Source organism: Carcharhinus amblyrhynchos, chromosome 32 (genome assembly GCF_965287045.1).
Source record: "Carcharhinus amblyrhynchos chromosome 32, sCarAmb.v2.hapA, whole genome shotgun sequence".
NCBI lineage: Eukaryota > Metazoa > Chordata > Chondrichthyes > Carcharhiniformes > Carcharhinidae > Carcharhinus > Carcharhinus amblyrhynchos.
In genome coordinates, this window is record NC_137355.1 from 9,721,161 (window position 1) to 9,859,146 (window position 137,986).

The following is a 137,986-nucleotide window of genomic DNA, read 5'->3' on the forward strand; positions in this document are numbered from 1 at the left end:
TCCTGGCACTGGGAGGCAGCAGTGCTAACCACTGATAGAACTTCTCCATTTCATTTGTTTGGGATTCTATTTCCACACAGTTACTTTCAGTAAACGATCATGCCCCAAATTTACAACTTTGATCAAAGGTGAAGGTCAGTTCAGACTGTTGGTGTTTCACAGAGACCTGGGCTTCACTGAAATCACCAATGCTAAGATTATACAGCAGAAGCTGTGACACTTCTCCACTTCAGGGTATTTACTACTTCAATTATGTGTGTGCCCACGTGAGTGTGTTTCTGATCACGTGCATGGTGATCCCACTATCTGGGATTCTCTTGGCCAGGACAGTTTGGGACTGCTTACGTTTGGGACACCCATTCTAGCCCTTCTCTCGGGCGAAGCGAGCAGAGGGAGGCCCCTAACAGGCACCTGCCCAGTCGTGGGTGCTGCACCAGGGAGCTACTTCTGTATGAAACCAAAGAGCTCAGCAGCCATCAAACACCCACCATCTAAACAGGAGGATCTGTGATGAGATCTCCAGCTTCACAACCCCCCCCTTGGAGCGGCACGCTGACACACACAGCGCCAGGTACCCGGGTTCCATTCCAGCCTTGGGTCAGTGTCTGTGTGGAGTCTGCAAGTTCTCCCCGTGTCTGCGTGGATTTCCTCCCACACCCCAAAGATGTGCAGGTTATGTGGATTGGCCATGTTAAACTGCTCCTTAGTATCAGGGGGGATTAGCTGGATAAATAAGTAGGGTTAAGACCAGAAGATATTGGATCAGAATTAAGTCGTTCAGCCCATCGAGTCTGCTCACAGCTGATAGGTTTCTCAACCCTATTCTCCCACCTTTTCCCCATAACCTTTGATCCCCCCTACCAATCAAGAATCTATCTGTCTTTGTCTTAAAGACTCTCAATGATCTGGCCTCCACAGCCCTCTGGCAATGAATTCCAGAGATTCACCACCCTCTGGCTGAAGAAATTCCTCCTCATCTCAATTCTAAAGAGCCGTCCCTTTACTCTGAAGCTGTGCCCTCGGATCCCAGTCTGTCCTACTAATGGAAACATCTTTCCCACGTCCACTCTATCCAGGCCTTTCAGTATTCTGCAAGTTTAACTGAGATCCCCCCATATCCTTCTAAACTCAAGGTTAAGGTGGGATTAGCGAGGTAGATAGGTGGGACCTGGGTGGGATTGTTGTGGGGCAGGTTCGATAGGCCGAATGGCCTTTTTTTAACGCTGTAGGGATTTTATGATATCACAAGTTACATTTTTTTTTACAATTTAATCCATCATTCTGAATTCAGGCTCTTATAGTGGCAACGACCACCTCTATCAGACATCCAGTAGGGGGCGGTATGGTGACACAGCAGTGAACACTGCTGCCTCACAGCACTAGGAGCCAGGCTCGATTCCCGGCTTGGGTCACTGTGGAGTTTGCATGTTCTCCAGATGGGTTTCCTCCGGGTGCTCCAGTTTCCTCCAAAGTTGTGCGGGTTAGGTTGATTGGCCATACTAAATTCTCTCCTAGTGTCGGGGGATTAGCAGGGTAAATAAGTAGGGTTATGGGGATAGGGCCTGGGTGGGATTCTGGTCAGTGCAGACTCAATAGGCCGAATGGCCTTTTTCTGCACTGTAAGGATTCTATCACAACCAGGGGGCAGCACCTTTGACCTGTATCTGTGCAGGAAAAATAATTCAAAGCAGCAACGTGATAGAAGGCCCAGAAGATTGCTGTGATGATTGATAAAACCAAGTGACGCCCATGTCCCACAAATAAGCCCCAAAACAATTCATATCTTCAAATAAAACAAAATCATTGGAAATTACTCACCGTCCAGTACTTTTATTTTCGGAAAGATCTCCAGCATTGCACTCTGATATGATGTGTTCATACAAACTGAAAACAAAGAACTTCATAGTCACATCCTTCCATAAAAACAGCATCTCAGCCGCTTGCTGTCTCCCACCCACCCTGTGCACCCTGAGCTTTACTGGGACGCCAGGGTGTTAATGCGGAAGCAGCTATTATTTTGTCCTTTCAAACCATTTTAATATCTCACATCAAATCCGTGCTGCATCATGTCAGCACAGGCACCATTTCGTGGTGACTAACTAGCTTCGAATGAGTCACCCTTACTTTAACCTTGCATCGTTACTCACAGCCAAGCTGTCAGAAATAATGGCAGGCTGAGGATTTGTCTCCCGCTGCTCTGTTGACGCAATCCTGCCACTTACACAGGGCCAGAAACCATAACAGCAAAGAAATTAACTGGATTCTTGTCCAATTATTTGATTGCTTTTAAACAGCGTTTATCTGCAGCCTTGCCTGACCTCAGGACACTTCATAGGGCATTAACGTCGATGATGCACTTTCTGCTTTAAAGCATAGAATCTCTGCAGTGCAGAAGGAGGCCATTCGGTCCATCAGGTCTGCACTGACACTCTGACAGAGTATTTTACCCAGGCGCCCTATCTCCTGCACCCTGCATAATCCCATGTATTTACCCCATTAATCCCCCTAATCTACACATTTTGGGACAATAAGGGATAATTTACCATGGCTAATCCTTCTAATGTACAGATTTTTGGACACTAAAGGACAATTTAGCATGCCCAATCCACTAACCTGCACATCTTTGGACACCAAGGGGCAATTTAGCATAGCAATGCACCCAGCCTGTGCTTTGGATTGTGGGAGGAAACCGGAGCAACTGTAGACACGGATAGAACGTGCAGACTCCACACAGACAGTGAGCCAAGCTGGGAATTGAACACAGGTCCCTCGCGTTGTGAAGTGCTAACCACTGTGCCATCGTTTTGGCGCAGATATTGTGCTCAGAAATTGGGACTCGAGCCCATAATTGTAGAATCATAGAAACCCTACAGTGCAGAAAGAGGCCATTTGACACATCGTGTCTGCCCCGACCACAATCCCACCCAGGCCCTACTCCCATATCCCTATATACCCCGCTAATTCTTCTAACCTACGCATCTCAGGACACTAAGGGGCAATTTTTAGCATGGCCAATCAACCTAACCCGCACATCTTTGGACTGTGGGAGGAAACTGGAGCACCCGGAGGAAACCCATGCAGACACGGGGAGAATGTGCAAACTCCGCAAAGACAGTGACTCAAGCCGGAAATCGAACCCAGGTCCCAGGAGCTGTGAAGCAGCAGTGCTAACCACTGTGCTACCCACATCTTCTGACTCAAAGAACAGGAGTGGCACCAACTCCGACTGAACCACGGCCGAGAGGCTAATTAAGTACCTGGATTGCTGAAGTTGCAAACAGTATCTTTCAGTCGAATTGTCTCCAGGTTCTTCAGCTGAGAGAGTGAGCGGAGAGCATCAACACTAGAGGAGAGTGCAGGAGTTTAAAAGCAAGACTTCACTTAACGCTGCAACACCTAACCGCAGCAACCTTCACTGAATTAGGAGCAGTGTAGTGCACAGCATAATCTGTACAGGGGACAAAAAAACAAATTGCTGATTTACCTGCCGATTAGATTTCCTGATAAATTGAGGTTCTGTAGACTTTCACAAGAGCGCAGGGGATCTACAATTAAAAAAATGATATTTTTAAATGTCACCTCTCATCAAAGGAATGCAAGTTTCAGCAGCGTGACTTTGATATCACTGAGGAAGTTCTCTTTCATGGCTGAAGGTGGTACTGTTGCTACATGGTCAGGGGGACAGACTGCCCAGTGAGAAGGAGGGTGGGTGAGGGGCTGTCCTGAAGATGGGAGGGTGGGCGTAGTGGGGGAAGGGGGTGGGGGACAGACTGCCCAGCAAGGAGTGAGGGCGCAGGCATAGATTGGCCCAAAGATGAGAGGGTGGGGGACAGACTGCCCAGCAAGTGGGTGATTCCAAACCTCACATTTTTAGTAATCTACCTAATCCTCGTAGTGCAGCGGAACTCACAGGCACGCACTGCTGTTTTATTCTTTCAATGGGATGTGGCCATCGCTGGCTGAGCCAGCATTTGTTAACCATCCCTAATGAACTCAGTGGCTTGCTGCACCATTTCAGCTCAGAGTCAACTACATTGCTATGGATCTGGAGTCACAATGTGGATAAAGAAAAATGCCCACAGTGCAGGAGAGGCCATTTGGTCCACCGAGTCCACTCTGCTTCTCTGACAAGAGTTTCTTACCCAGGCCCTCTCCCTTGGCCTATCCCTGTAACCTCACACATTTCTCATGGCCAATCCACCTAACCTACATATCTTTGGACACTAAGATGCAATTTAGCATTGCCAATCCATCTTAGAACTGTGGAAGGAAACTGGACCACCTGGAGGAAACCCACGCAAACATAGGGAGAATGTGCAAACTCCACAGAGACAGTGAATCAAAGCTGGAATTGAATCCGGGTCCCTGGAGTTGAGAGGCAGCAGTGCTAACCAATGTACCGTGTAGGCCAGACCACGTAAGAATGGCAGATTCTTCCCCCTAAAAGGGCATTAGTGAACCAGATGGGTTTTACAACAATGGTTTCATGGTCACTTTTAATTCCAGGATTTTATTGAATTCAAATTTCAAAATCTGCCGTGGTGGGATTTGAACCCAGGTATCCAGAGCATTTATCCTGGGTCGCTGGATTACTAGCCCAGTGACAATGCCACTACTCTTGCCCATGGTGACCTTTTTTTGGGAATTAGAGTTCAGTGGAAATTATGGCCGCATTTCTGGCAGGTCGCCTGATTTGCTGATGACATGAAGACGAGTGGAAAAGCAAATTGCGTTGAAGGCGCAGAAAGTCTGCAGAGAGATCTGGATAGGCTGAGTGAGTGGGCGAGGACCTGGCAGATGGAGTATAATGTTAGCAAATGTGAGGTTATCCACTTTGGAAGAAATAATAGTAGGAGGGATTATTATTTAAAGGGTGAAAAGCTGCAGCATGCTACTGTGCAGAGGGACCTGGGGGTCCTTGTGCACGAATCACAAAAACTCAGTCTGCAGGTGCATCAGGTGATCAAGAAGGCGAATGGAATGTTGGCCTTTATCGCAAGGGGGACAGAATATAAAAGCAGGGAGATCTTGCTGCAACTGTACAGGGCCCTGGTGAGGCCGCAACTGCAGTACTGTGTTCAGTTTTGGTCGCCGCACTTGCGCAAGGATATATTGGCCTTGGAGGGAGTACAGAGAAGGTTCACCAGGCTGATACCGGAGGTGAGGGGGTTAGCCTACAAAGAGAGATTGAATAGACTGGGTCTGTACTTGTTAGAGTTTAGAAGGCTGAGGGGGGAATCTTATAGAGACTTACAAGATAATGAAGGGGCTAGATAGGACAGAGGTAGAGAGATTCTTCCCACTTAGAAAGGATAGCAGAACTAGAGGGCACAGCCTCAAAATAAGGCGGGGGGGGGCAGTTTAGATCAGAGTTGAGGAGGAACTTCTTCACTCAAAGGGTGGTGAATCTCTGGAATTCTCTGCCCGTTGAAGTGGTGGAGGCTACCTCGCTGAATATATTTAAGTCATGGGTAGATAGATTTCTGATAGACAAGGGAATTAAGGGTTATGGGGAGAAAGCGGGAAAGTGGAACTGATCCAGTTTAGATCAGCCATGATCTTATTGTATGGCGGAGCAGGCTCAAAGGGCTAGATGGCCTACTCCTATTTCTTATGTTCTTATGTTGCGGTGGGAGACGCGGGTCTGCAGCCTTGGACAGGGATTTCTGCACATTCCAGGAATGCACGTGGATTGCCCACAGCCAGCGAACAGTCACCAGCCAGACCATGCTGGAAACCAGCAGGAAGTGATTTAAATCTTTTCTGCATGTATTTTAAATATGTATATATGTTCATTATCAGGAATTTGTCGGTCCCGATTGAATCTCCCACCCTATCAGGAGTACATCATTCCAGCGGGGTTCACACTAGTTCCCCATGTTCACGGAACTAGCGGGAGACCACACCAGAATGAACAGGGGGCAATTGGGCCCTCCCCCCCAAGGGATAAGGCACCAGGGAGGGTGCCACCTGGGCATGGGCACCCTGGCACTCCCCAAGGGGCAAATTGCCCATGTCGAGGGGATAGCTTGGCACTGCCCACCAGGCATGGGGCACTGCCAAGAGGGTGGAGCTATTGTGGGCAGACCCTAGGGGTGATTGCTGGGGATGGGTGGGTCCCGCTGCCACTTTACAGACAGGATCGATCTGTGATGGAGGGAGGGCAGCAATTGGGGTGGGCGGGGGCCTGCTTTCCAGGAGGGTCTGAGCCTAATAGGGAGGAGTGGTCTGCCAGGATGAGGGGAAGATCACCACTGCTGGCAGGTGGGGCCTGGATATAATGGCGCTCCAGGATTGGGTGGGGGGGGTGTCAGAACTGGCCCGGGAATTGCTGTGAGTGCCGCAATCGAGCCATGGGGGGGCTCGACGGACAGCACTGCGGGGGTCCCGGATTGCTGGCCAGCAAACGGGAGTTTGACAGATCGGGGCCAGCGCGCATGTGCAGAGTTCCAGAACTGTCAGCTCCGGGCTGAGTAGGCCCTGCCCCGCCTCCCCGGATTTTTAATGAGATTCCCGACTGGGACCCCTGCAGTGCAGAATGTGGAGATTCAGGTGAGAAGCTGAACAGACAATACAGTCGGGATTTAGAACAGCTTTCCTGCCAACTCAGCACTTTTGGGAGAATTGCCCCCTATATTTCTAAAAGAAATTCATATCTGGTGGATTCAACAATATGATGCAAAGAAAGAGAGTTGGGAGGGTTTTGGTACAATCAGGGATCACAGAACTGGGTTCAATAACAGGACTTTAGATTTATTAATGTCACAAAAGAGCTGCATGGTTTGTGAATCTTTTAAAGACTTGGTCCAGATGATTAACAGTGTGACGGTAGGTACAGCAGCACAGCGGTTAGCATTGCTGCCTCACAGCACCAGGGACCTGGGTTCGATTCCCAGCTTGGGTCACTGTCTGTATGGAGTCTGCATGTTCTCCCCTTGAGCGTGTGGGTTTCCTCTGACAGTCCGAAAGACGTGCTAGTTAGGTGCACTGGCCATGCTAAAAACTCCCTCAGTGTACCCGAACAGGCACTGGAATATGGCAACTAGGGGAATTTCACAGTAACTTCATTGCAGTGTTAATGTAAGCCTACTTGTGATACAAATAAATAAATTTCAAATATGTTGATGTCCACAAGACGGACAGAGCTAGAATGGGCTCACTGCTATAAAGGAGTCAATCTCTCAAGAATTTACAGCATACAAACAGGCCATTCAGCCCAACTGATCTATGCTGGTGTTTAGCTCCACACAAGTCTCCTCCCACTCTTCCCAAACTGTTCCCTCAATCCCTAACAAATCAAACCTCATTTTTAATCTCGCAAGACTATTTTGTTGTATCTATCCCATTCAGATACTTCAACCAGCTTCTTACTAAAAGTTTTACCCAGGTGCCTTTATTTATGAGAAAAACAAAGTACGGACACAGATATATAACGCACAAATTTTATTAAAAATAGTTAATCTGTAAATTACCCACTGTGTGTACAAGAAACACCCGGGATTCAGTGATGTACCTGTAAAGGTGGCTTGCAGGCTGTAGATCCCCAAGTCCCCTCTGGTTCCTTTTCGCGAAGGTGATTCTCACTGGCTGTTTCTTCCTTCCTTCCTTCTCTCATCTGGTCTGATTCGGTCGTCTCCAATCTCAAGTTTTTACTCCCAAGTTGTCCAGAATGCCTATTTTATCCCCCTGTGGCCTCGCACTTTTTTCCCACCTGCTCTTGGTCTTGTGCTAATGGGGTCTCGGAAGTGGTGGGGGTGGGGATCTCAGTGTCCAATGCTCTAGTTGATGACCTGTTGATAGGACACCATAGCACCCCCAGGTGCCTTGGACATCAAATAGGAGCAACGGTTACTTGATGGGGTATCGACAGGGTGGATCCAGATATGCCCCGGCAGCTGTCTGAGTTATGTATATTCAAACTTCAGCCAGGTCCAATTTTCTGCAGGCTAATTGTTGGAGCTGACTGTAGCTTAATTTCAGGTGCCCAATTCTTTCATTTCAAATCTCCAGCCCCTCCAACTAAACTCTTTATTCATTCATTGGACATGGGCGTCGCTGGCTGGCCAGCATTTATTGTCCATCCCTAGTTGCCCGAGGGCAATGACAGTCAACCAAACATGTGGCTCTGGAGTCACACGTAGGCCAGATTGGGTAAGGGCACCAGATTTCCTTCCCTAAAGGACATTAATGAACCTAGTTTTTCATCAATGGACAATGGTTTCATGGTCACCAGTAGATTCTTAATTCCAGATTTTTTAAAGTTGAATTCAAACTCCACTATCTGCTGGACGGGATTCAAACCCGGGTCCCCAGAACATTAGCTGAGATTCTGGATTAATAGGCCATTGTTCCCCCGCCTCTCTCCCCGGCAATGACATCTGCAAATAAATGAGATATTGATATCACACAACTAAAGCCAATAAACTATGGGCAGAACTGCTCCCTCACAGCGCCCAGGTTCGATTCCCAGTTTGGGTCATTGTCTGTGTGGAATTTGCACATTCCCCCGCATCTCTGTGAGATTCCTCCAGCTGTTCCAGTTTCCTCCCACACTCCAAAGATGTGCAGGTTAGGTTGATTTGCCATGCTAAATTGCTCTCCAGGCAATTTAGGTAAACAAACAGGGTTATGAGGATAGGGCCCAGTGGAATCAGAGGTAGACAGATTCTTCCTGCTTAGAAAGGATAGCAGAGCTCGAGGGCACAGCCTCAAAATAAAGTGGAGGGGCAGTTTAGATCGGAGTTGAGGAGGAATTTCTTCACTCAAAGGGTGGTGAGCCTCTGGAATTCTCTGCCCATTGAAGTGGTGGAGGCTACCTTGCTGAATATGTTTAAGTCACGGGTAGATAGGTTTCTGATAGACAAGGGAATTAAGGGTTATGGGGAGAAAGCAGGAAAGTGGAACTGATCCACTTCAGATCAGCCATGATCTTGTTGAATGGCGGGGCAGGCTCAAAGGGCTAGATGGCCTACTCCTGCTCCTATTTCTTAAGTTCTTATGAACCGTGGTTGGTGTAGATGCAATGGGCTGAATGGCCTCCTTCTGCACTGTAGGGATTCTATACTGAAGCAGTCGATGTCCAAATGAGCAAGTACTGGACATTATCCTGGCTTGGGTTGACAAGTGGTGAGTAACATTCATGCCACACAAGTGCCAGGCAATGATCATCTCTAACGAGAGGATCCACCCATTGCCCCTTGACATTCAACTACCTTACCTCGCTGAATCCCCCATTATTAACATCCCAGGGGTTACCACTGACCAGACACTGAACTGGATTAGCCACATAGGTATCCAGATCACCAACAAACCTTCCCACCGCAAATACTGTAGTTAAGAAAGCCCACCAATGCTTTGACTTTCTTAGAAGACTAAGAAATTTGGCATCACATCACAAAAAGCACGTTTTCTGGTTGTATCACAGCTTGGTATGGTTCGTGCTCTGCCCAAGACTGTAGCCCAATCCATCACACAAACCAGCCTCCCATCCATTGACTCTGTCTACACTTCCCACTGCCTCAACAAAGCAGCCAGCATAATTAAGGATCCCACGCACCCTGGACATTCCATCTTCTTGCGTCGGAAAAAAGGTACAGAAGTTTGAGGACATGTACCAAACGACTCAAGACTTTTGAATGGAATTACTTTGCATTAAGCTGATCTTTCTCTACACCCTAACTATAACTGTAACACTACATTCTGCACACTCTCCTTTCCTTCTCTATGAACAGTATGTTTGTTTGTATAGCGTGCAAGAAACAATACTTTTTACTGTATTGCAATACATGTGACAATAATAAATCAAATCAATCAAACAACAGTGACTTTGCTTCAGCACTCTGGGACATATTCAGGCTGGTGATGAGCACAATACCAATGTCAGATTTTCTTTCTGTCAAAGGCAGTGCTTATATTTATGTCTCCCTCAGCACTTGTTTGTCAGAAATATCTACTGGGTTGAAATGATGCTAAGAATCTGTGGGCACGGCAGGGTGGAAACCCAGCTTCTGTCACATTAAAACCACACACTCTTGGAACAAAACCAAACCGGGTACCAGGTTCCTCCCTCTGCTCGGTTTTCCCAGGTGACTCACCAGCCCACTGCACTCCCCACTCACTGTTCATGCTTCAAGCCAAATTAGCAGAACACAGGGACGAGGAGTTGAAACCAAATTTCCACAATTTAGAAACAATTCATTTATTCCTCTGCTGTAGACAGAACATGCAATATATTGAATCACTGCTGTACAGAAGGAGGCCATTCAGCCCATCGAGTGCCAATCACAGTCACACCCATGAATAGGCAGGTATAGAGAGCAGTGGGTGTTACTGTTCGGGGGAGGGGAAACAGAGTTCGGGGGGAGTGGAATAGAGTTTGGGGGGGAAACAGAGTTTGACATTTTGTTGACCATTGCCCACGCACAGGATTACCACATTCCGCTGATTCCCCCCTATGCTGTTTTTTTTCCTACCGGTGTGACTGAACAGATTCGCACATAAAGCGAGGGCAAGTGAAGTGAGGTGGGTGCTGATTGCTCACAACATTGACTGCGAGAGCCGTGCACTCCCTCTGTGTCCAAAGTGTCAATATTTCTTTTGTTTTTACCATTTGAAGTTGATGACAGTTCTATTAATATATGAATACCCCGGCACTGGGGGGGCAGCAGTACTAACCACCATGCCGTCTCAGTGTTTGAATTGAAACTGGGTCCCTGACGCTGAAGAAGCACTTTCGAGAACTCGTTATGAAATATCTGGTGTTTATTAAATGTATTGAATCTTATTCATGAGGGTCACGGTTAGTGAACAAGCCCGGTTTCAATCTTGTAGCCCGCTGAGGTGAAGGAGGGGACAATCACGCAGCTCACTCACTAGCCCAGATTGCCCCACACTGGACTAGGTAATCTTGACCATGTCAAGTTAGTTCACTTTGTCCAGTGCTGTAGAGCCAGAGGACAAAGCCTGTGGTGGTGGTCATGGTGGGGGGGTGGAGTTTCTGAACTAATCTTTAGGAATATCATTTCAGTTTGAGTGTTTTCAATCTAGGAAGAAATGTTTCCCCGAGAGGTGATGTGGGGGGGAAGGGGACGGCGCTGATTAATTTGAAAACTGCCATGTGGATTCGCATTTGCAACGAACACACTCCCCGAGAGGGACAGATTACTTTAGAGCCCTGGTTCCCAAAACTCGTGATCACTGGAGCTTTATCCTCACCTCGTGTCTGTGTGTGGGAAACGCATTGCGATTGATTGCTAGGATTAGTCAACAAATCCAATTCTGTTGCACTGTGTGAACGACCACAATGGTGGAAGGAAAACGGGATAGATTTTGCTCTTTATTGTTTTAACCCGATGGCCTAATCATTGCTCAGTTAAAAGACACAGCAGCAGGCGGGGCCGTTTATTGCCAAAACAGTTAATGTGTGATCGAGGTTGCATCAGTCGCTGTCTTGTCAGGTTTGCCATCTGCCATGATCGCTAGTTGGCCCAAAAACCTTCATTAAGGATAACAGTCACAACACCTTCATAAACAGATGTCTCAATATTTAATTTTTGCTGGGCTCTTCAACGCTCCCAAAGCAGCTGTACTTGTATAAAAAAGACACTCAATCAGCAATACCACCCCCCTTTCCCCGACCCTAAGGGTCTTCATTAGGGCTCAACACTCTCGGAATTACATCCACACTCTGCTCTGCCACGGCGACTCCATCTCAAAAAGTCAAGCAGCGCTTTTGAACATCAAGGTTGCATTAAGTTTCAAATTTATTTATTAGTGTCACAAGTAGGCTTACATTAACACAGCAATGAAGTTACTGTGAAAATCCCCCAGTCACCACACTCGGGCGCCTGTTCGGATACAGAGGAAAAATTTAGCATGGCCAATATACCTAACCAGCCTGTCTTTCTAAGTTTTCACGTGTTTCTATGTCTTTCAGACTATGGGAGGAAAACCATACGGACACGAGGAGAAAGTGCAAACTCCGCACAGTGCTACAGTGCTAACCACCATGCCACCATGTCGGCCCATTATATAAACATGCACTGCACCCTAGCAATTTTCTGTCAAACCCACCAACAGCCGATGTCTTTCCGGCAACACAAACACCTTCCTATTTCTCTCGGAGTAGAAAGGTATTCTTTAATGTGATTCACCAGTAGAATATTTAATAGCTGCACGTGATTCAAGCTTAAAATAAACCCAAAACATGCTGGGTGATCAAAGCATACTGGTGTTTTTAATTGGGTAACAACTCACAAGGAAAGGAGTGATAAGGAGCCACTGTTCTATTTGGAGGACAATACAAGGGATGCGATGGCCATGTAGAATTAGACTATTAATCCAGAAACTCAGCTAATGTTCTGGGAACAGGAGATGGTGGAATTTGAATTCAATTTTAAAAATCGGGAATTAAGAATCTACTGATGACCATGAAACCATTGTCGATTGTCGGAAAAACCCATCTGGTTCACTAATATTCTCTTGGCAAGGAAATCTGCACTCCTTACCTGGTCTGGCCTACATGTGACTCCAGAGCCACAGCAATATGGTTGACTCTCAACTGCCCTCCAAGGGCAACTAGAAATGGGCAATAAATGCTGGCCATGAATTAATTTTAAAAATTCTTACAGCTCATTTGGATATCACAGAGGAACTCAACTCCCCTGACCTATGATCCATTTACCGATTCCTACGTCAATATTTTGATGGCTTAATTTCCTGTTACATTGAGGTTTTCATGGTGACACTGTTTGCAAAGTTTGGTGTTGGGACAGTTCAGGGAAAACGGACAAAAGATATTCCCAGTCTCTCGGAGAAAATCAAGGGATGTGAAAATCAGATGGAATTGAGGTTTCTCGGCCATCGTAGAATCCCTGCTGGAAGCTGTTTGGCCCATCAAGTCAGCACCGATTCTTACCCAGCATTACCCTGCAAACCCATGTATTTACCCCGTTAATTTCCCTAGGCTACACATTTTGGGACATTAAGAAGCAATTTACCATGGCCAATCCACCTAATCTACGCATCTTTGAATTGTGGGGGGGAAGCAGAGCACCCGGAGGAAACCCATGCAGAAAAGGGGAGAACGTTCAAACTCCGCACAGACAATCACAGTAGGCTTACATTAACACTGCAATGAAGTTACTGTGAAAATCCCCTAGTCGCCACACTCCAGTCAGTGCCTGTTCAGGCACACGGAAGGAGAATTTAGCACAGCTCATGCACCCTAACTGGCATGTCTTTGGGACTGTGGGAGGAAACTGGAGCACCCAGAGGAAATCCACACAGACACAGGGAGAACGTGCAGACTCCACACAGTCAGTGACCCGAGGCGGGAATCGAACCCAGGTCCCTGGCGCTGTGAGGAATCAGCGCTAACTACTGTACCATCCAATACATGGAGTTATGGGGATAAAGCCTGGGTGGGATTGTTGTCAGTATAGGCTTGATGGCCAAATGGCCTATTTCTGCAGTGAAGGGATTCTATGAACTCAAACTGTTATGAAGCAATTGCAGGCTGGGGTCAGATAATTGACAGAAGGATTTAATATCCTAGTTCTTGTCAAGCTTATCATACTTAGTGCTTGCAGGACTCAAGGCCAGCTTACCGAGATTGGAGATCCTATTTGCAGATAGGTTGAGCACGGTGAGGAGTTTGAGTGATGCGAGGGGAGTGAGATTTGAGATGTCATTTCCTGATAAATCCAGTCTCTCCAGGTTTACACAGTCACCAATGCAGCCAAGATTGCAAATCCCTGCAGTGAGCAACACCATAAATAATCATTCCTCTTGCACTTACTTTTGGCAAATCCTCAAACTGAAGGAACAGTCTTTTGGTCTTGGCTTTGCTTTCTCATATTTGATGTTGCAAAGGGAAGGATTGTCATATTTTTCCAATGATGTTTGACCACAGAAAAAGCAATCATGTATCTTTGAGAGCGGAAAAAAGAAATCGATCATTTAAAAAAAGGCTACAAAATGGGCCAAGTGTACATGTCACATTAGGCAGTGGTGGGACTGTGTTATGAGTGTTCGATAACATGAGTTCTTTGCACCTTGCCATTCTGTGGTGCTTATTTACGTGACTAGCACTGATGTGGAGGGCTGAATGGGCTCCTCCTGTGCTGAAATTACAACATTCCTCCACCGAGAGGAGCAGAAGATTACACACAACACTTAGACCTTAAGATATATAGGGGTGGGATGGTGGGAGGTAATCTTCTCAGGTCCCGGGTTCGAATCGCGTCACAGCAGATGGTGGAATTTGAATTGAATTAAAAAAATCTGGAATTAAGAATCTACTGATGATTATGAAACCATTGTTAATTGTCGGAAAAACTCATCTGGTTCATTAATGTCCTTTAGGGAAGGAAATCTGCTGTCCTTACCTGATCTGGCCTACACATGACTCCAGAGCCGCAGCAATGTTGGGTTTCAGCTCCCCTCCCGTTAGGGATGGACAATAAATGCTGGCCAGCCAGCAATGCCCATGTCCCACAAATGAATAATAAAAAAGCACTGCTGCTTTACAGCGCCAGGGACCCGGGTTCGATCCCATCTTGGATCACTGTCTGTGAAGAGTTTGCGCACTCTCTCCGTGTCTGCATGGGTTTCCTCCGGGTGCTCTGGTTTCCTCCCACAGACTGAAAGATGTGCTGGTTAGGTGCACTGGCCATGCTGAATTCTCCCTCAGTGTAACCCAAACAGGCACCAGAGTGTGGCCACTAGGGGATTTTCACAGTAACTTCATTGCAGTGTTCATGTAAGCCTACTTTTGACACTAATAAATAAACTTTAAAAACAGAGAAAGCAGAGGACTATACACAACCATAAGATATAGGGACAGCATTCAGCCTATCGGATCTGTTCTACTGTTACATAATGACTGATGTGTTTCTCAACCTTCAGAGAGGCTGTTTTGAAGCAGAATGGGAACATGAAGTTACACTCTCTTAACTGGGGAATGTATACAACATGGGGAAAACGGAAAAATAAAGAGAAGGGATGAGCCAAAGAGAGAGAGAAAAGGGTGTGCTTTTAAAAAATACAAGTATAAATACAAGTTGCAGAGTATTTGGCACAGTGGTTAGCACTGCTGTCTTACAATGCCAGTGATCTGGGTTTGATTCCAGCCTTAGATGACTGTAAGTGTGGAGTTTACTCGTTCTCCTCACGTCTGCATGGGTTTCCTGGGAGCTCTGATTTCCTCCCACAGTCCACAGATGTGCAGGTTAGGTGGATTGACCGTGCTAAATTGCCCCTTAGTATCCAAAGACGTATAGAGTAGGTGGATTAACCATGAGAAATGTGTGACTTATGGGGCGGAGGAGAAGGCCTGGATAAGATACTGTCAGAGAGTCAGTGCAGACTCGATGGACCCAACTGCCTCTCTTGCATTGTAGGCATTGTTATGGGGATAGCGCAAAGGGGTAGTTGGTGCAGACTTAACGTTCTGAATGGCCTCCTTCTGCACTGTAGGGATTCTGTGACAAGGGTGAGAGGTTGCGGGGCTGATTGTTATTCTCACACTCTGAAAAGGAGAAGTGAGTGAGCAGTTTATGAATATAATTTTAGCATAATATAGACTATGTTAGTTAGGTGGTTACATAAATTGGAACACTCGGCATATTACCACAGATAAAGCTGGGTTATCTGCAGCTTTATTCAGCCACATATTTAATCAGCAGCGAAGGGGAATAATGTCAATGTGTATATTAAACAGATCTGTGATTTATAACCAGATCATTATAGCACTAATTAGACTTTCGGCTGAAAAAAAAAGCAGAAGCCACATCTGTCAGCTCACAGGGACATATAGGATCACGTGGATTTAATCGAACAAAGGGAAGAGGACAACATTTAACCCTCAACCACCATCTCAAACACACACATTATCAGGTTGTCCATCTGCTAGCTGAGTGGGTTCACATTTAATTAGCATTTTCGCCGAGGACACACCACTCAATTTCAAACACTGGTCTATTGACTGAGGAGTTCTCTGGGAAGTGAGAGATACAAGGGAAATATATCGCCGTTCCTTCGCAGTCGCTGGGTGAAGTCCGGGAATTCTCTCCCTAACGGCATGTGGATCAACCCACAGCATGTGGACTGCAGCGATTCAAGAAGGCAGCTCACCAGCACCTTCTCAAGGGCAACTAGGGATGGGAAATAAATGCTGGCCCCAGCCAGCGACACCCATGTCCCAAGAATGAATTAAAAAAAGGGACTCCAGTAAATACCAGCAACTACATTATTTGAATAAGCAATATATTAATGGCTGCGCTGAAGCTGGCTTTGCTGCATTGGATTAACCCAGTGCCTTCTAGGGCGGCATGGTGTCTCACAGCACCAGGGACCGGGTTCGATTCCAGCTTGGGTTACTATCTGTGCGGAGTCTGCACGTTCTCCCCGTGTCTGCATGGGTTTCCTCTGGGTGCTCAGGTTTGCTCCTGCAGTCAAAGACGTGCTGGATAGGTGCATTGGCCATGCTAAATTCTCCCTCAGTGCACCCAAACAGGAGTGTGGCAACTAGGGGATTTCACAGTAATTTCATTGCAGTGTTAATGTAAGCACTAATGCTTAGACTTAAACTTTAGAATGTTCATGATTGTGATAGATTAGAAAGTACTCCCCCACTCCAGTGCTCCAATTACCCTTCCACTCACCAATATTCTTCAGTTTCAGGAACAGGATTGACTCCAAGTCAAATTGTCCAGTGTTTGACTTGAGCATCTGAACTGTGATTTTTACTTTTTCATCTGAAAGGAAACAGAATGAAAAAGGACCGCATGTTAGACTCAAGCACAGGTCTTGGGGCAAAATCTGATGGCTGGTGGGTGGAGGTGACTGCCTGGGGTCAACAGTCAGTAAGGATGGGGTCAAGGGTTAGATAGTCAGAAAGGTGGGGTGGGTGGTTAAGAATCAGATTACCAGAGGTGGGGTTAATGATCAGATGACCGTGTGGTTCAAGGATCATGTATTTAGAGGGGACTCAAATGGTTGGTGCGCTGTAAGAATAAGGTGATGGGTCAAGGGTCAGATGCCGAGAGAGGATGTTGAAGAGTTATGTGTTTAGAGGAGGGTTCAAGGGGGGGTGTATAAGGGTCAGGTGGCGCAGGGGGGAGGGCGAGGGAGAGGGTCAGGTGGCTGGGGGGGGGTCAAGGGTCAGATGGCTGGGGAGGCAAGCTTTAAAGGGAGGGCTCGAAGCTCAGTAGGGGGCAAGGTCAGGGGTCTCGGGGTTAACTCACTCCCCGGGCGGCCTTTGGCCTCCATCCCGGGCCCGGGGATCCGGCCTCTGTTACCGGGGCAACTGCGGCCTTCACTTCCGGCCGGGGACGCACTGTCGCAAAAAGAAACTTCGCGACCGTCAAACCTGGTTGCGCTGCCCGGGGTTGCCAACCCTCCCGGATTGGCCTGGAGTTTAATCCCGAGAGCGTTGACTAAAGTGCGGCTCCCCCATCCCCGCACTCAACTGGTTCAATTGAAAAGACATTTATTCTTCATGGAATACAATACGGATTGTTAAAAGAAATTGTTTGACAAGATGAAGCAAAAGGTTATATGATTAAACCTTCGGAATATGTGTCAAAGTTGGCAACCCTAAAACTTAACGTTTGCATTAGTTTTAATATGATTTTAAAATAAACCAGTTTACCATAATTTGGATATTACATATTAAAATGCCAACCCAAAAGGATTGGGTAGCATTTAACAAAATAAGTAAGAGCAGCATTGACCATCGAGTTCCCCGCCATCAAACCGATCATTAAAGTTTATTTATTAATGTCACAAGTAAGCTTACTTAATACTGCAATGAAATTACTGTGAAAATCCCCAAGTTGCCACACTCCGGTGGCTGTTCAGGTACACTGAGGGAGAATTTAGTACGGCCAATGCACCCTGACCGGCACGTCTTTCGGACTGTAGGAGGAAACCGGAGCACCCAGAGGAAACCCTTGCAGACACGGGGAGAATGTGCAGACTCCGCACAGTGACCAAGGCTGGGTCCCTGGCGCTGTGAGACAATGGTGCTAACCCACTGTGCCAAGGCACTGTCCGATCATCCCTTGATCCCCAAGAGTCCAACCTGAAATATATGTGCCAATGGTGTATCCACTATCCTGTGGTGTCAGGCATTCCAAAGGTTTACCACCATACGAGTGAAGAAATGTGCCTTCATCTCAAGATGGTGCCTCACCACCCCCCCACAACCCACCCACCCACTTGCCTTCTCTAAACTCTTCTTGAAGCACACTGTTGAGGAGCTGGTGATGTGTAAAATTGCCAAGTACCCTGGACATGATCTTACTGACCGTTCATGCCACGCTTCCACTGCAGTGAAATTCGTGGCCAGCCAAATCTCCGTTCACCCTAGCCAGACTGACAAACCCCACCGGCGTGAACGGCTGTAATGGCTGCCAAACATTTAAGTGCCAGGCTCCCAGTAAACAGGCCTCTCATGAGACAGTGCAAAGAATTGACATTCAACTGTGAGCTTTGTGATTTCAAACTAGGTTTAATTAAGGAAAGGAAGAGGAAAACAAGTGTGGTTGTCTAGAGTTTTACAGCAAGGCACAGCACCTAAAACCAGTCTACAGCCAATAATTTGATTTTATTTGATTTATTTGATTTTGATTTGATTTATTATTGTCACATGTATTACTATACAATGAAAAGTATTATTTCTTGCGCGCTATACAGACAAAGCATACCATTCATAGAGAAGGAAACAAGACAGTGCAGAATGTAGTGTTATAGTCATAGCTAGGGTGTAGAGAAAAATCAACTTAATGTGAGGTAGGTCCATTCAAAAGTCTGACACCAGCAGGGAAGAAACTATCCTTGAGTCAATGAGGCAGTCACTGGATCAGTGTGCAAGAACACAATTGTCAGTCTCCCACAAACAGCACCCTGATAATGAACCAGATCATCTGCTTTAGGTGTTGGTTGAGCAATAAATGGTGGCTGGGACATAGAATCATAGAGATTTACAGCATGGAAACAGGCCCTTCCACCCAATTTGTCCATGCTGCCCTTTTTTTAACCACTAAGCTAGTTCCAATTGTTCACGTTTGGCCCATATTCCTCTATACCCATCTTACTCATATAACTGCCTGAATGCTTTTTAAAAGACAAAATTGAAGCTTCTACTACTGCTGTGGCAGCTTGTTCCAGATACTCACCACTCTGTGAAAAAATTGCCCCTCTGGTCCTTTTGTATCTCTGCCCTCTCTTGATTCTCTGACAGAGAATCCCACCCAGGCCCTGTCCCCATATTTACCCCCCTAATCCACCTGATGTACCCATCTTTTGACACTAAGATGCAATTTAGCATGGCCAATCCACTTAACCTGCAAATCTTTGGAGTGTGAGAGGAAACTGGAGCACCCGGAGTAAACCCATGCAGACATGGGGAGAACGTGCAAACTCCACACAGTCAGTCACCTGAAGTCAGAACTAAACCCGGGATGCTGACGCTGTGAGGCAACAGTGCTAGCCACCATGCTGTCCAGAGCAGGGGAATGTCCCATCGGAAGTTGAAACCTGCTGGGTAGTTCCTGCTGAGTCCTTGCCCCGGGACTTCCAAGTGGGTCTCCCAGCATATGGTCAGGGGTAACCCAGAGATACGACTACCTGGAGGCTGGAAGATCTGGGACAATGTGTTTTACAGTATGCCATTGGCAATGAGGCATAGAGAGCTCCCATTTTATCTCAAACACAGTAAAATTGTGTGATAACTAGAAGAAATAACATTTCTCTAAAACTTTCACTAAACCAGTTAGCCCAAGAGTGGCAAAAATTTAATGAATTTCTGCAGATGCATGAATTTGGCAGGCTGGCATAAAGTCAGGAATCCAGGTACACTCTCACTCCACACCATCGTCCATCCATTCAATTTCAAATTTTGATTTGATTTTATTTGATTTATTATTGTCACATATATTAGTATACAGTGAAAAGTATTGTTTCTTATGCATTTTACAGACAAAACATACTGTTCATAGAGAAGGAAATAAGAGAGTGCAGAATGTAGTGTTACAGTCATAGCTAGGGTGTAGAGAAAGATCAATTTAGTGCACAGTAGGTCCATTCAAAAGTCTGATGGCAGCAGGGAAGAAGCTGTTCTTGAGTCAGTTGATGCGTGACCTCAGACGTTTGGATCATTTTTCTGACAGAAGAGGTGGAAGAGAGAATGTCTGGGATGCCTGGGGTCCTTGATTATGCTGGCTGCTTTTCCAAGGCAGCGGGAAGTGTAGACAGAGTCAATGGATGGGAGGCTGGTTTGCGTGATGGATTGGGCTTTTGGAGGATACGCAGCAAATTTCCAATATTTGGAGCAAAATTGGACTTTTGGCAAAGATCAGCTTCCTGCCAGGTGGAAGATAAATTGAAATTTTCCTGTCCCAAATTTCATGGAGTGGAGGGTCGAGTTTCCTGCTGCCCCATGTCAATCTTTTATTCAAAACAATTCATCCAATTACAAATCAAAATACATCATAATTTCACAACAATGAATCACAATTTCACAATAATAAATTGAAAAAAGACGAATTAATGTAGCACAGTGTAGATTATCTGGGACCATCTGGGGCTTGGGCCCTGGGGCCCAGGCTAACTGGGCCAAGCCCCAGGAGGACATACCTGTTGGGGATAAGCCCCAAGGGGACATACCTGTTGGGGATAAGCCCCAGGGGGACATACCTGTTGGGGATAAGCCCCAGGGGGACATACCTGTTGGGGATAAGCCGCAGGGGGACATACCTGTTGGGGATAAGCCCCAGGGGGACATACCTGTTGGGGATAAGCCCCAGGGGAACATACTTGTTGGGGATAAGCCCCAAGGGGACATACCTGCTGGGATAAGCCCCAGGGAGGCATACCTTTTGGGCATAAGTCCCAAGGGCCACAAACAATCCATTCAAAACATTACAATCAAAACACATCTCTGCTCCATGTCAGGGACAACTTTGCATCCCTTTACATCTTGTGAATGCTCATTAAAACCCAGCTCACCAGAATCACATCCACATTTCAAATCTAACGACAGCGCCATTCACAACCGATATTAATGGTGTGCACCTGGTGAACTGCACTTCATTCACAACTTTATACTTTGTAAGCGCAACGTTCACCTACCTTTCACTGCATTGCTCTCGTGGCTACTCAAGCTCTGTGCCAAGGCAAGACCAGTGGGACAGGAAGGAGAGGGGGTGGCGAGGGGGGTGGGGGGGATTGGGGTGGGGGTGGGGGGGATTAGAGTGGAAGGCACATCATTACTTGTTAGGTGGATTGGCTATGCTAAATTGCTCCATAGTATCGGGGGACTAGCAGGGTAAATACTTGGGGTTATGGGGTTAAGGTCTGGTTGGGATTGTTGTTGGTGGAGACTCGGTGGACTGAATGGTCTCCTTTAGCACTGTAGGGATTCTATGAATATTATCTGTAATGGCAAGTATAGCGAGGCATCACATGTATTATGTTGAAAAAGACTGCTCTGACTTTATGTAATGTCAAATTTATACTGCTAGGTAATGTGTTTTTCCAAATTTTATAAATAAAGTATATTGTTAGACAAAAAGATCCAATGTACCTGAATTTTATACTCATGAGAATATAAGCCTGAACTTTGGTAATCTCATCTAATTTAACCCAATGGCACAGTGGTTAGCACTGCTGCCAGGGACCCGGGGTTGATTCAGGCCTTGGGTCACTGTCTGTGTAGAGTCTGCATGTTCTCCCTGTGTTTGTGTGTGGGTTTACTTCGGTTGCTCTTGTTTCTTCCCACAATCCAAGAGATGTGTAGGTTAGGTGGATTGGCCATGCTGAATTGCCCCTTAGTGTCCAAAGATGTGAAGGTATAGATGGATTAGCCATGGTGAATGTGTGTGGTTATGGGGATAGGATGGGGAAAGGGCCTGAGTAAGATACCCTGGTCAGGATTTTCCAGCCACACTTGCCCCAAAACCAGAAAATCCCACCTGAGGTCAACAGACCTTTTATGATCCACCCTGCCGGCTATGATTCCCGTGGTAAATAGGATGGTTAGAACTTGCCTGTGTCAGACAGTCAGAGCAGACTCAATGGGCCGAATAGCCTCCTTCTGCACGTAAGGATCTTATGACCACTTTTAAGTTCAATACCTATCTTTACATTTCAGTTTGACATTGAAGCGTTAAGTTCAAGAGTGAAGTGGTTGGGACAAATTGTCATACCTTGCTGAGTTACCAAAGGCCAGCTTCAACAGAAGGTGCCTGGGGACTGATTCTTCCTGTCAACATCACTGTATGAAAAGCTTCGCAATGTGTTTTAATACAGAGTTAGAGACGGAAAGGGGGCAGAGAGGTCAAAGAAGCAGGGGAAATAAAATAAAATAAATCAAAAGCAATGCTGGCTCCTTGAGAGAATATCTTATCCCAAGTGATTTACTGCAATCCTCTCAGGATCTAACTCAGCCAGCTGATGAAGCAATGTTTTTGATCCTGGCTTTCAGACACTATTTAACACAGTCCTTCACCAGAGACTTACAATCAAGGTGAGGGCTTGTGGAACTGAGATTGGGCTTGTAATTTGGAGTCATTGAGAGTTGGGCAGTTCTGATGAGGCAGAACTTAGCAGCAAGCCACGGTGATGGGGAGATCTCGTGGTTGCTCGGGGTCTTGAAGAGAACAGCACGAGCAGCCTCTGGATGAAGGCAAAAGCAACCCCACTTGAGTGGCACCCCATCCACAAACATCCACTTCCTCCACCACCTACACTTATAACAGCAGTGCACCTTCTACAAGATGCACTGCAGCAACTCACCAAGGCTCCTTAGACAGCATGTGCACACCTTCACTGATCTCTGATTCATCTGGGTCACTGGTTTCCAAACATTTTTCTCAGCGACCCACTTACAAAATGGCCATCTGTTGTGATCCACTGACCATTACTGTTGCTACAGTCGCCTAAACAGGGAAAACCCATCTGGTTTACTAATGTCCTTTAGGGAAGGAAATCTGCTGTCCTTACCCAATCTGGCCTACATGTGATCCCAGATCACAGCAATGTGGTAGACTCTCAACTGTCCTCCAAGGGCAACTAAGGATGGGCAATAAATGCTGGCCAGCCAGTGATGCCCATGTCCCATGAATGAATAAAAAAATGATTGTACATTTAAAAATACACCTTTCCTTTTTCTTATATAAAGTGCACATATCAAGCAATTTTCCTCTTCATGTTGGCTATGCCATCGCCTGAATAAGAGATCCTCATCATCATAATGCCTTCTACAAAATGTGTGCTATAAACAGAACATCCTGCTTTCCTTTTGAACACAGGATCACAGAACATCTCATCACGTTTTGAAAAGGACCACAACATCCTGCTTTTTTTTTGAACAGGAAACCTGGTGACCTGTTTTCAATATCCACTTTGAAAGAGCCTGTGTAGCTAAGCTGTTTCCTACTAATTGGGTGATTTAAACATGGTTCTGACCAGATGCCTGCTAATCTCATTACTGGGAAAATCATATCTTTTGAATGGCTACTACTGCTGCCATGAGGCACATTTCTACTTGTTGCTGGGCGGATCTTATCCTATCAAACCTTGTTAGATCCTTGTTGCAGCTGCTACTAGGCAGATCCATGAAAGCCGCCATACAGCCTCTGAGTTTGAAGTAAATGAGTTCAAGCGTGGACTGTGGGTTCACTACTCCAAGCACTTAAACCCAAAATCCAGGCTGACACTCAATACAGTACTGAGGCAGCATTAGATTGTCTGATGCATTGTTCCCCAGGGTCATCGTTAAGTTGAATCCTCTCTCAGGAAGATGTAAAAAAATTCCATTGCACACTTTCAATTCATACCTCCCCCTTTGTGTTCTGTGCATATTTACTTCTCAACCAACATTCCAAAGATGTGTTGGTTAGGTTGATTGGAGCAATTTGGTTAGCACTGCTGCCTCACAGCGCAAGGGACCCCAGTTCGATTCCTGGCTTGGGTCACTGTCTCATTCTCCCTGTATCTGCGTGGGTTTCCTCCCACAGTCTGAAACACATTCTAGTTAGTGCACTGGTCATGCTAAATTCTCTCTCAGCGTACCCAAACAGGTGCCGGAGTGTGGCGACTAGGAGATTTTACAGTAACTTCATTGCAGTATTAATGTAAGCCTACTTGTGACACTAATAAATTTTAAAAAACTTTGTTTGAAGTGATTTTTCCACATCTCATCCTGAGACTGTGCCAACCTCACCCCTCTGTGTTTTAGATTCTCCGACCAGTGAAATCAAACTCCCAGTGTCTATCCTATCAAAACCCATTCAGAATTTTGTGGGTATCAATAAGATTACCTCTCATTCTTCTAAACTCCAGAGAATATAGAGCCAGTTTACTCAACCCCTCATCATAGGACACTCCCTCATCCCAGGGAACAATTTAGTGAATCTTCGCTGTACCATTTCCAATGCAAGCACAGTGGTACAGTGGTTAGCACTGCTGCCTCATATCAGGGACCCAAGTTCGATCCTGGTTTGGATCACTGTCTATGTGGAGTTTGCACATTCTCCCTGCATCTGTATGAGTTTCCTCTGGGTGCTCTGGTTTCCTCCAAGAGTCTGAAAGATGTGCTGTTTAGGTGGATCAGCCGTGGTAAGTTGCCCTTTAGTGTCAGGAGGACTGTCTAGGTTAAAGGGATTGGGACTGTGGTTGGTACAGATTCGATGTGCTGAATGGTCTCCTTTTGCACTGTAGGGATTCGATCCTTTCTTAAATAGGGAGACCAAAGTTGCATGCAGTGCTCCAGATGTAGCCTCTTCAAAGCCCTGTGCAATTGTAGCAAGACTTCTTTACCACTGAACTCCAGTCCCCTTGCAATTCAACTAGCAGTTCATTGGCGGTCAACCGCCTGCGGCATCCTGAGATCAATGAAGGCGCCATAGAAATGCATGTCTTCTTTTGTAGGCCTTGACTCAGAGTTTCAGAGCTGGGCAAAGCTCTTTGGAAAGTGGCATCGCCACGACTACTATGCAGACAGCCTGATCCCACATCCTGCCATGTGCACACTCGCCAGCAGGGGTCAGTGCCTAGTAACTGGGAGCAGGAACCTGGCTGGTAATTTGATTCCAGTGCTCCTGGGAGCGCCAAGGCTACATCTGGCAAACTGCAGGCATCCCTCTTTACGAGTCAGTCGGATGTCTTCATCATTGAGATTGTTTTGGAAGAGGAAAAGTAGTTTTGAAAATTGACAGAGTTTGGTTAAAATGAAGACATACCGGAGATACATGCAAATATCAACTAGGAATGTAGGTCCTGGCTGCTTGTTATACCTTAAAGGAAGAATATGTTTCAGCTGAGATTTCCTTCATCTTGCCTTCTCAGCCCCTAGAAACATTGACGGGAATTTTCCCAGGGAGTGGGGGGAGGGGGGCAGACACGGTGCAAAGGCCCATGTTTGCCCCAGTGCTAGAAAATCCATAGAAAATACAAGCAGGAATAGGCCATTCAGCCCTTCCAGCCTGCTCTGCCATTCATTTTGATCATTGCAGATTGCAGTGTTAATGTAGGCCTACTTGTGACACTAATAAGTAAAAAAAACCTTTCAAGTGAAGTGATTTCTCCACATCTCAATCTTAAATGTTCGTTCCCTTATCCTGACGTGCCAACCTCACCCCTTCAATATCCTGATCCCCCCCTTCCCCCGTTCCCCCCCCCATACCCCCCCCCCCTTGATTCCTTTAGCCCCAAGAGCTAATTTCTTCTTAAAATCACACAACATTTTGGCCTCAACTACTTTCTGTGGGTGTGAATTCCACACATTCACCACCCTCTGGGTGAAGAAGCTTCTCCTCACCTCAGTCATAGGATCATAGAGTCCCACACTACAGAAGGAAGCCATTCAGCCCATGAGTCTGCACTGACTACAATCCCACCCAGGCCCTATCCCCCCAAACCCCATGCATTTACCCTGCTAAGCCCCCTAACACTAAGGGACAGTTTAGCATGGCCAATCTACTTAACCCACACATCTTTGGACTAAAGGCTTACCTCAGTTCTAAAAGGTTTGTCCCTTATCCTCAAACGATGACCCCTAGTTCTGGACTCCCCCATCATATGGAATGTTCTTTCTGAATCCACCCTGTTCGAATTTTATAAGTTTCAATGAGATCCCCTCTCACTTTTCTAAGCTCTGGTGAATATATAATCCTAACCCTGTTTCCTGCACTGTCTTTCTCTCATTCTGGTCTCCTGACTTTATGTCACTCAATCATTGATTGTGTCTTCAGTTGCCTAGGCTACAGGCTCAGAACAACCCCGCCTCCTCCCTGCAACTAAATTCTCATGTTGTGTTCCCTTTCTTCATTATCTGAATCTCTGACCCAACAACAAAAACAATTTTCATTCATATAGCACCTGCAAAACAGTAAAACTTGGCAAGTGAGTTCATGGGGGAGTTATCAAGCAAAACAAAAGACACAGCCAAATTTGTAAAAACTCTTTCACGTGATGTGGGCATTGCTGGCCAGGCCAGTATTTATTGCCCAGCCATTCAGAAGGTGGTGATGAGCTGCCTTCTCGAATCACTGCAGTCCTTGAGATATAGGTATACCCACAGTGCTGTTAGGGAGGGAATTCCATAGAAATCATAGAACCCTACAGTGCAGAAAGAGGCCCTTCAGCCCATTGAGTCTGCACTGACCACAATCCCATCCCGGCCATACCCCCACATGTTTTACCCACTAATCCCTCTAACCTAAGTGTCCGAGTACACTAAGGGACAATTTTAGCATGGCCAATCAAATCTAACCCGCACATCTTTGGACTTCCAGGATTTTGACCCAAGCCTTACTGCCCCAAGGCTGGAAATTCCTGCCTGAAGTCAACGGACATTTGCATTGTCCGCCGAGTGTTCTGTCCTACCCGCTGTGATTCCTGTGCTGGGCAGGATGGGTAAATTCCACCCAGCGACTGTGAAGGAATGACAGGATATATTTCAAAGTCAGGCTGGTGAGTGGAGGGGAACTTGCAGATGATGCAGAAGCAACCAGATATCTGCTGCCCTTGTCCTTCTAGATGGTAGAGGTTGTGAGTTTAGAAGGTACTGTCTAAGAAGCCTTGGTGAGTTGCTGCAGTGTATCTTCTGGATGGCACACATTGCTGCCATTGTGTATCAGTGGTGGAGAGATTGAATGTTAAAGGTGGTGGATGTGGTGCCAATCACGCAGGCTGCTTTATCCCGGATGGTATCGAGCTTCTTGAGTGTTGTTGGAGCTGCAGCCATCCAGGCAAGTGGAGAGTATTCCATTACACTCCTGACTTGTGACTTGTAGATGGTGGACAAACTCTGGAGGGTCAGGAGGTGAGTTACCCTCCACAGAATTCCCAGCCTCCGACCTACTCTTGTAGCCACAGTATTTTAATGGCTGGTTCAGTTAAGGGAAATCCCCAGGATGTAAATTTGAGGATTCAGCTATGGTGATGCCGTTAAATCTGAAGGGGAGATGATTGGATTCCCTCTTGTTGGAGTTGGTCATTGCCTGCCTTATGAATGGCGTGACTAAGAGCAGGAATTTTACTGCTCTGCCTGTTACAGGAATTGAAGTCGGCAATGGGTGGACGATGGGAATTGTCCTCGGTCATGATTTAACAGTTCCAGAACAAGCGAGGCCGTAAAATCCTGCCCAGGGACTTACAACATCAGATAGCCTACAGCTTGGTCATAAGGGAAGTGATAGCAGGGAAGTGAAGTAGGGAGGCAGGGAAGCATAGGGAGGGAATTCCTGAGTTTGGGGTCCAGGATCTAATAGTGGACTGATAAAAATGTGATGAATGAGAGGACAAAGTGAGAGAAGACAGAGATTTCAGAGTGGCGTGGGTCTTTGGGGAAATGCAGAGGTAGGGAGGAGGAGCTGGATGGAAGATTGTGAATTCAAGGATGAAAATTCTAAAGTATTTTGTTATTTATTAGTGACAAGTAGCTTATATTAACACTGTAATGAAGCCAATGTGAAAATCCCTTAATCCTACATTCCAGCGCCTGTTCAGGTACACTGAGGGAGAATTTAGCACGGCCAATGCACCTAACCAGCATGCCTTTCAGACTGTGAGGGGAAACTGGAGGAAACCCATGCAGGCACGAGGAGAACGTGCAGAATCCACACAGACAGTGACCCAAGCTGGGAATCGAACCCTACTTGTGACACTAATAAACAAACTTGAGACAAATGATACCTGAACACTTTAATACCTCACTCAGAGCATTGCAGCATTTCATGCAGTCCCTGAAAGTTTATTTATCAGTGAGTATACATTAACACTGCAATGAAGTTACAGTGAAAATCAAAGGTGGGGGAATGGAGAGGTAAGCAATGGAAATAGCAAATCCATGCTGCAGTGACAATAGTCACTGCCCTGGGAAGTTGAAACCACAGCAAGAGCCCCCACCCTCCCCTCTCCACTGGCAGGAAGTTCGGCTCAGAGCGGGGGAGCTGTCCATCCAGCAGTGGTGCTGAAACAGACAGCGAGCAGGAGGAGAGCAGATCCAATTCAACAAGGCAAAGGCTAGTGGTGGGGGGGTAGGGTGGGGGGTGGAGGGAGGGAGGGGGAAGAGATGTGACCCTTCCCTCTTTGCCCAGAGCTGCTCCCAGCAGCTGAACCTCAACTCAGAGAGAGAGAGAGAGGGAGAGGGGGGAAGAAAATAAAAGGGAGAAAGAAAATAACAGAGCCTCTTTCGACTGATGCTGCTTTTCGGAATTCAGTGAGGGTTTGGGAATCTCACGCGTGGCCCCAGGCTGTCTAAAATGCTCTAAATGCATACAGTAGGAAGGGCGCCCGGGACTGCCAATGTGATGCATCTGTTTAAGCCGCGTATCAGTGGTTTAAGATGGGTAATAAGCAGACGATATTTACTGATGAACAACTAGACGCCTACCAGGTAAGAGAGAGGGGAATCAAACTGGCTGGGGAGTGAGGCGGGGGTGGGGTGGGGGGGGGGGAGTAATGTGGGCGTTGGGGGAGGGGGAAGGTTTACCTGTCTATGTAACTCCACTTCTTAATAAAACTGCCCCGAATTAAAGTAACCACTGCTTTCCAAACAAACCCCCAGGCTTTCGAATTCATCTCAAGTCAAAATATTTCTGAAAATGTGTTTTGCCAGGTCTAAATTTTGGAGATTTTTCAAACCCTGTTCCCCCCAGAATAAAACTCTTCACAAAATCCTTAGCACAAGATTAAACTCATAATTCACCAGTGCTACTCAAAGTTTAAAGTTGGGGGGGTGTTGTAAATTGGATTGAGCAGAAAGTTTTTAAGCTGTTTTTCTTGTATTGGTGATGATATTTACACATTTCAAAGCCTTAAACATAAAAGCTCTCTCTCTCTCTGCCTCACAGCATTTCAGATAAACCTTCATAAATCTCTCCTCGCTAAATCTATCCCATGAATTGTGGCTTCTCCCAGTTGCTTTCCAGGGTTGCTGGGGAATGTGCCGGAGGTGGGGGGCGGGGGGGGAGGGAGGAGGGATTGGGAAGCAGGCATCAGACACACTCAAACTTGGAGTGGGGATTCGGTAAGGGGAGGTAGCCGAGCCCCTGTGTGCGGTGTCTGAGGCTGTGCCCATGATGATCGAGTGACCAAGGCTCACGTTAACGATCTGCATTAAGCCGCAGTGTCCGTCAGCCAGCCGGCAGCCTGTGCAATCCCGCCTCAAACACTCATTGCAGAGTCCGCTCTGGGTCAAACTGGAGGCCCAGACATGGGGCAGTGTCCACAGGGGGAATGGGGACAAGCTTATTCATCACATGAGAACAAAAATCGTGAATGGACAGAATTAACTTTAAAAAAATCAGCATAGATCATATTGCAAAAGACTGTCACAGAGCTGGTGTGTACTGTAATAATGTATATGTAATGGTGTGTACTGTAATGGTGTGTACGATGTTGGTGTGGACTGTAATGGTGTGGACTATGGTGTGTGCACTAATAATATACACTGTAATGGTATGTGCAGTGATGGTGTGTACTATGCTGCTGTGTACTGTGGTAATGTGTACAGTGATGGTGTGTACTGTAACAGTGTATACTGTGATGTTGTGTGCTGTAATGGTGTATATTGTAATTGTGCATACTTTAATGTTGTGTATTATAATGCTGTATACTGTGATAATGTACTGTGATGGTGTGTCCTATAATGGTGTGCCCTGTAATCATGTGTAGTGTGATGATGTATACACTGTGATGGTGTACACTGTAATGGTGTGTACTGTAATGATGCGTGCTGTAATGATGTACACTGTAATGGTGTGCACTATGAAGGTGTATATTGTGAAGGTATATAGTGTAATGGTGTGTACTACAAAGGTGTATATTGTGAAGGCATATAGTGTAATGGTATAAACTGTAATGGTGTGCACTGTGTCGGTGTGCATTGTGATGGTGTGCACTGTAACAGTGTGTAGTGTAATGGTCTGGACTGTAATAGTGTACACTGTAATGGTGTACATTGTAATGGTGTGCATTGTGATGGTGTGCACTGTGAAGGTGTGAATTGTAATGTTGTGTATTGTAATGGTGTGTATTCTGATGCTGTGAACTGTAATGGTGTGCTTTTAAATGGTGTTCACTGCAATGGTGTGTACTGTAATGGTGTGCATTATAATGGTGTACACTGTAATCATGTGCATTGTAATGGTGTGTACTGTAATTGTGCATATTGTAATTGTGTGTACTGTAATTGTGTATACTGTAATGGTGTGTATTGTAATGGTGTGTACTCTGTGACATTGGATGCGCAGTATCAGAAGGATGAGACAGAGGGTGCTGAGCTTTATAAAACTCTGATAGGAGGTGATTTTTGAAGCTGCAGAATGTGAGACTGAGTTCAGAATGTGCAATGGGATGTCAGCAGATTCCCATCAGTTAGTTCCTCAGGAGCCATTCATCACAGAATAGCCATGGAGCTCCTCTCTCACTGTGATAGTGAACATCTCAGCAGCTGGGGAGAGGTGATGGCCTAGTGGTATTATAGCCAGAAACTCAACTAATTCTTTGGGGACCTGAGTTCGAATCCTGTTGTGGCAGATGGTGGAATTTGAATTCAATCAAGAAAATCTGGAATTACGAATCTGCTGATGACCATGAAACCATTGATTGTTGTAAAAACCCATCTGGTTCTAATGCCCTTTAGGGAAGGAAATATGCTGTCCTTATCTGCTCTGGCCTCAATGTGACTCCAGAGCCACAGCAAAGTGGTTGACTCTCAACTGCCCTGGTGTACTGTAATAAGTCCTTGGAGGCAGAAGTTGCTTCACCAAAATCCCTTTATTTACAAGTTTGACAACTGACAGCTATCAGTTAGCCATCTACACTTGGAGTGCCTGAGGAACTGACACGCCTAGTTAAATACAAAGCAAGAGGGCCCCTGAATCGTCCATCAATTTGACCCTAAATCAGGGACACCTTTTGTTGTCCAATCAAATAAATGAAATCAAACTAACTCAGGGGCAACTCAAAAGGAGCAGCTCCTTAGAAGGAGGGGAACCACCCGAAACAAAAGACAAAGTGGAAAGGAAACTTAGAACATCAAAGTAAGATGTGATTAAGAGTCAGTAATACACCCCAGTACCTGCAGTGCGCAGCAGGCACAGAAAACATCAACTGTGCCCCCAGATACCGCATGCTCCCTTTCCAGGGAGCCTGGCTGTGAATATAGCCATGGTAGAGGGGCAAACAATCACCCGTGGCATCTGATCCAGAAGGAGGGGAATCTAGATTTAGTGCCAATGTGAAATTCTGTCCGAGCAGGGGTACACTGGGTGGGATCCCACTGCACAATTGTGCTTCCTCGAGACCATGTGTGAACTTGGGTACGAGCACGACCATCCTCAGGTTTTGGATGGCTTTGGGTGAGTGCCAGATGGCCACTTCGGCACACTCTGTGAGCTCGTGGGGTTCATCCAGCCCACTCCTCTGCCACCCAGTACTTCCCTGATCCTGGTCATTCTGGCGTCCATGGCTCTCCTCTCCGTCAGCCACCTGAAGTTAGGCCTTTAATCAGGGAGTTCATGCCCCAATAGGCCTACCCCAGTTGCCTGATTAAAGTTGTTGAGCCTATCACGCTACTCAGTTCAAGGGCAGCTAGGGATGGGCAATAAATACTGGCCAACCAGCATTACTCATATCCCATGAATGACTAAAGAAAACTGGGCACACTGTCCCTCAGGTTTCGGGGAGAGCTGTGACTGGGGTTATTCACCCCCACCCTCTGAAACAGAGAGTGGGCGATCATTTCTCACTTGAACACAAAGGGCAGAATTTTCCTGCTCCCCCTGCCATGGGCATCGTAACAGGCAGGGAGAGGTTTGGACCATGCAAAGGTTCATTGATCCCAGGTGGGAATTTCCAGCCTTACAGCTGGAAGATCCCGCCCCAGCTAGAGAAAACGTGGTTAGGCCACATTTGAAATACTGCGTTCATTTCCGGTCACCACACTACAGGAAGGACCTGAAAGCTGTGGAGAGAATGCAAGAAGGTTCACCAGATGTTGTCTAGTCTTGAGAGTGTTGATTACGGGAGGAGATTGAATAAGCTAGGATTGTTTTCATTGGAAAGACGGAGGCTGAGGGGAGAGGTCTATAAAATTATGAGAGGCATAAACAGGGTGGATAGTCAGAGATTTTTCCCAGAGTGGAAGTGTTAATTACAAGGGGGCATAAGTTCAAAGTGAGAGGGGGAAAGTTTAAGGGAGATGTGCAGAGAAGGTTTTTCACATAGAGAGTGTCGGGTGTCTGGAACGCACTGCCAGAGGAGGAGGTGGAAGCTGGCACATTAGCAACATTCAAGAGGCATCTGGATGGATAGATGAATAGGGAGGGAATAGAGGGATACGGACCAAGTAAGGACAGAAGGATTTTTTTTTAGTTTAGTTTAGTTAGGGCACAGGCTTGGAGGGCCGAAGGACCTGTTCCTGTGCTCTACTCTTCTTTGTTCTTTGTTCTTTCTAAGTCCCCACTGGAAGTTCTGAGGAGAGGGGCCACCCTTTGTGTGGGAGGTTAAATCAAGCCTTCCCCTTGGATCTGGGTACAAGAGATGTCAAGTCACCATTTGGCAGAAGAGTACGCGAGACCTCCCCAGTTCCCTAACCAATACTGAACCCGCAGCCAACATAGAAACATAGAAACAAAGAAGATAGGAGCAGGAGAAGGCCATTTGGCCGTTCGAGCCTGCTCCACCATTCATGGCTGATCGACCAACTCAATAGCCTAAGCCTACTTTCTCCCCATTTACCCCAAGTGCTATATCCAGCCGCCTCTTGAATACCAAGATCACAAAAATCAGACGATGTGATCATTACCACATTGCTGTTTGTGGGATCTTGCTGTGCACAGTTTGCTTCCTCCTTTACAACGCTGAGTACAATTCAAAAACCATTTCCTTGGCTATAAACCACTCGGAGACATCCTAAGGTCAGGATATGTGATGTAAAAATTCAAGTCTTCCTTTTTAAAACTCACATTCCAAAGCACCAGGTGCACCTTGTCTTGGCCAGGATGATTGGAACAATGTAAAAGGGCTCTTCAAATCAATTCTCAAATTTTATTGTAAAAGTTCAATTGTGTTTACTGATTATAGTTCTATAGCGTTCGCAGTTAAAAATTTATGAGGCTTGGCAAGTAATCTTTGAGTAAATGCTAAGTTGTCGTATAATCAGAATGAGCTCCTCTTTCCAGGAGAAAGTGCTGAATGCGGAAGATCAAATCTCAATGCCAATCTTGATCTCTAATTACTAAACGGTCACAGCACCAAAGGAGGCCATTCAGCCCATTGACTCAGCACGGTGGCACAGTGGTTAGCGCTGCTGCCTCTCTGTGCCAGTGACCCAAATTCGATTCTGGCCTTGGGGTGACTCGCTGTGTGGAGTTTTGCACATTTCCCCGTGTCTGTGCAGATTTCATCTGGGTGCTCTGGTTTCTTCCCACAGTGCAAAGATGTGTAGGTTACATGGATTGGCCATGCTAAATTGCCTCTTGGTGTCCAAATATGTGCAGGTTAGATGGATTGGCCATGCTAAATTGCCCCTTAGTGTCCAAAGATGTGCAGGTTAGGTGAATTGGCTGTGCCAAATTTCCCCTTACTGTCCATAGATGGTGCGGGTTAGGTGGATTGGCCATGCTAAATTGCCCCTTAGTGTCCAACGATGTGCAGGTTAGATAGATTGGCCATGCTAAATTGCCCCTTAGTGTCCAAAGATATGTGGGTTAGGTGGATTAGCTACGGTACAGTAGGGTTACTGAGATAGGATGGGTGAGGGCCTGTGTAAGATACTCTGTCAGAGAGTCAGTGCCGACTTGACGGGCCAAACGGCCACCTTCTGCACTGTAGTGATCCTATGATTCAATCAATTACTCTATTGTTTCAGATGATGTCAAAAAACAAATAGGATTGACATCTCGCAATGGAATGGCCCCCTCTAATACGATCACTCCTATTATTCAGGGATATTCGATGCAAGTCCTTTTTAAAAAGCCTTATTTTTAATTATTTATAAATTTGGAAGAAACATCTGCTCCAATGTAGTGAAAATCCTGGGAGTGTCAGGACATTCGCATCAGCCTTTCCACTGATGTCAGGCCAATTGAATGGCTCAGTGGTTATTGATGAGGTTACATTGACCCAAGTGACATGAATTTTATTCTAAGTAGAGCATCATAGAGTCACTACAGTGCAGAAGGTGGCCGTTCGGCCCATCAAGTCTGCACCTACTCTCTGACAGGATATCTTACATCTGGGTGAATTGTCAAAGTCACAGTGCAGCTGACCAGCAAAATTTAAACTAGACAGAACGAAAGCAAGATAAAACAGAGCACAATGCCTTGATGTTGCAGGAACTCACCAAAGCTCCTTAGGTACCATCTTCCAAACACATGACATCTACCATCTGGAGGCACAAGGGCAGCAGGTATGTTATCTTAGAATCCTAGAATCATAGAATCCCTAAAATGCAGAAGGAAGCCATTCAGCCCATCGAGTCTGCACTGACAACAATCCCATCCAGGTGTTTCTATAACGCCACGTATTTACCTTGCCAATTCCCCTCACTCTAAGGGGAAATTTAGCGTGGCCCATTAATTTAACCTGCACATTTTTGAACACCAACATCGTTCACAGAATCCCAACAGTGCAGAAAGAGGCCATTCGGCCCATTGAGTCTGTACCAACCCCCCAAAAGAGCATCCCACCCAGGCCCATCCTGCCGCCCCATCCCAGTCATCCTGCGCATTTAGCATGTTCAATCCACCAAATCTACCCATCTTGGACACTAAGGGGCAATTTAGCATGGCCAATTCATCTAATCTACCAATCCTGGGACACTAAGGGGCAATTTGGCAAGGCCAATCCATCTAACCTACCAATCTTGGAGCACTGAGGGGCAATTTAGCATGGCCAGACCATTTAACCTCACATCTTTGGACACTAAGGGGCAATTTAGTATGGCCAATCTATCTAACCTACCTATCTTGGGATTCTAAAGGGCAACTTAGCATGGTCAATCCACCTAACCTGCACATCTTTGGACATGAAGGGGCAACTTAGCATGGCCAACACACCTAACCCGCACATCTTTGGACACCAAAGGGCAATTTAGCGCGGCCAATCCACATAACGTGCAAATCTTTGGACACTAAGGGGCAATTTAGCATGGCCAACCTATCTAACCTGCATGTCTTGGGACACTAAAGGTCAATTTAGCATTGCCAATTCACCTAACCTGTATATCTTTGAGTGTGGGAGGAAACCAGAGCACCCGGAGGAAACGCATGCAGACATGGTGAGAACATGCAAACTCCACACAACAGTGACCTAAGCCAGGAATCAAACTCGGTTCCCTGGCGCTGTGAGGCAGCAGTGCTAACCACTGTGCCACTGTCTCTCCCATTGGAGGGAGCTCCAGTGCCCATGTGCCCCTCTGCCATGCCAAGCTGGAGAGTGAGGATCCCCCCAGGATCCTGCGGGTTGGGTGGGCATGGACTAGGTGCAAGGGGGTGACCTTGCTACTGTCCCCTGGGCCTTCCAGCCCTTCAAGAATGGTGACCCCTTTATTGAAACTGACGAGTTTCCCCAGATGCATGTATTTTTGGATATCTTCATAGAAACAATCATAGAATCCCTACAGAGCAAAAGAAGGCCATTTGGCCCATCGAGTCTACACCAACAACAATCCCACCCAGGTCCTATCCCCGTAACCCCACATATTTACCCTGCTAATGTCTCTCAGATGGGCGAATCCCACTGACTGGTGCTGCCAGTGTCAGCGAGAAACAGTTCGGTTTTCTCGCTGGCGTGGGCACCAAATGCTGTTAAACTGTGAGAACATGTCCTAAAGTTGCTGCTATCTCTCAGTTGCTGAGTGAGATAGTACACTGCCCAGGAAGGTACACAACAATAACAACACCATTTAGATAGCATCAATAACAGGAGTGCCACAGTGGCAATGTGGTTAGCACTGCTGCCTCACAGCACCAAGGATCCAGATTCGACCCCCGGCTTGGGTCACTGTGTGGAGTTTACACATTCTCCCTGTGTCTGTGTGGGTTTCCTCCGGGTGCTCCAGTTCCTTCCCACAGTCCAAAAGATGTGCGGGTTAGATAGATTGGCCATGCTTAATTCCCCTTAGTATCCCAGGATGTGTAGGCTAGAGACATTAGCAGGGTAAATATGTGGGGTTACGGGGATAGGGCCTGGGTGTATGAATGCATGAGGAGTGTATGAATTTTGCCTCACAGTGCCAGAGATTCCCACCTGGGGTCACTGTCTGTGTAGCGTATTCACGTTCTCCTTGTGTCTGCATGGGTTTCCTCCGGGTGCTCCAGTTTCCTCCCACTGTCCAAAGATATGCAGGTTAGGTGGATTGGCCATGCTAAATTGCCCCTTTGTGCCGGGGGACTAGCCAGGTAAATGCCTGGCATTTTTATGAAAGGGCCTGGGTGAAATTGTGGTCAATGCAGACTCAATGGGACAAATAACCTCTTTCTGTATGCAGGGATTTTATGCGACAGTAATAAATCAAAGTCTATTTCCCATCCTTTTGTGCCTTGCTCTTTGAACAGCAGTAATTGTTTTATCTTTCACAAAGTTTTTGACAGAAACTCAATATATTCTTCCTCATAATTTAATCCTTAAACTAAATGGGTTCATATACATGTCAGATATCACAGGTTTATGACTTAGACAGTAGTTAAACATATACTTAAAAAGCAATGCATACTGCAATCTCTTAGAAACCTATAAAATTCTAACAAGAGTAAATACAGGAAGGATGTTCCCGATGGTGGGGGAGTCCAGAACTAGGGATCATAGTCTGAGGATATAGGGTAGACCACTTAGGACAGAGATGAGAAGAAATTTCTTCACCCAGAGAGTGGTCAGCCTGTGGAATCGCCACTACAGAAAGTAGTTGAGGCTAAAACATTGAATGTCTTCAGTGATGACTTGGGCAGCATGGTGGCACAGTGGTTAGCACTCCTGCCTCACAGTGCCAGGGACCCGGGTTCAATTCCCATCTTGGGTCACTGTCTGCAGAGTTTGCACATTCTCCGTGTGTCTGCGTGGGTTTCCTCTGGGTACTCCAGTTTCCTCCCACACTTGAAAGATGTGCAGGTTAGGTTGATTGGCCATGCTAAATTGCCCCTAGAGGCTGACCTTACGGTGTTACGGCAATAGGGCCTGGGTGGGATTGTGGTCAGTACAGAGTCAATGGGCCAAATGGCCTCCTTCTGTACTGGAGGGATTCCATGATTCTAACTAATGGGAGTCCCATCAGCCTATCAAATGCTGGTAGCACAGTGGTCAGCACTGCTGCTTCACAGCGCCAGGATCTCAGGTTCAATTCCCGACTTGGGCGATTGTGTAGAGTTTGCACGTTCTCCCTGTGTCTGCATGGTTTCCTCCGGATGCTCCAGTTTCCTCCCACAGTCCGAGAGATGTGCTGGTTAGATGAATTGGCCACGCTAAATTCTCCCTCGTGTACCCGAACAGACACCGGAGTGTGGCGACTAGGGGATTTTCACAGTAACTTAACAGGGGTTTAATAAGGAAATCAAGCTTAATGTGAGGGCAAAAGTGAGGGCATATAATACTGCAAAAGTTTATGGTAGCGTGGAGGATTGGGGGAACTTCAAAGGGTGACTAAATACGATATCAAAAATGCTAAAATGGACAATGAAAGGAAGCTGAAACCAAAAGAGAAAATGCTGGAAAATCTCAGCAGGTCTGGCAGCATCGTAATGAGAGAAAAGAATTGATGTTTCGAGTCCTTTGTCAGAGCCTTTCTCTCGTTACAGATGCTGTCAGACCTGCTGAGATTTTCCAGCATTTTCTCTTTTGACTTCAGATTCCAGCAGCCGCAGTAATTTGCTTTTATTAAAGGAAGCTAGCTGAAAACATAAACACTGACAGCAACAGTTTCTGTAGTATATAAAGGGGAAGAGAATAGTGAAAGTAGATGTCCTTTAGAGAATGGAAACAGTGGAGTAATAATGGGAAATTCAGAGAGGCAGAGGCACTAAATCAACACTTCTTTGACCTTGTTCGAGCGAGGCATGTAAAATCCCACCTGAGACCAACGCAGAATTCCGTTCTGTGAGCTGTGCCCAGAGCAGACATGGTGGTAAAATTCCAGCCTTTGCCCCTGTCTTTACAGTAGAAGGTAATAATTGTGTCCCAAAAACTGCAGGTAATACAGTGGAACTTAGTGAAATTACTCTAATCAGGAAGCAGGTACTCAGTAAACTGAAGGGTTTAAAAGTAGATAAGTCCCCGGGACCTGATGGCCTACAGCTGAGTGTGCTAAAGGAAGTGACAGCAGAGACAGTGGATGCACTAATTATGAAATTCCAAAATTCCCTGGATTCCGGAAAGGTACCGGTGGACTTGAAACATGCTAAAGTGACGCACTTATTCAAGAAAGGAGTGAGACAAAATGTGGGAAACTATAGACCAGTCGGATTGTCTTCTGCCGTGGGAAAGTTGCTGGAGTTAACCATTAAGGAAGAGGTAACAGAGCATCTGGAAAAGCAAAGCTCAATTCTCCAACATCAGCACGGTTTTGGCAAGTCTTATTTGACAAATCTGCTAGAGTTTTTTGAGGATGTAACCAGCAAAGTCAATAATGGGGATCCTGTGGATGTGATCTATCTGGACTTCCAGAAGGGCATTTGATAAGGTGCCTCACAAGAGACTGATCCAGAAGGTTAGATCCCAAGGGGTTTGGGGTTGAGTAGTGGCTTGGATTGAGGATTGGCTGACTGATTAAAAAGCAGAGGGTTGGGATAAATGGGTCCTTGGAGATCTGTAACTCATGGGGTCCCACAGGGTTCAGTTCTCAGGCCACAACTGTTTATAGTCTATATCAATGATCTACAAGCAGGGACAGAGTGTAACATAGCGAAATTTGCTGACCACACAAAAATAGGTGGGAAAGCAGGCTGTGATGAGGAGATAAGAAATTTATAAACTGATTTTGACAGGCTAGGGGAACGGGCCAGAATCTGTCAGATGGAGTTTAATGTGGATAAATGCAAGGTTATCCATTTTGGCTGGAAAAATAATCGGGCAAATTACTATTTAAATAGGAAACAGATTCAAAAGACTTATGTGCGGAGGGATCTGGGTATCCTTGTGCATGAGTCTCAGAAAGTGGGTATGCAGGTGCAGAATGTTTTATAAGGAAGGCCAATGGAATCTCAACATTTATGGCAAAGAGTATAAAAGTAGAGAAGTTTTGTTACAATTGTATAAGGCATTGGTGAGACCACATTTGGAGTGTTGTGTGCAGTTCTGGTCACCTTCTTTGATGAAGGATGTGGTGGCACTGGAGGCGTTTCAAAAGAGGTTCACCAGATTGATTCCAGGTTTGAAGAGGTTGTTGTATGAGGAATGGTTGAGTAGCTTGGGTTTGTACTCAGTGGAGTATAGAAGAATGAGAGGTATTTGTTTGAGATATAAGAATGCTCAATGGGATTGATAAAGTAAATGTTAACCAAATGTTCCCCCTTTTAGAACAGTCCCAGACAAGAGGTCATTGTTGTAGAATAAGAGGAGGGAGATTCAAGACAGAGATAAACAGAAGCTACTTCTCACAGAGGGTCATGAATCTATGGATCTCACTGCCTCAGAGTGCGATGGATGGAAAATCCATCAATGGATTTAAGAAAGAGATAGATAAATATTTGGTGAAAAGCGGGATAAAGGGCTATGGGGAAAAGGCTGGGAAATGGAGTTAGGATGGGATGGAGATCAGCCATGAATGGCAGAGTGGGCTCGAAGGGCTGAATGGTTGACTCTCACTCCTAATTCCTATGTTCCTAACTTCATTGCAATGTTAATATATACTACTTGTGACACTAATAAATGAACTTTAAATGGAGAATTCCCTGATCCACTAACTTTAGTTTGAAAGAATTAGAATGGGACTGTATGTCAGTGGACCTTTGGTCTGCTCACTGCTGTCAAAGTGGGGGGCCATAAAATTCCACCTTTAGTTTTATGGCAGACAAGTCCAGCTCTTCCATCTTATTAACGTGTCAAAACCTTTTTTACCAAGTGGAATGATATCACAACAAAGGGGTTGGATGGCTGGTTGGCGATGTAGAGTGTCGCCACCAGTGCACATTCAATTCCCTGAAGGCCCCACCTTCTCAACCTTGCCCCCTCTCCTGAGGTATGGTGATCCTCAGGTTAGATCACCCTCAGAGGGAACTGTAAGTAATTTTTATATAAAAGCTGATTAACATTTGAGGACTAATATTCTTCTTGACTGTAACATCAATTCAGTCAAATCCCCAATTCTGGGTTAGACCATTCCTGAGGTTCTGTTCCTGCTAGTTGTATTATTTTAGTTTTATGAAAGTTGTTCTTTAACAGAAAGCACACTCCTGTCAAAGTGATGGAGACCCTTGTTTTGAGGGGTGAAGGAACGACCCTTTCTCATCTCGACAATTGCAATCTCTTCAATTCCTCAGATACATTTAATGAGATACGTGATCACTTCACTCCCGGGATGATGACGGTGTTTAATGTACGAATCTTCTTCAGAGTTCAAGAAGGGTAGAAATGTGATGAATTATATAGTTGGAGGGGGAAGGGGATGAACCCCTACAGTGCAGAAGGAGGCCGTTCAGCCAATAAGTCTGCACCAACTCTGGACAAGATCATCTTACCCAAGTTCGATTCCGGCCTCAGGTGACTGTGTGGAGTCAGCACATTCTCCCTGTGTCTGTATGGGTTTCCTCCACAGTCCAAAGATGTTAGTTGGGTGGATTGACCATGCTAAATTGCCCCTTAGTATACAAAGATGTGCAGGTCAGGTGGATTGGCCATGCTAAGTTGTCCCTTACTGTCCAAAGATGTGCAGATCAGGTGGATTGGCCATGCTAAATTGCCCCTTGGTGTCCAAAGATGTGCAGGCTAGGTGGATTGGCCATGCTAAATTGCCCCTTAGTGTTCAAAGATGTGCAGGCTAGGTGGATTGTCCATGGAAAATGTGTGGGGTGACCAGAATAGGGTGCAGAAGAGGGACTGGGTAAGATACTCTGTCAGAGTCAGTGCAGACCTGATTGGCTGAATGGCCTCTTCTGCACTGTAGGGATTCTGTGGGTGCAAAGGTAGAGGGGTTTGCTTGGGTCTCGCCTGTCCCAATTGAGAAGTTGGAGCAGTCCACCCTGCTCCACCAATGCTTGAACCTCCAACGCAGGCCATGTCTCCCAATGTGTGTTGCTGAGGTAGTTTGGGGAGTTAACTCAGCAAGCTTTACCTACTGAATCAAGAGTGAAGGGTGGGCTGGTCGCAGGAACTGAATCCTGTTCTTGTTTCAATTTGCACAGTCACCGTTATTAGCGTCAGGGAACCGGTGTCGCTAAGGTAACACAATCTACCCACTCGCTGCGGAATGGAAGAATGCATGAGGGGCCAGGGAGAAGGTTAATAATTAAAGGGAGTCAGGTGTAAGAGCTCATCTTGAAACACTAGACATCTTAAATAATCCTGCTCGAGATCTACTTTGACTTCAGTCTTCTTAATTGGAATGCTTGATCATTGGTTTCACCTTTCACTCGGTGAAATGTCAGAATCACGCATCAAATCTTCACCAATATTTGTCCCTGGACAATAAATGCTTTGGATGAATTCCTTTAACATTATAAAAACTTCCTTTCTGAAATTATATTGCACATTCAAACAAAAAAATCCTTAACACTGTCATTGAAATGCACTATAGTGCAGAAGGAAGCCATTTGGCCCATCGAGCCTGTACCAACAACAATCCCATCTCAGCCCTATCCTCCTAACCCCACGTGTTTACGCTGCTAATCCCTCTGACACTTAAGAGCAAATTAGCACGGCCCACCAACCTAACCTGCACATCTTTGGAGTGTGGGAAGAAACTGGAGCACCTGGAGGAAACCCACGCAGACACGGGGAAAACTGCACAGACAGTCACCCAAGATTGGAATCGAACCCGGGCCCCTGGTGCCATGAGGCAGCAGTGCTAACCACTGTGTCACCAGGCCGTCCCTTTAAATTATTTCAATTCGCGAGGTTCACCAGTTTTTAATTCTTATTTTGCTTGTGATAATCTCCCAACTTGAAATTATTTTAAACTGGAACCAGATGTTAACCTGCTTGTGCTAAAAATGCAAACAAAATACGATAGGAAAGGAACAAGAGCCTCAATATTCAAACGAGACATTTTCCAAAAGGTGGCCTCTTGAGTAAGGTTGCCAAACCCTCCAGGCCTGTACCTGGTTTAGTTCTGAGCTACTCACCCTGGAACTGCTCCTAGCAGCCTGAAAATTGAGGCTAGGTGGGAAACGGCCCTAAAGCTGTCGACAAGTTGGCCAAGGGAAGGTGATGGCCTAGTGGTATGATCGCTAGACTATTAATCCAGAAACTCAGCTAATGTTCTGGAGACCCGGGTTCAAATCCCACCACGACAGATGATGGAATTTGAATTCGATTAGAAGTATCTGGAATTAAGAATTTACTGATGACCATGAAACCATTGTTGATTGTCGGAAAAACCCATCTGGTTCACTAATGTTCTTTAGGGAAGGAAATCTGCCATCCTTACCTAGTCTGGCCTAAATGTGACTCCAGATCCACAGCAATGTGGTTGACTCTCAACTGTCCTTGGACAACTAGGGATGGGCAATAAATGCTGGCCAGCCAGCAACGCCCGTGTTCAATGAATGAATGAAAATAAACCAGGGAGAGGGGTTCTTAGCAGCAATATGGCGCAGTGGAATTGTCACTGGAATAGTAATCCAGAGACCCAGCATAATGCTCTGTCACTCCAGAGCCACAGCATTGTGGTTGAGAGGAGGTGATGGCCTAGTGGTGTCATCACTAGATTATTAATCCAGAAACTCAGCTAATGTTCTGAGGATCCAGGTTCAAATCCCGCCATGGCAGATGGCGGAATTCGAATTTAATAAAAAGTATCTGGAATTAAGAATCTACTGATGACCCTGAAACCATTGTCAATTGTCGGAAAAACCCATCTGGTTCACTAATGTCCTTTAGGGAAGGAAATCTGCCGTCCTTACTTGGTCTGGCCTATACATGTGACTCCAGAGCCACAGCAATGTGGATGACTCAACTGCTCTTGGGCAAATAGGGATGGCAATAAATGCTAGCCAGCCAGTGACGCCCATGTCCCAAGAATGAATAAAAAAAAACTTGAGGGACCTCAGCTGGGCAGTAAGAGTGAACGGGATGGTCCAGGTCTTGTCCATCCATGTGTAAAATTGTGAAGAGGTTGGGGCGAGTGGGAAACTGGGCAGGAAGGCCTTATGAGGAATTTCACACTCACCTCCTCTCCCCCACCCCTGCCCCCACCAAAACCCCCTCCTGGCCTACTAGTGGGGAGAAGGTAAAACTCTGCCCCCAGAGTGGGGTTTCATTTTACTTTTCATCGCCACTTTAATCTCCTGTACTTTATTCTGTGGAATAAAAATCCTATGATGTAAAAATTGACGCAAATTCAGCAAATTTTGTGGGTGCCGTTGACTTGACCAAGGAGGGGCGACGACGCACTTGCTGTGGTTTTGGGGGGGTAGGGGTCCTTGGGAGAGAGGGCTGAAAAAACACGGCCCTCACACTGAGATTGGCTCACATATCCTGATTCCTTTCAATGTTTCCCGAAATGAAGTAACAATCCCAACATCGGAGATGCCCCAATCCAAAGGGAGTCTTGAGGAAACTCGGGAGCGTTTAGTTGGAATATTTTGTGTGAGATCTGGTTAGATTGAATCTTTGAATAAGAAAACAAATTGGGTGATATTTTGTGGCTAAGGCCTTGGTGATTTTAACCCCAGCGTGTGAAAACCCTAATGGCAGGGTTAATATTTATCACCGTGCTTGTCTACAATGAATCTGATTCGTTAAGGATTAAAGGACAGGTCTGTCATTAGGGGGTTGGGCTGGCTGATCTTGGGTATCTCGTGGTTATCATTCATCATAACGCAGATTCCTTCAGTAAAGTGCACGGTTGTCATGGTGACCATCCCAACTGCAGCTGGATTAAACATTGCCGTTTTCCTCTCTTTCAGGACTGCACTTTTTTTACCCGCAAAGAGATCCTTCGGTGAGTGACACATCTTGGGGTTGGGTTTGGGGGTGTGTTGTTCGCTGTCTCTGATACTCCCTGTCTGGTATCCAGAGGATGTTAATGGATCTGTGTGTTATTAGGGCTTTATACAGGCAGCTCAGGGGAGATGGGTGAGGCAGTGGGACTGTCACTGGGTTAGTAATCCAGGTGCCTGGGTTCCAATCCCCCCATAAAAATCTGGAATTAATAGTCGAATGATGATCATGAAAACATTGTCATAAAAAAACCAAATGATTTACTCATTTGTATTTGTGTGTGTGAGTGTGTGTGTGTGTGTGTGTGTATATGTGTGTACGCATGTGTGTGTATGTGTGTATGCACATGTGTGTGCACACATGTGTGTACCTTATGTGTGTGTGTTTGCATGTATGTATGTGTATTGTGTGTGCATGCATATGTGTTTGTGTGTCTGTGCGTGTATCTTTCATTTGATTTGATTTATTATTGTCACATGCATTGGGATACAATGAAAAGTATTGTTTCTTGTGTGCTATACAGACAAAGCATAATGTGCGTAGAGAAGGAAAGGAAGGGGTGCAGAACGTAGTGCTACAGTCATTGCTAGGGTGTAGATAAAGATCAACTTAGTGCGAGATAGTGCGAGATCAACTCAATGCAAGGTAGGTCCATTCAGAAGTCGACGGCAGCAGGGAAGAAGCTGTTTTCGAGTCGGTTGGCATGTGTCCTCAGACTTTTGTATCATTTTTCCAACAGAAGAAGGTGGAAGAGAGAATGTCCGGGCTGCGTGGGGCCCTTGATTATGCTGGCTGCTTTGTCAAGGCAGCAGGAAGAGTAGACAGAGTCAATGGATGGGGGGCTGGTTTGAGTGATGGACTGGGCTTAGTTCACAATCCTTTGTGGTTCCTTGCAGTCTTGGGCAGAGCAGGAGACATACCAATCTGTGATACAACCAGAAAGAATGCTTTCTATGGTGCATCTGTAAAAGTCGGTGAGAGTTGTAGCTGACATGCCAAATTTTCTTAGTCTTCTGAGAATGTAGAGGCGTTGGTGGGTTTCATTACCTATACTGTCAGCATGGGGAGACCAGGACAGATTGTTGGTGATCTGGACTCCAAAAACTTAAAGCCCTCGACCATTTCTACTTCGCCCCCCGTTGATGTAGCCGGGAGTATGTTCTCCCCTACTCTTCCTGAAGTCGATAACAAACTCTTTCATTTTGTTGACATTGAGGGAGAGATTATTGTTGCTGCACCAGTTCACCAGATTCTCCATCTCTTCCCTGTACTCCATCTTGTCATTGTTTGAGATCCGACCCACTGCGTTGGTGTCATCAGCAAATTTGAAAATAGAGTTGGAGGGGAATTTGGCCACACAGTCATAGATGTATAAGGAGTATAATAAGGGATTGTTATGTCTTGCAGACCTTGCCTTAATCACTGGGAGTCCATGTGGCTAGACTGGGATTCTAGCTTGGTCCAGGGTACTGTCTTGTGGCATCTTTGATGGATCTTTGTAGATCATATCTAGGTTTCTTATATAAGTTGGGGTCACCTGATTTGAACGCCTCAGACCTGGACTTCAGCAAGCAGTGGATATCCCTGTTTATCTATGGTTTCAGGTTGGGGAACACACGGATTTGCTTCTTTGGAACACAGTCTTCTACACACTGACTAATGAAGTCAGTTACTGTAGTGTTGTACTCGTTCAGGCTGGTTGCAGAGTTTTTAAATACTGACCAGCCCACTGACTCCAAGCAGCCCCATAGGAGATCATCCGATTCCTCAGACCAACATTGCACGACTCTCTTTGATGGATTCTCCCGCTTCAGTTTTTGCTTGTAAGCTGGAAGTAGGAGCACAGCCGTGTGGTCTGATTTGCCAAAGTGTGGGCAGGTGATAGAGCGGGATGCATGTTTGATATTTGTGCAGCAGTGGTCTAGGATGTTTGGGCTTCTGGTGGAACAGGACACATATTGGTGGTAACTTGGCAGTATGCTCTTGACCTTGGCCTGATTGAAGTCGCCGGCCACAATGAACAAGGTCTCAGGATGTTTCATCTGAAGACTATTCATAGTGTTGTATATTTCACCCAGCGCGATTTTCATGTCCGCCTGGGGTGGGATGTGAACAACTGTCAGGATAACAGAGATGAGCTCCCGCAGAAGGTAGTAGGGGCAACATTTTAGTGTCAGGTATTCTAGCTCTGGGGAGCAGAAACTCGCCAGTGTAGCTATGTCTAGGCACCACAAGGTGTTGATTAGGAAGCAGGTCCCATCTGCCCTAGTCTTGCCTGAGGTACTGTGTGGTCTGTTCGATGGATTGAGAAATCCTCTGAGTGTAGGGCACTGTCCGTTGAAGTGGGAGTGAGCCACGTTTCCGTGAAACAAAGCACACAGCAGTCCCTCAGTTGCCTTTGAAAAGTGAGTCTGGCTTTAAGTTCGTATAACTTGTTTTCCAGAGATTGGACATTTGCAAGCAGTAAGCTGGGGAGGGGGAGCCTTGGGACTACATTGTTTCACTCTTACCTGCAGACCTGCATATTTTCCACTCTTCCTGGAGTGACTGGGAGACGGTGAGAGTGGTAGTGGTGTTAAGGTTATAGGTGCGTCCAATGAGGTTCTTTGCTCTGGACAGTGTGTGGATGGAGGATTTGTTGCCTTGTTTGTGGTATAAGTGCGTGCATGTGTGTGTGTGTTCATGTGTGCGTGTGTTCATTATGTGTGCATTGTATGTTGCATGTGTGTGTGCATCCATGAATGTGCGTGTGTGTGCATGCATATGCATGTTGTGTGTGTACATACATGCATGTGTGTGCAAGTGTATGTGTTATGTGTGTGCGTGCATGTATGTATATGTTGCATGTGTGTGCATGTATGTTGCATGAGTGTGTTTATGTCTGTGTGCATGTGTATGCATGCATTGTATGTGTGCATCCATGTGTGTGTATTTGCATGTGTGTGCATGCATGTGTGTGTTGTGTGTGCATGTGTGTGTGCTCGCATGCATGTATGAGTGCACTTTGCATGTGTGCATCCATGTGTGTGTATGTGTATGAATGCGTGTGTGTGTGTGTGTGTGTGTGCATGTGCGTGAGTGTGAGTGTGTGTGTGTGTTTGTGAGTGTATATCACTGAGACAAATGTGTAGCATTTGTCTGTGTGGAGCCCCATACCATGTTAATCAACCTGTCAGACGCATAAATCGTCCCTGCTTTGTTCTGTAATCTATCGCACGAACCTCTGTCTGTCAGAGCTGTGCGTTGTTGTAAGCAATGTCACCTAATGAGATAGCTTATTATTGTTCCAGCTTCACACTCACCATTTCTCATTCATGCCTGAGGAGTCTGTGACTGCACTACAGTCAGACAATGTCCACCAATCCACTCCCTCTGCTGACTATGACTAAGGGTGGGATGAAGGAAATGCTTGAACAGTGAAAATCTAAATTTCTCACGTATTGAGTTTTCTCAAGTAATGGGCTTAATCTGTGTGGACTGAGAGAGGTGGATGCTCAGTGAGACCTTGGAGTTCTTGTGCATCAGTTGTTGAAAGTAAGCGCGCAGGTACAGCAGGCTGTAAAGAAGGAAAGTGGTATGTTGGCCTTCATAGCAAGAGGATTTCAGTATAGGAATAGGGTTGTTTTGCTGCAATTGTATAGGGCGATGGTGAGGCCACACCTGGAGTATTGTGCGCAGTTTTGGTGTCCTTATCTGAGGAAGGTTGTCCTTGCTATAGAGGGAGTACAGCAAAGGTTTACCAGGCTGATTCCTGGGATGGCAGGTCTGTCATATGAGGAGAGACTAAGTCGATTAGGATTATATTCATTGGAGTTATATTAATAATCATTACAGGAAGGAAGTAGAGGCTTTGGAGAGGGCGCAGAACATAGAACATAGAACATTACAGCACAGTGCAGGCCCTTCAGCCCTCGATGTTGCACCGACCAGTGGAACCAAACTAATGACCAGAAGACGTTTACCAGGATGCTGCCTGGATTAGAGAGTATAAGGAGAGGCTGGACAAACTAGGGTTGTTTTCTCTGGAGCGGAGGAGGCTGAGGGGAGACCTGATAGAAATCTATAAAACTATGAGAGGCATTGATAGGGCTGACAGTCAGAATTGAAATGTCAGAGTTGAAATGTCTAATTCTAGGGGGCACGCACTTAAGGAGTGAGAGGGAAAGTTCAAAGGAGATGCAAGGGGCAAGTTTTTTTACACAGACAGTGGTACGTGTCTGGAATGCACTGCCAAGGGTGGTGGTGGCGGCAGATAGAATCGGGGCATTTCAGCAGCTTTTAGATAAGCACATGAATATGTGAGGAATAGAGGGATATGAACCAAGGCAGGTAGAAGAGATTACTTTAATTTGGCATCATGTTCGGCAAACATTGTGGGCCTAAAGGCCTGTTCCTGTGCTGTACTGTTCTATGTTCTATGGTCTATGTTTTATGAGTTTAGAAGAGTGAGAGGGGATCTCATAGAAACTTATAAAATTCTAACAGGGTTAGACAGGGTAGATTCAGAAAGAATGTTCCTAATGGTGGGGGATTCTAGAGCTAGGAGTCATAGTTTAAGGATAAGGGGTAAATCTTTTAGAACTGAGGTGAGGAGAAATTTCTTCACCCATAGGCTGTGTGGAATTCACTCCCACAAAGTAACTGAGACCAAAACTTTGTGTGATTGCAAGAAGAAATTAGATATCACTCTTGGGCCTAAAGGGACCAAGGATACGGCGGCGGGGGGGGGGTGGAATCAGGATATTGATTTCGATGATCGGCCATGATCAAAGTGAATGGCAGAGCAGGCTTGAAGGGCCAAATAGCCTCCCCTGCTTCTACTTTCTATGTTTCGATGTTTCTATGGATTTGTTTCTTACACTCGATATATGAAGGTGAGTGAGGCAGAAATCCATCATTGCTCTTCAGGGTCAATGGACTACCTCTCCTTTACACCACTCATTTCAGTTCCATTAATTGATTTCTTCCCTTCTTCTCTCTCTTTCCCTTTCTTTCTCTATCTCTCTTTCTCGTTCCTGCTCTTCACATCTCTCTTACACCCATGAACTCTTTCTTTCTCTGCTTTTCTCTAACTTTCAATCTTTTCTTCTCTGAGTCTTGCATCATCTTTTGAATGGACCTACCTTGCATTAAGTTGATCTTTCCCTACACCCTAGCTATGACTGTAACACTACATCTGCACCCTCTCAATTCCTTCTCTCTTATGATTTCAAGAACAGTTTCCTCCCTGCTGCCATCAGACTTTTGAATGGACTTACCTTGCACTAAGTTGATCTTTCTCTACACCCTGGCTATTGCTTTAACACAGCATTCTGCACTCTCTTCTTTCCTTCTCTATGAATGGTATGCTCTGTATAGCACGTAAGAAACAATACTTTTCACTGTATCTTAATACATGAGACAATAATAAATCAAATCAAATTATCTCTCTCTTTTTATTTCTTTGTCTATTGTTGCTCTGTCTTTTATTCCCTCTCTTTCATTCACTTTTTCTTTCTGTCTTTCACTCTTTCTTTCTTCCATTTCCCTTTCTTTCTTATTTTGTCTGCCTCTTTCCTTTCCTCTTTCTTTCTTCCCCTCCGTCGATCCTCACTCTGTCCATCTTTCTACAAGACTGGTTATCAGATAGTGAGCTGTACAGCTTTGTGCAGGTGGACAGGCTGTGTTCTGGGCCAAGTTCAATAAGGAAGACGCAGTTGGTTAGTTTCTCACATGGACTCAGGACATCTCAACACATAACATCCAATGGAATACCTTTTGAAATGTACCCATTGATGTAATGTAGGAAACGTGCAAAGAAAGATCTCCCAAACAGCAATTTAATAAATGAACTAGTTTTTAATTGTTTTAGAGGCTGAGGGATAAATATTATCCTGGATATTGGGGAAATCTTCATCTGTAAACTAAAGTTTGTTAGCTCTTTCCTGAGAAAATACTGCATCGCTAAAATGAGTAATTAACTTGTTCTTCCAGCACCTGAGCTGCATTCCCACTAAACATACTGACTGCCGACAGAAAAAAAAAGCCCCCCAACCCTCTCCCCCAGGTTCCTCTTTGAATTGGTGACATGGGATCTTTTACATCCACCCCTGAGAGTGGGCGTGGTGGGGGGGGGGGAGGGAGTGAGGCGTTCGGCTTTCCAGCTCAGGGGGCTTTGTGTAGTCAGGGTGACAATACCTGAAGATGGATTTGCATGATAACAGACAAGGCTGCCCCATTTACATTGCTGATTCCCTGCCACCTTGGTAACTATCTCCATCGTTCCTGGAAAATTCCTTTATACCCTTCTGTGTGCAGCCCAGTGCTAATGCTCTCAATATTTGACACCTGTCTACATCAATAGTGATAAAGCAGAAATGGTTGAGAGCTTCAAGTTTTTAGGTGTCCAGATCACCAACAACCTGTCCTGGTCCCTCCACGCTGATGCTATAGTTAAGAAATCTCATCAATACCCCTACTTCCTTAGAAGACAAAGGAAATTTGGCATGTCAGCTACAGCTCTCACCAACTTTTACAGGAGCACCATAGAAAGCATTCTTTCTGGTTGTATCACAGGTTGGTATGGCTTCTGCTCTGCCCAAGTCACAAGAAACTACAAAGGATTGTGAACGAAGTCCAGTCCATCACGCAAACTAACCTCCCATCCATTGATTCTGCCTACACTTCCCGCTGCCTCAGAAAAGCAGCCAGCGTAATCAAGGACCCCATGTGCTCTGGACATTCTCTCTTCCACCTTCTTCCATCAGGAAAAAGATACAAAAGTCTGAGGTCACGGACCAACCAACTCAAGAACAGCTTGAGTTGGCAATCAGACTTTTGAATGGACCTATCTTGCGTTATGTTGATCTTTCTCTACACCTTAGCTATGACTGTAACACTATATTCTGCACCCTCTCCTTTCCTTCTCCCCACGTACTCTATGAATGGTATGTTTTGTCTGTATAGCGTGCAAGAAACAATACTTGTCACTGTATCCCAATACATGTGACATCAAATTCAAACATCTATATTTAGCTCCTCTATACTCTCAAAGAGGTTAATGGTGTGTCCTATTCCTAAAACAACCAATGAAACTATTTTGAAGGGAAGTCCACCCTCCCTCCATCAACCACATTGCTGTGGATCTGGAGTTACATGTAGGCCAGGCCAGGTAAGGATGGCAGATTTCCTTCCCTAAAGGGCATTAGCGAACCAGATGGGTTTTTCTGACAATCGACAATGGTTCATGGTCATCATTCGACTTTTAATTCCAGATTTTTCTTGATTTCAAATTTCACTGTTTGCCATGATGGTATCTGAACTCAGGTCTCTGAGTCTTTTTACCCCTGGATCGCTAGTCCGGCGGCAACACCACTACGTCACCTCCACACCGCTGCAACCAACATTGCACAAAAACAGATGAGCTGATCTCTATAGGTATAGGGCAGCACGATGGCACAGTGGTTAGCACTGCTGCCTCACAGCGCTGGGACCCGGGTTCAATTCCCGACCTTGGGTCACTGTCTGTGTGGAGTCTGCATCTTCTCCCGTGTCTGCGTGGGTTTCCTCCGGGTGTTCGGTTTCCTTCCAAAGATGTGTGGGTTAGGTGGATTGTCCATGCTAAATTGCCCCTCAGTGTCAGGGGTACTAGCTAGGATAGATACATGGGGCTATGGGGATAGGGACTGGGTGGGATTGTGGTGGTGCAGACTCGATGGGCCGAATGGCCTCCTTCTGCACTGTCGGATTCTATGATTCTATGATTTGTGGGAGCTTGCAGTGCGCATTTTAGCTGCCGTGTTTCCTGCATTACAACAGTCTCTATGCTTCACAAATACAGAATGGGTATCCTTCACCTGAAATCCTCGGAATCGACTGCCATTCTGATTTCAGATTACTTTGGTTCTTGGATATTACAAATAAACTGGCGTTACAGCAGCCTGAGCCTAGGCTAGCTATAGTCCGAGGTAGACTAAATGGCTGGGAAAGGAAGATGTATCACTGAATAATAAAACAGGACGAAGCTGTAATTAGTTTCTTTTTGACAGGCTCACACAAACAATCAAAAGGTAAACATTACAGACAAATAACTAGAATGTGCGCTGAAGATCAATAAGGTTCAAAAAGGTGCAATGTTTTGTATTTATGACTAAGGGATACTCGATTTGTTCTTCATTGACTGTAAAGCGCTTTGGGACAACCAGACACCATTGAATTTGATTTGACTTGATTTGATTTACTATTGTCACATGTATTGGTATACAGTGAAAAGTATTGTTTCTTGCGCACGATACGGACAAAGCATACCATTTACATAAGGAGGAAGGAAAGGAGAGGGTGTAGAATGAAGTTGAGCTATCAATCCAACCCTTTCTTTCTCTCATCATTCTTATTGTCTCCAAATGGGGTGGCAGTGGCACGGTGGTTTGTCCCTAGACTGGTAGGATTAGTCATGGTAAAATTGCACCTTAGTGTCTGTAATGACTTCAGTGAGGCCATTGAAGTTCGCCTTTGGAATATAAACTCCTTGATTAAGGATCCAATTGATGGGCCAATCAAGGAGACCTTGTATTTAACCGGGAATGTCAGTTTCACTGGCACTCCCATAAGTAAACTACTAACTGATAGCTCTTCTGTTAGAGCTTATAAATAAAGGGATTTTGGTGAAGGGACTTCTGCCAAAGACTTATTAGTATCCCAAGATGAGTTGGTTAGGTGGATTGGCCATGGTATGGGGTTACGGGTAGGGAGGTCTGGGTATGATATCTATCAGAGAGTTGGTGCAGACCTTGATGGGCCAAATGGCCTCCTTCTGCACTGTAGCTATTCTATGGATTCTATGGGCAGGATCTTCCAGCCACATTTGCCACGAAACCGGAAAATCCCGCCCAAGGTCAACGGAGCTTTTTATGGTCCACCCACCCTCGCCTGCTGCAATTCCCATGGCGGGCAGGATGGGAAAATTTGCCCCGATGAATCCAGAGACGCATGGTAATGCTCGAGGGACCCACATCAGACTGAATTTAACAAAAATCTGGAATTAGTCTGAGGATGATTGTCACTTGTCATAAAAACCCATCTGGGTCACTAATGTCCTTTAGGGAAGGAAATCTGCCATCCTTCCTCGGTCTGGCCTACATGTGACTCCAGGGCCACAGCAATGTGGCTGACTCTCAACTACCCTGTGAAATGCTGAGCGAGACACTTGGTTCAAGGGCAACTAGGGATGGGCAATAAATGCTGGCCAGCCAGTGACGCCCATGTCCAAAAGGAACACAATCAGAAAATGAGGTTCCAAATGTTACCAGCATCCGGAATGTGCATGCGGCTGCCTTCCTCACAGAATCTCAGCACCTGGTGGGGATAAACAGCTGCTGAGCTGCAGGAGGCATCACCGACATTCCCCTGGCATCACCAATGTTCTCCTGGCATCGCCAACATTTTCCCGGCATTGCCAACATTCTCCTGGCATCGCCAACATTTTCCCGGCATTGCCAACATTCTCCTGGCATCGCCAACATTTTCCCGGCATTGCCAACATTCTCCTGGCATTGCCAAGATTCTCCCAGCATCACCAACATTCTCCCGGCATCGCCGATATTCTTCTGGCATCACTAACATTCTCCCGGCATCGCCAACATCCTCCCGGATCACCAACATTCTCCTGGCATTGCAGGATTCTCCCGGCAACACCAACATTCCCCCAGCATCAACAACATTCTCCCGGCATCACCAACATTCTTCCGGCATCGCCAACATTCTCCCGGCATCACCAACATTTTCCTGGCATTGCCAGCATTCTCCCGGCATTACCAACATTCTCCCAGCATCACCAACATTCTCCTGGCATCACCAACATTCTCCTGGCATTACCAACATTCCACCGGCATTGCCAACATTCTCCCAGCATCACCAACATTCCCCATCATTGCCAACATTCCCCTGGCATCACCAATATTCTCCTAGCATCACCAATATTCTCCCGGCATTACCAACATTCTCCTGGCATTGCCAACATTCTCCCGGCATCACCAACATTCTCCCAGCATCGCCAATATTCCCCCGGCATCGCCAATATTCCCCCGGCATCGCCAATATTCTCCCGGCATCACCAACATTCTCCCAGCATCACCAACATTCTCCCAGCATCACCAACATTTTCCCGGCATCACCAACATTCTCCCGGCATTGCCAACATTCCCCCGGCATCACCAATATTCTCCTGGCATCGCCAACATCACACACACACACACACACACACACACGCACAGGTCATGCTCCTTGCATTAAAAGAAACACATCTAAGACCATCTGTCCTGTCATGTTTTGTACACTCTCCCTGCTTTTTATTTCTCTTAGCCTTATTGGACTCATTCACTGAGTTCTCCATGGTCGCTGCACTCTGTACTGTGGTCCATTTTGATTTTTGTCTTTGGTTTCTCTACCTTCCATTTTCCCCTGACTTCGGTTCCCATCCCCCCTGCCACATTAGCTTAAACCCTCCCCAACAACATTAGCAAACACTCTACGTTGGTTCCTGTCCTGCCCAGGTGCAGACTGTCCAATTTGTACTGGTCCCACCTCCCCCAGAACTGGTTCCAGGAATTTGAATCCCTCCCTCTTGCACCATTTCTCAAGCCACATATTCAACTTAACTATTCTGACATTCCTACTCTGACTAGCACATGACACTGGTTGCAATCCTGAGACTACTACCTATGAGGCAATACACACACACACACACACGCACATACATGCACACGCACACGCACGTGCACACACACACATGCGCGGCACACACACGCACGCACACACACACACATGCACACAAACACACACACACACAAACACACACACACTCATACACATACACTTACACACACACATTCACACACACTCACACACACATGCACACAAACTCACACACACACACGCACACACACACATATGCACACAAACTCACACACACACACAAACACACTCACACACTCATACACATTCACTCACACGCACACACTCACACACACACGCACAAACACACACACACAAAACACTACACTGGCCAATTAACAATATGATTGCTTACGTTAGCTAATCATAGTTAATAATTTCAAAATAACTGATTTAAAATTTGAATGCCTGAGAGGAATTCACTAAACATTAGTGACAGCTGGGCATTGTTTGCAAAATTAGGCCTGTTACCAAGGCTTTATTATTAAAGTGCAAATCGACCGAGATTTGTAGCGAGAAAGAGATACGCCGTGAAGAGTGAACCTTGAGACTGCGGTGGTGGATTTACTGTCCTACATAAACATCTCGCACTCAACCTATCTGTTACTTTGAAGAACTTGATGGATTTGGACATTAATTGCCCATTAAACTCACCACCGAAAATTAGGCTTGGTAATCAAGAGCACAAGTACTCTTTTAATGAGGCGATAATGACGGCCAATCAGCCTCTTTGGCCCAGAAAGGGGACTGTGGATTCTCATTCCTTTAGGTAGTGAATTGTTTGCATTTTTTTTTAAATGCCGCATTTTAAATAATTTTCCTTTCCCTCTTTTTTCACTCTTAATCCAAACTTTTGTCCTCCCTTTAGTACATTTCGATATCAGGTATGACTCTTTCCTCCTCCATCATTTCCCCATTCTTTCTCAGTCCATCATTAATGAGTCAGACTACTGGTCCCATTATCCCCTAGGCCCAAGATGCCCATTAGCCTGTTGTTAGCTCACATTTCCCACAAGTTATGACTGTGATGATAATGCGCTATTGACATATTTTACATTCAAGGGAAATGTTTTAAAATTCAGTTTTTTCCTGCAGGGAATCAATACGTTTGGAGTGAATGCAGCTCAGATGCTGGGAAAGCAGGATAATGACTCATTTTAGCCATGGAACATTTACTTAGGACAGAGCTAACAGTATGATTGCTTAAACTGATTTAAAAACTGAATTCATGAGAGAAAATCACTAAACATCAGTGGCAGTTGGATATTACATGCAAAATAAAGCCTGTTACCAAGGCTTTATTATTAATGTGCAAAATGACCAAGACTTGTAGCGAGAAAGACATATGCCGTGAAGTGCAAACCTTGAGAATATAGATGAAAATTTCCCCTGGGGCTTTTGATTAGGTTCATCGGCAGGTTCATGTGATAATGTGGTTAATGGGAGGAGCTGAGTTTGTAGTAGAGAAAAAAAACACCTTTCAGTTCTGGCTGGAATTTGTTTAAAGATAGATGTCTGCTCTGAAATTAAAAATCTATCTGAAAGATTCCAGATTGTCTTCACTCCTTATAGAAAGTTTATCTAAGGTTACTAACTGTATTTAAACTGGAATGTTGAGTCTGTAAGAGAATGTTGCTTATTTGGAACTGAAATAGTGATAAGTTAGGAATTAATGTTTTTTCCTTTCATATTTGTAAAATTCATTCATGGGACATTACAAAATAATGAAGGGGCTAGATGGGGTAAGGTAGAGAGATTCTTCCCACTTAGAAAGGATAGCAGAACTAGAGGCACAGCCTCAAAACAAGGGGGGGGGGAGCGGTTTAGACCGGAGTTAAGGAGGAACTTCTTTACTGAAAGGGTGGTGAGTCTCTGGTGGGGAATTCTCTGCCCATTGAAGTGGTGGAGGTTACCTCACTGAATATACTTAAGTCATGGGTAGATAGATTTCTGATAGACAAGGGAATTAAGGGTTATGGGGAGAAAGTGGGAAAGTGGAACTGATCCACTTCAGATCAGCCATGATCTTATTGAACGGCAGGGCAGGCTCGAAGGGCTAGATGGCCTACACCTGCTCCTATTTCTTATGTTCTTGTGTTCTTATGACATGGGCATCGCTGGCTGGGCCAGCATTTATTGCCCATCCCTAGTTGCCCTTGAGAAGGTGGTGGTGAGCTGCCTTCTTGAATCGCTGCAGTCTATGTGCTGTGGAGTGACCCACAATGCTGTTAGTGAGGGAATTCCAGGATTTTGACCCAATGGCTGCAAAGGAACCGCCAATATATTTCCAAGTCAGAATTGTTCAGCAGTCAATGGTTAAGCTTTTTCTTTCATTAGCTAGACTTAAACTGTGTTATGAATAAAAACTCAGGTTTGATTCCCAGCTTGGGTCACTGCTGTGTGGAATGTGGACGTTTTCCCCATGTCGGCGTGGGTTTCCTCTGGGTGCTCCGGTTTTCTCCCACAGCCCAAAGATGTGCGGGTTACGTGGATTGGCCATGCTAAGTTGCCCCTTAGTGTCGGGGACAGGCTAGGTTAAGTATGTGGGGTTACAGGGATAGGACAAAGGGAATTAGGAGACTGGATAAACTCATATAGACAGTTGTGTGGCTTTGCATATGTGTGTTTGTGTGTATATGTGTGTGTGTATGTGTGTGTGTATGAGTGTGTGTGCATGAGTGTTCATGTGAGAGAATGTGCGTGCATGTATGTGTGTGTGTGTGTGAGGGTGTGTGTGTGAATGTGTGTGTGAGTGTGTGTCTGCGTGTGTTTGTGTGTGTGTGTGTGTGAGAGAGAGAGTGTGAGAGTGTGTGTGAGTGTGTGAGTGTGTGTGTGTGTTTGTGTGAGAGAATGTGTGTGTGAGAGTGTGTGTGTGAATGTGTGAATGTGTGAGTGTGTGTGAGTGTGTGTGCGTGCATGTGTGTGTGTGAATGTATGAGTGTGTGTGTGAGTGAGTGTGTGTGTGGGTGAGTGTGAAAGTGAGTGTGTGTGTGTGTCTGTGTGTGTGTGTATGTGTGAGTGTGTGAAAGCGAGTGTGTGTGTGTATGTGTGAGTGTGAATGTGTGAAGGTGAGTGTGTATGTAAGTGGGTGTGTGTGAGTATGTGTGTGAGTGAGTGGGTGAGCGTGTGTGTGAGTGTTTGTGTGAGAGAATGTGTGTGTGTGAGTGAGTGTGTGTGTGTGAGTGTGTGTGTGTGAATGTACGAGTGTGTGTGAGTGTGTGTGTGTAGGTGAGTGTGTGTTTATGTGTGTGAGTGTGTGAAAGTGAGTGTGTGTGTGTCTGTGTGTGTGTGGGTGAGTGTGTGTTTATGTGTGTGTGTATGTTGAATGTGAATGTGTGTTTTGTGTGTATGTGTGAGTGTGTGTGTGTGTGAAAGTGAGTGTGTGTGTGTGTGTGTGTGTGTCTGTGTCTGTGTGTGTGTGGATGAGCGTGTGTTTATGTGTGTGTGTATGTGTGAGTGTGTGAAAGTGAGTGTGTATGTGACTGTGTGTGTGTGTGTGTGTCTGTGTCTGTGTGTGTGTGGATGAGCGTGTGTTTATGTGTGTGTGTATGTGTGAGTGTGTGAAAGTGAGTGTGTATGTGACTGTGTGTGTGTGTGTGTGTCTGTGTCTGTGTGTGTGTGGATGAGCGTGTGTTTATGTGTGTGTGTATGTGTGAGTGTGTGAAAGTGAGTGTGTATGTGACTGTGTGTGTGTGTGTGTGTGCGTGCGTGTGTGAGCGAGTGTGTGTGTGTGTGTGTGTGAGCGAGTGTGTGAGTAGAAGCTAATGTTGACTGATCAGCAATGAGGTGTGAATGTCAGAGTTACTGATGGTCAGAGAGGGAGTTACCCTGTTCCTGTACTGTGTAATCTTGCTCATTCATAGCAATGCGTTCACTTGACTCCAAGCAATACCAGCCGGGGTTTCAGACGCGCCCTCGCGCTGGGGTGTGTCAAGCTTTGCGATTGATTGGTGAAGGAGAATTCTAGCCTCTCCAACAGGCCGAGGCTAAGGCCTCTCCAACAGGCTGAGGCCAGGGGAACAGGCCTCGTGTGCACTCTATTCTGATCCTGCGCTGAACCTGTGAACCAGGGAAAAGCCATCGAGACTGAGTAGTCCATCTGTCATTGGAACACAATCCAAAGGTGTGCAGGTTAGCTGGATTGGCTATGCTAATTTGCCATTTAGCGTCAGGGGGGCTAGCAGGGTAAATACGTGGACTGAGGTGGATATCAGAGGTCTCACGGCTGTATGTTGAAGATGAGCAGGGGAAGGGGAGTTGGGGGGCAGGTGGGGAGTGTTGTGGGGGGGAGCTCTCACCATTACCCTGACCAATATTTATCCCTTATTCAGCATCACACAAGCAAATGATCCGATCAGTTTGCGGGAGCTTGCTGTATACAAATTGGTTGCTACTTCCCCAATATATGGGCATTTGGCCCAGCTATGGGGAGTTCTGCTGACAGGGTCACGTGGCACTGCTAACCAGTCAGGAGCCAGGTGGTGTGGGGTTGGGGGGGGGTGGTGGAATTAGCCTTGTAAGTGCAGGTTTCTGTTTCAGTTTGACCCTGGAAGCCTCTCCTTTATTGTTATCATAGAATTCATAGAATCATAGAAACCCTACAGTACAAAAGGAGGCCATTTGGCCCATCGAGTCTGCACCGACCACAATCCCACCCAGGCGCTACCCCCATTTTCCTACATATTTAGCCACTAATCCCTCTAATCTACGCATCTCACGGCTCTAAGGGGCAATTTTTAGCATGGCCAATCAACCTAACCCGCACATCTTTGGACTGTGGGAGGAAACCGGAGCACCCGGTGGAAACCCATGCAGACACAAGGAGAATGTGCAAACTCCACCCAGAAAGTGACCCAAGTCAGGAATTGCACCCAGGTCCCTGGAGCTGTGAAGCAGCAGCGCTGACCACTGTGCTACCATGCCACCCTTAATATATAAATAAAAGTTGCAGCTATTATTTATCTAGCTGATGGACAGGAATTATTACCAACAATGAATGTAGAACAATATAGCACAGAAACAGGCTCTTCAGCCCACAAGGTTATGCCGAACATGATGTCAAATTAGACTAATCCCTTCTGCTGCCCTTGGCCCATATCCCTCTTTTTCTTGCATAGTCACGTGCTTACCCCTATCGTATCTGCCTCCACCTGGCAATGCATTCCAGACACCTACCACTCTGTGTAAGAAACTTGCCCCTTGCATCTCCTTTGAACTTTCCCCCATTCACCCGAAGTGCGTGCCCGGGGTAGTGTTTGTGAAACTTACCTCTCCACTCACCTGATGAAGGAGCAGCGCTCCGAAAGCTTGTGATTCCAAATAAACGTGTTGGACTTTAGCCTGGTGTTGTGAGACTTCTTACTCTGCCCACCCCAGTCCAACACCGGCAACCCCATATCCTCGTATTAAATGTTTCAAAGATTCTGGGTGAGATTTTCCCAGCCGCGCTCAAGCACAAAGACCAGAAATTCCCCCTCCCGAGGTCAATGGATCTTTGCATTGTCCCCTCCCCAACACTCCACCTCTCCCCCTCACACCCCCCCACCCACCACCCCCCTCTGCCCACTATGATTCCCGTGTCGGGCAGGACAGTGAAATCCGCTCCCCCCCGACTGAAATGTATGTCATTGGCTGGAAGGAGATAACTGTTGGTCACTCAAAGCGCTATGTAAGTGCAAGTCTTAATTCTTTTGTTTGTTGAAGAATGGCATGGTGGCACAGTGGTTAGCACTGCTGCCTCACAGCCCCAGGGACCTGAGTTCAATTCCCAGTTTGGGTCACTGTCTGTGTTGAGTCTGCACATTCTCCCTGTGTTGGTGTGAGTTTCCCCCAGGTGCTCCGGTTTCCTCCCACACTTCAAAGATGTGTGAGTTAGATGAATTGGCCATGCTAAATTGCCCCTTAGTGTCAGGGAGATGAGATAGAGTAAATGCATGGGGTTACGGGGATACGTCCTGGGTAGGATTGTAAAGTTTATTTATTAGTCACAAGTAAGGCTTACATTAACAATGCAATGTAATGCAAGTTACAGTGAAAATCCCCGAGTCACCACACTCCGGCGCCTGTTCGGGTACACTGAAGGAGAATTTAAATGGCCAATGCACCTAACCAGCATGTCATTGGAGTCTGGGAGGAAATTGGAGCATCCGGAGGAAATCCACGCAGACACGGGGAGAATGTGCAGACTCCACACAGATAGTGACCAAGGCCAGGAATTGGACCCAGGTCCCTGATGCAGTGAGGCAGCAGTGCTAACTACTGTGCCACCATGCTGCCCTTAGTATCAGTGCAGACTCAATGGGCCGAATGGCCTCCTCTCACATTGTAGAGATTCCATGAACACACCCCCCCCCCCCCCGGGCCACAAGTAGACACTCTCTGTTTGCTATTCACAGTGTAGCATTCCAAATCAGTGCGGGTCCCGGGATATGAACCCTCTGATTAGATGGGACAGCCTTGCTGATCCTGCCCTGTATCTGCCTGACCATCTGTAGCTCATGAATCAACAGAGAAAGACACCAACTAGGAAGCAATGAAGGTTTGATCTGAACATAAATCATTTCCATACAAATGATCTCAGGCTGCTCGGAGACTGATAGGATCTGTCAATGCCCCGCTCAGTGGAACTCTTCAGGAATCCCATCTAACGTATGGAGGGAGTGCAGAGTGCAGTGAAGGTTTACCAGGCTGATTCCGGGGAAGGCAGGACTGAGGTATGAGGAGAGATTGAATAGGTTAGGATTGCTTTCACTGGAGTTCAGACAAATGTGGGGTGGTGGGGAATCTCATAGAGACTTATAAAATTCTAACAGGAATAGACAGGGTAGATGCAGGGAGGATGTTCCTGATGGTGGGGGAGTTCAGAACCAGGGGTCGCAGTCTGAGGATTCGGGATAGACCATTTAAGGTGGAGGTGAGGAGAAATTTCTTCACCCAAAGAGTGATGAGCCTGTGGAATTCATTACCACAGGAAGTAGTTGATGCCAAAACATTGAATGTATTCAAGAGGCGGCTGGATATAGCACTTGGGGCGAATGGGATCAAAGGTTATTGGGAGAAAGCAGGATTAGGCTAGAGTTGGACAATCAGCCATGATCATGATGAATAACAGAGCAGGTTTGAAGGGCCAAATGGCCTCCTGCTCCTATCTTCTGTGTTCAAAAGGCAGTTTCAGGGCACAAGGAACCTTTGCGAAATGGATGCATCGAGGCGCAAACAAAGAAGCCCAGTTTATAATGAAATAAATTTTGACAGAGATGGAGGTGCAACAGTCCATTAAAATACACTCAATCAAGGAATTTAACAGTATTCCCAAGGAAGAATGTCAAAATTGGAGACTGTGGCTGGAACTTTCCCATCCTCCCCACCATGGGAGGAGTTCCCATACAAGGACTTTGGATGGGATTTTCTGGTTTGGGAGCGAGTGCGGCCGGAAAATCCCACCCGGAGTCTCTATTCCTCAAGGTCTATTGTCCATGATTTTGTCACCAATGTTCTTCCACAAGTCTTTCGAATTGAATCCCTGCAGTGCAGAAGCAGGCCATTCAGCCCATTGGGCCTACACCAACTCTCCAACAGAGCATCCCACCCAGACTCTAACCCATTAACACCACACATTTCCCATGGCTAATCTTCCCTAACCTGGGACATTAAGGGGCAATTTAGCATGGCCAATCCACCTAACCTGCACATTCTTGGACACTAAGGAGCAATTTAGCACAGCCAATCTGCCTAACCTGCACTTCTTAGGATTGTTAGAACGGAGTTGAGGAGGAACTTCTTCACTCAAAGGGTGGTGAATCTCTGGAATTCTCTGCCCGTTGAAGTGGTGGAGGCTGCCTCGCTCAATATTTTTAAGACGCGGGTTGATAGGTTTTTGATAGGCAAGGGGATTAAGGGTTATGGGGAGAGGGCGGGAATGTGGAACTGAGCCACGACAGATCAGCCATGATCTTATTGAATGGCGGGGCAGGCTCGAGGGGCTAGATGGCCTACTCCTGCTCCTATTTCTTATGTTCTTATGTTCTTTGGAGTGTGGGAGGAAACTGGAGCACCCGGAGGAAACCCACGCAGACATGGAATGAATGTACAAACTCCACACAGTCAACCAAGGCAAGAATTGAACATCGGTCCCCAGTGTTGTGAGGCAGCAGTGCTAACCACTGTGCCACCGTGCCACCCCTTTCCTCAGAGCTTTTCATCACTTTGGGTCAGAAATGTTGCTACAACAACGAAAGGAAGAAGATTGTTCCAGTCCACGTAACTCTCAATATCTTTTATGTTCCCAGAAAGTCTCTCCTGAACAGAAAACTAAATCTACTTTGACATTTTTTATCACTTCTTGCACGGAGGTGGGCATTGCTGGTTAGGCCAGATTTATTTCTCATCCCTCACTGTCCCTTGGGAAGGTGGTGGTGGGCCACCTTCTTGAATGGCTGTACTCCATGTGGCGTAGGAGCACCCACAGTGCTGTTAGGGAGGGGAAATTTTGGGATTTTGACCCAGCAACTGCGAAGTAACGGTGATATATTTCCAAGTCAGGATGGTGCATGGTTTGGTGGGGAACTTGCAGGTGGTGGTGTTCCCATGTATCTGCTGCCCTTGTCCTTCTGGATGGCTGAGATCACAGGTCTGGAAGGTGCTGTCTAAGGATCTTTGGTGAATTGCTGCAGTGCATCTTGTAGATAGTACAAAAGCAGAAAATGCTGGAAAATCTCAACAGGTCTGACAGCTTCTGTACAGAGAGAATAGAACCAACATTTTGAGTTGGGATGGCCCTTCATGTAGATGGTGCACATTGCTGCTACTGAGCATAGGTTGTGGAGGGAATGGGTGTTTGTGGATGTGGTGCCAATCAAATGGGGCTGCTTTGCCCTGGATGGTGTTGGGCTTCTTGAATGTTGTTGGAGCTGCACCCATCCAGGCAAGTGGGGAGTATTCCATCACACTCCTGACTTGTGCCTTGTTGATGGTGGACAGGCTTTGGGGAGAATCAGGAGGTGAGTTACTCAGTGCAGTATTCCCAGCCTCTGACCTGCTCTGGTAGCCACTGTGTTTATGTTGCTGGACCAATTCAGTTTTTCATCAGTGGTAACCCAGAGGATCCGCCCTTATTTTCCAGCCAGTCACGTGACAGGGCAGACAAAAAGCAGAAAACCACCACCATTGGTTTTGATGTTGATGCTGATGTTTGCCATGCAGTGGGTAGCCAGGGTCTCAGTTTAACATCATGTCTCCGGATGGTGCGGCACACCCTCAGTAGCACGCTGACCAGAAAACCCTAGACCAGGTACTCAATGTTCTGAAGTCAGATTTGAGTCTGCAACCTTCCCACTCAGTGTATTCAGGGATCTGCTAGTCACGTTTACTGCCCAACACCCAACCATAAAAAGATGCTCCAATGCAATGTGGGCCTCTCTGAAACTGATAATGGTGGACGTTGTCAACAAAGGATAAGACGGATAGCAGATCAGCTGAATAATTACACTACTCAGTGTTGAAAGCGGAGGGAGAGATCAGTTTTTTTTTATACTGTCACAGGGTGTGGGCGTCACTGGCTCCACCAGCATTCTCACAGTCCATCTCTAATTGCCCCTTGAGAAGGTGGTAGTGAGCTGCCTTCTTGAACCACCGCAGTCCGTGTGGTGTGGTTACACCCACAGTGCTGTTAGGGAGGGAGTTCCAGGAATTTCATAGAATCCCTACAGTGTAGAAGGAGGCCATTCGGCCCATTGAATCTGCACTGACTCTCCAATGGAGTATCTTACCCAGACCCTTTCCCTGTAACTGCACATAGTTACCCCACTAATTCCCCTAATCTCTACACCTTTGGACACTGAGAGGCAATTTAGCATGGCCAATCCATCTAACCTATCCATCTTTGGACACTAAGATGAGGGTGGGTTTAAACTAGTACGGGGGGGGGGGCGGGGGCAAGGCCGGCGGGGGTGGGGTTGGGGGGGAGGTGGTGGTGGAACCAGAGCAGTAGGTCAGCGGGAGAAATAACTGAGGGAGACCTACAGACCAAGGTAAGATTAAGAGGAAGGCGTAGAGGCCGAAGGGCCTATTCCCGTGCTGTACTTTTCTTTGCTGTTTGTTCTTTGTATTAAGGGGCAATTTAGCATGGCCAATCCCCCCTACCCTGCACGTCTTTTTACACTAAGGGGCGATGAGAATGAATGGTGAGTGAATTGGAGGGAAGCCTCCATGTGGTGGCGTTACCGTATTCATGCTGCCCTTGCCTTGGTAGAGGCTGTAGGTTTGGAAGGTACTGTCTGATGGGCATTAGTGAGTTGCTGCAGTAGATAGTGCACTCTGTTGTCACTGTCCATCAGTGTGTATTTAACTTGATTTGATTTGATTTGATTTTGATTTGATTTATTATTGTCACATGTATTGCATACAGTAAAAAGTATTGCTTCTTGCATACTATACAGACAAAGCATACTGTTCATAGAGACGGAAAGGAGAGAGTGCAGAATGTAGTATTACAGTCATAGCTAGGGTGTAGAGAAAGATCAACGTAGTGCGAGGTAGGTCCATTCGAAAGTCTGACAGCAGCAGGGAAGAAACTGTTCTTGAGTTGGTTGGTGCATGACTCAGACTTTTGTATCTTTTTCCCAACAGAAGTAGGTGGAAGAGAGAATGTCTGGGGTGTGTGGGTCATTAATTATGTTGACTGCTTTTACGAGGCAGTGGGAAGTGCAGACAGAATCAATGGATTAGAGGCTGGTTTGCATGATGGATTGGGCTTCATTTGGACCCTTTGTCTTGGGCAGAGCAGGAGTCATACCAAGCTGTGATACAACTAGAAAGAATACTTTCTCTGGTGCATCTGTAAAAGTTGATGAGAGTCGTAGAGGACATGCCAAATTTCCTTCGTCTTCTGAGAAAGTAGAGGCATTGGTGGGCTTTCTTAACTATAGCATGGAGGGATGTATGGATGTATGGAATTAGGCCACAGATTAACCACAATCTAATTGAAAGGTGGGATAGACTGGAGGGGCCACATGGCCTTCTCCTGTTCCTATCTAAGCTAGTGACGAACATTCAATAGATGATGAGATATTGGAGCAGATGCAAGTCATTCAGCCCACAGAAGTAGCATCAAAGAAAACAGCATGGTGTAGAGCCCTCCACTTGTCTGCCATCTCACTCCTCTCCCTCCCTATCCTACGTCCTCATTATGGACTCTGTGAAACCTTCTAATCATGTCAGAAGGCAGGTTATCTGTTTTTACCTCGCCAGCTGCGTGTTCCATTGATTTCTGTGTGGCATTCCTACTGGATTTATTAACAATCTGCATGCTAAAGATCCCTAGCTGGTTTAATTCTCTCACACGGAGGAATGGTGTCCAAGTGCTGTGGTGTTTTGAGCCCTGTGAGGCAGTTTTCAGCTCTCACACAGGTAAATGTAGCCAGACCCAGAGAAAATAAAATTTATCTTCATTCTGCCTGAGGTACACCAAATTAATCAAATGCATTCCCTTGACACTTTGAATGATTTACAGGGTTCCATGACAACATCATATTTCCTTCAAAATGCTTCACAAATTGCTTTCAAATATTACTCATCATTGTTCAAGTATTCATGGGGATCAGGTGCTTCAAGCTGTCTGCAATCTTGTGAGGGGAGAGGGAAAATCGAGGGGGGGACGGGGCTTTTTTATGACTCACGTTTCCTTTGTTCGCACGACCACGGGAGGGCATTCCAAACAGATGAGCTTAATGGTAAAGAGGATACCTGGTTTGGAAAATCATCTCAAGGTCAAATGCTCTGATAAAGGGTCATCAGGGCTCGCAATATTGCCTCTATTTTCTCTCCACAGATGATGTCAGACCCGCTGAGATTTTCCAGCATTTTCTGTCAAGTATGATACACTCTGGCCAGTTATCCACAACGCAGGGAGGTGATATCTTAGTGGTATTATCACTAGATGATTCATTAGAAAACTCAGCTAATGTTCTGGGGACCTGGGTTCGAATCCTGCCATGGCAGATGGTGGAATTTAAATTCAATTTAGGAAAAAAAGTCTGGAATTAAGAATGAAGTAGCATGAAACCATTGTCAATTGTCAGAAAAAAATGATCTGGTTCGCTAATGTCCTTCAGGGAAGAAAATCTGCTGTCCTTATCTGGTCTGGACTACATGTGACTCCAGAGCCACAGCAATGTGGTTGACTCTCAACTGCCCCTTGAAATCATAGAATGTGCAGCACGGAGACAGGCCCTTCGGCCCAAACTGGTCCATGCCGACCAAAAAGCCCATCTAAACTAACCTCATTTACCTATTAAATGGCCTTGCAAGTCATTCAGTTCAAGGGCACCTGGGTATAGGCAATAAATACTTGTCCCACAAATGAATAAAAAAAAGTTGACTCTCACATGCCCAAAGGGCAGTTAAGAATGGGCAATAAATACCCCCAAGCCACATTATATGAATGATTAGCAAAACCACTCAAAAACATTGTGTGGAATCTTCCCGTCCTGCTTTCAATGGGAATCTTAGTGGGTGGGATATGGACCATACAAATGTCCATTGACCTTGGACAGGGTTCCCCAGCCACTGGGGTGAACACGGTGGAAAATCCCACCCATTGTTCCAGTACTGATCAGCAATGATCTGATTGAATGGGCAGTATGGGATTGAGGGGCAGAATGCCTCCTGCAATCCCTAGCACAGATACGGAGTTATGAAATTGTGCTAGAAAATGGTTCCTTCCTTTAAATGGGGAACTATCCAGCAAGTGCAGGGATATATGACAGAGGGGGAGGGGAGTCTGTCTTTCCGATTAGAGCATTGGAAGGATGTGTAGAAAGATCTAAGCTTGAAATAGCCGAGAGGAAAACGGTGAAATGTTACAGGAGACACGGCTTGAGATAGGTTCTTGTATTTCCAATTCCTTGTACCTCTAGATCAAGTGGCCATTTAAAGAAATTAATCGTGGCTAATGACTTCAATCTACCTCTGCGCTGTGACCATATCACGTTTATACTGTGAATCATTTAGTGCCCTTTTCGATTCAATCTGCAGTGTGTTTGGATGGATGCAGTGACTGAGAAGGGAGATAAATAGGCATCAATTAACTCAGGAATTTGGTACCAGTGGAAACCTAGGTTGTTTAATTTGGGCTTTGGCAAGGCTGCAGAGATTTACTAGAATGGTAACTGTCCAAGGGACTTTCATTCCGTGGCGAGACTTGGGAACATTAAAACATAGCCCCTTGACCCTGCTCCACTCTGGGAGAGACAGTGGTGCTGTGGCAATGTACCTGGGCTAGTAATCCAGAGCTCCTGCAGTAGATGATTCACACTGCTGCCACTGTTTGTATGGAGTTAGGCTGCAGATTAACCACAACCTCGTTGAACATAAGAACATAAGAAATAGGAGTAGGAGCAGGAGTAGGCCATCTAGCCCTTCGAGCCTGCCCCGCCATTCAATAAGATCATGGCTGATCTGTCGTGGCTCAGTTCCACATTCCCGCCCTCTTCCCATAACCCTTAATCCCCTCTCTTATCAAAAACCCATCAACCCGCGTCTTAAAAATATTTAGCGAGGTAGCCTCCACCACTTCAACGGACAGAGAATTCCAGAGATTCACCACCCTTTGAGTGAAGAAGTTCCTCCTCAACTCCGTTCTAAACCGCCCTCCCTTTATCTTGAGGCTGTGCCCCCTAGTCCTACTATCCTTTCTGAGCAGGAAGAGTCTCTCCACCTCTATCCTATCCATCCCATTCATCATCTTATACGTCTCAATGAGATCTCCCCTCATTCTTCTAAACTCTAACGAGTACAAGCCCAGTTTATTCAGCCTCTCTTCATAGCTCAGCCCCCTCAACTCCGGCATCAGCCTAGTAAACCTCCTTTGCACTCCCTCCAAGGCCAAAATATCCTTGCGCAAGTACGGCGCCCAAAACTGCACACAGTACTCCAGCTGCGGCCTCACCAATGCCCTATACAGCCGCAGCAAGACCTCCCTACTTTTATATTCAATCCCCCTCGCTATGAAGGCCAGCATCCCATTCGCCTTCCTGACCACCTGCTGCACCTGCAAGCTGGGTTTTTGTGACTCATGCACAAGGACCCCAAGGTCCCTCTGCACCGTCACCTGCTGCAGTTTTTTGCCAAGTAAGTAATAATCCTTCCTACCATTATTCCTACCAAAGTGGACCACCTCGCACTTTGACCACCTTGAATGGTAGGATAGTCTGGAGAGGCCACATGGTCTCCTCCTGCTCCAATCCAAGCTAGCCTCTGGTGGCATGTGTTCAAATCTCACCACATCAGCTGGTGGAATTTAGATTTAGTTAATAACCCTGGAGTAAAGAGCTAGTCTCGGTAACAGTGACCATGAAACTATCATCAACTGTAATAAAAACCTATCTGGTTCACCAATGCCCTTTAAGGAAGGAAATCTGCTGCCCTTACCTGGTTGGCCTACATGTGACTCCAGAGCCACACCAATAACTGCCCTCTGAAACAGCCAAACAAAGTCAGTTTAAGGCAATTAGGGATGGGCAACAAACATGGCGCTTGCCAGAGATGCCCCATTCCATGAAGGAATGGAAAGAAAGATCATAGCTGATCTTGATTGTGGATTTAATTCTACATTTTCCCCCTAGCCACGGTGGCACAGTGGTTAGTGCTGTTGCCTCATAGCACCAGTGATCTGGATTCGATTCCCAGCTTGGGCCACTGTCTGTGCAGAGTCTGCACGTTCTCCCCGTGTCAGCATGGGTTTTCTCCGGGTGCTCCTGTTTCCTCTCACAGTCTGAAAGATGTGCTGGTTAGGTGCAATGGCCGTGCTAAATTCTCCCTCGGTGTACCCGAGCAGGCACCAGAGTGTGGCGACTAGGCGATTCTCATAGTAACTTCATTGCAGTGTTAATGTAAGCCAACTTGTGGCACTAATAAATAAACTAAGCTTTAAAACGCTATAGGTGAGTGATGCGGGGTTGGGGGGAGGTGGCGCGGGGTCATGGGCATGGATGCTTAGAATCATAGAATCCCTACAGTACAGAAAGAGGCCATTTAGCACTTTGAGCCTGCACCAACAAAAATCCCACCCTGTCCCTGTAACACCAATTATTTATCCTGCTAACCCTCCTGACACTAAGGGACAATTTAGCATGGCCAATTAACCTAACCTACACATCCCTGGAGCATGGGAGAAAACCGGAGCACCTGGAGGAAACCCACAGAGACACAGGGAGAATGAGCGGACTCCGCACAGACAGTGACCCAAGCCGAGAATCGAATCCGGGTCCCTGGCGTCGGGAGGCTGCAGTGCTAACCACTGTGCCACAACACTCTGAGAGAAAGTATTTCTCATCTCTATCCTATAAGGACAATCCCGAATCTGAAAACGCTGCACACCACCACCACCACCCCCCCGCCCCCCACCCACACCACCCCCGCAGTTCTGGATACACTCACAAAAGGATTGTGTCCTTTCCGTGCCCACGATATCAAGACCATTCAGGATATATACTTCAATCAATTCACCCGTCGCTCTTCTAAACTCCAACTGTCCAATCTAGCCTCATAGAATGACCTACCCATTCCTGTATCAGTCTAGTAAATCTCCTGTGAACTACCTCCAAGTTATTTACATCCTTCTTTAAATAAGGAGACCAAATATCTACAGAACTAAAATATCTGTCAAACATACACCTACAAGAATGCTACTTGAAGCAGCTAGTTTTGAAGAAATAGTCGTAGAATCCCTCCAGTGCTGAAGGAGACCATTTGGCCCATCGAGTCTGCACCGACGACAATCCCACCCAGGCACTACCCCCATTACCCCATGCATTTAGCCTGCTAATCCCCCTGATACTAAGGGGCAATTCAGCTTGGCCAATCCACCTATCCCGCAAGTCTTTGGAGTGTGGGGGGAAACTGGAGCACCTGGAGGAAACCCATGCAGAAATGAGGAGAATGTGTAAACTCCACCAGACAGTGACCCAAGGCTGAAATTGAACCTGGGTCCCTGGTGCTGTGAGACAACAGTGCTAACCACTGTGCCACCGTGCCATCCCAACCAAGCAACCAACCAACTAACCTATGACTCAACTAACCAACCAACCAGCTACGTCAGGGTGGCATGTTGGCACAGTGGTTAGCACTGCTACCTCACAGCGCCAAGGACCCGGGTTTGATTCCGACCTTGGGTGGCTGCCTGTGTGGGGTTTGCACGTTCTCCTTGTGTCTGTGTGCATTTCCTCTGGGTGCTCCGGTTTTCTCTCACAGTCCAAAGATGTGCAGGTTAGGTGACTTAACCATGATAAATTGGCCCTTAGTGTCCAAAAATGTGCAGATTGAATAGGATTGGCCATGGTAGATGCGCGGGAGCTTACAGAGGTAGGGCCTGGGTAAACGTCTTTATCAGAGAGCCTGGGCAGACTCGATGGCCTCCTTTGTACTGAAGGGATTCTGACGTGGGCTTTTAATATTGGTCCCAAACAGTGCTTGCACTGCTAGTCACAGAGTAATTGGAAATGTTGAGACTCTTTCTCACCCAAGAATCCAGCCATGAATGATGCCATTGCCAGAACCAGGACTGAAGCCAAGAAGTAACATCAACCCCATGCTAGCAGTTATGAGAAAAGTGATGATATAAAGTGTATTCTTTCTTAAACGTGCATCCCTTGCAGACATGGCCAGAATCAGCTACTTTGCACTTTCATAGTCAAGGTCACTGATATTCTGTATTTAATATGGGTTACACTGACATCAGGAGTAGTGGCAGGAGAAGTGTTCCACATAGAATAGACAAATCATAGAATCCTTACAGTGCAGAAGAGGCCTATCGAGTCTGCATCGACTCTCTGACAGACTACCTTCCACTGGACCACACCTCTGCACTATCCCTATAATCCACCTAACCTGCACACCTTGGGACATTAAGGGGCAATTTACCATGGCCAATCCACCTAGCCTACATACCTTTGGACACGAAGGGGAAATTTAACATGGCTAATCCACCTAGCCTACACACCTTTGGACACTAAGGGGCAATTTACCATGGCCAATCCATCTAGTCTACAATTCTTTGGACACTAAGAGGCAATTTACCGTGGCCAGTCCACCTAGCCAGTACACCTTTGGACACTAAGGGGCAATTTAGCATGGCCAATCCACCTAGCTATACATCTTTGGACACTAAAGGGCAATTTACCATGGCCAATCCACCTAGTCTGTACACTTTTGGACATTAAGGGGCAATTTAGCATGGCCAATCCACCTAGCCTATGCATCTTTGGACACTAAAGAATAATTTTGTGTGGCCAATCCACCTGATCTACACATCTTTGGACACTAAGGGGTAATTTAGCATGGCCAATCCAATTAACCTACACATCTTTGGAGTGTAGGAGGAAACTGGAGCACCCGAAGAAAACCCGCGCAGACACGAGAAGGTTGTCAAACTCCACACACAGGCCTGAGGCCGGAATCAAACTCGGGTCCCTGGCGCTGTGAGGCAGCAGTGCTAGCCACTGTGCCACTGTGCCACTGTGCCTCCTCATGGTACACACTGAATTAAAGGTCACTTTTTTTGAAGGAGGAAAAGTTGTGCATCCACTGTAGAAGAATCAGTGGATCTAATGGCCTTGTGGTAACGTCACTGGACTAACAGAGAACCTGGCTAATGCCCTGAGACATGGGTTCAAATCCCACGCCCTGGGCAACGGTTGTTGGAATTAAAATAAAAATCTGGAATTGAAACTATTGTCATAAAAACCCACCTGGTTCACTAATGTCCTTTAGGGAAAGAAATCTGCTGTCCTTACTTGATCTGGCCTACATGTGACTCCAGAGCCATAGCAATGTGGTTGACTCTCAATTGCCTTCTGAAATGGCCTAGCAAGGGCAAAGGCAGCTAGGGATGGGCAATAAATGCTGGCCAGCCAGTAATGCCTATGCCCCATGAGTAAAAAAAAAGTTGAAAAAAAAGTTTCCCCTGAGAAAGAGATTGTTCTGAGGAAAAGTAGCCGCAGTTTCCTGTTGGCCTTATGGTGGGCAGCCAAAGTGAAGACCATCTTGGGAGTTAATTCTATTTCCGATCAGCCATTATGGATGAGCAGTGCCACTGGACAGCCACTAACTAATTGCATGATATCTTCACTCATACATGCTGAGATATGTGCAGAAAGCTAAGGATGAAATTACTCCTTATTAAAAAGAAATTGATGCATGTAAAAACTATTATAGAATTGTAGAATATAAGGGCAGTACAGTGGTTAGCACTGCTGACTCATACAGCCAGGGACCTGGGTTCAGTTCTCGGCTTGGGTTACTATCTGTGCAGAGTGTACAAGTTCTCCCCATATCTTCATGGGTTTCCTCGGGGTGCTCTGGTTTCCCTCCCACAGTCCAAAGATGTACGGGTTAGGTGGATTGGCCATGCTAAATTGCCCCTTAGTGTCTAAAGATGTGCAGATTAGGAGGATTGGCCATGCTAAATTGCCCCTTAGTGTCCAAAGATGTGTAGACTGGGTGGATTGGCTATGTTAAATTGCCCCTTAGTGTCCAAAGATGTGTAGGCTGCGTGGATTGGCTATGTTAAATTGCCCCTTAGTGTCCAAAGACATGTGGGTTCAGTGGATTGGTCATGCTAAATTGACCCTTAGTGTCAGGGGGATTAGTGGGATAAATGCATGTGGTTATGGGGATAGGGCTTAGGTGGCATTGTGGTCGGTGCAGGCTCGATGGGCCAAATGGCTTCGTTCTGTAATGTAGGAATTTGGTGATACCAAAGATGTGTGGGTTAGGTGGATTGGCCATGCTAAATTGCTCCTTACTGTCAGATGGATTAGCAGGGTAAATATGTGGGTGACAAGCCTGGGTGGGATTATGGTAGGTACAGACTCGATGGGCCAAATGGCCTCCTTTGCACTGTAAGGATTTGATGATTCTATGATAACTGGAGGTTATTTGGCCCATTATGTCTATGCAAGCAATTTGAATTCATTTCCAATTAGTTCCTTTGGCCCCCATGACCCCCTGCAAAGTTTTCTCTGCCCTTGTTTCTTGTATTCCGGGCAGTGGGAAGTTTATTTACTCCCTGCTTATTGGTCAGATTCCCAATGCAATGATTCCTAAATTCAACAGAACAGTCAGGAGGTAATCTTCCAATGAGGGAAAGAGGAGCTTCCTATGGAATGGAAAAGAGACATCCTGGCCCACATCCCTGTTGGTATTTAATGCAGGCGACAGGCGTCTCGCTCACTGGCTGGACAGTTCATAGAAATCATAGAAACCCTACAGTACAGAAAGAGGCCATTCGGCCCATTGAGTCTGCACCAACCCCCCCAGGCCCTACCCCCATATCCTTACATATTTTACCCGCTAATCCCTCTAACCTATGCATCTCAGGACACTAAGGGGCAATTTTAGCATGGCCAATCAACCTAACCCACACATCTTTGGACTGTGGGAGGAAACCCACACAGACATGAGGAGAGTGTGCAAACTCCACACAGACAGAGATCCAAGCCTGGAATCGAACCCATGTCCCTGGAGCCGTGAAGCAACAGTGCTAACCACTGTGCTACCGTGCAGCCCACAGCTGGCAAGAGTCCCGTGTCGCTTCTTTTAGGGAAACCCCAACAGTAAATGCCCCTCAGGCACTTACATGGCCAGCTGTTGGCCTTCCTCCGATCAAGAATCCCAATGGGGATGGGATTGAGGAGAGGGGTGAGGGGGCCAATTGTATACCCAAGATGTGCCAGCCTGTTGGAGGTCAGCAGATGCCCCTTTAGCTGGCAATGCCGGGGGAGAATTGGCATCCACTGGTCACGGGGTGGCACGGTAGCAGGGTCCTGGTTCAATTCCCAGCTCAGGTCACTGTCTGTGTGGAGTTTGCACATTCTCCTCGTGTCTGCATGGGTTTCCTCTGGGTACTCCGGTTTCCTCCCACAGTCCAAAGATGTGCAGGTTAGGTTGATTGGTGATGCTAAGAAATTGTCCCTTAGTGTCCAGGGATGCGTAGGTTAGAGGGATTAGTGGGCATAATATGTAGGGATATGGGGCTAGGGCCTGGGTGGGATTGTGTTTGGTGCAAACTCGATGGACTGAAGGGCCTCTTTCTGTACTGTAGGGTTCTATGATTCTATGATTCAAATGCCCAACGGATGCTCAGGATGAGTGAGACCACAGGGGAGCAATGGTGGTTTGGGAGTGTGGGGAGGGGGGGTTTGGAATGGTGGTGGGATGGGGGCATCAGCAAAGGCGACAGGCTGATTCTTAGTGGCGGCAACCCCCCTTTCCAATGCTGCGTCTCTCAATCAGTAACTGAGGCCTCTGAACGGTGGGTGTTCGGCACCTATTGTTATAAAAACCCATCTGATTCACACATGTTCTTTGGGGAAAAAAGATCTGCTGTCCTCCCCTGGTTTGGCCTACATGTGACTCCAGAGCCAGTGGTGGGAGATGTTGTTGGTTGGGATTTCTGCCCCCTTGGGCATCAGATCCTGGGAATTCCTGCATTAATTTGGAACGAAAGGAGGCGATGCGGGGTCTCACCTACCCTTTGGCTGGCAGGCGAGATCACTGTCATCTGGATGAAATACCACCCACAGCGTGTGGGCCCCCCCGATGATTCTGGTAAGAACTCACTCATTGACCCAGCTCTGACTTTAACTTGTATTCTAACCAAGGGATACATTGAGTCCAGAGGTTCAAGGTGTTCTGGAGTTAGGAGTACAGGCTGCTCACCGCTGGCCCACTCGGAACAAGAGGAGGCTACTTGGACCCTTGGACAACAACCCCCCCCCCCCAAAACCACTCACTCTGTTCAATTTTCCCTGGAACCTGGTTACGAGTTCCTGCTTTGACAAGCCATTCACTTTTGCCTGGAAGTCACCAGCTCCTCAAGCAGCCCACAGGACATAATTCACAGCTGTTCTCATTTGTAAACTGCTTGATTTACAGCTTGGCTCAAGACAAGTCAGACTGTCAGAGTTATAGCTCTGTACCACAGTCTTGGCCTCTGTTTCCCAATCTCCTACTTTCAATCCAAGCTCTACATTACATAAGTGACTGCGCATCAAAATATATTTCACTGAAGTACCGTGCTTGGTCCTGAGATTGTGAAATCTGTAGTGCAAATACACATTTCGTATGCATGTGTGTATATATATAATGGGTGCCACTGGCTGGTCAGCATTTATTGTCCATTCCTAGTTGCCTTTGAATTGTGTGTTTCGCTCGGCCATTTCAGAGGTTAGTTGAGAATCGACTACATTGCTGTGACTCTGGAGTCACATGTAGGCCAGACCAGGGAAGGATGGCAGATTTTCTTCCCTAAAGGATATTCGTGAACCAGATGGGTTTTTCTGACAATCAACAATGGTTTCATGGTCATCAGTAGATTTTTAATTCCAGATTTTTTTTATTGGATTCAAATTCCACCATCTGCCGTGGTGGGATTCGAAACTGGGTTCCTGGAACATTAGCTGAGCTTCTGGATTACTAGTCAAGCAGTAATACCACTGGGCCATTGCCTCCCCAAAGGTGTACGTACGTATAGTAAGTCATCCTGGACCCTGAAGAACATATAATATAGGAGCAGAAGTAGGCCACTCGGCCTCTCAAGCCTGCTGCTACCATTCAATGAGATCATGGTTGACCTGTTCGTGTTTCTATTTCCACCTTCTTCCCCAATTCTTCAGAAGACAACCCACTCATTCCAGGTATCAAACTAAACCTCAATCCAGAAAGAACTATACATCTGTATCGGATATATAGTGGATATAATGGAGGCGATGGCCTGGTGGTATTATTGCAAGACTATTAGTCCAGACACTCAGCTAATGGTCTGGGGACCTGGGTTTGAATCCTACCAGATCTGGAATTAAGAATCTACTGATGACAATGAAACCATTTTAATTGTCGGAAAAACCCATCTGGTTCACTAATGTCTTTTAGGGAAGGAAATCTGTCGTCCTTACCCGGTCTGGCCTACATGTAACTCCAGAGACACAGCAATGTGATTGATCTCAACTAGGGATGGGCAATAAATGCTGATGTGGAGATGCCGGTGTTGGACTGGGGTAAACATAGTAAAAAGTCTCACAACACCAGGTTAAAGTCCAATAGGTTTATTTGTAGCAAACGCCACTAGCTTTCAGAACTGGCTGTTCCTTTGTCAGGTGGGTGAGAGTTCTGCCAGAACTTCAACCTGGTGTTGTGAGGCTTTTTACAATAAATGCTGGCCAGTCCGTAATGCCCAGGTCCCATGAATGAATAAAAAAGTTATTGATGTATAATAAACACCAACAAATCAGGATTATAGAATTGAAGAAAGAGCCATTTAGCCCATCTTTTAAAGTTTATTTATCAGCGTCACAAGTAGGCCTACATTAACACTGCAATGAAGTTACTGTGAAAATCCCCGAGTCGCCACACTTTGGTGCCTGTTTGGGTACACTGACGGAAAATTTAGCATAGCCAATCCACCTTTCAGACTATGGGAGGAACCTGGAGCACCCAAAGGAAGCCCACGCAAATACGAGGAGAACGTACAGACTCCACACAGACAGTGACCCACACCAGGATTTGCAACTGGGTGTGAGGCAGCAGTGCTAACCACTGTGCTACAGTGCCGGCGTCATGGCTGCACTGGCCCTCCAAATGAGCATCTTGACTTAGTGCCATTCTCCTGCTTTTCCCTCCCACCCCATACCCCTCTACATTGTTCCTGTTAAAATAATCATCCAGTGCCCTGTCGAATGCCTCAATTGAACCTGTCTCCACCACACTTCACGGAGCGCATTTCTGACCCCAATCTCTCACTGCGTGAAAAGGTTTTTCTCATGGAAAAAATACCTTCTCGTGACCCTTACCCACCTCCATAAAATTTTTGATAGGTCAGGGGTGAGCTAGTGAGTGACACCCACTGGAGTTTAGGTGTGCCCAATCTCCCCTCCCCCACCCCAGCTTCGATTCTGAGGCGGGGAGGGGTGGGTATGCGAAAAACGGCCCTGGGGTTGCGTGGAGAGATCGGAGAAATGGGATTGTTCTAGTTGGAGCAGAGAAGGTTAATTGACAATTTAATAGAGGTGTTGGAAATAATGAGGAGTTTTATGAGAGCGGATAAAGAGTAATTATTTCAGTTGGCAGAAGGGTCAGGATTCAGAGGACACAGGGAGAAAGTAATTGGCACAAAAAATACCAGCAGAAGGAGGAAAACGAGAATGTTTTATTTAATCACATGGTGAATTTTGGTTATCTGGGGGGGGATGGTTTCTTACCCCGTCCCTGCAGGGAGTTGCCCAGCAACAGGGAAGGCTCACCATTGGTTGCGGACAGGGCCTTCCAGTCCCGCTGATTTTGATGTCGTTTTGTGTGGCGGGGGCTTCGCATTCGTACGACTGGAAGATCCAGCCGGCGAGAACCACCAGAAAATGCCACCGTCTGTCTGATCCACACACACAGGAAAGAGGCAGAAATCCTGGAATCAACCACAAAGCAATTGGATGTGGCAATGGTATAGAGGCTGGGTCTGTCTTTCTTTTGGTTAAAACAAAGTAAGTAATAAGTATAAGTAAACAAACTGAGAGATAAAACAAGGAGGGTGGCCGTTAAAAAGGAGGGGAACTGTCCAAAACAAAAAAAAGGCGTAAAGGAAACGTATTGTTAAACCAAAATGTGATTAGAAGGGTCAATAATACAGTTCCTGCGGTGCCCAACAAGCAGGGAAGGCCTCGATGGCGTCCGTGAACACCGCATGCTCCCTCTCCAGGGACACCCGGAATTTTCTGGCTGTTCTTGCCGGCGTGGTCTTCCAGTCGTGCTGATGGCGATGGAGGAGAGGTGCATCGATCAGGAAACCCTGTTGACAGCTGATCCCGCTACCAACCATCTCTGCCACCACAAAACACGCCACAGAGGGGCGTAGAAAATCCCATCAAGAGCGAGAGACAGGATTCTCAAACTTCACACATTTTCTCTTGGCATCTCAATTCCATTTATACCATGCAGTTTGGTCAGGGAGGCTAATGGCCACAGTACTGAACTCAGCAAATTTCATGGATACGGAACTTCAGGATGTATATGGGTCTTCCAGAGTGCAATGTGGACCTTCAAGTGTGGGATATGGATCTTTAAATGTAGGATATGGATATGGATAGAGAGTGTTATGGATATTAAGGAGTGGAAATTTGATTTTCTAGAGTTGGATGTGAATCTTTAGGAGTGGGATATGGATATTCAGGAGTTGGATATGGATATTCAAGAGTGGGATATGGATATTCAGGGGTGGGATATGGATATTCAAGGGTGGGATATGGATATTCAAGGATGGGATATGGATAATCAGGGTGGGATATGGATATTTAGGAGTGAGATATGGATATTCAGGAGTGGAATATGGATATTCAGGAGTGTGATATGAATATTCAGGAGGGGTGTATGGATATTTAGGAGTGAGGTATGGATATTCAGGGATGGGATATGGATATTCAGGAGTGGAATCTGAATATTCAGGGGTGCGATATGGATATTCTAGTGTGGGATATAGATATTCAGGAGTGTGATATGGATATTCAGGAGTGGGATATGGATATTCAAGAGTGTGATATTGATATTCAGGAGTGGGAAATTGATTTTCTGCAGTAAGATATGGATATTTAGAAGTGGGATATACATCTTTGGGAGTGAGATATGGATCATCCAGAGTGGGATACGGACCTTCAGGTATGGGAAATGGATTTTCCAGAGTGGTTTATAAATCTTCAGGAGAACTAATCAATGAGGAAACTTGAATTCTCGGGCAAGTGGAAAAAAACAGGTTTGCGGAAAAACATCCAGGCTATATCCATGGAAACAGCCTCTGGAATTTGGAGCATTAACCAGTCCTACAGATAATTGCATCCTGAGGAAGTGCGTATGGCTTAAACTGTTGACTTTACTTACACAGATTCTGCCAGACCAGACAAATGTTTGCGGATTTCACTTTGTTTGTTGTCGGATTTGGGTTTTATTTAAATTACCCCTGGCAGTTTGAAGTGCAGTTTAAATGACAGAGTAACAGTTCCTGCGCTGAACTCCAGTAAGAGTGGGAGCTATCAAGACGTTGTCCAATCTCTTGGCTACATCAGCTGCGCCCTTACTGAATAATCGCCACTGATTTGCTGACAAAACTTGTGGCTGAAGAGATTATGAAGGAAATTGAGGTAGATTTTCATCTCAGCTGCCTGGATATTAAGCATCGTCGCGGTGATGATTATAGAGGAATGTCTGAGGAGTTCCACATGTTACCAATAGAAGCAGTCAATGTTTGCCTTCACAAATTGCCACCTCGATGGTAAAATCCGTCTCTCTGATTATACTGCCAGCTCACCCATTTGGACCTGGCATGATATCGCACACCGGAATGTTCTTTTTGCTTTTCTCATTGGCCTTGTCTCAGCTGTGTGCGAGCCCATATCTACCATCATCCTTTACGACTGTATCGATTAATGTTTGCAAGTCTTCACTTCATTTCTTCATTGCGTGCAGCTTTTATCACCCAGTTAGACTGAACTGGGCTTTATCTGCTGTGGAACAGGCACAATATTTTATCACGTCTTTTGCAGGATTGATATGGGAAGGACTTATACAGGTTGAGTATCCGTTATCCAAAACCCTCCAGGCTAATGGCATCTCGTATTTCTGATACTTTTGGGTTTCAGATGCTGCCTAGGCTTCGACCTACTTACATTACAGCGTCTAGAGTCCAGGCTTGCTATAGGCTCAAGTCAATAAAATGGCTGGAACAGGGAGGTATATCAGTTACCCCCGGAGCGACCTATGCTTCTATTATGGGTGAGGACTCACAGGTTAAACAGTTAACAGGGAGATGTATCTGTTACCCCCAGAGAGAACTATGCTTCTATTGTGGGTGAGGACTCACAGGGTAAACAGTAAACAGGGAGGTGTATCTGTTAACCCCAGAGCAACCTATGCTTCTACTGTGGGTAAGAGTTCACAGGGTAAACAGTAGACAGGGCGATGTATCTGTTACCCCCAGAGCAACCTATGCTGCTACTATGGGTGAGGATTCACAGGGTAAACAGTGCATACAAACAAATAAGACTGCCCATACTAAAGGGTGGATAAGGTTGGTAAGGTTCATGTCGGTTCGGGGTCATGTAGGCTCAAGGTGGCATGGTGCCTCACAGTGCCAAGGACCCGGGTTCAATACCAGCCTTGGGTCACTGTCTGTGTGGAGTTTGCACGTTCTCCCCGTGTCTGTGTGCATTTCCTTCAGGTGCTCCTGTTTCCTCCCACAGACCAAAAAATGTGCAGGTTAGATTGTTTGGCCATGCTAAATCCCTCAGTGTCAGACCAAGTTAAATACATGGGGTTACGAGGATAGGGACTGGGTAGGATTGTTGTCGGTGCAGGCTCGATGGGCCGAATGGCATCCTTCTGCAGTGTAGGGATTCTACAATTCTTGAACCATTGCAGTCCATATTGTGTACATGTATCCACAGTGCTACACCTATAGTATCCAATGGTTTAATTGATCTAATAGTAAAGTTTATTTATTAGTCACAGGTAGGCTTACATTAACACTGCAATGAGGTTACTCTGAAAATCCCTGAGTCACCACATTCGGCACCTGTTCGGGGACACTAAAGGGCAATTTAGCATGGCCAATGCACTTAACCAGCACATCTTTGGACTATGGGAGAAAACCGGAGCTCCTGGAGGAACACATCTGTGTTTGATTGTGTTAGTCTGATGCGTATTCACTGTGCTTAATTCCTTAAGCCTGTGGGTGGAGCTGAAGTGTCAGGAAGATTGGCAGGGGAAATATGTGGGGTTACGGGGATAGGCACTGGGTGGGATTGTTATTGGTGCAGACTCGATGAGCCAAATGGCCTCCTTCTGCATTGTAGGGATTCTAAGGAGTATTTTGGTCTGTTGTGTTTAGTCTCACATCCTTGCTTTTTTTGTCCATAACATTCTGACATCAATCAGAAGGCTCTGGAATGTGGGCTGAGAGGACGTCTATAGAAATCCTGATTACTGAGATATTTTAAAGTACTCTGAATAAAGTTGTTGTGGATTTATAACCAGTGTCACCTCTACATTGCTCTGACATAAATCAGGAATAGAACATTTACAGCAAAATAGTGAATACATAATCGTTAAAAAGGATTTTGATCTAGTGAGAGTGAAGAAAATGCAATGTATGTCCAAGTGAAATCAGAGACAAGACTCAAGCAAGGTTAGAAATAATGTTAAAAGGAACTGGACTAGTCCTTGGGGATGAGAAATCTGCAGAGTTATGGACAAAAGGCAAGGATGTGAGATGAAGCACAAATGGGCCAAAATGCTTCTTAGAACCCTTACCATGTAGAAGGAGGCCATTTGGCACATCGAACCTGCAACAATCTCACCCAGGCCCTATCCCTGTGACCCCATGTATGTACCCTCCTGATACTAAGGGGTAATTTAGCATGGCCAAACCACCTAATCCGCACATCTTTGGAGTGTGGGTGAAAACTAGAGCAACCAGAGGAAACCCATGTGGACATGGGGAGAATGTGCAAACTCCACACAGGCAGTGACCTGAGGCTGGATTGGAAACTGAGTCCCTGGCGCTGTGAGGTGGCCATGCTAAGCACTGTGCCACCATGCCACCTTTCTTCCCTGCTCTAAGCTTCTAAGATGATGGAGTAATTTTCAATGTGGAAAATTTGACAGACTATTGACCTCGGACGGGGATTTCCAGTCTTGATGTGGCTGGGACTGGAAAATCCCACCGTTTATAGCTGCAGAGACATTTATTCAGACTGAGCACATTGTCCCTGCATGCTGCAATAAATGTGGAAAACAAACAAGTTTGCGTCCAAGTGATGGAGGTTTCTCAATAACAGGGCCAACATGGGCTAAACGGAAGAGAAAGACTTCCTTTGTCTTTCATAGCCTCTGACAATTCCCCCCTCCCCCCCAACATTTTACACCCAGTACGGTACTTTTTAGTATCATCGCTGCTGTAATACATTTGTAAGTTCATAAGATATAGGAGCAGACTTAGGCCATTCGGCTCATCGAATCCTCTCAGCCGTTCGATCATGGCTAATATGCTCCTCATCCCTATTTTCCTGCCTTCTCCCCATAACCCTTCAACCCATTACCAATTAAAAATCTGTCTAACTCCTCCTTAAATTTACTCACTGCCCCAGCATCCACCATACTTTGGGGTAGCGAATTCTACAGATTCACAACCCTTTGGGAGAAGTAGTTTCTCGTCAACTCTGTTTTAAATTTGCAGCTTCTTATCCTAAGACTATGACCTCTCATCCTAGAATGCCCCACAAAAGGAAGCATCTACTCCGCGTCTACTTCATCCATACTTCTTATCATCTTGTATACCTCAATTTGATTTCCTCTCATTCTTCTAAATTCCAGAGAATATCGGGCTAAACTGTTCAATTTCTCTTCTTACAACAAACCCCTCATCTCTGGAATCAGTCTGGTGATGTATGGAATGCAGCAGCCCCATGGTGCACTGCAAGCTCCCACTAACAAGTTTATTTATTAGTGTCATAATGAGCAAGTTATCTGTTCTTCAGAGGGATAAATATGGACCAGAACACCAGGAATACCTCTTATCCCCTTCAATCTATGACCTGATTGAAGGGAAGAACAGGTTGAAAGGGCCAAATGTCCAACTGCTGTGTTTACACCCTTCTAAGGAGTGCCATAGGATCTTTTATGTTTCACCTGTGAGGCTGGGCAAAGAACTTCTTATCCAACACCTCTGCCAGTGCAGCACTCCCTCAGGACAGCGCTGGAGTGTCAGCATGGATTTTATGTTCAAATCTCCACCCTGGGACTTGAACCAACAAACTTCTGATGATGGGGGCAATAATGTGAGCATTTACCACCCCCCCCAACAACTGATCTGCTTCTTATGCTAGTTCTGCTTGAGCACAAATACACTCACTTCACGAGGGGCGGCACGGTAGCACTGCTACCTCACGGTGCCAGGGACCAGGTTCAATTCCTGGCTTGGGTCACTGTCCGTGCGGAGTCCGCACATTCTCCCATGTCTGCATGGTTTTCCTCTGGGTGCTCCAGTTTCCTCCCACAGTCCAAAAGATATGGAGAATGTTGGCACAATGGCACAGCGGTTAGCACTGCTGCCTCACAGCACCAGGGATATGGATTCTATTCCCAACTTGGGTCACTGTCAGTGTGGAGTTTGCACGTTCTCCCTCTGTGTGTGTGAGTTTCTCCAGTGGTCCGGTTTCCTCCCACAAGTCCAAAAGATGCGCTGGTTAGGCACATTGGCCATGCTAAATTCTTGCTCAGTGTACCTGAACAGGCGCCAGAGTGTGGCGACTAGGGGATTTTCACCGCAATTTCATTGCAGTGTTAATGTAAGCCTACTTGTGATACTAATAAATAAATTTTAAACTTTTAAAGGACTTGAATACAAAAGTAGGGATGTGCTTCTGAGCCTATATAATGCTCTGGTCAGACCACGTTTGGAATATTGTGAGAAATTTTGGGTCCCACATCTAAAGAAGGATGTGATGGCCCAGGAGAGTGTACAGAGGAGCTTCACCAGAATGATCCCAGGAATGAAAGACTTGACATATGAGGAGCGTTTGAGGACTCTGGGACTGTACTCTTTGGAATTTAGAAGGATGAGGGGGAATGTCATTGAAATTCGCAGAATACTGAAAGGCGTCGGTAGAGTGGACGTGGGGAAGATGTTTCCATTACCAGGAGAGACTAGGATGCAAGGGCACAGCCTCAGAGTAAAGGGATGGCCCTTTAGAACAGAGATAAGGAGGAATTTCTTCAGCCAGAGGGTGGTGAATCTGTGGAACTCATTGCTGCAGAGAGCTGGGGAGGTCGGGTCATTGAGTGTCTTTAAGACAAGGATAGGTAGGTTCCTGATGAGTAAGGGGATCAGAGGTTATGGGGAAAAGGTGGGAGAATGGGGTTGAGAAACTTATCAGCTATGATTGAATGGCTGAGCAGACTCGATGGGCCGAATGGCCAAATTCTGCCCCCATTTTTTTGGCCTTATAGAATTGCTGCTCAATTTGCCTGAGACAGGAGCAGGTTGGTTATTTATCACGCTGGGTACAGTCTGTATACTGTCACGAGTTCCCGGACCCATTTCCAAACAGGTTGCTTCACCTTTCTTTATTCGTTGTGGGACATGGGCTTCGCTGGCTGGCCAGAATTTATTGTCCATCCCTAGTTGCCCTTTGGAGGGCAGTTGAGAGTCAAACATATTGCTGTGGCTCTGGAGTCACATGTAGGCCAGACCAGGTAAAGATGGCAGATTTCCTTCCCTAAAGAACATCATTGAATAACTTGGGTTTTCCAACAATCGACATTGGTTTCATGGTCATCAGTAAATACTTAATCGCAGATAGGATTTATGAAATTCAAATTCCACCATCTGCCGTGGCAGGATTCGAACCTGGGTCTCCAGAACATTAGCTGAGTCTTCAGATTAATAGTCTAGTGATAATACCACAAGATCATTGCCTCCCCTGCACAGAGTATTGCACTCAGGGTTAACCGCGAGGAATTTTGCTGTTTAATTTCATTTTATTATTGTCACATGAATTGCATACGATGAAAAGTATTGTTTCTTACGTGTTATATAGACAAAGCATACCATTCATAGAGAAGGAAAGTGGAGAATACAGTTTACAGTCATAGCTAGGGTGTAGAGAAAGATCAACTTAGTGTGAGGTAGGTCCATTCAAAAGTCTGACAGCAGCAGGGAAGTAGCTGTTCTTGAGTCGGTTGGTACGTGACCTCAGACTTTTGTATCTTTCTCCCAACAGAAGAAAGTGGAAGAGAGAATGTCCAGGGGCAGTGGGAAGTGTAGAAAGAGTCAATGGATGGGAGGCTTTGTTCAGGGAAATGGGGAATGACACAGGTGCGTACATTTGGGAAACACAGCTGAGTGGCTCTCGAGATTAGAATAATGTCAGGCTAATTGAATTGAAGGTGAATTTATACTAATGAATGGGAGATTGTGCTGGCTATGGGCTGGTTGGTGCATTCTGCTGAATAGGATTGTATGCCAAGAGGCCATTCTATAACATTGGCCGTGATTAATTTTACTCTTGAGTTATGAGCGTCAACTCTTGTCAAAGAAACCTAATATAAAGCACTGTTTACATTCTGATGTTCCCCAGCCTGGGAATACAAGTAAGCTAATCCAGATGACATTCGGAAAGGTTGCCAACTTAAAGATACTCCTGATACAGAGCATCTGACTGCGTGTCTCTGTTGGACTTTGTTGAGGGTGATCTTACCGTTGCGCACCGTGGCTGATGGGCAGGGCAAGCCGGTAAGATCGCAAGAGCCAAGAATTGGCACAGTGGTTAGCACCGCTGCCTCACAGCACTGGGGACCTGGGATCGATTCCTGGCTTGGGGTCATTGTCTGTGTGAAGTCTGCACGTTCTCCCCATGTCTGCATAGGTTTCCTCCTGGTGTTCTGGTTTCCTCCCACAGTTCAAAGATGTGCTGATTAGATGCATTGGCTATGATATATTATGGATTAACAGTGTGAATACAGGGGGGTTACAGGGATAGAGCCTGAGTGGAATTGTGGTAAGTGCAGACTCGATGGGTCAAATGGCCTCCTTCTGCACTATAGGGACCCTATGATTCTATGAAACCATTTGGAGGCTTGATGGATGATTACTGACAGAAAAAAATATCTTCTAGAAAGAAAAATATATCTCGGTCCTCCTAAAAAGAGAACGAGGTGGATATGAGATCAGTGTTGAGGTCCACATTCAAATCCAAAAATTGATGACTGCAAAATTCAAAGTTAACTTTATTTATTAGTATCACCAGAAGACTGCAATGAAGTTATTTTGAAAATCCCCGAGTTGCCACACTCCGGCGCCTGTTCGGGTACACTAAGGGAGAATTTAGCACTGTCAATGCATCTACCAGCACATCTTTCGGAGTGTGGGAAGAAACCAGAGCACCCGGAGGAAACCCACACAGACACAGGGGGAGAACGTACAGACTCTGCAGGGACAGCGAACCAAGCCGGAAATTGAATCCGGATCCCTGGTGCTGTGAGGCAGCAGGGCCAACCACTGCGCCATTGTGCCACAGACAGGGTGGGTAGTCAGAGGCTTATTTCCAGGGTGGAAGGGACAACTACAGGACAGCACAGGTTCAAGGGGAGAGGGGGTAAGTTTAGGGGAGACATGCGGGGAAAGTTTTTCACACACAGGGTGTTGGGTGCTTAGAACGCACTGCCAGCAGAGGTGGTGGAAGCAGGCACCTTAGCATTATACAAAGCGTATCTTGATAGGTACATGAACGAGAGGTGAACAGAGGGATAGAAACCGTATATCGGGCCAAAGGGCCTGTTCCTGAGCTGTATTGTTCTTTATGTTTCTATATATGTGGAAGATGGGAATCAGGATATAGAATTTGATGATTAGCCGTGATCATAATGAATGGCGGAGGAAGCTCGAAGTGCCGAATAGCCTTCTCCTGCTTCGATTTACTATGATTCTATATAATTCATTGTGAACATTCAATGTGAGTCATATAGCCCAATGGGTTCTACACAATTCTCCTTCCCTTAGTGCACGATGACCGAATGGTCCAATTATCACTGGGTCTAGTATATTCATCAAACATTTACAGGAGGCATTTGATTGCTCGCTGTGGTCAGAGATCCTAAAGGGAATACTCTTCTAATTTGCACTAATGTAACAATGGGGCTGACTCGGATATAATTAACCTGGCAGAAGCAAAGCTGCCATGATGGGATTCCTATCTCTGTTAACAGATGGGATGGGGTGGATCTCTCACAACCAAACTACTTGCCAAGTTAATAGCCTAATGAAACCCTTCACTTATCAAATTCAGGCACTGTGACACAGCCACATTTACAGTGACTTCTATGCAATCCATATTTCACTTCACCGTCATGAATATGATGGGAATGGAGCGATGCAGACTCCATAAGTGCTTACAGTTTTAGTTTAGGTAGGCATCATGATTGGCGCAGGCTTGGAGAGCTGAAGGGTCTGTTCGTGTGCTGTACTGTTCTTTGTTCTTTGTCCTCACTTTCGGGTGCTTAATGTAAAATTGTGGGGCTAGATTGTATCTCTTAATGGGAGGTCAGGACTGGAACTGGGAGAATGTTAAATGTCCTGGGAGTGCACAGTGTCCCAGAATGATTGGCCAGATCAAGAGTATCATAGAATCATGGAATCCCTACAGTGCAGAGGAAAGCCATAAGGCCCATCGAGCCTGCACTGACCACAATTCCACCCAGGCCCTCCAGATATTTACCCTGCTAATCCTCCTGACACTAAGGGGCAATTTAGCATGGCCAATCCACCTAATCTACACATCTTTGGACACTAAAGGGTAATTTAGCACAGTCAATCCACCAAACCCACACACCTTTGGAGTGCGAGAGGAAACTGGAGCACCTGGAGGAAACCCATGCAGCCACAGGGAGAACATGCAGACTCTGCACAAACAGTGACCCAAGCCAGGAATTGAACCCGGATACCTGGCACTGTGAGACAGCAGTGCTGACCACTGACAATGTGACCAGATAGCCTCTCTGTGATGTTGGTTGAGGGATAAATATTGTCCATGGATACCTCCCCTTGCTTTCCATTAAAACTGTGTCACTTTCGCTAAAGAGGACTGACACAACCTCAATTTAAAACTTTATCGAAAGTTTGGCAGTACTTCACTGGAGATATTACCCCACCCGATAAAAATCTGAAGGGGAACTGAACCTACAACCTATTAATTCACTCACTGAGCTACAGCTCAACTGGATGGGGACTAAGTGAAATGTTGCTGGTGAAGTTTTCTACATGGAGCAGTTTATCACTCCAAGAACCATTTACACAGGCACTCTTATTTTATGAGACAAACAAAGGACTGTGTAGGGGACAAAATTGCCCCCTAATGTCCAAAGATGTACAGGTTAGGTGGATTGGCCATGGTAAATTACCCCTTAGTGTCAGGGGGAATAGCAGAGTAAATATGTGGGGTTACGGGGATAGGGCCTGGGCGGGATTGTTGTCGGTGCAGGATCGATGGGCCAAACAGCCTCCTTCTGCACTGTAGGGATTGTGTTCTATGATGGCTGATTTCTGGCTGAAATGATCTGGTCGTGACATGGAGATGCTGGCGTTGGACTGGGATAAACACAGTAAGAAGTCTCACAACGCCAGGTTAAAGTCCCACAGGTTTATTTGGTAGCAAAATCCACTAGCTATCAGAGTGCTGCCCCTTTGTCAACTGAGTACTTTGGACACTAAAGAGTGCCACTCACCTGATGAAGGAGCAATGCTCCGAAAACTAGTGGATTTTGCTACCAAATAAGCCTGTTGGATTTTAACCTGGTGTTGTGAGACTTCTTACTGTCGAAACATCCTGGTAACAGTGAGATATCTGCCTCTGCGCGGCTGATTGTGAGAATAGCTGTGTGAGTGAATCTGAGGGTCTCAGATCAGTGAGCAGGAGGAGGCTATGATGCTGTGAGCCGATGGATATTTGCCAGGCTGCCCTTTGTCATCACCTTAGGAGGGAATCTTTGCTGAATCAGTTAGTGAGTTGGCGACGACAATTTAGCCCTTAATGAAATGTCGCCCCAGCTGTCCTCTCCTGCTGCAGATCTCAGGTCTTAAAAAATCACTCCCTCCTCCACATACAGATTGTCTGCTTTAACTGCCGGCACCAATCACACCAGCTGAAGCTGTAAAGAAAAGATAATGGCTTGGAATACAAGATTAATTCCGGTCGTCTGCCAGTTAATGAGATGTTTTCATACATTCACTTTTAATAGCCATCAAATAACCTGTTTACGCTCATCATGGAGAGATTATACAGACTAATCTTTTCCTCCCAGTGTTCAGCGTTGTGGAAAGATTTTCCAGCTTCTTAACCACCCATTGAATGGAATCAGGGATGAGGACAATCAGTTAGTTCTTTCAATCAAGTCAGGAACCAAATCATAGAATCCCTACAGTGCAGAAGGTGGCCTTTCTGCCCATCGAGTCTGTACTGACAACAAGACCCATCCAGACCCTATTCCCGTAACCCCACGTGTTTAACCTGCTAATACTGCTGACACGAAGGTCAGAGGCCAAATGCCCGTGACCGCTGAAGTGTTCACCAACAGGAAGGGAACAGTCTTGCCTGTCACCTGTTGGCGAACACTTCAGCGGTCACGGGCATTCGGCCTCTGACCTTCGGGTAAGCGTTCTCCAAGGCGACCTTCATGACACACGACAGCGCAGAGTCACTGAGCAGAGACTGATAGCCAAGTTCCGCACGCATGAGGACAGTCTTAACCGGGATCTTGGGCTCGTGTCGCACTATCTGTAACCCCCATGACTTGCCTGGGTTTGCAAAACCTCACTTACTGTACTGTCTGGAGACAATACACATCTCTTTAACCTATGCCTAATGCTCTTTCCACTCACATTGTTGGCCTCCTTAAGACTTGAATAGCAGGTTAGTTGTAAAGACTCGCATTCTAATCAGTAATCTGTAAACTGTCTGTGCTGTTATATGCTCTGTCTGAGGCCAGAACTCTCCATTCACCTGATGAAGGGGCAAACTCCAAAAGCTTGTGAGTTTACTATCAAATAAATTGGTTGGACTTAAACCTGGTGTTGTCAGACTTCTTACAGTGCAGCACACCCTCAGTCCTGCACTTGGCGTCCCAGCCTAGATTTTGTCCCCAGCTTTCTGGGGGTTTGGGGGGAACTGAACCCCACAAAATGGGGCTTCTCGCAGGAGAGAGTGTCACCAACCGAGTTATCACTGATACTGGAACATTCCGGCAGCGACCTATCCAAAATGAGGACTTGAAACCAATTTAGGAAGGTGCTTGAGTATTTTCATAATCACTAGACAACCGTGTGTGGCATTTCTCTCTGTTCCTCATGACGCAAATGGAGAACCCCCCACCCCCACCACCTCTCCCCCATTGCTATGGATTTGACTTGGAGAAATGAGTCACTGGCCTGAACTTAATGCCCGTGGTGCTGCTCCCATTCCCACCCACCAGAGAGGTAAGTGCCAACCCTATCCAGGACATCTCTGGGATTTAATCCCATCGGGGATCCTTCTCAAGCATTTACCCGTCTGCTGCCGGCTCTCCTGGGGGAACCTCGGGGCAAGGGCGCCAACCTCAAGAGCCATCAGCTAATCAGAGAGTGGCAGCTCTTTAAACTCACTCAGCAACATCAGTGGGGAGGAGGTGGGGAGGGGGGGTGGCTGTTGCTGAGTTTAAAGAACCACCACTGGGACTGCAGGAGGTCCAGGATGAGGAGCAACCACAGTATGGAGGTTGTGGGCATGGTCTCGCTGGAGTCAGTCGGGCACTGGCGAGGAGTGAAGGAGGTCAGTGCAGAGAGCGGAGTGTCCTTCCCATGGGCAGTGATAGTTAAATAAGTGAGCAAAATGGAGTAGAGTGTGGGCAAATGTGACATGGTCCATTCTGGCAGGAAAAATAAAAAAACTAAACTGTGAGAGATTGCAGAACTCTGAGGTGCAGAGGGATCTGAGTGTCTGAGTGCATGAATCACAAAAGGCTTATTTACATGCAGGTATAGGACAGTCGGAGAAGACGATGGCCTAGCGGTATTATCGCTAGACTATTAATTATTGCTAGACTATTAACCAGCTAATGTTCTGGTAATCTGGGTTCAAATCCCACCATGGCAGATGGTGGAATTTGAATTCAATAAAAAATATCTGGAATTAAGAATCTATTGATGACCATGAAACCATTGCCAATTGTTGGGAAAACCCATCTGCTCCACTAATGTCCTTCAAGGAAGGAAATCTGCCGTCCTTGCCTGGTCTGGCCTACGTGTGACTCCTGAGCCAGTGATTGACTCTCAAGTGCCCTCAGGCAACTGGGATGGGCAATAAATGTTGGCCCAGCCAGTGATGCCCAGGTCCCATGAAAGAATTTTTAAAAAAGTAAGCAATTAGCAAAGGTAATGGAATGCTATAGTTGATTGTGAGGGGAATTGATTACAAAGATAGGGAGGTTATGCTTCAGTTGCACAGGACACTAGTAAAACCACGTCAAGAGTATTGGATTCAGTATGGGTCTCCGTATTTAAGGAAAAATGTAAAAACGTTGGAAGCAGTTCAGAGACGGTTTACTCGACTAACACCAGGAATGAGTGGTGTTGTACCATGAAGTATCATGACAAGAGGGTCTTGAATCACATCAGAGATTTAGTGATGGAAAATAAAACTTTATACAAACAAACTTAATACAGGTTCAGGACTCCCAATAGAGGTTAGCTCCTACCAGGGCCCGATTGGTGACGGTTCACACACTTCCTCCTGATAGGCCCCAGTAGAGTCCCAAGACCCATAAAGACTCACCCCTTAAAGGAGCCACGCTACCACAGGCGGGTTGTCATGTGAGGACGTGTCAGAGGGGTTAAGCTTGAATCCATTAGAGTTTAGAAGAGGTGACATGATCGAAACCCTTTAAGACCCTGAGGGTTACTGACAGGGTGGATGCGGAGAGGATGTTTCCTTGTGATGGAGAATCTAGAACTAGGGGGTCACTGTTTGAAAATAAGGGGTCGCTCATTTAGCACAGAGATGAGGAGAAATATTTTGACTGAGGATTGTGAGTTTTGGAACTTTCTTCCTCAAAAAACAGTGGAAGCAGAGTTTTTCAGGCAGAGATAGATAGATCCTTGATTAACAAGGGGTGAAAGGTTACCGGAGGGCAGGAATGTGGGGTTGAGGTTACAGTCGGATCGGCCGTGATCTTATTGAATGGCAGAGCAGGCTCAAGGGGCCGAGTGGCCTACTCCTAATTCCTGCGTTCATATGTCAGGGTGGCCCTTGTTGCCACGTTGCCCTCTGTGGGGCGCGCGTACCTGATCAGGAAGGTACCTTCCCTCAGTCAGCAGGACATATCTGGTGGCCTGTCCAAGTGGCATGGGCACCCCTGCAGCTGGTAGATCACCAGCGGTGGCAGAGTGAGGTGCTGGAGTTACCATTCATTGGTCATGTCAGGACTTCAATTGGCCCAAGGATAGGAGGGTAAACCTTGACTCATTGGAGGTGGTGGTGGTGGTGGTGGCGGGGGGAGGCAGGAAGGTGACGGACTCTCCACACCTCGCCATCTTGCCAAGGGAAGGAGTCAACCTCCCCCATCCCTCCATGGGTATATGCTCAGCCTCCTGGCCCCCTCAAAATGAGCTTTGACCAAGACACAAACAGGACAGTAAGTACCAGGTTGCCATATTACCAGCATTATCGACAAGTTGGGACTGGTTAACATGGCTTGGCTTCTTTTAACCGATAATACGGGAGGTCCAGGTGAATAATTAAAATATTGGCCTGACAATAAGCAGCAATTTCAGGAAGGGATGTTTCAGAATCTGTTACATCTTCCTCACTCTGCATAGCGGCCTGCAGAGTGTTTAGCTTACAGATCCCGGTCCAGTCATTGTCAAACCAGCAGGGGGGGGAGTTTGATCACACCGCATTAAGTATCTGTTGAGTAACATTGTGGATTTTCAAAACCAGCTCTGATTAAAAATAGCTTCAAAACTCCAGACAAACTGTGGCAAAATACTTTCCATCCAGACATTCTGAGTAATTGATCTACATCAATAGGTTATCTGGTCATTATTTTGATATTATTCAGAAGGCGGAAGGGGTTAGTTTAATTTGGCGTCGTGTTTGGCACATTGTGGGCTGAAGGGCCTGTTCCTGTGCTGTACTGTTCAATGTTCTATTATTCATTTATGGGATGTGGGCATTGCTAGTTAGGCCAGCGTTTATTGCCCATCCCTAATTGTCCTTCAGTAGGACTTGAGCCGCCTTTGTGAATTGCTGCAGTCCACGTGCGGTAGGCCCACTCACAGTGCTGTTAGGGAGGGGGATTTAGGATTTTGACCCAACAGCTGCAGAGGAATGGTGATATATTTCCAAGTCAGGATGGTGAGCGACTTGGAGGGGGTGTTCCCAGGTATCTGCTGCTCTTGCCCTTCTAGATGGTAGTGGTCATGGGTTTGGAAGGAGTTGGTGAGTTCCTGCGTGCATCTTGTAAATGGTACAGCAAAAGACAAAATGTTGGAAAATCTCAGTAGGTCTGGCAGCATCTGTAAGCCATGATGTGGGGATGCCAGCGTTGGACTGGGGTGGGCACAGAAGGAAGTCTCACAACTCCAGGTTAAAGTCCAACAGGTTTATCTGGCAGCACAAGCTTTCGGAGCGCTGCCTCTTCATCCGGTGAGTGGGGTTGTGTTCACAAACAGGGCATGTTTATATGTCCTGTTTGTGAACACAACTCCCAGTCACCTAATAAAGGGGCAGCACTCCAAAAACTAGTGTTGGAACTTTAACCTGGTGTTTTGAGACTTCTTACTGAGTATCCGTAAGGAAGAAAAGAACTGATTTTTCTCTTCTCCTTACATATGCTGCCAGACCTGCTGAGATTTTCGACTATTTTCTCTTTTGGTTTCAGATTCCAGCACCCGCAGTAATTTGCTTTTATTTTGTAGATGGTACACACTGCTGTTACTGAGCGTTGGTAGTGGAGGGATTGGGTGTTTGTGGATGTGGTGCCAATCAAGCGGGCTGCTTTGTTCTGGATGGTATCGAGTTTCTTGAGTGTTGTTGGAGCTGCACCCATCCAGGCAAGCGGGGAGTATTCCATCACACTCCTGACTTGTGCCTTGTAGGTGGTGGTCAGGCTTTGGGGAGTCAGGAGGTGAATTACCCGCCATAGGATTCCAAAGCCTCTAACTAGAAAATTGTGGGATCTTGCTGTATGCAAATTGGCTGCCACATTTCCACCATTACACAGCGGCGACACTTTAAAAGAAGTCCATTGGTTTTAAGGTGCTTTGTGAAATCCTAAGGTTGTCAAAGATGTTATTATAAATGTCTCTCAGAGGTGAGCAGGTGAAACACAGCACCTGATGGTTTGGTTCAATAGCTTTTAGAGACCACTTTCAAATGTTCAGTGAGGGTTGTGGTGCGAGGGAGTGGGGAGACATCTACACTCTGCTGTGATGGGGAAGTTTGAAAGTCTGGTAATTGGGATGTCGCATTGCCCAGCACACATGTTGGGGATCATATTGGGGACGATGGTCGGTTCGGTCCCAGGGTGGAAACAGCTCAGAGGAACAGAACAATTGGCCAACAGCAGTGGAAATGTTGCTTACAGCGGGAGAAACATACAACCAGCCAGCGTTAGGTGCAGACACATAACACCCAAGTGTCAGTCTCACAGGGTTTAAATAGTTAATGGAACATACAAAGAGTCCCACTGAGATGAACAGAGTGCCTGAGTAACATCCAAATAGTGGAACAGCAGTGTGACAGGGTGGGATAGGATTGTCCCATGCTTTAACATGGTGTCTGTTACATGGGGCATTGTGGGTAAGATTAACATCCCAACAAGGAGCAGGAGTAGGCCATTCGGCCCCTTGAACTTGCTATCCCATCTAATGACATCATGGTTGATCTGATAGTAACCTCAAATCTGCATCCCACCCTCCTCCCCCCTCCCCCCACTCACCAAGAATCCATCCACCCAGCTTTAAAAATATTCAAAGTCTCTGCATCCACCGTTCTTTGAGGAAGAGAGTTCCAGCAACTCACCATCTCGGACAGAAAATATTCCAATCTCTGTTTTAAACGGGTGACACCTTATTTTTAAACAGCGACCCTCTCGTTCTGGGAGTGTGGTGGAGCCAGTGTCAACTGAGGCTTTCAAATGGAACTTGGATCTGAAAAGGAAAGTTTTGAGGCCTCTGGGAAAAGGCCAGGAAGTGGCACTGGGTGAAATGCTCCTTCAGAGAGCTAGCACAGACATGATGGAATGAAAGGTCTCCTTCTATTCTGCAACCATTGCTATGATTCTACCCAGGATTTTTTTTTGTTGCGTACTGTGCTAGAGCATGCATTCTAAACCATGGTCTTAAAACATTTAAGTTGAGGGCAGCACGGTGGCACAGAGGTTAGCGCTGCGGCCTCACAGCGCCAGGGACCCGGGTTCAATTCCCAGCTTGGGTCACTGCCTGTGTGGAATCTGCACATTCTCCCTGTGTCTGTGTGGGTTTCCTCCGGGGGCCCCGGTTTCCTTCTACAGTCTGAAAGACGTGCTGGTTAGGTGCTTTGGCCACACTAAATTCTCCCTCAGTGTACCCAAACAGGAGTGTGGTGACTAGGGGATTTTCACAGTAACTTCTTTGCAGTGTTAATACACGCCTACTTGTGACTAATAATAAAAAAAGACTTCAATAAGTAAAGATTTGAGCATAGACACACAAGAAAGAATAGCCTCATATTTCCTTTTGTTAAGTCTCTCTCTCTCTCTCTCTCCCTCTGTAACAGTGAGGGAATCCCAGCCTGTGACTGAAGTGACAGCTGTAAGCCCAGAGAAATTGTTACAGAGAGTTTATTAAATATTCATTGTTTTCATTCATAATAATCAACATGATATGAGCTATCAGTATTCACCAAGGAAACATACGGGGGAATTACCCCAGGGGATTCCCTCTTCTAAAATGACAGATTGCGAATGGCACGGAAGGAGGCCATTTGGCCCATCTGTCTCCCATTCCCCCCACTTGATCCCATAGCCCAACCCTATTCCCCCATTTGATCTCCACAGCCCATTCCCATTCCCACACTCGATCTCCATAGCCCAGTCCCATTCCCGCACTCAATCTCCATAGTCCATTCCCATTCCCACACTCGATCTCCATTGCCCAGTCCCATTCCCGCATTCAATCTCCATAGCCTAGTCCCATTCCCATGCTCGATCTCCATAGCCCAACTCATTCCCCCACTCGATCCCCATAGCCCAACTAATCCCCCCACTCAATCTCCATAGCCCAGTCCCATTCCTGCACTCGATCCCCATATTCTAGTCCCGTTGCCCCACTCAATCCCCATAGCCCATTCCCATTTCCCAACTTGATCCCCGTAGCCCATTCTCATCTCCCCACTCGATTCCCTCACCTGATCCCTAGAATCCAGCCCCATTCCCCCACATGATCCCCATAGCCCTGCAAGTTTATTTCCCTCTACGTTCCATCTGATTTCCCTTTGAAATTGTGGATCGTATCTGCTTCCAGTCTTGTGGTGGTGGTGCCCTGGATAAGAAGCTCCTCCGGAGAGTCAGTGCAGCCTCAATGGGCCAAATGGCCTCCTTCTGCACTGTACAGATTCTATGGTTCTCACAGGTAAAATCATAGAAAGCCTACATTGCAGAAGAGGCCTTTTGGCCCATTGGATCTGCATTAGCCCTCTGAAAGAGCCCCTACCTAGTCAAAATCTCCCATCTTAACCCCATGCGTTGATCAATCCACCTAGCCTGCATATCTTTGGACACTAAGAGGCAATTTAGCATGACCAATCCACTTAACCTGCACATCTTTGGACACTAAGGGGTAATTCAGCATGCCTAATCCACCTAATGCACACATCCTTGGACACTAAGGGGCAATTTAGCATGGTCAATCCACCTAATGTGCACATCTTTGGACTCTAAAGGGCAATTTAGCATGGCCAATCCCACCTAATGTGCACATCTTTGGACACTAAGGGGCAATTTAGCACAGCCAATCCACTTAACCTGCACATCTTTGGACACTCAGGGACAATTTAGCATGGCCAGTTCGCCTAACCTGCACATCTTTGGACACTAAGGGGCAAAGTAGCATGGCCAATACACCTAATGCGCACATCTTTAGAAACTAAGGGGCAATTTAGTGTGGCCGATCCACCTAACCTACATCTTTGGAGTGTGGGAAGAAACTGGAGCACCATGAGGAAACCCATGCAGACACAAGGAGAACATGCAGACTCCACGCAGACAGTGATCCAAGCAGGGAATCGAATTCAGGTCCCTGGCACTGTGAGGCAGTAATGCTAACCACTGCTGCCCCTAAATGTGAGGGGGGGGTGGGTAAATTAGATTGAATCTAAATGACTGCTGAGCAGACAGTGCGAGTCATCGTAAGTTTGTGTAGAGGTAGAATCACTGTTCCCTCCAGAGAACTGTGCGTTACTCCTGAGTGGTATAAGCGAGATGAAATTGAAGGCGTTGCCAAATTGTGGCAGCTTCAGCAGTTCCAGGCTGAATTACAAAGTGCTTAACAGATGTACTGTGAATGAAAAGTGACAAACCCTCGGGGCCAGCCAGATTGCAATGAAGTGTGGGCATTGTGAAGGTTCTTTAAGGTTATCTCTGCTTCCTCCGCAGGTTACATGGTAGGTACCACGAGATGGCACCCCACCTCGTACCAATGGACTATACCAATGAACCGGACGTTAAAATTCCAATCCAGCTGATAACCAACATGCCAGAACTAAAGGTACTTGACTCAGGGGGTGGGATAGGGGGTGGGGGTAGGGGTGTTGGGGATGTGGTGAGTTGAAGGGATATCCTTGTGAAAAGCACTGGGAAGCTGGGCAGAGGGGTAGGATATAGACTTACAAACGGCTTGTGTACCATCTACAAGATACACTGCAGCAACTCACCAAGGGTCCTAGGGCAACACCTTCTCAGGACACTACTTCTACCATCTAGAAGAACAAGGACAGCAGATACATGGGAATGCCACCACCTGGAGGTGTTTCCCCGCCCCGCCCAAAGTCGTTCACCATCCTGACTTGGAAATATATCGGCCGTTCCTTCACTGGGTCAAAATCCTGGAACTGCCTCCCTAACATGGCACGTGTACTGTTGTGGTTCAAGAAGACAGCTCGCCACCACCTTCTCAAGGGGCAACTAGGGTTGGGCAATACATGTTGGCCCATTCAGCATTGCCCACATCCCATGAGTGAATAAAAATTGAAACTGGGGAGTGGGTAATATATGGCAACTTCATCAGTGATGCCCAGAACGATGAGATAAGGAGAACTCATTCATGATGGGGAGGCAATGGCCTCTTGGTATCATGACTAGACTATTAATCCAGAAACTCAGCTAATGTTCTGAGGACCCAGGTTCAAATCCTGCCACAGCAGATGGTGGAATTTGAATTCAATGCAACATATCTGGAATTAAGAATCCACTGATGACCCTGAAACCATTGCCGATTGTCGGTAAAAATGAAAGATAAAGATGGCAAGACTCGATAACCCTGGATGATAATTGTGAGCTTAGTGAAAAAGAAGAAAAGCCCTACATAGATTTCAAGAAATTGAAAATGGATAAGGTGCTTGAGGAGTACAAAGGTAGCAGGAAAGAGCTTAAACATGGACTTAGGAGGGCAAAAAGGGGCCATGAAATGTCCTTGATGGGCAGGATTAAGGAAAATCCCAAGGCCTTTTACACGTATATAAGGAAAGGGTGGATCCACTCAAGGACAGTAGAGGGAATTTGTGTGTGGAGACAGATGAGGTGAGTGAGGTCCTTAACGAGTATTTTGCATCAGTATTCATAAAGGAAAAGGATGTGGTGGATGGTGAGTGCAGAAAGGAGGATGTTGACACTCTAGGACATGTTGAGGTAAAAAGGAAGGAGGTATTGGAGGTTTTGAAAAGAATTAAGGTGGACAAGTCCCCAGGGCAGATAGGGTCTATTCCAGAATACTGAGAGAGGCAAGGGAAAAATATTGCTGAGGCCTTGGACAAAATCTTTGTATCTTCTTTAGCCACGGGCAAGGTACCAGAGGATTGCAGAGTAGTTAACCTTGTTCCTCTGTTTAAGAAGGGCAGAAGAGATAACCTGGGAAATTATAGGCCTGTGAGTCTTACATCAGTGGTGGGGAAATTATTAGAGAAGATTCTTCAGGGCAGGATGTACTCATATCTGGAAGAGAATAGGCTTATTAGTGATAGGCAGCATGGTTTTGTGAAGGGGAGGTTGTGTCTCACAAACTTGATTGAGTTCTTTGAGGAAGTGACAAAAAAAAATTGACCAGGGCAGGGCAATGGATGTTGTACACATGGACTTTAGTAAAACCTTTGATAAGGTCCCTTGTGGCAGACTGATACAAAAAGTAAAGTCATATGGGATCCGAGGTGAGTTGATAAGATGGATACAAAACTAGCTTGGGCACAGAAAGCAGAGGGTAGCAGTGGAAGGGTACTTTTCTAACTGGAGGTCTGTGACAAGCGATGTTCCACAAGGATCAGTGCTGGGGCCTCTGTTGTTTGTAATATATATAAATGATTTGGAGGAAAATGTAGGTGGTCTGATCGGTAAATTTGCAGATGATACAAAAATTGGGGGAGCAGTGGATAGCGAGGAGGATTACCAGAGGATACAACAGGATATAAATCAGCTGGAGACCTGGGCCGAAAGATCTCAGATGGAATTTAACCCAGACAAATGTGAGGTGATGCGATTTGGAAGATCTACTGCAGAAGGAAAGTGTACAGTAAATGGTCGAGCTCTTAGAAATATTAGCATACAGCGGGATCTAGGTGCGCAGATCCGCAGCTCCCTGAAGGTGGCAACTGAGGTGGACAAGGTGGTCAAGAAGGTGTATGGCATGCTGGCCTTCATCAGTTGGGTTGAGTATATGAATTGGAAAATCATGTTGCAACTGTATAAGACTTTGGTTAGACTGCATTTGGGGTATTGTGTACAATTCTGGACACCACACTACCAGAAGGATGTTGACACTTGGAAAGGGTGCAGAAGAGATTTACCAGGATGTTGCTGGTTTGGAGGATATGGCCTATGAAGAACAAACTTGGATTGTTTTCATTGGTGTTGGAGGATGAGGGGGGGATCTGATAGAGGTTTACAAGATTATGACAGGCTTGGATAGAGTGGGTGGTCAGAGTTTCCCAGGGTTGAAGAGTTGATTACTCGGAGGCATAGGTTGAAAGTGAGAGGGGACAAGTTTAAAAGAGATGTAAGGGGCAGGTTTTTCACACAAAGGGTGGTGAATGCCTTGGATGCGCTGCTGGAGGAGGTGGTGGAAGCAGATTCTGTAACAATGTTCAAGAGGCATCTAGATAAATACATGAATAGGCAGTGAATAGAGGGATATGGGCCATGTAGAGCCAAGAAAATATTAGATTAGAAGCATCTGTGTCGGCACAGACTTGATGGGCTGAAGGGCCTGTTCCTGTGCTGTACTGTTCTTCTAAAAACCTATCTAGGTCAATAATGTTCTTTTGGGAAGGAAATCTGCTGTCCTTACCTGGTCTGGCCTACATGTGATTCCCGAGCCACAGCAATGTGGTTGACTCTCAACTACCCTCAGGCAAATAGGGATGGACAATAAATGCTGCCCAGCCAGTGACACCCATGTCCCATGAATTCATTTTTTAAAAACGTACAATTCAGACACATTACATAGTGAGTTTTCACTTCCTGGCAGGAGTTAGCTGCAAGATGTCAAGTGAACATTTATTGAAACAGTAAAACATCTTCTGATGATAAAACTAATGATGCCTGATGTAAAACATTTTAATTTTAATGATCAGCATAATGAAAATAGGAATTGTGCCTCTTTGGACCAGCTGAAAATGTATCATGAATCTAAACTGCCCAATCCAATAAAGCGATACATCATGAGATCAGATTTTCCCAGATGTCAGTGGGTGAATTTTATGCATCACTGACAAATCCATTGGCATCTTCTGGAGTTGACTCCAGTTTAATAAGGAAGGTAAACATCCTACGATGTTGCTAAGCCCATGCTGGCACTGTGGTTAGCACTGCTGCCTCACAGCACCAGGGACTCGGGTTCAATTCCCAGTTTGGGTCACTGTCCGTGCAGAGTCTGCATGTTCTCCCCATGTCTGTGAGGGTTTCCTTCGGGTGCTCTGGTTTCCTCCCACAGTCCAAAAGACATATTGGTTAGATGCATTGACCATGCTAAATTCTCCCTCAGTGTACCTGAGTGTGGCAACTAGGGGATTTTCACAGCAACTTCATTGCAGTGTTAATGTAAGCCTACTTGTGACAATAATAAATAAACTTTAAATGTTCCAAGCTTGTCCAGTAAAGGATGTGAAGGTAAACTCACAGGCCTGTCAGATGGGGAAGCTTCCAAAAACGATAATTCAGAACAAAATTAATAGCTACGTTCACATGCTTCAGCGCTGCACAATATTCATTTTGGAAAGAGCGTTGGGAGGGGGCTGTTGGGGACAATGGGAATTGGGTTCACCCACAGTCTATTACTCTGCCTCAGGCCCCAAGAACATCTCATCATACTCAACATCGTTCAGTCCCTTCAAAGTCCAAAGCAAAAGTTATTGTTTCACCCCTCAAACTTCTCGCACTCACAAACATTGATTATTTTTGGGAGGAATATTCCTCCCTCTGTCTCTGTCTCTTGGTTTCTGTCTCTCCCTGCATCTCTGCCTGTTTGTCTCTGTCTGTCCCTCTGTCTTTGTCTGTCCTTGTGTCTCTGTCTGTCTGTGTCTCTGTAGGGGATTTTCACAGTAACTTAATTGCAGTGTTAATGTAATCCTACTTATGACACAAATAAATAGACTTAAACTTAAAACTCCCTGCCTTTCTCTGTCTTTCTGCATATCTCTGTCTCTCTGCCTGTCTCTGTCTCTCTGTCTCTCTCTGCCTGTCACTGTCTCTCTGTCTCTGTCTCTCTCTGCCTTCTGTCTCTCTGTTTCTATCTCTCTCTGCCTGCATGTCTCTCTGCCTGTCTCTGTCTCTCTGTCTCTCTCTGCCTGTCTTGCTGTCTCTCTCCGCCTGTCTATCTCTCTGCCTGCCTGTCTCTATCCCTCCCTGCCTGACTGTCTGTCTCTGTGTCTCCCTCACCCTTCTCCATCCCACCCTGGGTGTTGTGATCCACATCTTTCCTTCGACGAGCAGATACTCAGACCACTGCTGTCAGTGGGATCTTGCTGTGCACAAATTGGCTGTCCACAGATTTCCCCATACAACAACAGTGAGAGTAAGCATTTGATTGGCTGTAAGGTGCTTTGAGAAATTGCCAAGTAAGGCTGGAACAGAAATTTCTATTCTTCCTGAGTGATGATGGTGCTATGGTGATGTGCCTCGTGTGATCTTGATCATCCCTCTCTCTGTCTGTCTCTCTCGTGTGAGCTAGGGCTTACCCACCATAGCCATGCTGGCTGGCAGTGCACATACTGGTGCCAGTGGGGGTCAGGCACTGGGGAAAAGGGAAGGGTTTGTGTTCGCCAGTACGACAGGATCTCAAATCTCAAATCTCAGAAGCAGACTGATCCTGACCTTGACTTTCAGACTTCCCAGAGACTGTTAATCAAATATACTGAACTGTTCTAACATTGAACACCTCAAATAAAAAGATATCCTGAGGCAAAGAATAATTCAAGGTCACGCAGATTCCAGTTTCATTAGTTCTGTATGGGGTTGACCGCTTTTACAGATGAACAGGAGGCCATTCGGACCCTTGAGCCTGCTTCACCATTTGATAAGCGGCAAAGTGGTTAGCACTGCAACACCGCCCCCCCGCCCCCCCCCAGTACCAGGAACCGGGCTCCCTTCCCAGCTTGGGTCCCTGTCTGTGCGGGGTCTGCACATTCTCCCCCTGTCTGCGTGGGTTTCCTCCCACCGTCCAAAAGATGTGCGGGTTATGTGGATTGTCCAGTGTAAATTGCCCCTTTGTGTTCCAAGAAGTCTAGGTTGGGGGGATTAGTGGGGTAAATACCTGGAATTACGGGGTTAGGGCCTGGGTAAGATGCTCTGTCAGAGAGTTGATGCAGACTTGAGTGGCCAAATGGCCTTTTTTTTAAATGTTTAAAGTTTATTTATTCGTGTCACAAGTAGGCTTACATTACATTACATTAACACTGCAGTGAAGTTACTGTGGAAATCCTCTAGTCACCACATTCTGGCGCCTGTTTGGGTACACTGAGGGAGAATTTAGCATGGCCAAAGCACCCTAACCAGCACATTATCAGCCCATTGAACTGTGTTGAATGCTCCTCCCATGGCCAACAAGTCCTGGGACTGGACCTAAATCCAGAGCTTCTGGTCCAGCAGTGACCCACTGGGCCACAAGGCTGCCACTGTTGAAGATAAATGATTTGATTTGCTTTATTATTGTCACATGTATTGGGATACAGTGAAAAGTATTGTTTCTTGTGGCAATCCAGACAAAGCATACTATTCATAGAGAAGGAAAGGAGAGGGTGCAGAGTGTAGTGTTATAGTCATAGCTAGGGTGTAGAGAAAAGTCTAGTCAAAAGTCTGATGGCTGCAGGGAAGAAGCTGTTCTTGTGTTGGTTGGTACGTGACGTCAGACTTTTGTATTTTTTCCTGAATGTCCAGAGTGTATTGGTCCTTAATTATGCTGGCTGCTTTTCCAAGGCAGCAGGAAGTGTAGACGGAGTCAGTGGATGGGAGGCTGGTTTGAGTGATGGACCGGGCTTCATTCACAACACTTTGTATTTCTTGCAGTCTTGGGCAGAGCAGGAGCCATAGCAAGCTGTGATCCAACCAGAAAGAATGCTTTCTTTGGTGCATCTCTAAAAGTTTATGATAGTCGTAGTAGACATGCTAAATTTCCTTCGTCTTCTGAGAAAGTAGAGGCATTTATGGGCTTTCTTAATTACAGTGTTGCCATCGGGGAAGGAACGGAGAGAGTGCAGAATGTAGTGTTACAGTTATAGCTAGGGTGTAGAGAAAGATCAACTTAATGCGAAGTGGGTCCATTCAAAAGTCTGATGGCTGCAGGGAAGAAGCTGTTCTTGAGTCGGTTGGTAAGTGACCTCAGACTTTTGTATTTTTTCCTGATGGAAGAAGGGGGAAGAGAGAATGTCCGGGGTGCTTTTCCGAGGCAGCGAGGAATGGTGAGCCTGTGGCATTCTTTATCACAGAGTCAATGGATAGGAGGCTGGTTTGTGTGATGGATTGGGCTAAATTCATGACCCTTTGTAGTTTCTTGCGCAGAGCAGGAGCCATACCAAGCTGTGATACAACCAGAAGGGATGCTTTCTATGGTGCATCTGTAAAAACTGATGAGAGTTGTAGTGGACATGCCAAATTTCCTTAGCCTTCTGAGACAGTAGAGGCATTGATGGTACCAGGGATAAGGGACTTTAATGCGGAGAGCCTGGAGAAGCTCAGAGTAGCGAAGGTTAAGAGAAGATTCAATAGAGGCGTTCAAAATTGTGAATGATCGATCGAAGCTATGAGGAGAAGCTGTTTCCATTGGCAGTCGTCAAAATACAAGATTGTTGTCAAACGAGGTAGAGAGAAAATTGGAAGGTTTTTTTTAACACAATGAGCTGTTAGGATCTGGAATGGGCATGGCCGGTGGAAGTAGATTCAATAATTGAGTAAATGTTTGAGAGGGAAAAATTAATGACTGGATTCTGAGTACAGACAATCAGACAGTTCTTTTGATGAGCCGGTACAGGTACAGCAGGCCGAATGGTCTCTTTCTGTGCTCAGTTCCCACACTGAGGCACCAGTGCCTAGTGGGAAAAGGCAAATCAGGGCTGAATAATTCTACGCCAAAGTTTTGGGGGGGGCGGTCACAGAGAAAACACTAAACACTGCAGGGCCCTCTTGCGTCTGATGTCAGAGACCTGGTGGCCAAATGACTTGGAAGCAAATTGTTTGCCCCCTCTCTCCTGAGCACCCAATGCTGAGATGCAAGTGAGGAATGGGCAAAAATGGTCCGTAAAAGAAAAGCCCCAATCTTCCTCACAAAAAAAAAGAAATAAGCATTTTGTTCACACAAATGACAGAGACTCTCTCTCTCTCTTGGGACGAGCCAGGCTGGGATCTCTTGGTGCTTTTAATCTATTTGGCTCATAAAGAAAATGACTTATTGACACAACAACACTGGGTCAAAGCCAGCAAAGTCTTGCAAAATGTATTAGCCCGTACAAAGACATCAGATAAAGATGTTGCAATATGAATATGGTAATGAACTGGCAGACAGGGAGTAAGTGAGCCATTTATTAAAGCAACTGAGTTCAGGCAAACAGGCGCAAACCATCCATTAAGCATCCCAATTATCCTCCATGCATCACACACTTGTCACACTGTTGATTCAGCTCACTGCAGAGATGCAGTCTTTTTCTTCAAATACTGAACTGTTTGAGAAAACAGTCTTTCTGATGATTTGCTCCAGCGTGGGCAATAGTTGGATTGAACTGGAGTGGGTGGCGATCATTGTCAGTGTGCCATTGCTAAATACCGGAAAACGGAACACTCACTGTGACCATCCCCAAAAACAAAAGAGCTGAGGAATTCAGAGGACCCCATTGAAGGATTTTTATTAAAAATAATCATCATTTAATCAGGATTGTGCACAAGGCTGGTATCGGTTCGCTATTGACTATTTAGAAACATAGAAACTGAAACAGGAGGAGGCCATTAAGCCCTTCAAGCCTGTTCCACTGTTCATCTTAATCATGGCTGATCATCAAATTCGATATCCTGATTTCCCCTCTCCCCCTCCCCCCAATATCCCTTGATCCCTTTAGCCCCAAGAGCTATAGAAACATAGAAGATAGGAGGTGAAGGAGGCCATTCGGCCCTTCGAGCCTGCTCCACCATTCATCACAATCATGGCTGATTATCAAATTCAATATCTCGATCCCCTCCTCCCGCCATATCCCTTGATCCCTTTAGCCTCAAGACCTATATAGAAACGTAGAAGATAGGAGCAGAAGGAGGTCATTCGGCCCTTCGAGCCTGTTCTGCCATTCATCATGATCATAGCTGATCGTCCAACTCAATAGCCTAATCCTGCTTTCTCCCCATAACGTTTGACCTCATTTGTTCCACGTGCTATATCCAGCCGCCTCTTGAATACATTCAATGTTTTGGCATCAGCTATTTCCTGTGATAATGAATTCCACAGGCTCACCGCTCCTTGGGTGAAGAAATGTCTCCTCATCTCCGTCCTAAATGGTCTACCCCGAATCCTCAGACTGTGACGCCTGGTTCTGGACTCCCCCCACCATCAGGAACATCCTCCCTGCATCGACCCTGTCTAAGTCCTGTTAGAATTTTATAAGTCTCTATGAGATCTCCCCTCGTTCATTTGAACTCCAGCAGAAACAATCCTAACCTTGTCAAAGTCTCCTCATACATCAGTCCCGCCATCCCCTGGTAAACCTTCATTGCAGTCTCTCGACAGCAAGAAAGATTTCTTCTTGAAACCACACAATGTTTGGGCCTCAACTACTTTCTGTGGTAGTGAAGTCCACACATTCACCACCGTCTGGCTGAAGGAATTTCTTCTCACCTCAGTCCAGTTGACTGGATATGGGGCTTACCAGAGCAGCAGTGTGTACTATCTACAAGATGCACTGTAGCAATTCACTAGTCTTTGGTGAATTGCTGTGGTGCATCTTGTAGATAGTATACACTGCTGCTACTGAGCATCGGTGGTGGAGGGATTGGATGTTTAAAATTCTGGATGGGGTGCTGATCAAATGGGTTGCTTTGTCCTGGATGGTGTCGAGCTTCTTGAGTGTTGTTGGAGCTGCACCCATCCAGGCCAGTGGGGAGTATTTCATCACACTCCTGACTTGTGCCTTGTAGATGGTGGACAAGCTTTGTGGGTTAAGAGGTGAATTAATCGCTGCAGAATTCCCAGCCTCTGATCTGGTCTGGTAGTCCGGTTCAGTTCCTGGCCAATGGTAACCCCAGTTAATAGTGGGTGATTCAGCAATTATAATGCCATTGAATATCAAGGGGTGGTGGTTAGAGTTCTCTTATTGGTGATGGGCATTGCCTGGCATTTGTGTGGCCTGAATGTTACTTGCCACTTGTCAGCCCAAACCTGGATATTGTCCAGATCTTATTGCATTTGAACATGGGCTGCTTCAGTATCTGGGGAGTCGCGAATGGTGCTGAACATTTTGCAATCATTGGCGAACAGGCCCAGTTCTGATCTTATGATGGAGGGAAGGTCATTGATGAAGTAGCTGAAGATGTTTGGGGCGAGGACATTGCCCTGAGGAACTCCTGCAGTGATGTCCTAGAGCTGAGATAATTGACCTCCAACCACCACAACCATCTTCTTTTGAGCCAGGTATGACTCCAACCAGTGGAGGGTTTATTTCCACGCTGCCTCACCCCCTGCCCACCTCCAATCATGCTTGACTGACCACTAGATGGAGGGGGAAAGAACAGGTTAGAAAGTCTCATGTTACAGAATTAAATCAAATAAATCTTAAATATATGTGGATTGATTAGCAAAAATGGCTCATGTGGATGCGAACTTAAATGGGAAGACAGTAGACCAATACATTTTTGTTATTCATTCATGGGATGTGGGTATTGCTGACTAGACCAGCATTTATTGCTCACCCCTAATTGCCCATTGAAAAGGTGTTGGTGAGCTGCCTTCTCGACCCGCTGCAGTCCTCAATCCCCCTGCCTCTGCTCGGTTAGAACCTTCTTTTAACACACTGGGCAGAATTTAGTGCAGGCACGAGGGGTCAGTGATAGGAGTATAGTGTCACCTAATTGGCCAGGACCTCTGTATTAGGTATCAAATCAAGCACCCAAGCAGAGGAGGCGATGGCCTTGTGGTATTATCGTTAGCCTATTAATCCAAAAACTCAGCTGGGGACACGGGTTCAAATCCCACCACGGCAGATGGAGGAATTTGAATTCAATTTTAAAAATCTGGATTTAAGAATCTACTGATGACTGTGAAACCATTGTCGATTGTCGGAAAATCCCATCTAGTTCACTAATGTCCTTTAGGGAAGGAAATCTGCTGTCCTTACCTGGTCTGGCCTACATGTGACTCCAGACCCACAGAAATGTGCTTGACTCTCAACTGCTCTCTAAACAAGAACAACTAAGGATGGGTAATAAATGCTGGCCAGTCAGCGATGCCATGTCCACGAATGATTAAAAAAGAAATTTCCATTCCAGGAGAGCAGAAATGCCGTGTGATAGGAATATTATTGATTTGTGGATAGCTAACAGGTTTTTAAGCTTCATCGTAAGATCTGCACTAACCTGCTGAGCAAATGCTCACAATGGGCACTGTATTGACAGCGAGGTATGTGCAGATCCCACAACAACTGTGTAACAATCTTCCTCCATTGTGGAGCCCTGTACAATCCACAGAGCTCAAGCAGGTTCAAGTCTCAAACAAGACATCACCCAGGGCAGTGGGCTAACATGGTACCATGATAAAAACTGTAACGCCAAATTAAACATTACTTTTTAATAGCTTGCTGTGAAAGCGAATGTCCTTTTTTTAACTTCACTTCCTTGAACTTTTGTCTCTCAGTTTTATTGCTTTAATAAAGAATTTTATTCGGGGGCCCTCTGATTTACCTTCTGCACTATTCCTGATTCTGACTGGAATTGCACTCTCCCTGCATTAACAACTTTCAACCGGTCTTCACATCCAGAGTCAGCTGTCAGATCCTAGTCGCCACAGCCCTGGGGAAGTATAAAAGCCTGAGTGAAAATTGGTGGTTAACACTGCTGCCTTATAGAGCTAGGGTCCTGGGTTCAATTCTGACTTCGGGTCACTGCCTATGTGCTGTTTGCATGTTCTCCCCATGTCTGCGTGGGCTTCCTCTGGGTGCTGCCATGTGTAGATCAGGTGGATTGGCCATGCTAAATTGCTGCTTAGTTCCTCAGATCTGCAGGTCAGGTGGATTGGCCATGCTAAATTACCCCTTAGTGACCCCAGATCTGCAGGTTAGGTAGATTGGCCATGCTAAATTACCCCTTAGTGGCCCCAGATCTGCAGTTTAGGTGGATTGGCCGTGCTAAATTGCACCTTAGTGACCCCAGATCTGCAGGTCAGGTGGATTGGCCATGCTAAATTGTCCCTTAATGTCGGGGGATTAACAGGGTAAATATGTGGGGTTGTGGGGATGTAGGGTCTGAGTGGAATTGTCGTTGGTGCAGGCTCGATGGGCTGAATGGCCTCCTTCTGCATTGTAGGGATTGTATTCTATGAAATTGAGAATGGGACATTAACACTTTTGTGAGGGAGTGCTGTGATAAGAGAGAGTGGGGAAGGAAAGCTGACCCTGTCGGGATAAACCCAATGGAATACGGGAATGTGGCGGGGGGGGAAGACAAAGCCAAAGTTCTTTTTATATTAAAACCGAGCACCTTTGTTTCCGCAGGAGAATCCATTCAAAGAGCAGATAGTGAAGACCTTTTCCGAAGATGGTGAAGGGAATCTGAGCTTCAATGACTTTGTGGACATGTTTTCTGTGCTGAGTGAAATGGCGCCACGGGAACTAAAGGCCATTTATGCCTTTAAAATCTACGGTACTGGAACCCATTTCCTTAATTCACTCAACCGGTTGCAAACTCCCCTCAGAGCAGAATGAGACCAGTGCAGACACCAAAACAGGGCAGTCAGAAAAAAAACCCAATCTATTCAAAATATAACAGACACACGTTGTATAATCCTCACCTGTGATTTTTAACAGTTACATTTCCAATAAGCCCTTCTGAAGTCACTCTGAGGAGGATCTGTCTTGCATTTCTACCAGGAACAATTTTAACTCTTGTAGAATCCCTACAGTGTAGAAGAGGCTATTCAGCCTGTTGAGTCTCCACCGACTCTGTGGCAGAATATCTTACTCAGGCCCCCTCCCCACCCTATCCCCGTAACCTCACACATTTCCCATGGCTAATCCCCCTAACCTGCACATGTTTAGTCACTAAGGCATAATTTAGTGTGGCAAATCCACCTAATCTGCACATTTTTGGACACTAAGGGGCAATTTAGCATGGCTAATCTACAAACCTGCACATCTTTGGACACACTAAGGGGCAATTTAACATGGTGAATCCACCTAACCTGCACATCTTTGGACACTAAGGGGCAATTTAGCATGGCCAATCCACCTAACCTGCATATCTTTGGACACTAAGGGCAATTTAGCATGACTAATCCACCTAACCTACACATCTTCGGACAGTGGGAGGAAACCGGAGCATCCAGAGGAAACCCACGCGGGGAGACCGTTCAATTTGACTGGCTGGACATGCTGAATTGTGACAATATGGTTGGACTGTTAGTGGCAGGTTGGGCCCAATGGAAGTTCCTGGGTCAGTCAGCATTTGGGAAGCAGGTGGGGAGTACGTGCCCTGGGAGGGAAGGCCTGGGATGGAGGAATCCTGATTCTCCGAGCTAGGCGAAGGAAAGTTTTAAACTCACACTACAGGCTCTGGGTTCTAACCAGGGCAATAGTGTTAAAATACCATTGATTGCTGCTTAAGCTGGCACATTGGGGTTCTATTGACATAATATAAGGCATTGTCCACTCTCAACTTTCATCTTCCTTAGGGGGAGCAGAGTGCTGAAGGTTTGCAAATGTTACACCTCAGTTCAAAAAAAAGTGAGAAATAAAACCATCGATTCCAGACTAAGTGCTGGGGAAAGGTAGCGAAATGGGACAAAATTAATTGACTGTTAGAACGTGAGTTGGTAAATGAAAGTAAGCATGGATTTGTTAGCAGGAAAATGTGTTTGGCTAATTGTATTGTTTGACAAAGCAATGGAGAGCGCTAATGGATGCACTTGATGTTGATGACATAGGTTGAGATGGATTTGTGATCAGTAAGGGAATCAAAAGTTACGAGGCAAGGGCAGGAAACTGAGGAGCGTCAGATCAACCATGATCTTATTGAATGGTGGAGCAGGTTTGAGGGGCCGAATGGTCTACTGTTCTTATTCATTACAGTCAAACATTAGAACCAAGTACAGACCATACAGCTCCTCAAACCCACCCCATCATCACGGAATGCTTACACAATTCCATTTTCCCACACTCTCCCATACCTCTGGATTCCCTTTATTCTGAAATACTTTGATTTGATTTGATTTGATTTATTAGTGTCACATGTATTAGTATACAGTGAAAAGTATTGTTTCTTGCATGCTGTACAGACAAAGCATACTATTCATAGAGAAGGAAAGGAGAGAGTGCAGAGTGTAGTGTTACAGTCATAGCTAGGGTGTAGAGAAAGTTCAACTTAATGCGAGGTAGGTCCATTCAAAAGTCTGACAACAGCACGGAAGAAGCTGTTCTTGAGTTGGTTGGTACGTGACTTCAGACTTTTATATCTTTTTCCCAACGGAAGAAGGTGGAAGGGAGAATGACCAGGGTGTGTGGGGTCCTTGATTATGCTGGCTGCTTTGCCAAGCCAGCAGGAAGTGTAGACGGATTCAATGGATGAGAGGCTGGTTTGCGTGATGGATGATGGACTGGGCTACATTCACGATCTTTTGTAGTTTCTTGCGGTCTAGGGCAGAGCAGGAGCCATACCAAGCTGTGATACAACCAGAAAGAATACTTTCTATGGTGCATCTGTAAAAGTTTAACGTGCTTACCACCTCTCTCTGAGACAGAGTATTTCCAAAGGCTCAGAGGTTTCTGAAATTCCTCCTTACCTCAGTCCAGAATGGTCAACGCCACTTTCCTGAATGTCCCTTAACCAGAAATTGAACAGTAATCCTTTTAATTTGATAGATTTATTTATAAAAGATGTTTGCATCACATATATCTATCTGCCTTATACTCAGTAAGAAGTCTGACAACACCAGGTTTAAGTCCAACCGATTTATTTGATGGTAAACTCACAAGCTTTCGGGGTTTGCCCCTTCGTCAGGCGAATGGAGAGTTCTGGCCTCAGGCAGAGCATATAACAGCACAGACAGTTTACAGATTACTGATTAGAATGCGAATCTTTACAACTAACCTGCTATTCAAGTCTTAAAGTGGCCTTATATTCAATCCAGAGATCCAGAGTAATGTTCTGCAGGGCCCACATTTGAATCCCACAGTACAAGGTCAAATTTGATTCAATAGAAATGATGACCGTGAAACCATAGTCAATTGTTGTAAAAACCCACTTTAAGGAAGGAAATAGAAACATAAAACATAGAAAAAGTACAGCACAAACAGGCCCTTCGGCCCACAAGTAAATGTCCCTATCTACTAGGCATACCTATAACTCTCTATCTTACTAAGTTAAACATGAAATGTGCCATCCTTACCTGGTCTGGCCTATGTGTAACAATGAGGCAGCATGGTGGCACAGTGGTTAGCACTGCTGCCTCACAGCGCCAAGGACACAGATTCAATTCCAGCTTTGAATCATTGTCTGTGTGGAGTTTGTACGTTCTCCCCGTGTTTGTGTGTGTTTCCTCCGGGTGCTCCAGTTTCCTCCCACAGTCCAAAGATGTGTAGGTTCGGTGGATTGGCCATGTTAAGTTGCCCCTTGGTGTCCAAAGATGTGTAGGTTAGGTGTGGCGGGGGGAGGATGTGGGAGGTAGTATGTAGTCACACTGCAGCAACCATTGCGAATGTGGGTGGGCTTGGTGGACAATCCACACTCTCCCTATCCGTTCTTCATTACATGCTGCCTTTATCTTCGACAGATTTCAACACGGATAATTTCATCTGCAAGTCGGACCTGGAGAAGACCCTCAATAAATTGACACGGGAGGAGCTTGCTCCTGAAGAGGTGACCCTGGTGTGTGAGAAAGTCATCGAAGAAGCTGATTTAGATGGTGATGGGAAGTTGAACTATCCGGATTTTGAGAATATGATCGGCAAAGCACCCGACTTCCTCAGGTAGGTTTGAACAAGGAAAGCCAATTTGTGAGCTAGTCAGTTTACCCGGAAGAGAGAGATGAGGTGCGACGATAAATGAATGGAGATTACAAAGTGGGCTGATAATGAAGGATGCAAAGATACTTCTATGGTGCATTTCTAAAGTTTAAAGTTTATTTATTAGTGTTACAAGTGGTTTACATTAACACTGCAATGAAGTTACTGTGAAAATCTCCCAGTCGCCACACTCCGGCGCCTGTTTGGGTACAGTGAGGGAGAATTTAGCACGGCCAATCCACCTAACCAGCACTTCTTTCAGACTGTGGGAGGAAACCAGAGCGCCTGGAGGAAACCCATGCAGACATGGGGAGAATGCAGAGTCCACACAGACAGTGACCCAAACCAGGAATTGAATCCTGGTCCCTGGCATAGTGAAGCAGCAGCGCTAACAACTGTGCCAACGTTCCGCCCTATGTAAACATCCCTGTAAACATTGGAACCAAGGTTACAGTTTCCTGTACCTCTGAGATAAACGTTCATGTGTTCATGTCCTACTCCAGTGACTTGAACACATACTGTCCGTGTGGCACAGGAGGGAGGGCACTGAGTCCGTGTCAGAAACATGGTCAGCAGCAACCAGGGTTACAACCAGCATGTGAGGATCCCATTTGAATTTGCTATGATCTTGGTAATCACCATTTTTACAGTAGACAAAATTCAAAATCAAAGTGATTTGTCAAAAGCATAAAGTCACAAAATTCATTGTTCGAAGACAGATGTTTTATTATACAAGAGTCAACAAAGTAAACACTAAATACCATCTATCATGTACGCTAACATCCAGAATTAATAATTAAATGAACAAACAGGTAAATTGTGGTCAAATATGACCTATAAATTACACAATAAATGGTAAATATAATTAAAATAGATCGTATGAATTAGCTCTGCACTCTGCTCAGATTGGAATGATTCACAAAGTTCTCCATACCACTGCAAAGGCAATGGGCCCCGATAACATTCCAGCAATAGTACTAAAGACCTGTGCTCCAGAACTTGCCATTCCCCTAGCCAAGTTGTTCCAGCCGACAATGTGGGAAGTTGCTCAGGTATGTCCTGTACACAAAGAGATGCACGGGGAGGCAGTGGCCTAGTGGTATTATCACTCAATTATTAGTCCAGAAACTCAGCTAATGTTCTGGGGACCTGGATTCAAATCCTGCCACAGCAAATGGTGGAATTTGAATTCAAATCTAACCTGACCAATTACCTCCCAATCAGTCTACTCTCGATCATCAGTAAAATGAGAGAGGGGGTCATTGACAGTGCTATCAAGCAGCACTTACTCAGCAATAACCTGCTCAGTGATGCCCAGTTTGGGTTTTGCCAGGGTCACTCGGCTCTTGACCTCAAACATGGACAATAATGCTGAACTCCAGAGGTGAGGTGAGAGTGACAGCCCTTGGTATTAAGGCAGCATTTATCCTATTGTGGCATCAAGGAGCTCTAGCAAAGTGAAGTTAATGGGACACAGGGGGAAAGCTCTCCGCTGGTTAGAGTCATACCTGGCACAATGGAAGATGGTTGTGATGGTTAGGGATCAGCCATCTCAGTTCCAGAACATCGCTGCAGGAGTTCCTCAGGGTAGCATCCAGAAAGGTCCTGTTGAAATATAAAACTATTGCCAGCTTACAGAGTGTGACAATTTTTGAAAATTTATTTGTGGGACATGGGTGTTGCTGGCTGGGCCAGCATTTATGGCCCATCCCTAGTTGCCCGAGGGCAGTTGAGAGTCAACCACATTGCTGTGGCTCTGGAGTCACTTGTAGGCCAGACCAGGTAAGGACTGCAGATTTCCTTTCCTAAAAGACATTGTTGAACCAATGGGTTTTCTGATAACTGACAATGGTTTCATGGTCACCAGTAGATTCTTCACAGAATCCATACAGTACAGAAGGAGACCATTCGGCCTATCAAGTTTGTACTGACCCCCAATCCTATCCAGGCCCTATTCCCATCACCCCACACATTTACCCAACTAATCCCCTGACACTAAAGGTCAATTTAACATGGCCAATCAATCTAACCCCTACATCTTTGGACTGTGGGAGGCTTACATTAACACTGCAATTAAGTTACTGTAAAATCCCTCTAGTCGCCACACTCCGGTGCTTGTTCGGGTCAATGTATCTAATAAGCACGTCTTTCAGACTGTAGGAAGAAACTGGAGCACCTGGAGGAAACCCACACAGGGACAGGAAGAATGTGCAAACCCCACAGAGACAGTGACTGAGGCTGGAATTGAACTTGGGTCCCTGACGCTATGAGGCATCAGTGCTAACCAGTGTGCCAACTCCAGATTTTCTTTATTGAATTCAAATTCCATCATCTGCTGTGGCGGGATTCGAACCCGGGTCCCCAGAGCATTAGCTGAGCTTCTGGATTAATAGTTCAGTGACAATACCACTAGGCCACCACCTCCCCATGCATCTATTGTCTCCAAGGACTGATGTAGATTGGTCCACTCACTGATATCCTGGTGACATACTCATAATGGATGTAATTCAATAATACACACTGAACATTCATTACATCCAGGTGACATATTCGTAAATGTATATTGCATCTTCATAAATAAATAATTGGCCCTTCCATAAATGCACATTGATTTGGTCTCAGATATACATTGGCCCGTTCATAAATAAATAATTGACTCTCCCATTAACATATCATTGATCCCGCGTATCGAATCAATATTATTTATGACATCAATTGCTCCAGTTCTAAAGGGAAGGTTGAACGTGGTTGATTTAGAGATGCACTGGGGCTTCTGATTGCCACCATTGTAACCCCTGCTCAGACTGCTAGGTTAAAGGTCAAAGACGCTTTACCCAATTTAGCATTTGACTAAATGTGGCAACATGGAGCCCAGGCAATGTGAAGTCAATGTGAATCAGGGGTAATTCTCCTCTAGTTGGAGACATACTTGGCACAGAGGAAGATGATTGTGCTGGTTGGAGATCAATCATCTCAGCTCCAGGACATCACTGCAGGAGTCCCTCAGTGTCCCCGGCCCAACCATCTTCAGCTGCTTCATTGATGACCCTCCTTCCATCATAAGGTCAGAAGTGGAGATTTTCGCTGATGACTGAACAATATTCAACACCATTCACAATTCCTGAGATACTGAAGCAGTTCATGTCCAAATGCAGCCAGACCTGGACAATATCCAGGCTTGGGCTCATAAATAACAAGGAATATTTGCACCAAATGCCAGGGAATGACCAGTTTCAACAGAGTTTAAAGTTTATTTATTACTGTCACTGGTCGGCTTACATTAACACTTCAAGTAAGTTACTGTGAAAATCCCCTGGTTGCCACACTCCGGCGCCTTTTTGGGTACGCTGAAGAAGAATTTAGCATGTAATGCACCCCACCAGCACGTCTTTCAGTTTTCATAGAAATCCTACAGCACAGAGAAAAGCCATTTGGCCCATCGAGTCTGCACTGACCACAATCCTAGCCAGGCCCTACTCCCGTATCCCTACATATTTTACTCACTAATCCCTCTAACCTACACATCTCGGGATACTAAGGGGCAATTTAAGCATGGCCAATCAACCTAACCCACACATCTTTGGACTGTGGGAGGAAACCGGAGCATCCGGAGGAAACCCACACAGACACAAGGAGAATGTGCAAACTCCACACACAGTGACCCAGATCCCTGGAGCTGTGAAGCAGCAGTGCCAACCACTGTGCTACCGTGCCACTCAATTTTAACTGTTTGTGGGAGGAAACCAGAGCATCCAGAAGAAACTCACACAGACCCTGCCATTGCCTCCCTTTATAAAGAGAACAGTAACAAATTGACACCAAGATCTTTAACGAGTCACGGTTCTGTCTAAATTGGGCGAGGAGGATGCTTTTGGGGTTTGAGATTGAAGATGTCAATCTGTGTTGCCATACAATTTTGCCCATTGTTTCCATGGCGACTTGGATTGTGTAAGACCACCCAACCCATCATGGTTACCCTAAGAGAAAAAACCTTCAAAGCAGTAAAGCCTATGAGATTTGCCTTTTCTCACAATAACAATCTCTTAATAACTTGCCCAATTTTTAATACTTTGCTTCTCAAAATGTGTTGAGGGAGAAAGTCGGGCTTTTGTGTTGTGGTTGAGTGAGAAGCAAGGAAAATCTCAAATTCCCCACTTCTGGAAAAATGTTTTAAAAAAAGACATAAGTGCGACTCACAAATAGCCACAGAAATATAAAGGCATCAATTAAATATTGTACTGGGAAATGGTTTGAAAGAGGCAGTTGTATCATAACTCAACCTTCTTGACAACTGTATTCGGAACGTTTTGTAGTCTGATTTAGCTGGTTGGTTCTTCAATCTCGACACTAACAGAATCTGTGTCAGTGATTGTTTAGTGGGTTACAATCCCTTCTCTGGAGCGTCTTGTGGCACACTGAGGTTAGCGTCCCTGCCTCTGAGCCAGGAGCTCTGGGGTCGAGCCCCACCCCAGGACTTGACGGCTAAGGAAGGTGCATTCATAACGCAGCCAAACAGGTTGAATGTCAACCTGCAACATCCGTCCAAATGTGCCAATGGCTGGCGGTGAGAGTGGGAGACACTCCTGGTCGGCCATGTGGGTGTCCCCCCACTCAAGCTACAAGCCCCCTGGTGACAGACTATGACCTGTTCTGGCATTACTAGCTATAGAAACATGAAAATCTGCCTTAGTGCACCACGAGGTCACACCAGCAAGATCACGATTCTAAGTTACAAAGGAGTTGCTGATCATAATGCTAACTTTACTGGACCATAAGAGGGCCCAGGTTATAATGCCCAAGTAAATTTTGTTTCGAGAATAGCCTAGTACTTCATGTCGTTAGTGTACGCTTAAACTGGACCAGATGCTGGGCAACACGACAGCTCAGTGACTATCACTGTTTGCTGTGCAGACACATGGATTTGGGCCAGTGTCTGTGGGAGTTTGCGCATTCTCCCCATGCTTGCGTGAGTTTTCTCCGGGTGCTCCGGTTTCCTCCCACACCCCAAAGATGTGCTATTAGGCTGATTGGTGTAATAAATTGTCCCTAAATTAGCTTTCCCTCAGTGAGGAATGCCATAAGCATAGATAAAGGTTATGCGTGGAGGGGGGACTCGTAATGTTAAAATGGTGGTGTGGGCTCATTGGGCCGAAGGGCCTGTTTCCCGGGCTGTTTTGTTTTTTGTTCTTTGGAAACATGGGTTCAATTCTGCGCACGGCAGCTGGATGCAATTTAAACTCAATTCAAATCTGAAATAGGCACTGATCATAGAATCCCTACAGTGCAGAAGGAGGGCATTCGGCCCATTGAGTCTGCACTGGCAACAGTCCCACCCAGGCCCTATCCCCGTAACCCAATGTATTTACATTGCTAATAATTTAGCATGGCCAATCCACTTAACCATCTTTGGGTTGTGAAAGGAAACCAGAGCACCTGAAGGACACCCACGCAGACATGGGAAGAATGTGCAAACTCCACACAGTCACCCAAGGTCAGAATTGAACCCGGGTCCTTGGAACTGCGAGGCAGCAGTGCTAACCACTGTGCCCGCTCATGGTGATGGTGGCCATCAAAATATCATAAAAACCCATCTGGTTCACTACTGTCCTTTAGGGAAGGAAATCTGCTGTCCTTACCTGGTCTGGCCTACATGTGACTCCAGAGCCACAGTATTATGGGAAATCTTAATTGGGCAGCATGGTGGCACAGTGGTTAGCACTGCTGCCTCACGGCACCAGGGACCCAAGTTCAATTTCTGGCTTGGGTCACTGTCTGTGTGGAGCCAGCACATTCTCCCCGTGTCTGCGTGGGTTTCTCCGGGTGCTCCGGTTTCCTCCCACAGTGTGAAAGACGTGCTGGTTAGGGTGCGTTGACCATGCTAAATTCTCCCTCAGTGTACCTGAACAGGTGCCGGATTGTGGTGACTAGGGGATTTTCACAGTAACTTCATTGCAGTGTTAATGTAAGTCTACTTGTGCATAATAAATGAGTAAAATAATAAATAAATAAATGGTTGAGTGAGACATTCAGTTCGAGGGCAACTAGAGATCGGCATCAAACGCTGGCCTAGCCAAATGATGCAAATGCCCATGAAAATAATTGTTTAAAAGATTCTGCTGCCCTGTGAGTGTTGGGCAAAGAGAGTGAACGCACATGAGAGAACATCAGATCAAGTAAGGGAGCAGCTGAGGCTCAAACTTATTACCATCATTTTCCTGCCAGGGTGACCCGTGTCTTGATTGTGTGTGGGAAAGGGTGTGGAGATGGGTGGGAGGGTGTTGGGGTGGGGTGGGGTGGAAGTGGGAGGGGTGAGGTGGGGATGGGTGTGGGAGGGTGTGATGTGGGGTGGGGGTGGGTGAGGATGGGAGGATGTGGGGGTTGGGGGGTGGGGGTGGGATGAGGTGGGACGGTGTGGGGCTGGGCGGGGGTGAGTGTAGGAGGGGGTGGGGGTGGGTGTAGGAGGGTGTGGGGGTGGGTGGGATGGTGTGGGGGTTGGGTGGGAGGGTGTGGGTGGGAGGGTGTGTGGGAGTGGGGTGAGGTGGTGTTGGGTGGAGTGGGAGGGTGTGGGGGTTGGGTTGGGTGTGTGGGGGTGGGGTGGGAGGGCTTGGGGGTGGGGTTGGGGTGGGAAGGTGTGGGGCTGCGTGGGAGTGGGGGTGGGAGGGGATGGGGTTGGGTGGGGGTGAGTGTGGGAGGGTGTGGGGGTTGGGGTGGGTGGGGGGGTGTAGGGTTGGGGTGGGACAGTGTGGGGGTGAGTGTGGGAGAGGGCGGAGACGCGGAAGGAGTTTATTTATGGAGGGACAGCCGTGGTTTTGAAATGTTCAGCCCTTTACTCAGTGGCCTTTCCCCATCTCTTCTGCTGCCCCAGCACCTTCCACATTCGGATCTGAAGGGTATTTACTGGACAGGCTATGTGACGGGTACACACAGGAGATTGAGGTCAGCTGCCCTCTGATGCCACAACCTCTCGGACCCTTTGGCGGGACATGGAGCCCCCTTCAGCTGGAGACGTGGGATCTCCTCCTTGTCTGTCGGACTAAGCCATGGAACCCTGGCTGGATTGCCGGGAAATTGAATGTTCCGGGCTCCGCGTTTTGATACTCTGAGGCCTCTGTTAACCTGACCTTCACTGGAAGCACGGACATCTCAAAGCAACCAGCGACCTTCTGACCTTTCCTTGTGTCAGAAGTTTATTCTAGAACTTTCTGCTGGAGGCCAAGATGGACAGTGAAAATGAAAAGGTCCAAACTAAAGGAAGCACAGGAAAAACCCGAGGGCTAAAAACTCTTTGATGTCAGTATTTTCTACCAGGACCGCAGTGGCTCGCAAGGAAAGATTTCTATTTCTTTACAGTTTTGTATTTGCTTGCTGCAGACGTCTGAAATATTAATGTTCACTCGAGGTTGTGAATTGAGTGATGAACGGGCTGATTAGGAAAGTCCACCTCACCTCTCCTGCTTTCGGTGACTCCTCTTTGCAGGTGTGTCAGGGATTGAGGTGTCAAACTTCCAACCTTCACCCTCCCCTCCCACCCTCCCTGGCCCCTGTTTTACACCTGTCTGCAAAAAAGACCCGACCCATCACACAGGCATACACAGGCACACATACACACACACACACATATATACAAATGCACACATATATACCCACACTCATACTCACACACATATACACACACTCATACTCACACACACACACACAAAACCACATACACTCACACACAACCACATACACTCATATACATGCACACATGTACAAACTCACACATACACACACCCACACATGCAGACTCACACACACACATATATACACATACACACACACACACACTCATACTCACACACACATACTCATACTCACACACAACCACACACACTCATATACACACACCCATACACACACTCATATATACACACACATACACACACTCACATGCACACACACGCATTCACACTCATACTCACACACAACCATCCCCACACACATACACACATATACACACACACAACCACACACACTCACAACCACATACACTCATATACATGCACACACATACAGACACACACTCATACAGACTCATATACAACTGCACACACTCATATAACACACACATGCATATACACACACACACACATACACATACGTACTCTCATATAAACTGACACTCACACACATGCACAAGTATACACACTCATAGCCACACACACACATATACGCATGCACACACATACAGGCACAACACACACTCACATACACACACACAGTCGTACAAATACACACACACATACTCCTGCGTATGACTTTGAGGATGTTGGGGGTGGTCACACATTGTTATGGTAATGGGCACTATTTTGTACTCCCTGCATTTTGCAGTCGGGCAGTTGGATGGCTTTGGCTGACAGGCAGAGCACCAGTACCCGGGGGATATCCAGGAGCATTTCTTCAACAGCTATGCAATCTTCATCATGGAACTGCACGAATGTAACCTTCTTCACCAATCCCTCAGATCTTCTCCCCTGCCCCCCACTCCTTGCTGCAACCTCCCCCCAACCCCCTGATCTTTATATTCCAGCAACTCATCACTGAAGCATATTGACAATCATGTGACTGGGATCCAGTCAGTGAAAGGGCTCTTCATTAAAAACTGCTTGGATTTATTCCGACTCGGAATCTCCCACTCCATCACCTCCTGTTTCCCTCTTCAAAGACTCCTTATTTTACTTTGGTCGGTTGCAACTGAATGAGAGCGATCGACGCGCTCTGATATCTCCTTTCCCAGTGTCCTGCCTTGTCGGATACCTCCGGATATATTTTGAATATATGGCTTTTCTGTTGCTTGTTGTCTTAATAAATAATTGGAAGCAAACTGGGCAGTGTTGAGTGTGTTCTTGATCGGCGTTACTCATTGCAGTGCCTCCCTCACCCGTGCCCGTCACACTCCAACACAGGAAAAGGTTTGACCACACGGAACTGTGAGGGACATGACTTCAATACAAACACACAGCTGAAACAGACAGGCTGCGAAAACAGCTTTGTAATAAAGGTATCAGAATATCTTCATTGTAAGCATGGCACGATGGCACGGCCAACATAACCTACACGTCTTTGGACACTAAGGGCCAATTTAGCATGGCCAATCCACCTAACCTACACATCTTTGGACACTAAGGGACAATTTAGCATGGCCCAGGGAGAACATACAAACTCTGCACAGTCACCCGAGACAGGAATTGAACCCAGGTCCCTGGCGTTGTGAGGTAGCAGTGCTGTGCCGCCCCTGGCGTAGGAGCAAGTGTAGGCCAGTGGAGCCTGTGCCACCGTTCAGTTTGATCAGGAGACCATGTGGGACCTTGCTGTGTGCAGCATGACTACCACATTTCCTACTTTGTGCTTCAGGCATTGTGTCCGTGACTGTATGGTGCCTCGGTTTACCCAGGGACTGCGGAGAGGCCTCCCTACCACACGCTGTGGCTGGGGGGGGGGGGGGGGGGGGGGGGGGGGGGGGGGTGGTCGTCGTGGGTCCAGACAGACGCACCCCGGTCACGGAAGGAGGAGTTAGCTGGGATGACATTGTCGGAACATTGTGTGTCTTATTAACCAGGGATGGATCTATTCCGTTCAACAGGCAAATTAAACAGAGCAGTGAAACAGTTTCTCTTCAGCTGGAATGATTTAAACCTGAAATAATCAGCGTCTGGCCCAGATAATTACCCGCATGTCCCAGTCGAAACTGGCAGCGCAGTGACTAATTCCATTACCACATCTTCACAATGAATGGTTTTCATTCACACATCACTGGACCTTCCGAAATTCTCAAGGTGAGGTGGGAATGGTAGAAGCTAAAAAGGTCAGTGTGGAACAACAGAACTATTAAACATTGCAACCTACCAGGTAGAGGCAGGATTCGTGCTCAGTTCCATCTGGAAATGAAACCAGTTACACATCTCGGCTACATGCAGATCTGAAAATCTCTCCTCAAAAGTAGTTTCTCCGACTGATCAACTGACTCTACCAATTGACCGCTACCTTCTGACCCCTGGCCTCCGACCCCTGCCCTCTGACCCCTGCCTTCCTACCCCTGCCGACTGGCCCATTATTGACCCTGGCCGAGAGAACCCAGCCAACTGACATCTACCAGTTGACCACTGCTGACTGCCCCATAATGTTTTGTAATGACTGTCCAGCACTAACTGTTCTGGACCGACTGTCCCAGACCGACTGTCCCAGACCGACTGTGAAGCAGCAGTGCTAACCACTGTGCTACCGTGCCGCCCTTCTTCTTTGATTCTATGAGTCTATTCTATGATTCTCATTTCATTGTATTCTGCATATCAGACCCCGTCTGATATAGAATCCAGTATAATAGTTTAGCTCACTCTGTTTATCTGGCTAGGATCATATTGATCCTCATTACACTGAGCTTTTCCCTGGATGGATGTACCACATAGAATACGTCAGGAATTGCTTTCTGCAACCAAGCACACAATCTAATCTGTGTTTGTAACCAATCGATTGAAGGCTTCTTTGCTTATGTGGGCCGTCAAGTGAAACAGTTCAGTAGGAGTTAACCCCTGACATCCAAATTTCACCATCAATCTCAGGTAAAGACAGGAAGTGCGGACACGTGGAACAAGAAGGTGAGGCCTTGGGCTTACTCCACTATCATTCATAGACACGGGGAAGTTTTCCCATTCCCACCTGCCACGGAGATTGTAGTGACTGAGGGGTGGATCGTGAAAAGATCCTTTAACCTTAGGTGGGATTTTCCGATCTTGAGGTGAGTGCAACTGGAAAATCCCTCTCAAAGATTTGTAGAGATATAGAGTAGAGAAAAACAGGCCTATCAGCCCAACTCATCCGTGTCTGAACAATAAACCTCGCTTTCCAATTCTTACCTTGCCTGAAGATGTCACTGCTGCTCCTCATCAGGGCCTGTACTGAGTAATTTTAAGAAAGCAGATTTTAAAACGCCGTATTAATTCTCATTTTTTTTAACCTTAATTTGCAAAAACATACAGAATTCCCGCAGAAATGTTCAACTGTTCGCACAACTCAATATCGCCCAATCAGGGAAGACCCTCAGCAGTCCGGCCTAGCAACATTTGCCTGTGTTTGGCCCATATCCCTCTAAATCTTTTCTAAACGATTCCTTTCCTCAATATGGGCTATGATCACTAGGCTATTAATCCAGAAACTCAGCTAGTGTTCTGGAATTAAAAATCTACTGATGACAAATATCGGAAAAACCCACCTGGTCGTCTAATGTCCGGGGTCTGCAGATAGAGTCACGTTGATGTAGAGTGCATCGCATTGGGAGCAGCGGGCGCAATAGACACAGAAAGCGTCCTTTCTGATTGTATCACAGCTTGGTGTGGCTCCTGCTCTGCCCAAAATCACAAGAAACTACAAAAGGTTGTGAATGTAGCCCAATCCATCACCCAAACTAGCTTCCCATCCACTGACTCTGTCTACACTTCCCGCTGCCTGGGGAAAAGCAGCCAGCATAATTAAGGATCCCACGCACCCCGAACATTCTCTCTTCCATCTTCTTCCATCAGGCTGTCAGCACTGCTGCTTCACAGCTCCAGGGTCCTGGGTTCGATTCCCGGCTCGTGCAGAGTTTGCACATTCACCTCGTGTCTGTGTGGGTTTCCTCTGGGTGCTCTGGTTTCCTCCCACAGTCCAAAGATGTGCAGGTTAGGTTGATTGGCCATGCTAAAAAATTGCCCCTTAGTGTCCTGAGAGGTGTAGGTTAGAGGGATTAATGCATAAATATGTAGGGATATGGGGGTAGGGCCTGGGTGGGATTATGGTCGGTGCAGACTTGATGGGCCGAATGGGCTCTTTCAGTCCTGTAGGGTTTCTATGAAAAAGATACACAAGTCCGAGGACATGTACCAACCGACTCAAAAACAGCTTCTTCCCTGCAGCCATCAGACTTTTGAAAGGAACTACCATATATTAAGTTGATCTTTCTCTACACCCTAGCTATGTCTGTACCATTACATTCTGCACCGTCTCCTTTCCTTCTCCCCTATGTACCCTATGAATGGTGTGCTTTGTTTGTGTAGCACGCAAGAAACAATACTTTTCACTGTATCCCAATCCATGTGTCAATAAGTCAAGTCAAACCAAAACCCAGGACAGTGTTGCTGTAGGTCAGTTTTCTGTACTGCACTCACCTCAAAGTCATGAGAGAAACACAGGCTCTCCACTCCATGCCACTCATATCCAAACAGGGCTGTGGAGGCCAGGTCATTGAGTGTCTTTAAGACGGAGATAGATAGGTTCCTGATTAATAAGGGGATCAGTGGTCATGGGGAAAAGACAGAATGGGAACGAGAATTCTATCAGCTATGATTGAATGGCAGACTCGATGGGCTGAATGGCCTACTTCTGCTCCCATATTTTATGGTCTTATGATTCAGACCGACTTATTTTCCCACTGGGTGGATAGGGAGGAGTAAAGTAAAGTTTATTATTAGTCACTGCAATGAAGTTACTGTGAAATTCCCTAGTCGCCACACTCCGGCACCTGTTTGGGCACACTGAGGGAGAATTTAGCACGGCCAATGCACCCTAACCAGCACGTCTTTCAGACTGTGGGAGGAAACCGGAGCGACAGAATTCCAGTGAGGGACATTCATGAGGTGGTGATGCAGGTGGAGAGGATCGATGGGACAATGGGATCTCCCGCGCCCCCTCCACTCCTGTGCCCACCACCCCACCACTCTCATGCCCCCTCCCCATCCACGTGCCCCCTCCACTCACCCCATCATTGCCGTAAAATTGGCGAGGGGGCATTCCAAACAGCTTTCCCACCGAGGCGTTTCCAAAATGTGGCCTCTTTCCAAATTCCCTGGCCCTGCCCCGCAGTGGAAAGAAGATTAATTGTCCTGGATTGGATAATTTTGCTGGCACAATTATAACTGAAACTGTGCTTGGCTTCAACAGGAATAAGGAAGGATAAGTGACTGAACTAATTGTTTCATTAAAGGATACTTTAACAGATGGACTTTCTAATTCACTAATGGGAAAGTAATGCAGAGTTTAAATCCTCCCCGGTGATATTTTATAGAGTCTCACGTTGAGTAACTCGTACTTCCATCTCCTTTGACTGTTCGGAGGTTTAGGGGGGTGTGAGGAAAAATCTTTTTATCCAGAGGGTGGTGAGGGCCTGGAATGTGCTGCCTGGGAGGGTGGTGGAGACGGGATGCCTCACATCTTTTAGAAAATACCTGGATGGACACTTGGCACATCATAACATTCAGGGCTATGGGCCAAGTGCTGGCAGATGCGATTAGGTGAAAGTTTAGGCGTTTCTAATGTATCGGTGCAGACTCAATGGGCCGAAGGGCCTCTTCTGCACTGTATGGTTCTATGAATCTAGGGCTGCTCACACAGAAACCTCATGCAACACGAGCCCACCCACAGCAAATGACAGCAAATATAGATGAAAATGTTACCGAGATAGTTCCTTATTCCGTCTTGACACGTCGGAGAAATATATATACTTTATTCAAAAATACTTTACTAGCTGTAAAACACTTTGAGATGCCCTAAGGTGATGAAAGGGGCTCTTCAATACAAGTTTTTTTTTAAAATTCTATTTACAGATCATTCTTAAAGGGCAACAGTTTATCTAAACCAAACCACATTTTGCAAACTGGCTGTAACAATATCTCATCCGCACTGGCAGCGTTTCAAGGTCTGAACTATATCTGCCACTAATGCCAGTTTATCAATCATTTGATAACTGACAAGATTACAAGGGTGAGGCAATTAAAGTTTTCCAAACCTACACATGACAGCTAAAGGAAGGCCAGGTCACTGACAAAGGGGCAAAGCAATAAAGTTCAAAGGCAGTTGTTGTGCACACACTCAATTTGCAATGACCTCGGACTGTACAAACCCAGCCCTTTCTCTTAGTCTCAGACATAAAGTATTCCGTCTGACGGTATCTGTGGACAGAGAGATGGAATTAACAGATCTGGCGTTTGGTCAGAAGTGGAAGAAATTATTGGTGTGACAGGTTTATAGAAACTAGAAGCAGGATGAGGCCATTCGGCCCTTCGAGCCTGCTTCACCATTCATCACGATCATCAAATTCAATATCCTGATCCCCCCGTCCTCCCATATCCCTTGATCCCTTTAGCCCTTAGAGCTATTTCTAATTTCTTCTTGAAATCAGACAATATTTTGGCCTCAACTACTTTCTGTGGGAGTGAATTCCACACATTCGCCACCCTCTGGGTGAAGAAATCTCTCCTCGCCTCAGTCCTAAAAGGTTTACCCCTTATCCTCGAACTGTGGCTCCTAATTCTGGACTCCCCCATCACTGGGAACATTCTTTCTGAATCCATCCTGTCAAACCCTGTTAGAATTTTTTAAGTTTCTATGAGGTCCCCTCTCATTTTCTAAACTCCAGTGAATACAATCCCAAACTGACTTGGACTCTCCTCTGCCATCCCAACCTGGTAAACCTTTGCTGCATCACCTCTAAAGCTAGTTTGAAACAAGCACAGGGGTCAAAGGAGTGGGGGAAAGAAGAAGTAAAACAAAGGGGAGGATCTGTGATAGACCATAAGAAATAAGAGCAGAATTAGATCGTTCGGCCCATTGCATCTGTTCCATTCGATCATGGCTGATAAGTTTCTCAACCCCATTCTCCTGCCTTTTCCCCGTGACCTTTGATCCCCTTACCAATCAGGAACCTATCTATCTCTGTTTTAAATACTCTCAATGAGCCGGCCTCCGTGGCAATGAATTCCAGAGTGGAAGGCGGAAAGATTAAACAATAAAGGGATACGAGAAGAAGTGGAAATGGAAATCGAATTATTATCAACAACATTATCCGGAAAAATGGGCAGAGACCATTGGAAATTGGCAACAGTGGCACAGTGGGTTAGCACTACTGCCTCACAGCTCCAGGGACCCAGGTTCGATTCCCGGCTTGGGTCACTGTCTGTGCAGAGACTGCAGGTTCTCCCTGTGTCGGCGTGGGTTTCCTCTGGTTTCCTCCCACAGTCTGAAAGATGGTTAGGTGCACTGGCCATCTCCCTCAGTGTACCCGAACAGGCATCAGAGTGTGGCGACCAGGGGATTTTCACAGTAACTTCATTGCAGTGTGAATGTGAACCTACTTGTGATTAATAAATAAATAAACTTAAACTTAAATTGTCAAGTTCAACGTTGAATCCAAAATGCTATAAAGTGCCCAATCAAAAGATAGTGCGCCCAACTCATGGCAGCTTTTATAGATTATCCCATAAGTGAGTTGGTTGTCCCATGTCCTGAGGCGATTGAGACCAGGACAACGAGATTTTCCCGTATCCTCAACACTAACACTACATTCTGCATCCTTTCCTCCTCCCCTATGTACTCTATGAATGGTATGTTTTGTCTGTATAGCACACAAGAAACAATATACTGTTCATTGTATACAATAATAAATCAAATTAAATCAAAAAATTGACCCTTTGTTCCAAGTTCCAGGGCAGAAATGATGGCTGGAATTTTACTGTGCCGCCTGCCACAGAAATCCGAATGGGCGAGGGGTGGACCACAGGAAGGCACATTGACCTCGTATGGGGTTTTATGGTTTTGGGACGAGCAAGGCCTCAAATCCTGCCCGATGAATGTAGCAGTGGATCCTATAAATAAAAGCAGCTGAGTTTGATCCCACGGTTGTCAGACAGCCCATAGAGGTCATAGAGCTTTACAGCATGGAAACAGGCCCTTCGGCCCAACTTGTCCATACCGGCCTTTTTTTTAAACAACTAAGCTAGTCCCAATTGCCCGCGTTTGGCCCATATCCCTCTACACCCATCTTACTCATGTAACTGTCTGTTTTTTAAAAGACAAAATTGTACCTGTCTCATTACTACCTCTGGCAGCTTGTTCCAGACACTCACCACCCTCTGTGTGAAAAAATTCCCCTCTGGACCCTTTTGTATCTCTCCCCTCTCACCTTAAACCCATGCCCACTAGTTTTAGACTCCCCTTGGGAAAAGATGTTGACTGTCTAGCTGATCTATGCTCCTCATTTATAGACCTCTTGTCTTGGTTTGCTGAGGCTATCTCATACTTTTAATTCCCACAGTTATTGATGGAGATGATACAAATGTCGGACAAGCAGAATGTATAACAATTTGTAACTTTATTGCAGCAAACAAACTGAAAGTGTCTTCAGAAAATGGTAATAATTTAAAAACAGGATAAGTTGTCGCGTGATACAGAGCACGATATAAAACGATCTGGGTAGCTTTACAGTATCATTTTTAAAAAAGGGTACGAAGTTAAATATACAAACTAAATATTAGAAAACAGCAGGCTTATGTCAACTGATTTTTTTTTAACAAGCCTCAATTCTTCTTGTGTTTAAATTTACAGGACAGGATAAGGGGCAGCAAGTTTAAAACAGAGTTGAGGAGAAACTACATCTCCCAAAGGGTTGTGAATCTGTGGAATTTGCTACCCCAAAGTGCTGTGGATGATGAGAGACAGAGTAAATTTAAGGAGGAGCTAGACAGATTTTTAATGGGTTTAAGGGTTATAGAGAGAAAGCAGAAAATGGGGATGAAGAGCATATCAACCATGACTGAAGGGGAGAGCAGAATCGATGAGCCAAATGGCCTAATTATGCTCCTATATCTTATGAACTTGTGACTACACAGAGGTTTCTGTTTTAAGGAACCTTCCACCCTCTGTTGGCAAAGTTGCCTGGGAGTGTTAGTCTTGAAAAGTGTCGTTCAAGTTGGATAACATAATTACTCTGCTTTCGGGTGAGAGCAAATTTCGCCAAAGTTAAAAGGTTTATCTTATGTAGTCAGGGTTGCCCTGGCAATACCGGAGCACAGAAGATTGAGGGCTGATCGAATTGGTGTGGCTGAAGATAACTAAAGAGCCTGGAGGGGTGGATAGAGAGAAACCCATCCCCCCGGGGACCTGACCTTAAAATTGGAATGAGGTCACATGGGAGGAAATGGAAAATATAGCATTTTAAAATAGACATGCGAGTGAAAAATAATCACACATTTCACACTCCTTATCTAAATGAAAAGCAGATTCAAATGCATCCGGGCAGAAGGATCTGGGTTTCTTTGTTCCTGTATCACAGAAAGTCAGTGTGCAGGTGCAGCATGTAATAAAAAAGGCAAATGGGATGTTGGCATTTATTGCAAAGGGAAATAGAGTATAAAAATAGAGAAGTGTTGTTGCAATTGTATAGGGTGTTGATGAGACCACAAGTGGTGTTATGTCCACCTCTGGTCATCTTATTTGGGGAAGGATGTAGTGGCATTGGAGGCAGTTCAGGAGAGGTTCACCAGACTGATTCCAGGGGTGAAAGGGTTGACATATGAGGGGAGAATTAAACAGCTTGGATTGTACTCGCTGGAATTTAGAAAGATGAGAGAGGATCTGATCGAGGTATATACAATATTAAGAGGGGTTGATAAAGTAAACGCAGACCAAATGTTTCCCCTTGTGGGGCAATCTCAAACAAGAGGTCACAGGTACAGGCAGTAGATTTGAAACTGAGATGAGGAGAAACTACTTCTTGCAGAGGGTGGTGGATTTGTGGAACTCGCTGCCCCACAGCGCGGTGGAGTCTGAATCATTAAATGACTTCAAGAGGGAGATAGATACATTTCTGATTTAAAAACAGGTTAAAGGGATATGGGGAACAGGTGGGGAGGTGGATTTGAGAGCAGGGAGAGATCAGCCATGATCTGATTGAATGGCGGAGCAGGCTCCAAGGGCTGAATTTATCTACTTCTGCTTCTCTGTTCCTTTGCACAAAATTCTGCCCCAAAGACTGTTATGGCTGGGGTTCAATTAAAGATTCCAAAACTGAGTTGGGTAAATAGGGTTAAGGTACAGATTAGCCATGATCTCTTTGAATGGTGGAACAGACTTGAGGGGCTGAATGGCCTCTTCCTGTGCTTATTGCTGGTCCTTCCAAGCTGCCTTTTCATGAATACAAATGGCAATTTTGGCCGGAACTTTCCGTCCGTTCGTGCTCCACTGCATACGAGTACAGAGAATTTGGCACGCAGCCAAATCTCCGTTCACTGCAGCAGGACTGGAGAATCCTGCCTGGGTGAATGGCTGGAAATCCCCCCCCATCGCACACCTTTTCTTTCAGCACCAATTCCCACCCAGGTTTTGCCACCCAGGGGGTCGAGGGTAGCGATGTGGTGGGAACACTGTCAGTTCTGATTTCTTATTCAGGTCACATACCTGCACCCCTTCCCTGCCCCCGCACCTCCTCACCCATCCCCCGCTATCTAACACCCCAAGGGGAGTGACACCAGTATGAGGACAGCATCTCAAGAAGGGGGTGGCTTACAGACATCTTCTCAAGGGCAACAATGGACAAAAAAAAACCTAGTCAATGTTTGCTAGTCAATGTGAACTTTGGTTCTAGTGTAGACCAAACTCTACACTACATTGGCTGGGGTTTTCCAGTCCCATCTGATATCAACGGCCCTCCCAATTGTCTGTCTAATTGTCTGTCCCTCCCTCGCCAGACGGGACTGGAAAGTCTGCCCACACATGAGCTCTATAACTGGGAGACAATAATGTTGGCATGGAACTATTTCCTCCCCTTACAGCTTCCATCCCTCACCGAGCGGCACAGTGGTTGGCACTGCGCCCTCACCACACCAGGGTGCCGGGATCAGGATGAGGGTCAAAGCTAGGAATGAAGATCAAGTGTCAAGGTGCGGTGAAAGTTAGGGCTGGACAGAGGTTAGGATAAGGGTTCGGGATCGCGGCTTGGGTCTGTGTCTGCACATTCTCCCCATGTTTGTGTGGGTTTCCTCCGGGTGCTCCGGTTTCCTCCCACGCTCCAAAGATGAACGAGTTAGGTGGATTGGCCATGCTAAATTGCCCCTTAGTGTGAGGGGGATTAGCAAGGTAAATACATGGGGTTACAGGGATAGGTTGGGATTGTGCAGGCTCAATCGGCTGAATGGCTTCCAGTATAAATTAAGCTAAGAATCATTAAACATTCTATTAAAATCAAAATGGAGGGATTGGAAAATTTTAAAATGGTTAAAGATACAGAAACGAAAAATCAAAACTAAAGTGTACTTTTCAAAATGCTGCTTTCTGTCAAATCATTCTAATCTTCAGCAGAATCTGTGTTCTTTGTGACCTGGTTAGATATGAGATGGACCAGGTAGGTGGATGTGAGACATTGAAAGATTGAGCGGAAATGATTGTGCTTGTTGAAGGTTAATATCTCACAGATGTGGGAGCCAGACTTCAGTGATGCCGGAGACACATTCAGCCCAATCTACCAAGTTTCTGATCTTTGCAGGGAAGGGGGTTACTGAGGATGTAGTGGACAGTAAACACCTGGGACTGGCCCCACCTCGCACAGGCTGAGGCCTCCCTCCCTCAGCCGCTCCTCACAAGGTTCTTCAACCCCACAGGACACGGGGAGAAAGCTTTGCATCTCAGACGGTGATCAGTGGATGAAAGTCAGAGAAATTTTTAGTAGAGATTGTTCTAAAACGAGTGAAAGAGATTTGACAGATAGCGAGTTGGGAGGTAACGTGTTGACAGGTACTAAGCTGATAGGCACTGATCAGATAGAAATCTACATCAGATAATGATGAGCTCGAAGCCTGTTTCCCACCACTTTTGAAATCGGAGATAAGAGATGTAGATTTAGCCATTTACCAGAAGTCAAAATTGGCCACTTATTATCACTTAAATATGAATCAGGGAGGCAACGGCCTAGTGGTATTATCACTGGACTATTAATCCAGAAACTCAGTTAATGTTCTGGGGACCCGGGTTCGAATCCCACCATGGCAGATGGTGGAGTTTGAATTCAATTTAAAAAATTAAGAATCTACTGATGACCATGAAACCATTGTCGGAAAAATCCATCTGATTCACTAATGTCCCTTAGGGAAGGAAATCTGCCGTCCTTACCCTACATGTGACTCCAGAGCCACAGCAATGTGGTTGACTCTCTGGGGCAACTAGGGATGGGCAATAAATGCTGGCCAGCCAGCACAGCCCATGTCCCACAAATGAACTAAAAAGAAAACCCCTCAGCTTAATGCACTGTTGCATTAAGGACTATTATAATCAGAACCAAAAGACTATGTCACACTCATCAGTATTTGTATATTGAATTAATAACAGCTTATTTCATTATTTACAATGATTTTAAATATTAGCATTTTGCAGATGCCTGAAGGCAGGGTTCATATCCCTGTTGGAATGTAGTAAAACACAGGACCCATTTTTAACATAGTGTTGTACGTGAGAGAGCAGACAATGAGAATGCCAAGGGTTACGGATCACAAAGGCTCCCCAGACACCTCATCTGACAGAGCTGTCGACCGTCTCCTCAACACCCGAATATCATAGTTATTTCTTTCCAATCACTTGCATTTCCAATCCGAGAACCATTTCTTACGAGTTTCATCCTGAGGGAAAAATCGGGAGAATTTTGTGTTAAACGGTTTTGAGTGCACCCTTCAACATTTAAAGTAAAAGTTTATTTATTAGCGTCCCAAGTAGGCTTATATTAACACCGCGATGAAGTTACTGTGAAAATCATCTAGTTGCCACACTGTTCGGATACACTGAGGGAGAATTTAGCTTGGCCAATGCACTCTAACCAGCACGTCTTTCAGACTGTGGGAGGGAACCAGAGCATCCAGAGGAAACCCACGTAGACACGGGGAGAATGAGCAGACTCCACACAGACAGTGACCCAAGCCAGGAATCGAACCTAAGTCCCTGGCACCGTGAGGCAGCAGTGCTAGACTTTTTATATATGAAGGATACTCCCAGTGCTTTTGAGGGTGGCAGGGTGCGAAAGAAAGGAATTATCACAGAATTATCATAGAATCCCTACAGTGCAGAAGGAGGCCATTCGGCCCATTGAGTCGGGCCTTATCGTATCAGATAATCTAAAGCCATTGTGCAGAAAGCGGTATAGTCTATATGCTATTGAGCATTCTCATTTCTAAACTCTCCAATCCAACGAGTCTTGCTGTGGATCAGTGAGAACAATGTGTTCATTGAATTCCTACAATGCAGAAGGAGGCTATTCAGCCCATCGAGTCTGCACCCAGGACAACCAGGCCCTATCCCCCTAACCCTACATATTTACTCTGCTAATTCCCCTGACACTAAGGAGCAATCTAGCATGGCCAATCCACCTAACCTGCACATCTTTGGACACAAAGGGGTAATTTAGCATGGGCAATACACCTATTCTGCATATCTTTGGATTATGGGAGGAAACCGAAGCACCTGGAGGAAACCCACACAGATATGGGGACAGCATGCGGAATCTGCATAGACAGTGACCCAAGGCTGGTTAAATTTGTAGAAAACACTGGTTCAGATTTAACTGGAGGATTGTGTCCAGTTCTGGGCATCACACTTTCGGAAAGATGTGAAGGCGTTAAGAGAGTGAGTGCAGGAAAGATTCACAAGAATGGTTCCAGTGATGACGAACTTCAATTGTGAGGCTAGATTGGAGCGGGTTGGGACTGTTCTCTCTGGAGGAGAGAAGGCTAAGAGGAGATTTGATAGAGATGTTCAAAATCACGAGGGGAGGTTGGACAAAGTAGAGACGGAGAAACTGATCCAATTGGTGGAAAGATTGATAAACAGAGAGTGCAGATTGAAGGTGAATTATCAAAAGGCAAAGTGGGAAACTTTGTCACCCAGCGAGTGGTTAGGATTGGAAATGGGCAGCCAGAGAGTTTGGGGGAGGCCGGGTCAATCAATTACAGATAATTATTATCCAAAATAATGGCACGGTAGCACAGTGGTTAGCACTGCCGCTTCACAGCTCTAGGGACCTGGGTTCAGATCCCAGCTCGGGTCACTGCCTGTGTGGAGTTTGCACATTCTCCCCGTGTCTGCATGTGTTTCCACCGGGTGCTCCGGTTTCCTTCCACAATCCAAAGATGTGCAGGGTAGGTGGATTGGCCATGCTTAAATTGCCCCTTAGTGTCCTGAGATGTGTACGTTAGTGGGTAAATGTGTAGGGATATGGAAATAGGGCCTGGGTGGGATTGTGGTCGGCTCAGACTCAATGGGCTGAATGGCCTCTTTCTGTACTGTAGGGATTCTATGAAAAAGAACATATTTTCAGGGCTACAGATAATAGGTAAGGGAAAGTTCTTTGTAAACCTAGTTTTCCTACGTTTTGAGTGAGTCACTGCTCCCACTGAATTCCCTGGCATTGTTGAGGGGGCTGACGCGGTTCCCAAGGTCAAACAGTGACAAGGATACGAGCAGGCAATGACCTTTACCTTTTCCGCAGTCACCGGCTTTGCTGAGTTGCGTTTTGAGAACTCCTCGGGAATCTGCTCGTATGTGTTCTCGGAGCGGCGGGTGAAGTTCTTGGCACCCAGGGTAGCTTCATAGGGCGAGTCGCTCGCCGGCGGGCGCTCATTGAAGTCAGCAGGGTGGCGGAGAGGTCGGAGTGTCGGCGCCGGCTTCTGGTTCGCTTCCCGCTTGTGCGAGGAGTGCGTGGGCGAGGGGGGCTTCTTCCGGTGGTTCAGGATGGGTGAGATCCGGGGGGTCGTCGAGGGCGGTGTGGCCAGACCCATATTCTTGCCCTCCGAGGGCGGGCAGGGTTGTTCGGCTGCCACGAAGATCTTGGCGTAACTGTTCCCGCACCCAGTGGGCACCGTGCCCGCCTTCCACTGCTTCATGTCCACCTCAGTGTACACAACGTCGGGTGAACGGTTGACCGGCTCAAAGGCTTCGTTGTAGACAGGCTGGGGCTCCACGGCCATGGAGTACATGACGCTGTTCGGCTCCGACACGGGGTGGAACAGCCACGACGAGGGCTGCGCTTTCTTGCCCTCTGTCCCCACAAAGTACAGTGGATTTGCCAAGTTGTCCTTGATCCCGCACTCCTCGCCCAATGCTGCAGCCTGTGACCTCTCGCTGGACTTTAATTTATTAACCCTCCCGTACTTCGCTTCCTCTCGGTTCTCCTCCTCAAATGCCTGGCAAGGCCTGATCGGCAGGGGTGGCGCAATTTCAGAATCCTTCAAGGCAAAATCGACAGTGTTTATCAGATTGATCGGGAGTTATCTCCCAGGCACAGTAAACATTCCAAAAGAAAGACTCACATTTTTCCAGCACCCCTCACCACCTATCAAAACATTTCACACAATCCCTACAGTGCAGAAGGAGGGCGTTCAGCCCATCAGATATGCACCAAATCTCTGAGCATCTTAACCAGGTTCACATCCGGCCCTATCCCCATAACCCCACACATTTATCTCACTCATCCCCCTAACCTGCCCATCTTTGGACATAAGGGGCAATTTAGTATGGCCAATCTACCTAACCTGCACATCTTTGGACACTAAGGGGCAGCTTAGCATGGCCAAACTCTCTAATCTACATATCTTTGGACACTAATTGACAATTTAGCGCAGCCAATCCACCTTAAACCTTCACATCTTTCAGACTGTGGGAGGAAACCGGAGCACCCGGAGGAAACCCACGCAGACACGGGGAGAATGTGCAGACTCTACACAGACAGTGACCCAAAGCCGGAAATGAACCCGTGTCCCTGGTGCTGTCAGGCAGCAGGGCTAACCACTGTGCAAGCGTGTAGCTAATGAGGGTGCTGTTTGGTTTACCACCACTGTTATAATGCAGGGAATGCAGCAGCCATTTTGTGCATAGCAAGCTCCCACAAACAGCAGTGAGATAACAATGGGGTCCTTGCTTCCTGTGATGTTGATTGACATGTGAATGGTTTGAGATACCTGGGACAGCTTGAATCCAAAAGCAAACAGCTGCCTAGACACTCACCTCACTGATTGAGGACGTGCTCTCCAGAGAAGAATTCAGTTGCCTGGAGTTGAGGATCCGGTTAATCTTCGGAGGGATGGCAGGGGGTTTCCGGGGCCCCTCCTCGGAGTGGACGGTAGCTGTCAGCATCCTGGCCGCAGACTCTTTGCCATCCACCTCCTCTGAGCATGAGCTGTGTGGCAGGTCGAAGCTAATCTGGTCATACAGGTTGTTTCTATCAGACTGTAACACAGGAGATGTTCACGGTGAATTTACAGAACTGAGAGAGGCCATTCTTCCCAAAACACCCCATGCTGCTAGCCTGG

The 137,986-nt window shown here is 46.2% G+C and overlaps 3 protein-coding genes across 5 annotated transcripts in view; 1 reads left to right on the forward strand and 2 right to left on the reverse strand.

Annotated features, from left to right (window-relative positions):
• The window catches only part of lrrc61 (leucine rich repeat containing 61), a 23,111-nt gene extending 5,786 nt beyond the window's left edge, over positions 1–17,325 (reverse strand). Inside the window, exons 1-6 of one of the 3 annotated variants that reach the window (XM_080216080.1) lie at positions 17,247–17,325; positions 16,665–16,757; positions 13,608–13,754; positions 3,485–3,545; positions 3,258–3,343; positions 1,819–1,884 (exon numbers count right to left, since the gene is read on the reverse strand). In XM_080216080.1, the coding sequence (XP_080072206.1) occupies positions 1,819–1,884; positions 3,258–3,343; positions 3,485–3,545; positions 13,608–13,754; positions 16,665–16,757; positions 17,247–17,271 (478 nt within the window). In that variant the 5' untranslated portion in view covers positions 17,272–17,325. The remainder of the gene's footprint in view (positions 1–1,818; positions 1,885–3,257; positions 3,344–3,484; positions 3,546–13,607; positions 13,755–16,664; positions 16,758–17,246) is intronic. The other 2 variants (XM_080216081.1, XM_080216082.1) reach the window with 2 other exon arrangements.
• A 27,251-nt stretch (positions 17,326–44,576) lies between these two features.
• Positions 44,577–120,745, forward strand: cib2 (calcium and integrin binding family member 2). The gene is made up of 5 exons (XM_080216114.1): positions 44,577–44,608; positions 98,569–98,680; positions 110,355–110,502; positions 113,627–113,822; positions 120,724–120,745. The coding sequence occupies exons 2-5, from the start codon at positions 98,591–98,593 to the stop codon at positions 120,743–120,745; spliced, it is 456 nt and encodes a 151-aa protein (XP_080072240.1). The 5' UTR covers positions 44,577–44,608; positions 98,569–98,590.
• Positions 120,746–133,508: 12,763 nt separating this feature from the next.
• LOC145360781 (uncharacterized) overlaps positions 133,509–137,986 on the reverse strand; it is a 22,408-nt gene continuing 17,930 nt past the window's right edge. Inside the window, exons 6-8 of the mRNA XM_080216209.1 lie at positions 137,682–137,903; positions 136,157–136,903; positions 133,509–134,308 (exon numbers count right to left, since the gene is read on the reverse strand). Coding sequence (XP_080072335.1) covers positions 134,264–134,308; positions 136,157–136,903; positions 137,682–137,903 — 1,014 coding nt within the window. The 3' untranslated portion in view covers positions 133,509–134,263. The remainder of the gene's footprint in view (positions 134,309–136,156; positions 136,904–137,681; positions 137,904–137,986) is intronic.

Bases quoted from the DNA above. Each gene is read 5' to 3' on its own strand.
- cib2 (XM_080216114.1), top strand. From the start codon at position 98,591: ATGGCACCCCACCTCGTACCAATGGACTATACCAATGAACCGGACGTT. The intron at 98,681-110,354 runs GTACTTGACTCA...TTGTTTCCGCAG, and splicing joins CCAACATGCCAGAACTAAAG to GAGAATCCATTCAAAGAGCA. The intron at 110,503-113,626 runs GTACTGGAACCC...TATCTTCGACAG, and splicing joins TTATGCCTTTAAAATCTACG to ATTTCAACACGGATAATTTC.